This window comes from Thalassophryne amazonica, chromosome 14 (assembly GCF_902500255.1).
Source record: "Thalassophryne amazonica chromosome 14, fThaAma1.1, whole genome shotgun sequence".
Classification (NCBI taxonomy): domain Eukaryota; kingdom Metazoa; phylum Chordata; class Actinopteri; order Batrachoidiformes; family Batrachoididae; genus Thalassophryne; species Thalassophryne amazonica.
Window position 1 is genome coordinate 10,084,436 of NC_047116.1, and position 144,179 is coordinate 10,228,614.

At 41.6% G+C, this 144,179-nt stretch overlaps 3 protein-coding genes across 6 annotated transcripts in view; 2 read left to right on the top strand and 1 right to left on the bottom strand.

Moving 5' to 3' along the window:
* Nucleotides 1-3,916: 3,916 nt before the first annotated feature.
* On the bottom strand, nucleotides 3,917-104,537 carry kdm6a (lysine (K)-specific demethylase 6A). Of its 4 annotated transcripts, none has more exons than XM_034186703.1 (30): nucleotides 104,105-104,537; nucleotides 103,865-103,928; nucleotides 98,191-98,299; nucleotides 96,209-96,258; nucleotides 76,247-76,305; nucleotides 56,983-57,103; nucleotides 37,601-37,655; nucleotides 37,261-37,295; nucleotides 35,993-36,086; nucleotides 30,271-30,397; nucleotides 28,347-28,445; nucleotides 25,980-26,199; nucleotides 25,500-25,640; nucleotides 23,692-23,784; nucleotides 22,434-22,511; nucleotides 21,918-22,025; nucleotides 20,641-21,039; nucleotides 18,858-19,732; nucleotides 17,801-17,930; nucleotides 17,609-17,714; nucleotides 13,726-13,931; nucleotides 13,267-13,319; nucleotides 12,569-12,643; nucleotides 11,907-12,055; nucleotides 11,530-11,644; nucleotides 11,255-11,442; nucleotides 9,383-9,524; nucleotides 9,173-9,299; nucleotides 5,430-5,600; nucleotides 3,917-4,814 (listed from the first exon to the last, which is right to left on the bottom strand). In XM_034186703.1, exons 1-30 carry the CDS (start codon nucleotides 104,245-104,247, stop codon nucleotides 4,785-4,787), a joined length of 4,362 nt encoding a protein of 1,453 aa, XP_034042594.1. In that variant the 5' UTR covers nucleotides 104,248-104,537; the 3' UTR covers nucleotides 3,917-4,784. The 4 variants fall into 4 exon arrangements, with proteins under 4 accessions (XP_034042594.1, XP_034042595.1, XP_034042596.1 ...); XM_034186704.1 differs by having other exon boundaries at nucleotides 3,917-4,932; XM_034186705.1 differs by lacking the exon at nucleotides 25,500-25,640.
* Nucleotides 104,538-111,676: 7,139 nt separating this feature from the next.
* fundc1 (FUN14 domain containing 1) lies at nucleotides 111,677-117,749 on the top strand. The gene is made up of 5 exons (XM_034186709.1): nucleotides 111,677-111,793; nucleotides 112,181-112,334; nucleotides 114,604-114,679; nucleotides 115,058-115,186; nucleotides 116,962-117,749. Exons 1-5 carry the CDS (start codon nucleotides 111,775-111,777, stop codon nucleotides 117,037-117,039), a joined length of 456 nt encoding a protein of 151 aa, XP_034042600.1. The 5' UTR covers nucleotides 111,677-111,774; the 3' UTR covers nucleotides 117,040-117,749.
* A 5,252-nt stretch (nucleotides 117,750-123,001) lies between these two features.
* The window catches only part of efhc2 (EF-hand domain (C-terminal) containing 2), a 23,409-nt gene continuing 2,231 nt past the window's right edge, over nucleotides 123,002-144,179 (top strand). Inside the window, exons 1-12 of the mRNA XM_034186707.1 lie at nucleotides 123,002-123,110; nucleotides 123,621-123,806; nucleotides 131,162-131,312; nucleotides 131,696-131,919; nucleotides 134,528-134,779; nucleotides 136,367-136,474; nucleotides 136,544-136,682; nucleotides 137,880-138,045; nucleotides 138,126-138,262; nucleotides 141,037-141,233; nucleotides 141,376-141,509; nucleotides 141,626-141,820. Of these exons, the coding sequence (XP_034042598.1) occupies nucleotides 123,069-123,110; nucleotides 123,621-123,806; nucleotides 131,162-131,312; nucleotides 131,696-131,919; nucleotides 134,528-134,779; nucleotides 136,367-136,474; nucleotides 136,544-136,682; nucleotides 137,880-138,045; nucleotides 138,126-138,262; nucleotides 141,037-141,233; nucleotides 141,376-141,509; nucleotides 141,626-141,820 (1,931 nt within the window). The 5' untranslated portion in view covers nucleotides 123,002-123,068. The remainder of the gene's footprint in view (nucleotides 123,111-123,620; nucleotides 123,807-131,161; nucleotides 131,313-131,695; nucleotides 131,920-134,527; nucleotides 134,780-136,366; nucleotides 136,475-136,543; nucleotides 136,683-137,879; nucleotides 138,046-138,125; nucleotides 138,263-141,036; nucleotides 141,234-141,375; nucleotides 141,510-141,625; nucleotides 141,821-144,179) is intronic.

The window sequence follows — 144,179 nt, forward strand, 5'->3', positions numbered from 1 at the left end:
TCTGAGTCTATAGGTTTATTAGAAGAAAGTCTCCCCTTGTCATCCACAACCACACCTGCTCCTAATTTTCCATCAACTGTTAAAACCATGCAGCCGACAGCAGGCATGCATGCAGATTATGTAAGCAAAGTTATTTCAACTGATCTGGTGCATCAACAATTACCATATTTTAATCAGTTTAACTTGATTATTTGCCCTTTAAAGATGATAGCATTTATTGTTAAAGTGGAGGGATTTGATTAGTTTATTCTCTCCATAAAAATCATAGAGGGATATGCTTTCCAAACTTAATACCCATTACTATATTGGATGATGTTGAAATTGAGGATGGCCCAGTGGTTGTTCCAGCAATAGCATAGATTTCGTGTCTGCTACCTTCAACGCGCGTGGAACGTCTCAAACCTAAACCTACTTCTAGGCATCTTATATATGCTACTCTGGAACCACCCCCAAACCCAAACAGTTCAACTGTCAACCCCACTGAGGTCCTTAGACTGGGTCTCATTAACATAAGATCACTGTCCTCAAAATCATTGTTGATCAATGATCTATTGATCATCACTTAGATATGATTGGGCTATGTGAAACCTGGCTTAAACCTACAGCTGTCCTTCCCTTAAATGAGGCCTGCCCACCAGCATATACATTTAGTCACATCCCTCGTGATGCGAAGCAAGGCAGGGATGTTGCTCTTATTTATAAATCTAGGTTTAGCTTATTAGCTTTTGGGGGTTACAAATATAACTCATTTGAGCATTTGATTCTCCGCTCTGCTCAAGATATTATACATTGCCGAGGTCAGAAGAATAAAAATCAGTTGTATTACTTTGTCACTGTATATAGGCCTCCTGGCCCATATTCTGAATTCTTAGATGAATTTGGTGCGTTCATCTCTAACTTGTCAACTAGTGTAGATAACATTCTGATCACTGGTGACTTTAACATTCATATAAATAAGCCTTCTGATCCCCTCTGCAAATCATTTATGGAAATTATGGATGCATTAGGATTTCGGCAATGCATTCGGGATTCGACGCACATTAGTGGAAATACCTTGGATCTGGTTCTCACACATGGTATTGCTGTCACGAATATTGACATCATGCCTCTTACATCAGTGGCGTCTGATCACTCACTTAAGTTTACAGTTTCGCTGCCGTGTTTAGTGGAACAGCAACCTTATATATCATTATGGCGATGCATCAAATCCTCAACTAAGACTGAACTCGAAGCTAGACTGCGTGATGTCTTAGCTTCACATTTGACAAATACCCAGTCAGTAGACAGACTTGTGGATAGTTTAAACTCAGTGCTCAAAACTACACTCGACATGATTGCACCACCTGTGTTAAAACCGTGCTCCCCCAAATCACAGTCACCTTGGTTCAATGATTATCTGCGTGACCTCAAGCATAAAGCAAGAGGTCTATAACGGAAATGGCGTCGTTCAAAATTAGAAGTATTCACCTTGCGTGGCGTGATGGTATCTTAGACTATAAGCATGCATTATTGGCTACAAAGCGGACTACTACTCTGATTTGATCAACAAAACAAGCATAACTCAAGGTTCTTGTTCGACATGGTGGCAACACTTATGCATGGACAACCACCTGTAGTTCGCTCTCCTTTTACAGCACAAGATTTCCTGGATTACTTTGGGAAGAAAATAGAAGACATCAGGTTAAACATATCCCAGCATGCCTTAACCCACCCACTACACCCTGCTATTGAGGTGGGCACCACTACTGAGGTATTACCTAGATTTACAGAATTTTATAGTATCTCACTAGGCATGCTGACAAAACTCGTAATGTCAACAAAAAGCACAATCTGTTTATTTGATCCTATACCAACACAACTGTTTAAGGACCTGTGGCCCACTCTTAGGCCGACTGTGCTGGAAATTATTAATCTTTAACTCTGGATCTGTTCCTAAATGTTTCAAATCTGCAGTGATTAAACCATTACTTAAGAAACCTAATCTTGACCCTAGTGTATTGAAAAACTATTGGCCGATATCAAATCTATCATTTTTCTCTAAAATTCTGGAAAAAGTGGTGTCACAGCAGCTCGTAGACTGTCTTACTGAGAATAATCTCTTTGAGCCACTGCAGTCTGCTTTTAGAAAATATCATTCCACAGAGACGGCTCTCACTAAAGTGGTGAATGATCTTCTGCTTACAATGGATTCGGACACCACCATGGTTCTGTTGCTGTTAGATCTCAATGCTGCATTTGATACAGTGGATCATCATAGTCTACTTGATAGGCTGGAAAATCATTTTGGGATTACTGGGAGTGCCCTTGCATGGCTGACGTCATACTTGAGCAGTCGTTCTGTGTTTTGTACAGTGACGCTACCTCTAACTTTAGTGACATGAAATTTGGGGTTCCACAGGGGTCTGTCATAGGCCCCCTGCTTTTCTCCCTTTATATAGCACCACCTGGGCACATATTGCGGCGTTCTGGGATTACCTTTCACTGCTATGCAGATGATACTCAGTTATACATGCCGATAACTGCTGGTAATCTCATTTACATAAAATCATTAGAAGATTGCCTTGCAGCAGTGAGAAGTTGGATGTCTAGAAACTTCCTACTTTTAAACTCTGATTTGAAATGGTTCTTGGTCCAGTGAGACATTGACATCAATTTGACCAGTTAACGCTCAGCCTCGGCTCATGTGTCATACATCACACTGACAAAGTGAGGAACCTTGGGGTAATTTTTGATCCTTCATTATCCTTTGGCCTCCACATTAGAAATATTACTAGGACTGCATTCTTCCACCTGCGAAATATAGCGAAGACTCATCCCATCCTGTCTAGACCCTGATCCATGCATTTATCTCTTCTAGATTGGACTATTGCAATGTTGTATTTTCTGGTTTACCGCAGTCTAGCATTAGTGCTCTCCAATTGGTTCAAAATGCTGCAGCCAGACTTTTGACACGAAGCAGAAACTTACATTACACCCATTTTGGCATCCCTTCACTGGCTTCCTGTCCCAGTGAAATCAGATTTTAAGGTTCTGCTACTAACCTATAAAATTATTCATGGACTGGCACCTCCCTACCTAGCTGACCTAATTAAACCTTACGTACCAGCCCGGGATTTACGTTCTCAGGGTGCAGGACTACTTTGTGTCCCTAAGGTGAATAAGAAGTCTGCGGGTCACAGAGCTTTCTCTTATCGTGCCCCTGTTCTGTGGAATGATCTCCCTGCATCAATAAAAGTCAGATTCTGTGGAGACTTTCAAGTCCAGACTTAAGACGCACTTATTTTCCCTTTCATATGGCTAGCATACTGGTACAGTTTTGTTTTATGCTTTTTACTCTTTTAGTTCATTTATTAGTAACTGGAGTGGGCTGCGGCCTCAACTTTACCTAAATTCTGGGTCTTTTAGTGAAGTTTAGGGCTAGTGGCCGGTAATCACCTTAGTATTTCTGTTTTTCTTGTTGTTTAATGCTGGCAAATTATATAGTATTTTTTGTCTTTCTGATGCCTGATTCTGTTTTTTCTCTCTGTTTAAGGTGTAGCTCCATCCGGAGATGGTAGTTGTATTTGTGTTGGTGACCCTCCTGTCCTGTGCGCCAATAGCATTTCTTGTATATTCGTCCGTGAATTGTTCTGTAATTTATGTTTGTAGCATGACCCAAGCAGAGGGTCACCCCTTTGAGTCTGGTCTGTTTGAGGTTTCTTCCTCAGAGGGAGTTTTTCCTTACCACTGTTGCTCTGGGGGTTGGTAAGGTTAGACCTTACCTGTGTGAAGCGCTTTGAGGCAACTCTGTTGTGATTTGGCGCTATATAAATGAAAATAAATTGAAAATTCTATTGCTGCATTAACAGGGTATGATATGCCAAGAGTGAAAATAATTGGTTAAAAATGTTTCAAACAAGTATAACAGATCTGCAGATGTAAATAAAGACAGTTTGTTTATTGACGCATAAAACATCCTTCAAACAATAAAACCATTCTGAAGTAAGGTCTCTGTACAATGCTTACTAAGCAAAATTATTTATATAGAAAACGTACGAGGGGCCGAGCGTAAAATGACAAGGCTCCGTCAATTTGATGGCAGGTATTCTGGGAGGGGAAAAGTACAGCATTCCATCAATATTTTCAAGCAATAAATATGCATTTATAAATAGTGTAAATTTACATCAAAATAAACAAAAATTAAAAGTCCACTCATTTGTCCATGTGCAACGCATTTTCCTCTGTGACTTGGCCGCTGTTTCTCTATAAATGATTTCTTCCCCAAATCAAAGTAGCCAACATCTCATCATGATTCCAGTAAAACACAAATTTAACCAAAACGTACATTTCAGCAATTTTTTTTTTTAAAATTCAAGGAAATGTAAAGAATCTCGCTCATCTTTTCACATTACAAAACAAATTTCTTCTTTTCCTGACCAAGGAGGTGTCTAACATACAGAAGACCAGCTATGCTCGATACTCTTCAGAAGGAAAGAGCAAACAGAAGCATCAACTCACAAACAGAAAAATGGAGGAGGTGGGAGAAAAACAAACAAAACCTCAGTAGTCTTTGTGTTGCACTGCCACCAGGTGGAACATCATATATACAAAAAAAAACATTATGATGACATTTGTATGTGGGACTTTGTGTTTCCGAGAGAAGTCCAGCTGGTCCAGCAGTAGAACAGTCCGGTCTCGGGGAGAAGAGATGCTGCCGCCCCCTCCAATCCACCAGGGGGAGGCACACCACTCTGGGCAGGTTGCATAGACACACACAGCTTTCACACAGCTGCCTTATGGGATAGCTACAGAGCGCAGGACTGCCGACTTACTTCCTGAATATCAGAAAAGAAAAAGGTTCCCGGAGAGGTTCCAATGTAAGTCCACTGTGGTTCTAATTGTTCTCAGAATGACAGAATGTCACCATCAAGACAAGGAAGGCAGAGGACTCACCTGGGGAGAGACAAAGAGGAAAAAAAAAAAAAAAAAAAAAAAAAAAAAAAAACACTCATTTCCCTGCACAATTTTAAACAAGGAGAACAAGGATTTGATTTTGATTGTCCCACACCATTTAGTGAACATTGGTTTCCCGAGTGCAGGCCACTTTAAAAGTTCTGGCTGCGTAATTGTGTCACCAAGTTTAATCTTATTACAAAGTTTAGCTCAAATGGAATCCCTCCTGTGCTACAGTAGAAATAAGCCAAAATTTGCCCCAACAATATAAATTACAGTTATGATTTTCTCACGTTTGTTGACAGTTTATTCCCCCCTAGCTTGTCATGAACCACGTTTTGCCTTTAAATCTACTATCTCAATTTAAGTTAAGTTATGCTCAAGATTTCCTTTAATTGTTTCACAATAAAAGTCTATCAGGGAAGTAATCAAGCTGCTGAAAGCATCATTATGTGACAGAAACAGAAATGTCAACTGTTCAGGCGCCGGATACTTACAAGGGTGAACTGGTCGTACACCTGCATGAGGTCCTCTATCCTGTACTGCTCTAGCACCACAAAGCTGTCCAGGTTGGCACTCCCCCTACGGGCACAGTCCTGGCAGTGCACCACGTACGTTTTCTTGCTGTTGCTCTCGCTGGTGACAAACAGCAGGTCAAACACCTCCACCTGAGCACGAGAAGAGCAGCAGGTTAAAACAACAAAAAAAACTCAGTAAACCAGGACAGTCACAAAACATAAATAAATAAATAATGGGGAAGCAGTTTGTGCAGAGCGCCTGCTTCCTGATGTCGCCTTCCCTCGCTCTGAGGTGGAAATCCCCAAAATGCCCAGAGGTGCCACGGTTGCCAAACAAAGTGGAATTCACTGCCAAATTAAGCAAAAGCAGATACTATCCGTTTGCTCAGTTTTCCTCTTACCCAACAAAATGTACTAAACTCCATCTGGCAGCCAGTGTGGCAGAGAAAAAAAAAAGATGCCATTGTCCTGTGACTACTACTGATTTAAAAAAAAAACAAACAAAAAAAAAAACTGTGTGCATGGGTAAAATAATTAATTTTAATAGATACACAATTAGTTACCCATGGAAAACAAGGGTAGTTGTGCGTCACCTGGTACATTTATGGAACTCGGGAAAGACGAGTGTGCATTGTCACAGGTAGGGATTGTTATCGAGAACCGGTTCCTTTCGGGTATCGTTAAGAAATTATTCGATCCACCGACATCAATAACCTTTTTGCTTAATGATTCCCTTATTGGTACTTCAGAGTGACCGTTGTTTTTGGGGGTGTTTGTCAGGAAAATGATCATTTCTCTACATTGATTATAGACCCTGCAGCGGTTCTGTAATCAACTTTTCTGCAGCGCGGCTTTGCTTTGAACCAATCGAAGCAGTGATTCGCAGATCAAAGCAGTGGTTCGATCTGGTGCTTCATTGATTCATTGTTTTACTTCACGTTATCTTCATTTTCCCCGCTAAAACTCTAAACAGCATATGTCTGTGAGTAATATTTACCTTTTATATGTTAAACCGACCTGTTATGGTCTTCTGAAACAGTTGATAGATGTATTTTATAACTTAAAAATGGGACCGATGCTAAGGCGTCAGCATGTCTATGGCATTTTCAATGTTAAAGTTAGCATTAAGCTGTTCACATCACAGCAGGTTGTGTGCACATTTGTTTTCTGTATAATTGCTCAGCATTCGTTGTCGTAAGAGTCAAATTGCATTTTTGTTTCTTTTTTTATTCATATATTAATAATAGCAACAACAACAATAATAATAACCAATAATACTACAATACAATTTTAGTGAAAGAGACAAAAAGAACCTGATAAAACAAAACAGAAAAAAAGATAAAGCCAACTAACAATGAAAATAAATAAATACATATAGAAATAAATAAATGTTTCCTGTGAACACCTAGTGACTCTTACACCTCGACTTAATCCGTTTTATTGACAACTGGTTTCAGTGAAACCATATTTTCAATTTGTTAATTTCTTCAGTGTGCCGTTTAAATCAAATGACACCTCTTTCCAAATGTAATACAAACTGCGATCGATCAAAACGTTTTTTCCTCCCAAAACGAGACGTCCTGCGCTGACGTGCAGCAGCCGGCTGAGCTCAGCTCAGAGGCACGGAGTGACATTCATGCCAACTTCAGATTTTATTTATTTATGTCCAGAGATCAAGGATCCAGCAACCAATTTAAAATGTTGTTGACATAGAAAACCTGTAAAGCCTACTTTTAGTACACAGGAAATTCACAAGAGATATCGATAAGGGAATCGAGTCAATAAGCGGAATCGATAGACAAAATCTTAATACCCATCCCTAGTCACAGGCAATACACAGAAGCAAAGAGGAAAAACATTATGAAAACTCTTACTTTTTATGATGTGTTGGGGGCCACAAACCTCATTTATTTTAGGGTGGGCCTTTAACCAACTTTCACCATAAAAGGAATTAGGCTCATGCTTGGGGGGGTACCAATGTGCGAATACAGTCATAGCTATTGTGTTGTATGAAGGTGTTTATACTTGAACCTTTTCTACTGAAACATGTAGGTGGTATCCAGCTTGTATTAGGAGCTGTTTGGGAAATATTTGTTTTCTTTTCATTGTAATTATGAGCTGCTGTTGTTCAGATTTTGTTTAGAAATGAACATTTATGAAAAAGCACATATGCCTGGTTTTATTTGACTTCATGGAGGGGTGTAGGCATTGATAAGCGTTTCTTCTGCCCACGCCTTTAAGCACCATGTACATTTTTATATTTTTTTTCTTAGAATTTGTTTATGAGTTTTGCTGTTGTACACGAGTGAAATTTTGTTGCATGGGTGTCTAATAAATTAAAAATTCAATTCAATAATGGAAAAGCACAAGATAAGAAAGCTCAATACAAATGAGTGGATATTAAATAAACAGGCCACTCACACGGCCATTACCCCTCACGTAATTATGAAGCTTCTTCCAAGTTTTTCTTTGTTCTCACATCTGAAAGAATGGATTAATCTCTAGTCTCATTCTCATTCTCTTGTGTAGCATTCAAGTTTTCATTTTTATTTATTTATTTTAAATTTGGCTGTATACGTTCTGGACATTGGTGCATGATTATTGAGCCCAAAACATAGCAGGTGGTCAGAACTTCATAGGCACAAAGAGACGTGTCCAGTCCCACTGACTTATTTTTTATCTGCTTATTTTTTTTATCTGCCTCCATGCTTGACATAAACTGCAGAAAACTATTTCAATGCAGATGCAAGTGTTCTGAGAGCGCAATATCTCCTGCTGACAAATGCCAGATACCATTTGTTCGACACACATCAGCTATTTGCACTTCTAGCAAAACCTGTAAAATGAGCTAATTTTAGTGAAGGAATTCTTTCATAAATCAAGAGAAATATTTCTTGCTAACGAATCACAGGAAAGAATAATAAATACATCAAATGACAGCAGAATGTGTGTATAATCGACACATCGACTTCTACCAACTGTCAAGAAATGCGTCCTAAAAACATAAGGAGTTTATTTCAGAATGTAGACACCAACTCATGAAACTGGCAGTGTCTAGATTTGTAAATCAAGGGCCACAGGTCTGGTCAAATGAGCCCAACTCAAATGATATGATAATATAATTCGATAATATGCTTATTACCAACCCATAAAAAGGACAAAATTCCTCCTGAAACTGAGAGGAGTTGATTTCGGAATGCTTACACCCTTTTTGGGGGGAACGGACAGAAATCGCTACAACATAATTCCCTTCGAGCCTTTGGCCAGCGGGGGATAAAAAGCACAGGGACACTGGCATGGATGAGTGCCAGTGTAAAACTGACAGAAATGGTGCATTCAGGCGCAACCAAAAACTCAGGAACTCCAGGAATAATTACTTCACCACACCTACCCATATAAGGCCTGTCCCATCTGAATATATTACGCACTACAGGATTTAATAGCCAATCACACTGCACATATGACAAGATATTTTTGGAGACAGTGGAAGCTTCACAAGGATTGCAAACAGTGTACCCATGGAGTCCACAAAGATCACAGCATTGTCAACAAATTCAAGGCCAGTGAACCCTTCCTCATTGAGAAAGCGAGACATGGGGTCTGCTACCAAATTTTTGGGTTCTGTACAAATACATTTCTGATAAAAAAAAACAAAAAAAACACTGAGTGGTTTATGAGCTAGAAGAGAGCGGTGTCGGTGAACATGCTCCTCATTTCCTCACCTCACAGATGCTGCAGTAGTGAGCTGGCTCGTTCTGGGTCCTCCCGTGCCAAACCAGCTCCTTCCCAGCAGCCAACAGAAGCTCCCGCTGCGTCTGACACAGCTTCAGAGTCCGCAGCAAACAATACCTGAAACACACGTCAGCATCAGTGACGTGTCAAACATCAGAGTGGAGGAGCGGACTTCACAGTTTAAAAGTTTGCATCCTCACTTGATCATCTCAAAGAGCTTGTGGTCGGACACTTTGATGTTTCTGGCCATGTTCCAGGAGAGGTGGATCATGGGAACGATGGATTTGACACTCTGCAGTTTGTTCCACTCATAACGCTCCACCGCCAGCTTGTACTGATAAGCTGAAGACAGAAAGACAAAAAAAAACCACAGTTCAGGTCCACATGTGGATCCATGGAAACCACTTTCAGACCAAATGCAACATTTTACTATTTCTAAAGAGCAGAACGAGACAAGAGTCACTGTCTTCACAACACAACCAGCGAAATGCATCATAATTTGTTAAAATACACATCGGGAAAGGTGAAATGCATTGTGGGAAATGCAGTTTGTTTGGGTTGTTCCCCTCCCCGGCATTCATATCCTGAAGAAACGTTTTTATTTTGTTTAAGTTTGGCTTCAGACATTTCAGCGAGAGAAGTAACACTGAAAAAATGATTAATGATGCATTACATCAGTTAAGTATTTAGAGAACCGTTACATCTTTTACAACCCCCTCAAGCTGTAGCAGTCCAGATTACCTACCCACCACAACACTACACTGTAACCGGGTTTAGTCTGCCCTAACTCACAACTTAGCCTGGGGTAGGAACAGCCTCAGTCAATTTATACACTGGGACATATTTTAGTGATGACAGATTATACCCCTCGAGTCCAGACTATACCCACTCATGTTCTTTTTGTTTTCATGTTTTGTTGGCGTTTTTTCTCCCATCATAATAAAAAATAAACTTACAGTAATACAGAAGATCAACAACAATCACAACACAGTTCCTTTAGGCCACACACACAAAATTATACTATGGAATGTAATATCTTTGGTACATTGTCAATTGGTAATTTGTAACAAGGTAACATCATCATCAGTGTGTGAAATAAAATCAAAACTGAATACTTTTTGTTCATTAATTGTGTGTGTGGGGGGGCTGAAATCATGAAATAGCCTATTCAAAATAATATGACAGGTATGAAGTGGATTAGCCCAGATTATACCAGCGATATAAAACAAGACAGACCATTTTAAGCCCAGGTATCGTCCGTGCACAGGGTGTATCTTTAAGATCCTTAAACTGGTCTTAAATGCAGACACACAGACACACATTACATTCAGACTTCATAATTAAAAGGATTTTTTTAAATCTTTATTTTTTGGAGATGCAGAAGAAATGTTCCTTCAGTATCCGTGTGGGTGGGTTGACTGTGATCGACTGCTAAGCCAGCAAAAACACCCATGCCCAGAGCCATGTTGCCACACACACTTATTATAAAGGTACACTAGGTTTTGGAGTTGAGTATTTTAAAAACTGATGACCTCTTTGGACTTTCACACCCAACATTTTCTGCAATTAACCAATAATATGAAAGGAAAACCAGAAGACATCTGGTAAAAAGGAGTGATGACAATGAAAACTAGCTATTGAGAGGCAGGCGGCTTTAGGGAGGTGACAGAAACCACAGTGTCCTCAGCGTGCACCACATTTCAGACTGGGTTCACTTTAGTAATTCCATACAGGCATCAGTTAGCAGATGAAGATATCACTCTGGGTTAGTCGGCATTAATCGTCAGTCCTCTGACATTTTCTGGTTAGAGGGTGACTCGTGCATCAGCGTTTACAAAGAGTCTGCCCCCTAGCATTTTAATCAGGTACTAACACGCTGGCACAGGGTCATGAACGCAGAGAGATTAATGTACCCAGTGATGACATGAGACTTAAAAGCAAAACACCTGCTTTAAAAGTCATAAAAAACCCCAACAGTTTAGTACAGAAAGGCGCTTGTATGTGCCTCCACCCAGAGGCCGCTTCATCTCAACAGGTGGCGCCATCCATCAGACCATTTTCTCAGTCTTTACCTGTGAGGGGTCCGACGTTCCACGCAATGTTGTTGCACCAGCCAATGGCCTGGACCCAGTGGACTGTGCCCGTGTTCAGCCACACCAAGTCTCCAGGACGCTGAATAAAGCGGTAAACAGGCACATTGGTCTCGTAGAGGTCCTCCAGGTTGGGCCACCAAGAACCCATCAAGAAGTTGATGTTGTTCCTGCAACAGAACATTCGTGTTAACTTCTGCCATGCAAAATAATAAATAAAAACTTTAAATCACTGCGAAGCTTTGAGACAGACATACTTCTCACAGAAGTCGTTGATGACGCCCCAGTACGGCTCTGGAACAGCGAACCACTCGCAGTCCCCGGGACCAATGTTGACGTTGACTGAGCAGAAGTTGTTGTTCTCCTGGTGGCCTGAAAAAGGACAGAAGATGGGTAAATATGACTTGAAAAGCTGATAAAAAAGAACTCTACAACAATGCACAAAAAAATAAATAACATTAAAAAAAAGTCACAAATTAAAGAGTTTTCCTCTGCTAGAGGCATTTTTTTGACAGGTGTGACTGAAAATTTTTGTTCTTAGTAGCGCCAACCCCTATATTCCTGCCAATACTGCTCTTTAAGTTGATCCCATCTTAATGAAGTGAAACAAAGATCTCAACACGGTGGTGGTCACCTGGTGTCCTGCTCCCTGGCACCTTCATGTAGAGCTGGACGGTGTTCATGCCCAGGATGGTGTGTCCCACGTGGCTGAGGAGGTTTCCGGCAGACACCACCCTGGCAAAGGCCGGCAGCTTTGTCAGCTCCTGAAGCTGCTGCTTCCACCTGCGAAGGTCAAAAGGTTTAATCCCGGCTTTCACTCTCATGAATACGCATCTCATAAGGGTCACAGTCTATAACCAAGGCAAACCGGCGTGGGAAGATCACAGCTGGCCAGGAACGTGATCAAGCATGCAGTTTGAAGACGCAACACACCGGAATAACTGGAGTGTACCTGTAATATAACGTCGGCACATTGGAGCTGCTTCTGGAAAACCTCCCGGTGATGTCACAGGATGTGGGACAGCATGAGGGTTTCCACAGAATTGAGACTACCACAATACGTCAAAGTTTAAAACAAAAAAAGGAATTTTCAAACACCTTGAAAATCACGTCATGGTCAACCTGCTTGATCCTCTGATTTCCAAAACATGGATCAGGTTTCAAAGCAAAAACGTCTGGGATGCATATCCACAAAAATGAGAATGGGGCTTAGCCATTAGCAGGAAACAAAGGTTTTTGCACAAACACATCAACAAGAACATGTTTTAACCTTAAACAACTAAACAATTCACTTACTTCTTCTCATCGGAGAGGTCAATGTTGGTGCCAAACTTTATATGTTTGAAGGGCCCTTTTCTTCGTCGTATTCCACTGAGAAGATACAACAGCAGAAGGTTCATGGTACCACATGTGTTTTTTTTGTGTGTGTGTGTTTATTTCAACAATCCAAGCTGGAGGACAAATCAAGCTCTACATGTATAAATCTGTACAGATGTTTTTTGTTTGGATGATCTGATGTAGTTGTGTGGACATTAACTCTGCAATGTGTTGCTGGAAGCTAACAGTTAGCATGTTAAATGACAGTAAACGTGCATTGCGCCCCATATTTTGTTTTGTTTTATAGTTGTCAGGATTTCTTTGCTAACATCTGAACACCGAGGTGGAACTTAACTCCAGTAATCCAACACAGTGCAGATGCCAGAATCCTGTGTGTGCACAGTGAGGACATGTGAAGTTCTACACTCCCAAACTGTGTCACACTGGCTAAAACCAGGACCGCGTAGCTCCACGCGGAAGCATAAATGAACCTTTTTATTAATTACTGATTGCACTTTGAGGATATGCACTTGTCTCCTCGTACTGTTTCAACTGTTTGTTTTATTTAATGGTGCTGTAAATATAGTTTTGTTCCTCTGAACGTGATTCTTTACAGATATGACTGTCAGGGCAAATAAACGAAACTTGAACCTCGAGCAGACAGAAATGTAACTGACCTCTCTGAGGCGCCAGCATCTGCTTCCATCTCCTTCTTCTTCTCGCTCTCCTCCTGTTGCAAATTTCATGACAGTCAAAAACCAAATGCTGAAAAAGCCTCAAAAGTATTTTAAACCAGTTTTAGACAAATCTGACTTAAATCACGAAGCACTCAGAAAGTTACTGCACTATTTTACTGCATGGATTACAGCAGTCATTCCCAACGTGCTCTGCCAAAAGCTGATTAGCTCATTCTGGTGTGCTCAGCCAATCAAGAGCTTGCAGAGACCTGACTGAGCCTATCAGCTCGAGATACAAAATGTGCAGGTTGGGGGTCCTCAAGGATCAGGGTTAGGAACACTGGATTACAGACACCACAGACAGGTTTGTTAGCAGAGTACATGTAATAACTATGTGACGGGCAAATGTTCACCAGCTGATGGCCTCAAACGGCTCAGAACTGAACCAGACCCACTGACCCGCAGAGACTCCTGGAAGGACGAGGCCTGGTACTGGGCGTATTTCATGATGGTGGTGTGTGAGCGGCTGCTCTCACAGCGCCACATCTTCCTGCTGCCGCTTGGATCCCAGTTCTCGTCGGTGGGTTGGGCCAGCTGAGTCCGCACCTCAACCTGGTGGTCTGGATTTGCCTCCACCAGCGTCTTAGTGGAGAACAGTCCCAGGTCTGCAGACATGAAACACTGGAGATCACTTCCTGGACAACAGAGGTCATTTTTAAAGTTTGAATCTAAATCACAGATAATTTGTTGCTGGTGAAAGTCCAGAACTGTGATCTGAGTCAAAGTAAGCAGTGTCATTTTAGAGGTTACAACAGGACTTCAAGAAATTGATTTACTTTTACTCCTTCCAAAAAATTCAGACTGAAAACACAGACGGATGATGTGCAAAGCTGAAGTGAAACTAAAGGCAGCGTTTTACTTCCTGTGATCAAGAATGACGTTTGCTCAGAGATGGACGTCCGGCGTTACTGTTCTTGTTTCATGAAGAACGGATTTCAACGACAGAACATTTGGTGGTGCAGCAAAGCAAAGTCAGTCTGAATCTCACCCAGGGGCAAACATGTAAGTCCACACAATTACAAACAAATACAACAAAACAGATTTTTATTCTTCAAAGTGTCAAAGTCCAGACACACGGGCCTGCTAAAGCATGTCCACATAAAAGGAGGCCGGGCCAAAAAAAACTGCTAGCCAACAAAACCATCAAGCTGATCAAATTAAGAATCACAAAATTTCATACACTTTTTTTTTTTTAATGATACTTTGCGGCTCAGATGTCTGGTTTCAAACGGGAGTTATTGAGAAAGAGTTTTAATGGCACCAGTAGACTGCACAAATGGTGAGAGCATGTGATAAAAAGGAAGAAAAAGAAGTCTGAAGCCGGAATATATTCCACGGTGGAGGTCAATATCCAACTTTTGTAAAGTCTGACACCTTCAATTAATGTTAACTTTAATTGATGCTGACAGCAGAATAGTCAAAGCGAATTTTTAATGTCACACTGCCGTCAGCTGACCGCCAGTAAGACTTAGCGCACATAACATATGTGCGCCGAGTCTAATGAAATCGTTATCGTAAATGTTAACATTTACAGCTGTCAATGTAAGTAAGTAGTTCACTATAGACGTTAATGTTAGCGGCTAACTAGCCAATTAGCTTTCAGAGACGACTGTCCCTCTTTGTCAGAATCAGCCACAACGTGTTCCTTCTCGGATGCTCCTGCTTCGACGTTGTACTGCCGTGCAATGCAGAATCTGCAAGGCAGAATTTGCATTGCATGTTTTTCTCTTTAATTTAGTTAAAATGCTCCCAAACATTTGAGCTCCATTGCCGATTAGCCATGATATTGTTTGAGCATAACTTTTCAGGTGACATTACGGCTGACCAGATTACCACTACTGTGCTTGTACGTCAAGGACAGAAATGCAGCGGAAGGTACAGCGGCAGCTTTGAGAGAAAAGCAAAGCTTAAAAAAAAATAATAAATGATGACAATTATTAAATTAGTCACTGACTAGTTTGATAGCTGACTAATCGTGACAGCACTACACGTACTAGCGACGATTTTGTGACTTGCGATGAAATATTTGAACACCTGGAAAATTTGACCCCAATTTCAAAACTGGTAGCGTTGATGGACATAACGACTACGTATAACAAGGTTGTCCAAGATTGGCAAAGATGGATCAAGAAGTTACTATGATAATTGAAGACATGCCCCAATTTGCTATTCAAAATTAAACAGCAAGGAATGACATTCTGTGGAATAGCCCCATAAAGTACTTGCCGTGTGCCTTGTGCAAGTATCCATTTTCCATAGAATTAGGAATCCAGAGTTAGGAAAATACAAACATCAGATCAAGACTCTGTATCCACCGGGAAAAGGTAACATAGAGGCCCAATCTCAATTCTCTTTTGTACCCCTTCCCCTTACCCCTACGCCTAACCCTTTGAAACAAGGGGTAAGGCAAAGGGTATGCCTCTAGTCCTATGAACTGAGACACCCCTCCGCCTTAGGGGGGGGGGGGGGGGGGAAAACTGCCCATCTCAAACTGCTGTCTTCAAGTGTTTTATGGTAGCGTTCGTGTGTATATGCATTATAACGCCTCAGCGCACAAGCGAAGTTACGATATTCTTCAGAACAACAATATACGTAACATGCATCCAGCAACAAACACGTTGCTGTCATAGGCAACTGCCTGTAAAGCTTTTTGGGAAGTTATAACTTCTAAACAGTGTGATTTGTAATGAAGGCCGCTTTCATTTGTGCGGTTCTTTCGGCGCCATGAGACAGCGGTAAGCTCCTCCTACCCCTCTAAACGGAGTGTGCATCCAGATTCACTCCGTTTGAAGGGGTTTGTAGTCCCACGGAGGGTAGCCCTCTGCCTACCCCTCTGCCTCACTCCAAAAAGAGAATTGAGAAACCTCTCCGTCTCTCGTGCCCGTGCAAAACAAGGGGAAGGGGTAAGGGGAAGGGCTGAGGGGTAGAATTGAGAGTCAGCGTAAGTCCTATAAAGACGAAATGATGCGCCACTGTTCCTGCTTTTACTACAATCATGTTGGCCAAATTTGTCGTGATTTGGAGAGTGAAAATAACCTCAATTCTTCATGTAGAAGAACAGTTAACACGTGAAAAAACAACTCAGGTGTGAAATTTCATAGATCCAGCAGTGCGAAGTCCCGAGGTGTTCATGAGGTAATTCCAAATATCACCATATTCCACACAAGGACACTTAAAAACAAAGTGTTTCTACAGATTGTCCTGCATGAAAAACAGATCACACAAAGTCACACCATTAACAGTTAGCGTTTCTCTGTACCTATTCCAATCTTCCGCTGAGAAATGTTCGACATGCGAGTAATTTGATGAAATATTCAACTGCATTTTTGCTAGTTTCACTTTGTGCGCGTCACATGGAAGTGGGATTTTCTGCTCTCCGGTACACATGCAGACTCACCCGGACATAAACAACAACAAGCACCGAGTCTATAGGTCCTGAAGCCCTTTGGTGCCAGATTTCATAGTGTCAAGCAGAATATACTCTATGGCTCCCCCTGAACAGGATGCCAGTACGTCCCGAGGTGAGGCTGGTGCCAATTTACAGCTGGGTGGACTGAGACAATGAAGATTAGAGTCTTGTCCAAAGACACAGACAAGTTTCATAAGCGGGATTCAAACCCAGGCATTGGTATAGGCACACTTTTTAATCCACCTTTTTTTGACCTGCTCTATTTGATCGTGATCTATTCGCACACACACAATAAGCAAAAACTTGATCAGGACGTCAGAAATGAAATGATTACTGTTTGATCATTAGCTGAGGTGACTGCTTGGAGCAAAAAAACCTGCTGATGGTTGGTCCTTCAAGGCGCATTAAGGCGGATCCCTTGAAAAGGATTATGAACAAAAAAGAAAAAGTCTATGGTCTACTCTTATTATAAACACGAAAACCGATCCAAAGCATGCAGAGGTATTTCAGACACAGAAACAGGGGTTGGGTGGGATCCTCTGTGACATTTATGAGGCTGCATCATCGCGATTGAAGGTAAATGTCAGTGTCATGGTGTGAGCCCAGCGAGTGGGCAGCCCGTGAGGTCTTACAGTATTTCTGGCTGAAAGCTAATTATGTAAATAAGTCACAAGCATTACTGCATAAAAAAAACCTTTTACGAGAGACACGTCCGGTCGAGCATACACACGACTTCTGTCACACACAGCAAAAAAAAAAAAAAAAGATAAAGGTGGAAACTGAACAAACAAGAACCTAAAAATAAAAATAAAAAACCCAGAGTCTGCAGCTCATGTCACTGCTGTAAAAACCATATTTGGCACAGCGGCTTACCCAGTTTGAGCGCGCCGGCCAGGCCTCTGATGACGGTTGCAGGGTTGGCAGGATTTGTGCAGAACTGATGGAGGGGCGGGAAGAAGGCGTCCCTCTTGTTTTCAAGCTGTAAAATCAAAGACAGAAATGTGAAAGAATCAACACTGGCCTTTCTTTTAGCAGTTCGTCTAACATTAAATCATGGTGACTTACATAGATACTGGGTGTTGGAGGATTGAGTTTGTCCTTTGTGAGTGGAGGGGAGGGCGGGGGAGGTGGCCTTGGCGGGGGACACTTGTCCAGGAGCATACTGCTCGAGGACAGACCATTCCTGCCCAGATTCCTGCAGCCAGAGAAGGAAAAATCACAGCGTCAGCTCAGGGAAGGAGGAGCTTCCAACGACAAAATGCAACATTTCTTTATCCAATGGCAAACCAGCGCCTGCAGAAATGACTGCCTCATATCGCCACTGACAGACTCTTTTTAGGACGTATCGACCCAATCACAATCTTCTGGATACCACAGCCGTTTTTCAGATTATTGCCGCAGCTGCTCTGCAACCAGACGTCTGGGAACAAACTCACAAACCCTTGTCTAGAAACTCAACTGTTGATTCAGCGAAACTGTTAGCATTTAAAAATCCAACGCTGTGTCCACGTTGTGACACATGGGTAACAGATTAAGTATGGGATTGCCTGTTGGAGTCAAATATGGTGGAGACCTCGTGTGCCCCTTGGCTGCTAAGGCAGCCGTGAAAGCCCAAAAGGAGGTGAAGGAAGGCTGCAGACCCCAACTGTGTGGGATTTCCGAGCCATCGGGCCAGGCTAAGTGTCTGTCAAGGAGCACATGTTTGTCAGCATGCAACAACATTCCCACGCTCAACAAACCCACACGCAGGCCTCTCTACATCGACCCTGGACGTAGAATCCCACCTGGAAATCAACAAAGAGACCATCTTCCTCGCCTGTGAGGCACTGCCACAACAACAAAAACAACAGCGTAACACTTATGAGAGACTATGGCCTCGACACACGAGTCTCTTCTTTCCTTTGGCTGCTCTCATTTGAGGTTGCCATCTCGCCTTCTGTCACACCAACCACCTGCAATTTTATTTTTTTATTTATTTCTGCCAATTATCTTTTCAATTAATGTATTGATTATTTTATGATTAGTTGATCAATCCCTGGGTCAACTGTCCAGAAAATCACAACCGTGTGTGTGTGTGTGGGTGGGCTTGACAGAGGGAAGCAGAGGACTGCGTGCTGCTTACCTGCACACTCTGAGCACTTCACTGGAGCTGGGGTAGATGGACACTGATGACCAGGGTGCCAGGCCAACAGGAGTTGTGTTTTTATGAGTTGACCCAGAAGGCTCCACTTTCAGTGGGCTCTGCGAGTCCTCAGGCCCCTTTCCGTTGACGGTCGGCCCCTGGTTGGTCGCAGTGGATGGGCTGTTAAGGCAGGACATGCTGTTGGTGACGTGGGGGTCTGCAGACCGAGGGGAAGGGGTGGCCGCAGACATGGCCGAAAGTGGCGAGGATGCCACAGAGTGCTCCGATAGTGGCTTGGCAGCACCGTGGAGACCCGGGTGGACGTTATTGAGTTTGTCTGAGGAAGCCCCTCCGTGGTTACTGAAGTTACTGTCATCATCGTTACTGGTAGTATTGGCTTTTCCCTTTAGCAAGGCTGAGAGCTGAGGATTGTCTGAAGTGAGCACGCCGGGAGCAGGAGAGCCAGGCTGCGACAGGCTGCTGAAGCCGTCTGTCACCTGTGTCTGGACGTGATTAGTCAATCCGTGCACAGGAACGGTGGTGCTGGTACTTCCTGCTGAATGCCTGGCTGTGGCCTCTGGACCTGATGGCAACGTGGCAGCTGCAGCGCTGCTGCCTCCTGAAAGGGTGGTGTCTTTGGTGTGGACCCCTGAGGTAGTAGCTGCGTGGGGGGGTGAGGACAAGTGGTTCGGCGTCGTCTGAGGAGAGGTGGGTGACAAAGAGGAGGCTGAGGAGGAGGCAGTGCAGGGCCCGGAGGAATGTCCAACCTGATTTACAGCGCCCGATGAAGAGAAAGAGGTCTGAGGGGACGAGGAGGAGAAAGGGGGTTCTCCATTGGGACCTGCCAAATGTGAACCTGGACCTTTTTGAAGCCCCTGGAGAAAGATGACAAAATACAATTACTGCCATACATACATAAACCTAATGAAGATGTGATATCCCATAATCCAGCAGGATTTAATAACATTCACTAGGAGGCATGGTGGGCACACAGAGGGCACATGTGACATCAATACATCATCGGGAAGCAGAAGAATGAAGGAAGAAAATATTAAAATAGAACAGTACTGTCCCAGGTTCAAGAAGACTTCAGCAGAAAGCCCACAACTGTTCAACTCCCTGATATGAAAAACACATCTGACCTTTGTCAAAAAAAAAAAAAAAAATCATTAACAAAATACAGATTTCTGGCTGTAACTCCACTTTAAGCTATAGAGTTTGGAAACAACAGGAAGTCCAGGAACATTTTTAACATGTCTGAGTTTCTAAGGTCAGGATTGTTTTTTTGTAAATGTGCTATATTTCCCGAGTTGATTTTAAGAACCCCAAAATGAATGCAAACAAAACTCTTGGGAGGCTTTTTTTTTTCCCTCTTTCGCTCTTCTTCTTTATTACAGGGCTGTGTGGTGGTCAAGCGGGTAAATGTGCTTGTTTCTATAGCGGAAGGTTCCTGGTTCAAGACCATCCCTGCCCATTCTCCATGTAATGAGGCAGTGCATCAGGAAGGGCATCAGGCATAAAAACAAATCAACATGCAGATGCTGTGGTGACCCTGAGCAGAAGGTAGAAGCCGAAAGAACTTACTTCGGTAAAAAAAAAAAAAAAGTACATCGTATGATCTTTCTGCCACAGAAAAAGAACAACTTAAAGAAACTATGAAGCCCAACATCACCATAACATTCATCTTCATGATGTGAGTACTCCATGTAAACCTCTACATCTACACTATTAAGCGGCTGCAGAGCAGTGGCGGGTGAAAATACTGAAGGCGGCAGCAGGCTACCTGAGTGGTGGTGTTGCGCTGTTGGTTCCTCCACGCCTCATCTGGATGACTGGGACTACTGGTAGTGCTGCTGGTGCTGGGGTGACTGGCGGCTGTGCAGTTGTGAGGTAGAGAATTCCGCTGCGGGTAAGGCACGTTTCCGTTGTTCGCGCTGCCACCTCCCACTCCCGTGGCGTGATTATTGCCCAGAGGAGCCGTGTCCAGATTTCCCACCAGCCCCGCTGGACTTGCAGAACAGGATCCATTGGCTGTGGGCTGGGTGACGCACGGGGGTCGGATGACTGTGTGACAGAGGGGAGAGGTGTGGGAGAGACCTGCGTGGTGGCGAGAGGTCTCAGCCGAAGGGCCGTTGGGAAGGCAAGACCGCGGTTGTCCACCCGCTGCTGCCTGCTGCCTCACCTGACGCGACAGAGAGAACCATCAACACCGATTCAAAAACGGTTGAAAAAAATTGTCTTAAAGGTATCCTAAATGCTTTTTTTGCCACTGGATGTCACAATAGCCATTTACAGAGTCAAAACAAAATTCCCTTCCTCAGCCACTCCTCCCCAATGATGGTCTAGTGGTTAAGGTGTTGGGCTTGAGAGCAGAAGATCCGCGGTTCAAATCCCAGCCTGACTGGAAAATCACTAAGGGGCCTTGGGCAAGGTCTTTAATCCCCTATTGCTCCCGGTTGTAGTGGGCGCCTGGTATGACAGCGCCCTGACATCAGGGTGAATGTGAGGCATTATTGTAAAGCGCTTTGAGCGTCTGATGCAGATGGAAAAGCGCTATACAAATGCAGTTCATTTACCATTTAAAGGAAAGCTATTTTTATTGGACTCGTTCCACTGGCGAATAGGATTTAGCATGCAAGCCAAAACTGAGTATGTCCCAAAAAAACCTTGCTCCCTCTAAATCTAACAGGGCTAGTCTACGGGGTGAAGTGCTACAATGAATGCCCACAATCCAAAAAAGTGCAAAAACAGGATAAAACAGTTTAATCTCTTCAGGGTGCAGGATCCAGCGCAGGCAAGTGATGATGGCTTCAGGCTGCACTATACTGGCACAGGTCACGACTGTGTTTCCCCCCACAGCCCCAGTTCCCCGGTGAATCCAGATTTTAAATCGGGTGCAGATGATGGCCGTAATTGATACATATACAAAGTTTGTTCAACATTGACAAAAATGGATCAAGGAGTTAATGTGATGTTTCACAATGTGCCCCGATTTGCTGCGTGGGATTAAACAGGAAGTAACCGCGCTCTGTGGAATAGTCCCGTAGTGGGTCTATGTACCTGCTGCTGATGTTGTTGCATTTGAGAGAACTGGTTCTCCAGCTGCTCCAGCATTTGGACCTGGGGGGGCTTGAGGTTAGCCCGGTTGGCCCGTAAGTGATCCAGCACCTACAAATAAGGAAACATGTTAACCTGCATGAAAAGCTGTGATTTCTGTCCAACCACAATGTGACACGCCCAGCATCAGTGGGCGTGTCTCAGAGAGCAGCCAGGAGTTGCATACGTCACAGAAATCTAAAAACAAGCCGTTTCAAGTCAAACTTTTGCTTGTAGCAGGAGACTGTCTGGATGAACAGACAGGACCCTGGGACTCAAGATTTAACACAAAGAGCGATATTTAACCTGCAGGGTAAAAGTTATACACCCAAAAGGACAACATCTCAAATCATTATTACTATAACAGGCAAGAATAAAAAAACTGGACGTGATAACAAATCCGGCCACAAAAGATTGACAAGAACGCAAGTAAAGAAGAAAAGGCCAAAACACGACAGAACCACCTAACCAACTTCCTACCTGAAGTTTTTGTGGTGAAAGGTACCAGCTGGGGTTCTGCTGCTGCAAAGGGCTGTTTAGCCACGGGTCTGCAGGACCCTGTTAGCAAGAAGACGAAAAAAGAAGGAAAAAAAAAAAAAAAAAGGAAATGTGTAAAACTTGTCATGTGTCTGATCCCGAGTTGATTTTAGAAACCCTCAAAATGAATCTAAACTCGGAGCTGTGCCAAACAATGTGGCCCGGTTTAAAATGAATCCATGGAACATCATCCTGAACACAGGGCAAATCATTTCATTTACAGTGAGGAAGAAGAGACACTCGAGGACAACTAAACTGAAGCCCACAACAGATTTAGGGTTAATTAAAAAATTAATAAAAATAAATGAATCAATGAAGAGGAGAAAAAACAAATAACACTGGTCTTCAGTCGAAATATTTCTGAAATAAATGTAGTCAAACTTTACTAATTTTGGGCCACTGAGAATGAAAATGTTTGAAATGGTTGACTCGCTCTGGTTTTAAGATATGTTACTACTGTGCTACTAAGGGTTGCCTTTTGATGATTTTTAAAGTGTTACAAAAAAAAAAAACAGGTGAAATATTATTATATGAACAGTCAGAGAAACATGAAAAGACCCATGTGTACGATTTATCATGAAAACTATCAACACAATTATGTAGACTTAAAATGTATAAACTTAAATATCTTAGAAACAGTAGCTAGCCAGTCATTTTTACTGTCATATTTGAATTCAGCATGCTAAACTCCATCATAAGTAGCACATTATATTTCTGAAGCAGACGTCTTAAAATTTGTAGACCAGTGTAATCTGACAGCAACAAACTGCAGTAACAAACAATGACCAGCAGGAGGCAAACGTGTAGCAGCGTCACCAGAGTGAATCTAATTTGACAAAAACAACCACAATAAACATGCAGAGCTGTCGCAATCGGCGAACACATCACCGTCTAAAATGGCTGCACAGTCGGGGGAGGGGAACTAAGTAGTCTGACCAATAAAAATGTCCATCTGGTCCACAGTTCTCTGCATCGATCACGGCAATCAAACATAGATATCTGCAGAACCACGAGGAATTCTAATGCTCCTGACCTAAGGTGACCTGAACACTCTGAACCACAGACACACGATAAGATCTGATAAAACTTAGGCTCAATCCAACTCAGATCTGTGGCCGGGCTTCAAGTCCTGGGACCCATGTTCACACATGAGGCCCTTCTGTTCCTGCAGAACATTAAGCGGTAAAGTTCTGATGGGTACCTTGGTGGGACTGGCAGTGCGTTTCCTCTTGACGGGACTGGCCAGTGGGTCTGTGTGACTGCTGGTGGACTGACCCGCCTCCCCTTTGCACGCCTTGAAAAGCAGCACAGAAACACCGTGTGAGGGCGCCGTGCACACGTGTCAATAACACGTTTATCCAAAGAAGAAAAAAATAAAAAACACAAATTAATGCTTTTGTGCACAGACACACTGAAAGAAAATAAAATACATATCAATGCACAAGTGGTGCAATAAAAAATACAAGAAAGGACTGATTAAGGTCTGAGGATTCATGCTGCGGTCAAGATGTGTGATAATACGAAGTAAAGCAGCAGAACACAAAAATGAAAAGCACAGAACAGGCTGGTGAACATGCACGTCCTCAAGAGCTGATCCAAACTTTTTAATAACATCAGAGAATGTCAGACATTTATTCTGCTGACATCGTTCATAAATCTGAGAGAGAGCGCGAGAGCGCAAGAGAGAGAGAGAGAGAGAGAGAGAGAGAGAAAGAAAACATGGAAACAGGTTTTACATGTCACATCTGAAAACGTGATGATGTGACAAAATGGAGCCTTTAGCCCATTAGTGAACATTTGGACACGCAGGCGTCAGGTTCATGTTTCTCGAGCATCCGAAACTAAAATACAGCGGTGTGTAGACGAGCATCGATCATCCACAAACTGCTCAAATTTTACCACATTATTAGGAAAAATCGATTTTTAAACCTGTAAAACTTTGTGATTCTTACTGTAAATTGTGTAATGCTTTTGACGGACAGCAGCTGGCGCACTCCACCTGAATTAGGACTGCGAATTTGTGCCCCATGTGCCACATTTGGCCCGGCCTCCTTTTACGGGAACATGCTTTATCAGGGTGTCTAGACTTAAAGCTTTGAAGAACAAAAGTGGGTGCACATGCACCCTGAGATCAGTTCGTAATGACTGTGAGGATTTGGATAATAAATACACCCATTAAATTTTGCTTATACCCAAACACATTCTTTGCACCCATGAAGTTGGTGGGAAGGTTAGTGATGATGAAACTGAGTGAGCCTAGTCTTCATGTATTTTTTAATATGAAAAATACTTGGGTTTTTCCTGTGAAGGTTTTTTTTTTTTTTTATAAACAATAATCAAGCTTTTGCCTTTTGGTACTTTTGCCTTTCATTTTTCTGCGCAATGCACCTTGCAAATCTGAGGGGAGGATTTTTTCTTTTTGTGACTACCACTGGGGCTGAAAAGAAACTTCTAGGGGGCTGTGGACACCATAACCACACACAAACCCAAAAACTGTTAATCATGGAAATATGTTACTAAGGCAGGCAGAATTCTGCAGAGAATTATGAAGAAGCCACACGCCCATGGATGTGGCGACGAGTCAAGTTCCACAAAATAGTATGAGTGTTTCAACTACACCCTTAGAAAATGTCCCATCATTTTAAATCAGTGCTTCGACACAAGTTAATAAAACTTAAAATACGACTCTCAGCACTCAGCAGAAGCTGTAAGATTTCTTGCATCAAGCAACAAAGATGCTGTCGGGCGACATGTTTAATTAACGTTGACGCCATACTACGTGTGATGTGACTACCGCGCAGATGCACACTGTGATGACCCACTGACGTATTGTGCAACCGTAGCTCCAAGTTGAAAACTGTTCATTTTAAAAGTGTTAGTTAACAAAACACTAACTACGCAAGATGATGTTAAGTACAATGACCACGGACACCTGTATCAGACCTCGGTCTCAGCTGTGCTTTTGGTTTCCACCTGGCAGGAGTCTTTCTGTATCGTACTGTGTCTCACCTGCTGTGCTTGTGCAGTGTTCAAGGCCCCCTGCCTGGACGTGAGCTCAGCAGGAATGGGTAGGCTCCATGCCTCCTCAATACTAGGAAGCATTTTAGTCTTATTCTGCAGACTACCTGGCTGTAGGTTACACAACTGAGCCTAGGAGAAATTGCGTAAGACATACTTCAGTGCCGAATTCGGCTTCAACAAGAAAAGGCGCTGCAAAAAAGCAAAAAAAATGACGGCACAATCATTCCATAATGTTTAATGCCATGATGGCATGCTTTACGATTACACGCGAGGAAATGCGCTCAAAACAAACAGTATGAATAAGTATTCATATCTGCAACCAGAAGTCAAAGATGACAAAAGCAAAATCTGCGTTAGAAGAGATGCCAAGTGCATTGACAATGCTTGGCGATAATAAATGCACACCAAATACTCCACAACATCTACCAAACACAGGGGCTCATGGGTAGCCGTTCCCGCCCGTCCTACCTGTAGGAGTTTAATGCGCTGTGTTAGTGCAGCAGTGTTGAGGCACGCCTTGCTGCGCGTGGCGTTGATGTAGCACTTGACAGCATCGTGTGGCTGCCCGCAGGATTCATAAAGTGTGCCCAGATCCATCCAGGCGGCGGCATGGCTGTGGTCCAGCTGAACGGCGCAGATATAGGCCTGCAGAGCATCCATAGGCTGGTTCTGCTGCTGGTAGAGAACCCTGGAATCAGATCAAAGGGGGTGAAATGGACTTAAAACCAGCACTAACTTCCAGGATTTAGCTCCTGATTTTCACCGAGCCATTCCGAAACTCTGGAATTCCTTGGAAGACATGTCCGATGTCCATATGTCAAGGTATGGTACAAATTAGGTACGTTATGGATTGTTTGCTTACTGGAGAGGCCACACCCACTAATTACACCAAAATAAAGTTTAGCAGCCCTAAATACTACACCGTCAAAAAGTCCAAGTATGTGTTACTAACTGCTTTCTGCTATCATGAAATAATTTCTTATGGCTGCTTTTTGTTATTTCTCTCTCGAGATCGCCACCTTGGATTCAGTATCAATCCGTGTGTTGATTAACATATTTCCGGGATATAAACTGCACCTTTTTTCTGTGTTATCAGCCCTGTAATTTTGGAATTCCTCTTGTTGTAGTGTACTTTTCATTAATGGCATTTATTTTTTATTATTGAGTTTATTTTGTTTAGCGATCTCATGCCTGAGAAAGTCCTAGTCATTAAAATTAGTTACTAATAATGAGTGTGATTTTTTTTTTTTTTTTGGAATACAAGTCAAAGGACATCCAAAACTAGTACAAACGCCGCAACTTGAAATCCTGAATATATGGTAATTTTTAGGTCTGGAACACACTGCACGGTCGCATTACATCAGACACACGTTACGAAACAGTTGCACGTGTGCTGTTTCATCACTGCTCATTCTGTCAACATCATTTGTGTTTGATAATTAATTTTAGTACATCTCCTGTAACAATAGCTCACACTGAGTTTGGGCTTTTGTGTGTGCACGTGAGCATGTGGGGGTTTTTGCCTGAAAGCACTTTGTATGGAACATTTTAATAGATAGAATTAAAAATATAAACAATACATGTAGACTTGCCATCAATTTTGTGTTTTTAGATTAGACCCAAATTCACACACAAGGAGAATCACTGACAGGTAGCCTCAACCATTTTTTGGAAAGCAAGCATAGAAATAAAAAAAAAATGTGAAAAAATAAATAACAAAAAAATAATAATAATAATAAAATTCTCATATGATTAAAAGTTTTTTCAATTTATTTTCATTTATATAGCGCCAAATCACAGCAAGGTGGCCTCAAGGTGCTTCACACAAGTAAGGTCTAACCTTACTAACCCCCAGAGCAAGGAAAATCTCACTATGAGGAAGAAACCTCAAGCAGACCAGACTCAAAGGGGTGACCCTCTGCTTGGGCCATGATACAGACATAAATTACAAAACAACTCACAAAATGAATATACAGGAAATGCTGCTGGTGCACAGGACAGGAGGGTTTCCAGAACAGATACCACACCCATATCTGGATGGAGCCACAGCTCAGAGAGAAAAGAGAGAAAAAAAAAACTGAATCAAGCATCAGAAAGACAACAAATACAGTGTAATTTGTCAGCATTAAGCAACAAGAAAAACAGAAGAAATACTAAGTGATCATCGGCCACTCATCCTAAGCTTCACTAAAAGACTCAAAATTTAGAAAAAGTTGAGGCCGCGGCCCGCTCTTGTTTCATAATAAAATGAATTAAAAGGGTATAAAGCATAGTAACATATTATGCCAGTATGCTAGCCATACGAAAGGGAAAATAAGTGCATCTGAAGTCTGGACTTGAAAGTCTCCACAGAATCTGACTGTTTTATTGATGCAGGGAGATCATTCCACAGAACAGGGGCATGATAAGAGAAAGCTCTATGATCCGGAGAATTTTTATTCACCCTAGGGACATTAAGTAGTCCTGCACCTTGAAAAAGCAAAGCCCGGGCCGGTACGTAAGGTTTAATTAGGTCAGCTAAGTAGGGAGCTGCCAGTCCGTGAACAATTTTATAAGCTAGTAGATGATGCAAGTGAGTCAATAACTGAGGTTTGATTATTAACAATGTGTCAACATTAATAAGGCCATAAAAAGTGAACTGGCTCTTTAATCATTAGGAAATAGATTTACAAGCCAGCTATCCTCTGAATAAATATTTGCTGCAAGCAATCAAAAATGAACTTAAAAAAAAAAATCTGATGACAATCATCTGATGACAATCAAAGGGATAAAATCAAACATTTGCTTCCCCACATTTAACTCGAGGTTATGCACTTCCACCTTCCAGTTTCTTACCCTATGGAGCACCAGGTGTCAGCGCTGGCCTCGGACTTATCAATGGACTGACGGTAAGAGATGAAGGCATCCTGCACCTTCCCAATACTGGAGTAGCACCTGGAGGAAGAGAGACGGTGTAAGAGTCATCAACAGTGGCACCAAAGAAAACAGGATCGGGAAAATTTAAGAGTTCGGCAGCACAGTTGCCAGATTGAAAGCTACGCCCATTATTACGTCTAAGTAGTGCAGGAAAAGTGGCTCACTAGTACACGCTCTATCAGGTTCTAAATCTTGTTTAAAGAACCATTTTAAGAACTCTTCCCCCTGCTGTTCTATAAGGTTCCACAGAGATAAGCCTCTTTTTTCTTTTTTGTGCATATCTGAAAATCGGAGTATGGGATGGTGAAGGCTGGGTGATCTCTGTGAACTGGGGGATGCAATTCAAAAACAAACAAACAAAAAAAAAGTGCTCTCTGCACCTGACAGATGAAAAAATGTGCTCCTCAGCATTTCCCAAATAATTGAATAAATAAATAAAATGTACTCCACTGGACAACAATAAATAAGGCCAAAAAAAAACAAAACAAAAACAAAAAAACAACACTCTTCCCTGCATGTCCGGTGTCGCAGTCCGAACAGTCGCCCCTAAAAATTGGTTCACCCTGCCTTCACTGTGCATGCGTCATTTCGGAGCTCAGCAGCATCATTTCTGAGCATCACCAGCATTTTGCTAATTATCACCTCGTGTCTGCTTAAAATCGATGTCAGGATGATTCAAGAGGTTTCACTTTGTCATCTGATGGTTGACAATCACCTTATTAACTCCGTTGATCACTTTGGGTGCAGAGACTCTCTCAGATGTGCTGCTGTGGTCCCAAATGACGCATGCGCAGTGAAGGCAGGGCGGAGTGATTTTTAGGGGGCGACTGTTCGGTCTACGACACCGGTTATGTGGCTGCAGCCACATCCTCAGGTGACAACCCCCCTCCCCCCACACACACAAACAAAAACAAAAAAAGTTACACCAAACTGACACTTATCAAACTCAAACCTCATTTAGTAACAGCAACCCTGCGCACATCAGTCTCCACAAGGTGCAGACAAATAGGGCAAAAAAAAAAAACACTCCTTCAGACCAGAGATGTTTAAAGTTGTGGACACCTGTTTTTTGTTGTTGTTTTTTTTTTTTTTTTTTTTTTAATAAGGTTGGTAATATATGGAATGAGATATTATTCTGTAATATCCATGAACCACCAGTTCCTGTTGCTGCCTCCACATGAAACTGGTCCAAGATGGAGGCAGGAATGGAAGTAAAGAGCACAGAGAGAGACAGTGCGATTCCAAGCACACTTTGGTCAAAGTCAGGGACTTCCAACATGTGCCAGTTTTCAAACAATCTCATGATCTCTGCAAGGGATTTAAGGTGGTGGAGACCTGGAGGTTAGAGCGGCAGGGATGTGACCAGAGGGTCATCAGTAGAATTCCCCTTCAGGCAGGCATTTCACTAATGTTAATGACATTATTTTACTTTAACGAGCACAAAAACCACAGGAACCTGTGTCCAGAGAGAAGAACAGAGACCATGTGCTACACGGACAGAATTTTATGGCTCCAGGATGTTGGCTAGACAACACCTACTGGGTCAGATAGGGGAGGTCATATATCTGCCAATCCAACACCTGTGACTCTCGCCTGATTATTCCCCTTTCAGGCAAAACCAACAGCAGGAGGAGTTAAGAACACACCAACGCCTACTGAACGCATTCCCTGTCAAACCAATTCAAACTCTAGTATCTGATATTTTTTTAATCGTGGCACAATGGCAGACGGCTCCCAAACAAAACAACCAGTCTGTTCAGCGCTCACATAACCTGCCAAGCTCCAACAGGTCAGACCACAAGCCTTTTTAGCACACAAAGACTCACGCCCTTGTTTGCCTTACCTGCCGAGAAAGTACCAGGATTGGCCAGAGTTTGGGTCTGCTTCTAGAGACTTCTGCAGACACTGGATGGCATAGCTGTCCTTGGTGCTTCTATCTCCCAGCTGCTCCACTGTGTGATGCATCCAGCCTGAAAGACAAGACGACACCAGAAGGAGTGAGCCTACCAGGATCCGGCTGCAACATCTAAAGAGAAAACAGCACACTTTGGTCGAAGTCAGGGACTGCCAACATGTGCCAGTTTTCAAACAACCTCATGATCTCAGCAAGGGATTTAAGGTGGTGGAGACCTGGAGGTTAGAGCGGCAGGGATGTGACCAGAGGGTCATCAGTAGAATTCCCCTTCAGGCAGGCATCTCACTAATGTCTGGTTCACACAGAAAGATAATTCTGCTGATTTTTGGCCCGATCTACCCCTTCAGACAATCTTAAGGAAGCCCACAGTATCGTGATGGCTCTAAAGTTAATCTTATCAGGCACGCAGCCTACTGAATGTGACGTGTAGCCAATCAGAAAGCGAGGTGACTGAAGCACGGAGGGGAATCCAAAATTGTTTACTCCAAAGTCGAGTTTGATCTCGAGGTATTGTGAGATTTCCCGTCTGACCTGAGAATGTTCATGAGTGAAATCTGTTCGTGTGTGCTGTGTTGTCTTTACTGTGTGGCTGCACACCACACACTGTACGACCAAAACGGTTACATCTATGATTTTTTAATCACCGTGTGTGGGGGGTCTTAGGTATTGAAAACCTACAGACAATTTTTAAAATCTTGCCGTGTGAACCAGGCACAAGGCACCATTGAGTGAGGTCCTAATCTCCAAACTGCTTCTTGTGTGCAGTCAAGCAGCTTGCATGGCAGTACGCCGACATCAGTATGTGAACAGGTGAATGTAAGGCCTCATTATGAAGCCTTTAGATTGTGTGCATCAGATGGAAAAGTACTGCCCCTTTTTCATTCAAATGAATCTGAGAGGATCAGTTTTCAGTGCAACCGATCCCCTTTGGAGACCACTGGTACACGTGTGGCTGGTATGATTCATAGATCTTTAAAAGTTCAGATCTGTGAGCAACCTTCAAAACAATACCCCCCTCTCCCCACCACTCCATCAGCATGTATACACAGGCCCGGATTCAGACCGGTTTGGACCAATGCAGTTGCATCGGTCAGATTTTTTTTAATGCACCGTTCGTCATCGGTAAAAAAAAAAAAAAACTCGAATAATCCCAAATAGTGCTGAACATGTCCCCGCGGTGAACACAGCTTTTGATTTGATCCCACAATGCACCACGCAGGTGTACGCATTCAAACTGGATCAAACAAACAGAGTCAGTCCAGTCGAGTAGATGATCATGGCATCCAGGAAAAAAGTAGTGCAAGGAAAATTGGGCGCTTATTTCAGCAAGAAACGGTGAGTGGTTTATAAATAGTTTTCAGACAATAGTGTGTTTGAAAGGCATTCTATGATGACTGAAATTACATTTTCGGTGGTTTTCCGACCATACATGTCAACCTATATGGATTGTCCATAAATTATACAGATTTTTCCAAGTTTCAGAGTCATACGGACGCACAAATAAAGTCGGATATTCATGATTTGGTCTGCAGCGGGTCTGCAATCAATCGTATCTGCAGTGCGACTCCACTTTGAACCGTGAACCATTGAAGCAATGCTTTGAACCACTAGCTCGTTGGTTCTTTGATTTGCTGCTCTTCAGAAACGGCAAGTCCGCTTCTTAACCCCTCTCAAAGCCATTAAAATATCATGAGTCACGTGTGTGTGTATTAAAGTCACTAACTGGGATGCTTGTTGCAGTCAAGAAACTAGAATCTTCCTCCGTTCCGTTGGCACAGCTTCAAACGCTGCGCGGCTCTCTGCCGAGACAGAGTCTGGTCGGAATTAATAACTTCAAAATGCATTGCCACGGAAGAAAATGGATGGATGAATTGCCGCTTTAAATAAAATGACACCTCTTACAAAATGTAATACAGACAAGAAACTACAATCGACTAAAATGTTTTTTTTTTTCCTCCCAAAATGAGACGTGCTGTATTTCTTTATAAATTACATCCTGACATGCTGTAAGAGCTAAGCTCAGATATATGGAAAGACATTCATGCCAATAATATCTGAAAGGAAATGCTTTTGACAAAAACTACAGATTTTGTTTATTCCTATTTATGTCCAGAGATCAAGGATCCACCAAGTAGAGTTCATTATGTCCAAAGTTTAAGATCCAGTGACCAATTTCATATGTATTTACTTTAAGACTCAATAAAATGTTGTTCAATTTAATCGGCTTATAAAGCGTCAAATCACAACAAAATCTGTTTCAAAGTGCCTCACATAACAGTTCAACATAAAAATTAAAATAAATAAATAAAAATTAAAAAATTCAAATACATAATTAAAAACAGAAGTAAAAGAATAAAACAGATAAAAAAAATAAAAAGTATTCATAAGAAAGAGAATAAAAATAGGCTTTAAGTCTTGACGTAAAAATGTGCATGGACTCTGACTGTCTCACAGTCGCACGATAACAAAAAGCCAAATAAAAGAATGAAGATTATTGAATAACAAGACGCATACGATTTTTATTTTATCATTGGGCAAAAATGCATCTGTCAGATTTTCACTCTGGATCCAACCGTGTATACATATATTATATATTATATGTATTTTTATTCTCTTTCATATGAATAGCTTATTTTTTCTTATCTTTTATTCTTTTACTTGTGTTTTTACTTATGCATTTGAATTTTTTATTTACTCACTTATTTTAAATTTTCTTTTTGAACTGTTCTGTGTGGGGCACCCTGGGGCAACTGTTGCTGTGACTTGGTGCATTATAAGATGATTAAATTAATTCAATTATATCCTATAAGAAAAAGGTACATGTGGAGGACCACTGGTGCCGGTTTTTATCTCTGGATTTCATAATGTGCAGTAAATGAGAGTCTATGAATCTTGGATGGGACACCGTGACCAGGAATTGAACCCAGGTCTACATATTGGTAGCCCAACTCCTTCCCCACTGAGGCACCTGCTCTACATATCTGTGGTAGTGGGTCTTTTGTGATTACACACCTAAATTAACAAAGTGGTCAACTCTTGTAATAAAGAGCCCAACAGATATGTTTATACAAGCAACGGACAAATACAATTAATTAAAAAAAATAATAATAATAAAAACCTTCCCTTGTAGCCGTTAGGTTATATTTTCCTTCATGCACATCTTAATGTGGGGTGAGTGAAATCCACCAACCAGTGGAGTGGACAAACTGGTCAACATCTGGACGGGTAATTGACAAATATGGTGCATTATAAGATTAAAAATAAACAAAAGTAATCTTCTACCCTTGAAAACAATTATTTCCCTTCATTAACATCTGGACACTGTGTGCTGTCAATGTGTGAAGTTTCCTTAAAATCCATAAAGGACATTAGTGGGATTTGCACTTTGGAAGTCGGTATCACACGGCATGATGCATTATTTAAACACAAACGTCCAATTATCTCCTCATGAGGATTTTGGACAGGAACTATTTTTGTTCAAGCACATCCTCAGGTGGTGTGCTACCACTGTGTGAAATTTGGTTGAAATACCTGAAATAGTTTTGGAATTCTCTTTACAAGATTCATGGACAGACCAAACTCTTTGTATTGGGGAGAGATAATAAATTTTGGAGATCCGTCTGTCAATGTTAGAGTTACTTAGGACTGTTAAACAATGTGAGCTTGTCCCACCCAACTATCACTCCTGTCTTTTCAAAAACAAAGGCACAAAGCCTGGAAAAAGTACAACTCTTCAGGCTTTCATACTGTCCAAAAAAACATATTTAGAAAGTCTAATATGACCCTAAATGTCACTGTATATAAATGTGGATTAATAATGGAAAAGGTGGCACAGAAATAAAACAGTGGTAACATCATGGATCCATAAAACAGGGTTCTCAGCAGGATTTTTTTTCTCAACATAATGGGATAAAAAAAAAAAAAAATCACCTTAAGAAGCCGGGGGTTCAGGGACTGCTTAGGTTTCAACCCCGCTGAAGCTTTTGCTTTATGGGCTTATAAAGGGCCTTCTTTGGTGTTTTTTTTTTTTTTTTTTTACTTCAAAATCGTAATCAGAAATTAATCTTGAAGTTTAAAAAAAAAAAAGGATTTTCTATAGTAAACTGCTGTGTATAAATTAGCTCCAGTGTAGTGACACATTTCTATACTCTTCCAAATTAGCTCCAGTGCAGTGACACATTTCTATACTCTTCCATGTTTTGGTCTGAGGCCTCGTTTCTTTTGGCTTTAAAGTGAGGCTGTAACAAAGATAAAAAAAAAACAAAACAACTATGGCTTTACTTAAAATTTGGCCCTCAAAATGCAGGCAACAGTGTTTCAGAGGGATATAAATGTAAAACGGTACTTTGGCCCCAGCCTTCCCTACAATACTCGCACCTGGAGCGCTGCAGCGCAGCTGTGCTCAGACTGTAACACCGGGATAAGTTCTCCCCGATGGAATGGAGGACGTCTCATTTTGGGGAAAAACAGATTTGGTGAGTTGTAGTTAGTCTGTTTTACAATGTTTGAAAAGAGGTGTCATTTGATTTAAAATGGTGATTCGCTTTGAAGTTATTGATTACAGAATCATCCGTCTCTCCACCTTTACTCGGCAGAGCTGCAACAAATCCCACAACACACGGAGCGGATGATATTATCATTATGATTATTATTTTCATGAGAGACACTAAGTTTAGTTTAGGAACCAGAGAAGCGGGAGATATTAATGTTCCAGTCCAAGGCGGATATCCGCGTCGTTGGCTGCCCAACAACAACAACAAAAAAAAGCATGTTAATGACAAACAAATAAAAACATAAGAGTCCCGTTTAGAGACTTTAATCAGTGGAAAAGGCAGAAATGGCTTTGATACAGGCTGATTAAATTGTGGATACGCTGTTTCTAATCTGAACCAGCGGCTCCACAACCAACATAGAGAAATGATTATTTTCCCATTACACACCCTCAAAAACAACATAACGGCCCAAGTGCAGTGTAATTATTTTATTATAGCAACGTAACGGACTGGTGAGAACCCTGTAAAACATATCCATCCATTCATTCATTCATTCATGTACTGCCGCTTATCCAGGTCTAGGTTGCAGCAGCAGCTGACCAAGCAGCCCATTCCATACTTCCCAGTCCTTTGCCAAGTCCTCTGACACTTCCTGGGAGATCCCGAGGCATTCCCAAGCCAGCTCGAGAAATAGAACCCCTCCAGTATGTCCAGAGTTTCCCCAGGGCTTCCTCCCAGTAGGACATGCCTGGAAGACCGAACTTGGGAGACAACCAGGGGGGCCCCATCCATGGATATCAATGAATTCAATTGGTTTTTACTGAAATGCTTTGTTTTTGCATCATTCCTCTCATCTACTGTGTCCAGTTCAGCTGAGAAACTCCAAGACAACAAAAACTTTCATGAGTTTTCTTCAAGCACACATGTAGCCACAGAACCTCTGCCCTGCCCTCAGCTGAAAAGGGTAAAATAAAAAAAATTAAAAAAAACACAAAGAAAAAAGAAAAAGAAAGAAAAAAGTGTGATCCTACCTGAAGCAGATGTATGTTCAGTATTTCTCTGCTGTACTTTAAGTTTATGCAGATAAGACACAGAGACATCTGACTAAGCTCTTAACTGGTGATGCGTTTTGGCCGATACGTGGAAGTGGCACTCACCAAGTTGTTGCAGTGTTGTTGCCTTCACCTGTGCAGGAAGATTTTCCGTCTGTAGGAGACTCTCGTATGCTTCTTTCGCTGCTCTGTGTTTCTTCTGTGGGCAGAACAGGGAGGCTAATGAGGCCGGACGGACACAGAGGTTGTTTAAGACAGTTGCTGGGTTTTATGGCTCTCTCTCTCTCCAGACAGACACAAAGAGTCTAAAGACCTCACTTGATATTATAGAGAGCTCTGAAAACAAAAGTACAGGTCAGGAAAATATTTATATGGAAGCTATTTAAGAGCTGCAATTAAAAAAAAAACAGAAGTGCACTTGGAGCACAATATTTTGAATAAGTAGCTATTCAATTTTTTTTTGTAGAATAAACATTTTGTTTATATAAGTTGCAAAGGTACTTCCCCATACAATATACATTAAGTACATTGCATATAACATAATATATTATATACAACACTTTTGGTCAATATCTGCAAAAGATGGATCACGGAGTTACTATAATGTTTCAAAATGCACCCCGATTTGCTATCCGGGATGAAACGGAAAGGAGCGGTGCTCTGTGGAAAAGGGCTAGATATCAGGTTAGCATACTTTGGAAGATTTGTAAGTTCACATTCTCAAATGTCACATTTTCTTCAACTAATAATTCAGGTAAAATAAAATAAAAATAAAACAAACCCAAGCAAAAAAAAAAAAAAAAAAAAAAAATTTTAATCTACAATGCCATGAAACAGATTAAATGGGGGAAAATCCAGGGATATGAATTAAGATGCCATTTTTATTGTTGTCATTATTATTATTAACTAGTCTGGGAGGTCCTGTGACGTCTGTACCAAAATGACATTTTTTTTCCTTCATGATAATAATTAAAATGACATTCATATTGGACTTTTACAGGAACCAAAGGACAAAACAAAAGACTAAATGCAAATACGAAATACACAACAACACAGCACAAAAATCCCAAATTAATGATCTGATAACTTATACTCTGGAAAATATAGTAAGCAGTAAGATTTATCATTTTTCTTACAAAGAAATTTATACAGTTTAAGAAAATTTCCAAATCAAACGTCCACAATGGACAAATATTAAATTTTTTATTTTTAGTTTTCCATTGCATTTAAATGTGTGGTTCAGAGGATGATGTGTGCTTTACTGCTGAGGTCATACTGCAAATTCTACACACTCATCAACTGCAAGGAGATAAACACCAGTTTGATTTATGACACAAAACATCCCTAATATCAAAAGACTAAGTGGAACTTACCTGGATCTCATATAAATGGGCAATGTGGAACTGAACTGTTGGAAGAAAAAAAAAAAACACAAAGAAACAATTAGCCAAGGGAATGTGCACATAAAAACCAGTGTCTACATGCAAAGTGTCCGCATGGATTTCCCGTTCTGCCTCCGTGTGCAGTCTCCTAGGCAACACCGGCCTTGGAAACGACAGCGGTGAGGAAGAGTCCCGGCCTTTAAATAAGAGCGATGTACCGCCAGCAAGCTGGAACATCAAATCTAATATTTTACTCCAACATGTGGAACTGGTTTCTATATAGCCTGTAAGGGTTTTTTTTGTTTTGTTTTGTAAAGCAAATGCAACTTACTTTCAGCTTTGGACAAAGTGCAGGGATTGGAATCAATCAAAGCCAGCTGAAAATGCTGCGGAGAAACGGGGAGTCACAGTTATAAACTGAAACAACAACAGTTCGATCTACAGAAACATAATTAAGATCGATTCATAGGCCAATAACTGTTTGGATCCAGCTTCTCCCCCGTGAGCATCGTATATCACTGTACAATAAATAAGCAGGTTTTTGGCCGTCGCTCACACAAAAACCTGAAGACGTCAACCTTGGGCCCTGAGGGACACATTTATTGGCTGCTACAGGTAGATATGCTTATAATTAAACACTAATATTTTGTTCTTGTCATTCTGCTGGCAATAACTCATGCAACTGATCCCCAGACACCATAGCACAAAGGGACTCAAAGTTTTATAAATCCACGGACAGGGTCCATGTGTCACTTCCCCAGCCAAGGACATTTACAGATGCATGAACTGGGATGATGCAGATGAAATGCCTTATCCAAGGATGCAGGACAGGTTGTGTGAAACAGACAGACAGAGAATCAAACTCAGGTCTATATATGGGTAGTCCAACTCCTATACCATAGAACTTCCCATCTTTCACCATAGAGTCTGCAGAGTTGTACGTTTCAATATTAATTCTTGACCAAATGACAGCTATAGTGTTGTGTGTTTGGGGGGGTTTGGCTGGACAAGGTTGGGTTGTTTTGTGTTTATTTTCCTTCCCAGGTGATTTGGGGCTGTTCTCTGAGGAAAATGTGCTGCAGAAGAGTCTCTCTCCTCTGTTACGATGATTGGCTGCACCTGTTGCATTCTCGTGCGGCTCTCTATCAGGACAATCCACGACACCTGTGATGTTCACGTGCAGATCTGAGGACTTCCAGCTGGTACCAATGTAGTGATGAAGAACTACATTTAAACCAGCAGTGAGTTGGATAAGATTGCCGGAGAATACGACCTTGTGACGACCGTGTGGGGACGCTGAGGGCCGTTTCAGAGTCTGACATCGCGCCTGTGAAGGAGGACGAGGGTGAGAGGCAAACGTTGTCAGCACACGACAGAGGTGAATATTCTGAAAGGTTTATCCATGAATGTAAATTGGCGTTTATACGCAGCTATAAGTAATTATTGGTGGAAATTGTACGGCGTGCTCCTCACGGCAGTGGCGTGCGGATTAATGATCCTCCACTAGCTGTGAGCAGCAGCCTCTTTGAACTAAGTTTTGAAACCAGACCTAAACGTGTAGCTGATAAGTTTGCCTCTAAGCAATATTTTGTAGTAATAAGTGTTGAATAATCTCATCTCTGTTCCTCCTTCGCAGAGTACAGTCTGGGAAAGTCACCTTGGGGGGGGGGGGGGGGGGGGGGGGGTGTTGGCGGAACTCCTGAGTCCTGAACGTTCGGACTCCGACTGTTGAGACGCTGAGAGAGTGCGCCGCCTTTTCACCTCACCAGAACTATAATTATTTAGTATTTCATGTATAGCACAAAGGGAGAAAAATAAATGTGTTTTCTTTTTGGAACTGCTTCTGATTATTTCATGCTGGGTTCAGTCAGATACTGGACCGCTCCTCAATCCGCGTCTTATCCATAACATATAGGTCATCTTCATGACTTATTGACTCTGTTACTTTTGCCAAACTGGACAGTGCAAATTTGTAGTTTAAAGTGGTCAAATTCTTTAGCTTCTCTGCATCATTAACAACGCTCCTCAATCCGCGTCTTATCCATAACATATAGGTCATCTTCATGACTTATTGACTCTGTTACTTTTGCCAAACTGGACAGTGCAAATTTGTAGTTTAAAGTGGTCAAATTCTTTAGCTTCTCTGCATCATTAACAACAACCTCAGCTCCTATGAATGATGTCACCCTACCTGTTGTATTTACATCTCAGGACAACGTAACTTTATGCTCAGATTTTGTCAGGACAGTATGCCAGTACTCCACTGCAGTACTGTCTTAGAAGATGGAATCTGGTGTGACTATTTCATAATAATGAACATTATGCAACAACAAACAGGAAGTAATGATGGTGAGGAGTCTTCTAGCCAAATGCTTCACCAAAAGCTTCATGACTTAAAGCAACATCTCACAGCTCATTCAAAACTACTGACATCTACTGGTAAAATAATGTATAGCAGAGTTACAGTTACAGAGCAGATCTGATTGAGGGGAGTAGCTCAGAATTTTGTTACTTAAAAATGTTAAAGCAATGTTAAAGAAAGTGTGTGTGTGTGTGTGTGTGTCTGCTGAAAAAAAAGTTGATGTTTCTTCCTTGGCCCATACCCCACCTTTCCACTAGGGCACACCAATCTGATCCCAATACCTGAATTTGGATATCTGCCGATACCGATACTATTCCGATACCAGACCTCTGTTTGCATTAATAATTATTATTACTATTGGTTTTATATGAGGATATTTTGTATCCCCAGTTATAAAGCTTCATGATGAAGTGGTATAGAGGAGGGTTTTCTTAAAAAGAAGACCTGAAAGTTCAGCTGCAATTTCCCAGAAGGAACATATGAGATACAAGTTTACATTTGATGTTTTGGTGAAAGAATTAAGTACTTTTATTTACTGTTGGGTCAGTGGGTGAAGTTTTATCTCTTGAACACCAGATGGCCCACACTCCCCGAGTACTGTTTTGTACTGTACTGAGTACTGTACTGTTTTCAGGATGAAGCCCATTTCCACATTTCCAAAATGCAACAAGAAATCACCAAAAAACACAAATAAAAGTACTTAATTTACTCATATTTGGAGTCAGTCTGGGGAAATCGTTGCACCCTTCCGACTGGCTCCTTTTGACTTTCTGGTCCCGGCTAAAAGAAAAAAAAAAATATCCTTGTGCTCTTTAATGTGGCGCTTTTTCAAATGTTTTCAAAAATTTGCTGTATTGTGGGTCGCGACGGAGCTTTCGCCTCTCTGTACAACAGCTTTGCAAACATTGCATGTTGCTGTCTTGCTTTGTGGTGTTTAGTGTAAAATACAGCGGACATGTTTATTTTTACTTCTATTTTGTCATTTTGTTTTTAAATGGACCACAATAAAAATAAGTTTTCACTTTCTTGTGTTATCCATGTATTTTAAAAGTATTTACAATTATATAATGTACTTACTTTGAACTGACTAAATAAAAATCACTCACAGTACTCACGCTTTAAATATAAATATGACTTACTGCCCCTACTGGAATGGAGTGAGTCCAAAAAGTAGTTAGCAACATCCATTGTTCAGTGTTGTTAGCTATCTGAAGCTTCTCCAAAAATATTTGTCCTATCAGCGATCCATTTTCGCAGCGTTCATCCTTGAACCAAAATACCAAACAGCAAATGTCAGCTGTCCCAGTTTCTCTGTGATTGAAGTTGCACACACGCACAGCTGCTGTAAGCAGGTGCTTTCAATTTGACAAACAAAGACGGTGGCGGAAGACATTAAATGCACTACACATTTCACTCATGGTACCAACATGAGACTTAAGTCACCCATGGTAACAGCAACATAACACTTAACTAAGCTGACTAAACCAATTGAACTACAAAAACAATAAATCAACAACACTAACAACACTGTTAAACTAACACAAATCACAATAACATGTAAAACATCAAAACCTTGAACTCCCATGGTGCACTGCAGAACAATATCCATTGCTTACTGGTTAGTTAAAATTGCTAATTTCTCAAAAATATTTGTCCTATCAACTTTCCATTTTCGCAGCGTGCATCCTTGACCCAAAATACATAAGCATACCAAACGGCAAATGTCAGCTCTCCCCGGTTTTTGTGTGATCAAAGCTATAAACACGCAAGTATGCATACACACACATGCACACAGAAGCCATTTGGCTATTATAATATATATAAGTACAGTGCTCGATGTGGTTTGTTGATGGAGATATGCACTCTACGAGTGCTATTCTAGTTTCGAATAGGATGAGTAAAAATATCGTCCCACTTGCCTTATGAACAAGAGGACCATAATGTTTGGTGTCACAGGCTTAAATCCCGGCATCGAGGTGGTTGGACATAATGCAGACCCATCAACAGTGCCATTAAAACAGCGCTGCTGAGCAAACCAGATCTCTGCAGAGGCTAAGCTGCTGAGGCGTGGCAAGCTGCTATCTAATATCCACATCAAGGGTCAGTGGATAGATTAGCTGGAGAGAACGTCACACGGCTGCAGAGCCGTCTGAGCGGTGCCCAGTAATGTACCAGCCAGGGCCCTGATAGCGCTGCATAAGGCGTTTACAGAAGATAAATGCCACTTATCAGTTACTGTGACCTCAAGGCTGCATTAAAAATAAATAAATTGTGCATGCACTATGATTAAAGGAAACTTGAAATGCTGCAACCAGCAGAAAAATTGTGGAGGGAAACTCAAGCAGCCATAACCAGCTTCAAGGTGACAGGTTGCAATGCAACGGCGCTACGACACAATGCAGCGACACACAGCATCGTGCATGTAACGGTTCCATCAGAATCTCTTATGTGGGTCAGTAAAAGCTCTCTTTCAGACATGTGAAGCAGCATGAGAATGAAGAACAGACTGTGCTGCCGGGGGTCACCGTGCCCCCGGCCGTTATTTTTAGTGGATTAAAAAGAAAAACAAAACAAAAACAAATAAACAAACCTGCTGCAACCCTGACACCTTAAATCAGCAGCTGCCATCAAGGCTAAAACTCGCTGCCACACGCACGATGGAGGAGGACTCCCGAGACCTGCAGCAGCCTCTGCACAGACAATAAGGAGAAAAGTAGAGCTTGATCCTTCTTTGCGTTGGGCCACTGGAGCGTCCGGCTCACGCACACACACACACACAAAAAAAACCCCCCAAAAAAACAATAGACAATCCGCTTCAAATAGAACTCGTGTCTAAAACACCCTCAATATCAAAGGGGTCATTCCAACACAAACACAAGCATTACCTAGACTGTTGGCACCTCACACCCCTCCTGGAAGCCCTTGCATCCTCCTGTAGGTCCTGTCCTCCGTCTCCTCCAGCCTTCACTCCGTTTCACATTTGCTTTACCACCAGACAGATAATGCAGCAGGATCGTCAGCCTGGCATTCCACCTCCCTCTCCATGTCTCACCTCCCTCGTCGCCTCTCTCATTCTGAGCTTCCTCACCCTCCCTCACTTCCCCTCTTCTATCCCGGTGTCGCTGATTACTATTCAGGAGACGGCTGCAGTAGAGAGTGCAGAGGGATGACACACAATACCTCAAAGCAGAAACAGGCAGGCGTACCCCCCCAATCCTGTCTCAGCGCAGAGCTCTTCACGAAAGCTGCAAGCCGCTGGAGAGAACTCATCACCTGACAACTACACACCGCTTGCACACGCGCTGCAATCTAATTCGCTGTCCCTCCCTGCCTAAATTAGAACAGTCGGGCACTCGGCTGAACACTTGCGCACACAGCAGATAATGTGGAAGAGTTAAACCCAGATTTGGGTAACGTATCAAACAGTAAGCTCCTTGTGCACAAACAGTACAGTTAGCACGTGGACCAACATTCCTACTTCCTACTTGTAAAAAAAATGACTTCTACTCTTTACATCATCACCACTCCATCAACGTCCCTCTCACTGCTTTGACCAAGTTTCATTCCCCGTCTCTCCAGAGTATACCTCTACCTCTCCAGGATCACCTCAACCTGATTCCTACCCTGACAACAGACAACAATGTCATCTGCATACATCATAGTCCATGGAAACCTCTGCCTGATCTTGTCCTTTATCTTGTTCATCACCACTTCAAGCAAAGGGCTCAGAGCTGATTCTTTGCATCCCACCTCCAACTTTGAAACAATCCGGCATCTTACCATCATGCACTGTCCTCATACACATCCTGCACCACCCACTCATACTTCTTTACCGGCTTACTCATACAATACCACAACTTCTCTTTCTGCACCCTGTCACAAGTTTTGTCTAAATCCACAACAACACAATGCAACACTTTCCGGCCTTATCTACACTCTATTAGCATACTCAAAAATTTTTTGAATTCTTTATAATTAATAGAATTCCAACAATATTCTCCAGAAATATTAATCTCTTTGTGGAAACCAATGAAGAAACAGGGTTCTTCCCATACAATGGAATAATGACGCTGTGCCATTATAGTTCATAACAGCATCGCTATACTATGACATCATCTCGCGATGTTCTTTTGATTTGACAATTTAGTCATGACAGTGGCCGTAGTCAGAGATGGTGCTAAGTTTACTGACATTCATCTACCTTCATCAAAGCCATTTAAAGGTATTCATCGCGACTCACCTTTCTACTGGCTAAAGTTGTTAACCGGGACTCTTGTCTGTTGTTACGGGCAAGAAAGAATCGTCCGTTTCACACCAGACAGGTTTTATTTCTTTCTCATTACATGTCATTTTATGGAGCAGCGCAGTGCGCACAACAGCTCTCAGGCGTGGACTTGACCATTAATTTCTCCAACTTTGCTGGTTCGTAAACTGAAGTGGCAGTCCCTCATGCAAAGGGCAGAAAATATATATAATATAATATAATATCCTCATGTGTTGTTGTGGAACTTGACTAATTAAACATCCTTCCTCCAAATGCTGCCGCGGTTACCGTCCGTCTGTTACAGACTGCACCCCTTCTCCAAGCCGGCTGCTTTTCCGGCCCAGTTGTTAATGTCTAGGTGTTCATTTGCTTCGGGCCATCTGCTGTGGCATGTTTGAAGCTCAGGTGCCACAGAAAATCACTAACAATTACAAACTCTTACTATGAGAAAACAACAATAATGTGATTGTTACGACACGCCGTGTGCTAACTCTTCATCAACTAAATTATCCTGGTAGTGGTAGTTCATTTTTACAAGTGAAAACTCTCCATTTCTGTTGAAATTTGCTACATCCCCGATGACGTGAAAGCATGAGTGAAACGCGCACCTTCACCAATGCGGAAAGAGCGCCACTGTTGCCACAACAATCATGCAACAATGACATCACGTCCTGGACAACCTCCTTGATTGATTGATTTTATTTAATAAGTTCAATGTAAGTGTCTAATCTAATTACAAATACATGGATGACACAAGAAAGTCCCATGCAGCATTTTTTTTTTAATTAAATCTATGATTTTAATGTACATGTACCTGTCTCAGTTTCAATAAATGTTGTTGTGAGCTTAACTATCTGGTTGTCCAATGATCTGGAAACATGTATGTAAAAGGTAAAAAAATATCATGGTCTAATTAAGTTAATTCCAAAGCTATTTGGTATATTTAGAGTGTACTGCGCAATAAATAACATTCTATCATAAGAAGAACTTGGTGTTGGAGAGTTTCTTATGTCTCTAAATATACTCTTAAGTATATTTAGAGAAGACTGCAGGTTGAAGATGCAGGAAATGACCTCCATTTGAACTTGAAACAGTCAAGATGACAGAGCTTCCTCCAGAGGAGGACTTAGCTCTCCAGCGGCGCACGTTGGGCACCACTCCTCGGGTGATAAGTGCCAACAGCACTGCTATGCTAAAAATTTCTGGGGAGAACCTTGACACAGGGACAAAATTTTTCATTTTTTGCTCTGAATAGAAAAAGCAATGAAAGGACACATAGATCAAAGACAAAAGAAGGCATCTGCATCCTGTATAAAAGCTCATCCCAAACGCCCTTCCTCACCAAAGACATCACCTGAAGCACTGTATATTTTCTGGCATTTACCCGTTAGCTCTTATTGCATCTTTCAGTGCCAGCTTTAATAAATCTCTGCTCCTCTAAACTCACTCAGTGCTCATTATTCCCCACAGCTCTCTGCACATAACTGGGACAATCATCTGTGCAGCTGGCAAAGAGCCTGGACTCAGAGGGTGGGGTGCCTCTAAAACAGAGTGAAGACGTGCAGCCTGCTGAGCTCAATACTGTACCAACACACAGGCACAGCATCGCCTGGAGCCTCCATATTTTAGCATATAAAAATAAAGCCGGCAGATCAAACATCAGGCGCGCATGTGAAACGTAATTTGCAGCAATTATATGGTATTAACAGTAAATGTTATGTGATAGAACTTCTTTTTGTTCTATAATATAAATACAACAACATGCTAAAATACCCTCTGCCATATAAGCATGTAATTAATGAAAGAGTGTGTAGAAAGAATGTGACCTTTTGACACTTTAGAATAGGTCAAGGTTAGCCATCTTTGAACTTGTCCAAGGTCTGTGTCCAAAGAACGCTCCCTGTAAATTTGAAAACTCTGGCAGTAATAGGACCAGAGTGATGCTGAGCACAGACAGACAGATGGACGCAAAAATGGAATAATCTATTATTTATCCTCAGACCTAAATCCTTCAGTGTCTAACTACACAAGCATCACTTTTCTTTAATTGTTTCCTTTGATGTTTAGTCACAATGTTGCTCCGTAATTGGTAAAGACTACATTGTGCTTTAATTTTCAGATTGAAATTAAAATGTAGCTTTTGGACAAATTCATGTATGTCACCAAGGATGGAGGATGAAAAACAATCAATAACTGCTTAAATACATAATGATAAGTCATGAAAAGGGACAATTAATGTCTTGAATTCATTTCTACATTTCCATCAACTAATTTTGGGCTATTAATGTAGTCATATAATACAAATATTTACTTTTATTGATTGATGTATAGTTTTGTAATTTTCTATACTCCATGAAGAAATGTCATGAGATTTCAAATTTGCAGCCAAAAAACAAAAACAAAAAAGGCTACATGAACAAAAAATGTAGCTGGTTTTAAAAATGAAATGAAACAAAATAAAATAAATTCAGGTTTGTAAAAAAACAATATTCTGTGCACATTTCTTTCAATAAAAGTACCTGTTCGATGCCACGTCCCCACCCTTCAGGGCAGGAGACGTCATAATGTCTCAACAGCCCATCAATCTCCCACAAGGCACTGGGCACTTCAGTGGGCGTGTATCAGAAACAGAAGTTCAGGCGAGACTACAGAAACAAAACTCACCTATCGGGGGCATTAGTCTTGCTGAACGCCAGCGCCACATCAAAACAACAACCATCTCAAATTGCAATAAGTAAAGTCAAGACCAAACACATCCAATGAACAAGCACAATGACAAGAACACCACAGAAAAAAAAAAACAACAACTCAGTTTTAATAGAAGAAACCATCAGCAGACCAGACTCAATGGGGTTGTCATCTACTCTGGCCATTCTAGCAACACAGACACAAAACAAGACTGACAAACTTAGATTCATAACAGTGACTGGAAGCTGAAGCAACTGAAATTCATTCAAGACAATGGAATAAAGAACAAATAAATACAGAATAGGAATAAATGGCTACTTATTCGTGACATAAGTGATCACTTGCCGGTCTTCAGTCCTTACAATTCCTTAGTTGATAAAATTGATCATACTGAAATGACAAATTTCAAAAGGAAAATAACAGAGAAAACTATGGCAAATTTAATGCACCAAATTTACCAAAATTGGCATGACATTTAAAGTAGAACTGCATTGAAATAAATGTGGTCAGATTTCAGAAAGAAATAGCTCATATGTATTTATAAGACCCTTGTGAATGCAGTAAAGTAAATCTGTAAGCCCAAATTTGTAATTCAGCGGAGAAATCTTCATTTAAAAATGACAAATTTGCAGCTAAAATTTAGCCCTCTCTGAAAACAGTTTGTACAGCTGTATCATTTCCATGACGTCAGGGACAAGACGACGTGCTCCCGCCTTGAGTCCGATCCCGCACTGAAATTGATTTTATCTGTTAGTAATGTTACTTATACACGTCATGGTTTCAACATCCAAAAGTAAGCTGCAATGAATGTGAGATACAGATCTGTGTGCTCAGATCAGCAACGACATCGACAGCGGGCGCCGTTCTTCCTCTCCCGCTCTCTGCCTCCGCTACGCTCGCTGTTTTAATGCGAAGCAGCCGCCTGTTGCTGCAAGGACAGACTTCTTGCGGCAAAATCCACAGCACCGCACGTCTCGGCAATCGGAGCCCCAGAGCTCCATGGACGCTGAGAGAGGTTTATATATTTTTAATGACTGGGATTCTTTGCAGGTCTCGCCTCCATATCCCGCGATGGTACCGGAGGCGAAAGACAGTAGATTTTCATTGCGACACCACTCAATCAAACGGGTGTATGAAAAAGTCCCCAAAATAATTTTCAAGCACAAACAAAAGAACTGTGTACTCACCAAACGTGCCGCAAGACAATATGAAGTTTTAAAAAAACTAGATCCTTCCGTATAAGACAAGAAAAAGGTGCAGATGCAAACTGACGTAAATGTACAAATTGCAATTGGCACAATACATGCTGGGAGGGTCTTGTCCGTGACGTCTCGGCAGCGTCCATGATGAGAGGGACAGTTTGCGGAGGGCTAAATGTTAGCTGTAAATTTGTCATTTTCAAATGAAGATTTCTCCGTTGAATGACAGATCTGGGCCTGCAGATTTACTTTACTACATTCAGAAGGATCTCATGTGTAAATGTAAGTCATTTTTTGTTCAAAAAATCTGACTGCATTTTTTTCAATGCAGGTCTCCTTTAAACTGAGGACAATGATCAATCATATGAATCAATCACTACCATAATTTGGTCTGGTCTTGTTAGGAGAGACGGCATCCATCCCACTTTGGATGGAGCAGCTCTCATTTCTAGAAATCTGGCCAATTTTCTTAAATCCTCCAAACCGTGACTATCCAGGGTTGGGACCAGGAAGCAGAGTTGTAGTCTTACACACCTCTCTGCAGCTTCTCTCCCCCTGCCATCCCCTCATTACCACATCCCCGTAGAGACGGTTCCTGCTCCCAGACCACCAATAACCAGTAAAAATCTAAGCATAAAAATTCAAAAAGAAAAAATAATATAGCACCTTCAACTGCACCACAGACTAAAACAGTTAAATGTGGTTTATTAAACATTAGGTCTCTCTCTCTCTTCTAAGTCCCTGTTAGTAAATGATATAATAATTGATCAACATATTGATTTATTCTGCCTTATAGAAACCTGGTTACAGCAGGATGAATATGTTAGTTTAAATGAGTCAACACCCCCGAGTCACACTAACTGCCAGAACGCTCGTAGCATGGGCCGAAGGGGAGGATTAGCAGCAATCTTCCACTCCAGCTTATTAATTAATCAAAAACCCAGACAGAGCTTTAATTCATTTGAAAACTTGACTCTTAGTCTTGTCCATCCAAATTGGAAGTCCCAAAAACCAGTTTTATTTGTTGTTATCTATCGTCCACCTGGTCGTTATTGTGAGTTTCTCTGTGAATTTTCAGACCTTTTGTCTGACTTAGTGCTTAGCTGAGATGAGATAATTATAGTGGGCGATTTTAACATCCACACAGATGCTGAGAATGACAGCCTCAACACTGCATTTAATCTATTATTAGACTCAATTGGCTTTGCTCAAAATGTAAATGAGTCCACCCACCACTTTAATCATATCTTAGATCTTGTTCTGACTTATGGTATGGAAATTGAAGACTTAACAGTATTCCCTGAAAACTCCCTTCTGTCTGATCATTTCTTAATAACATTTACATTTACTCTGATGGACTACCCAGCAGTGGGGAATAAGTTTCATTACACTAGAAGTCTTTCAGAAAGCGCTGTAACTAGGTTTAAGGATATGATTCCTTCTTTATGTTTTCTAATGCCATATACCAACACAGTGCAGAGTAGCTACCTAAACTCTGTGAGTGAGATAGAGTATCTCGTCAATAGTTTTACATCCTCATTGAAGACAACTTTGGATGCTGTAGCTCCTCTGAAAAAGAGAGCCTTAAATCAGAAGTGCCTGACTCCATGGTATAACTCACAAACTTGCAGCTTAAAGCAGATAACCCGTAAGTTGGAGAGGAAATGGCGTCTCACTAATTTAGAAGATCTTCACATAGCCTGGAAAAAAGTCTGTTGCTCTATAAAAAAGCCATTCGTAAAGGTAGGACATCTTACTACTCATCACTAATTGAAGAAAATAAGAACAACGCCAGGTTTCTTTTCAGCACTGTAGACAGGCTGACAAAGAGTCAGAGCTCTATTGAGCCGAGTATTCCTTTAACTAGTAATGACTTCATGACTTTCTTTGCTAATAAAATTTTTATTAGAGAAAAAATTACTCATAACCATCCCAAAGACATATCATTATCTTTGGCTGCTTTCAGTGATGCCGGTATTTGGTTAGACTCTTTCTCTCCGATTGTTCTGTCTGAGTTATTTTCATTAGTTACTTCCTTCAAACCATCAACATGTTTATTAGACCCCATTCCTACCAGGCTGCTCAAGGAAGCCCTACCATTAAGTAATGCTTTGATCTTAAATATGATCAATCTATCTTTATTAGTTGGCTATGTACCACAGGCTTTTAAGGTGGCAGTAATTAAACCATTACTTAAAAAGCCATCACTTGACCCAGCTATCTTAGCTAATTATAGGCCAATCTCCAACTTTCCTTTTCTCTCAAAAATTCTTGAAAGGGCAGTTGTAAAACAGCTAACTGATCATCTGCAGAGGAATGGTCTATTTGAAGAGTTTCAGTCAGGTTTTAGAATTCATCATAGTACAGAAAACAGCATTAGTGAAGGTTACAAATGATCTTATGGCCTCAGACAGTGGACTCATCTCTGTGCTTGTTCTGTTAGACCTCAGTGCTGCTTTTGATACTGTTGACCATAAAATTTTATTACAGAGATTAGATCATGCCATAGGTATTAAAGGCACTGCACTGCGGTGGTTTGAATCATATTTATCTAATAGAGTACAATTTGTTCATGTAAATGGGGAATCTTCTTCACAGACTAAAGTTAATTATGGAGTTCCACAAGGTTCTGTGCTAGGACCAATTTTATTCACTTTATACATATTTCCCTTAGGCAGTATTATTAGACAGCATTGCTTAAATTTTCATTGTTACGCAGATGATACCCAGCTTTATCTATCCATGAAGCCAGAGGACACACACCAATTAGCTAAACTGCAGGATTGTCTTACAGACATAAAGACATGGATGACCTCTAATTTCCTGCTTTTAAACTTAGATAAAACTGAAGTTATTGTACTTGGCCCCACAAATCTTAGAAACATGGTGTTTAACCAGATCCTTACTCTGGATGGCATTACCCTGACCTCTAGTAATACTGTAGAAATCTTGGAGTCATTTTTGATTTTTGATCAGGATATGTCATTCAATGCACATATTAAACAAATATGTAGGACTGCTTTTTTGCATTTGCGCAATATCTCTAAAATTAGAAAGGTCTTGTCTCAGAGTGATGCTGAAAAACTAATTCATGCATTTATTTCCTCTAGGCTGGACTATTGTAATTCATTATTATCAGGTTGTCCTAAAAGTTCCCTGAAAAGCCTTCAGTTAATTCAAAATGCTGCAGCTAGAGTACTGACAGGGACTAGAAGGAGAGAGCATATCTCACCCATATTGGCCTCTCTTCATTGGCTTCCTGTTAATTCTAGAATAGAATTTAAAATTCTTATAAGGTTTTGAATAATCAGGTCCCATCTTATCTTAGGGACCTCATAGTACCATATCACCCCAATAGAGCGCTTCGCTCTCAGACTGCAGGCTTACTTGTAGTTCCTAGGGTTTGTAAGAGTAGAATGGGAGGTAGAGCCATCAGCTTTCAGGCTCCTCTCCTGTGGAACCAGCTCCCAATTCAGATCAGGGAGACAGACACCCTCTCTACTTTTAAGATTAGGCTTAAAACTTTCCTTTTTGCTAAAGCTTATAGTTAGGGCTGGATCAGCTGACTCTGAACCATCCCTTAGTTATGCTGCTATAGACGTAGACTGCTGGGGGGTTCCCATGATGCACTGTTTCTTTCTCTTTTTGCTCTGTATGCACCACTCTGCATTTAATCATTAGTGATTGATCTCTGCTCCCCTCCACAGCATGTCCTTTTCCTGGTTCTCTCCCTCAGCCCCAACCAGTCCCAGCAGAAGACTGCCCCTCCCTGAGCCTGGTTCTGCTGGAGGTTTCTTCCTGTTAAAAGGGAGTTTTTCCTTCCCACTGTCACCAAGTGCTTGCTCACAGGGGGTTGTTTTGACCGTTGGAGTTTTTCCGTAATTATTGTATGGCCTTGCCTTACAATATAAAGCGCCTTGGGGCAACTGTTTGTTGTGATTTGGCGCTATATAAATAAAATTGATTTGATTTGATTTGATAATTTCCAATTTAAATGATAAATCCTGTCCACTGATGTTAAAAGTTGGCAATATGCAAAACACTCATAAACCCTGGATCACAAAGGGACTGCTGAATTCATGTAAAAAGAAAAATTTTTTGCACATGCAATTATTAAAACTCTTTTTTAAAAAAAATTGAAGCTGAGACTAAATATAAGGCGATCTTGCAAAAGGCAGTACCACAGTGATTCATTGGGGGGGAAAAAAAAAACAAAAAAACTAACATTAAAAGGTACCTGGAAGGGCTTAAATGAAATCATCAAAAATAAAAAACAAAGTTGTCAAAGATTATTCAACATATTTTTATACGAATATTGATACAATTGTTAAGGAAAAGAAAGCTGTAGTAGGCCATTTTAATGATTATTTTGATAGTATGGGGAAAAATTTAGCAAACTCAGTTGTGTTCTTGGGAAAACAGTACAACAAGTAATAACCTTTTGGACTCTATCAGAGAAACTGATGAACTGCAATAATTTTGATAGGTTTTTGATAAAAAAAAATATTATTGTGTATTATATTTGTAATTTGTCATGAACGACAGAGATTTCCTTACAAAATGAAAATCGCTAACGTGATACCACTGTTCAAATCTGGTGATACACGTTTTTTTAAACTACAGACCAATTACAATGTTACCTCAATTTTCAAAAACTCTGGAAAAGGTATTTGTTAAGAGGTTAAATGATTTTATATCCAAACATCATATACTAAATGAGCAGCAATATGTATTTAGGAAAAAAAAAAAAATCATACTACTTCATTGGCGGTAACTGATTTTGTGGAACATATTATGAATGCACTTGAAAACAAGCAATAGACGGTAGGGGTTTTTTTTTATTTACAGAAAGCATTTGATACCATAGATCACACCTTATTATTGAATAAATTATGGAAGTATGGTATCAGAGGTTTAGCTCATGACTGGATAGCAAGTTATCTGCACAACAGGTACCAATGTGTTCATATTGGTGGGATAAATTCTGAATTTTTGAAGTGCACTTGTGGGGTGACCCAGGGCTCAGTTCTTGGGCCTTTGTTGTTTTTTTTTATATATTAATGACATATCTTTGGTTTCTAAGGTTGAATCTCAATTCTACCCCTCTGCCCTTCCCTTTACCCCTTCCCCTCCGTTTGCACGGGCACGAGAGACAGAGGGGTGTCTCAATTCTCTTTTTGGAACGAGGCGGAGGGGTAGGCAGAGGGCTACAAACCCCTCCAAACGGAGTGAATCTGGATGCACACTCCGTTTGGAGGGGTAGGAGGAGCTTACCGCTGTCTCCAAAGAAACAAACATGGCGCCCAGAGCTGCACAAATGAAAGCGGCTTTCATTACAAATTATGCTGTTTAGAAAGTTATAACTTGCCAAAAAAAAAAAAAAACTTTACAGGCAGTTGCCTATGACAGCAACGTCTATGCTGCTGGATGCATGTTGCGTATGTTGTCGTTCTGAAGAATATCGGCTTTGCTTGTGTGCTGAGGCGTTATAATGCATATACACACGAACGCAATGATAAGACACTTTTATATCTCACAATGGGTTTGTGCATGGTGCACTGCTGTTTGCATGTTTCTGTTTTGAAATTTTAGTTGAGTGATTAATTTCTATTTTGTATTAGTTATCATGAGTATATGTATATTTTTACATACATATGTACACATTTTTACTTTTTTGGTTGGGGGGGGTTATAAGCTTTTGCTTCTGCCTACACCATTTTGGGCACCAGGGCGCATTGTTGGATTGTGTTCTTTGTGAGTTTATTTTGTTATTTTCGGTCTGTGTGTGCTGAATAAATCCATTCATTCATTCACATGGACTCTCATCCACTTCATGCTACAGAATCCATGGATCAGCGCCGGTACCAATGGGCCTCCAGGCCTCTATAGGATTTCTTCTATGTTAGTGAAAGACTAAATCTGAAATTCTGACATTATTTTAAACCAAGTTTTATCCAATCAGAAATGGATTTCCGGGACACAGGTCAACTACTAAACCGAGCAGGGTGGGTTAGCCTATACGTGCACTGAATACAGAACAAAGATCATGCACTGAACACTACACCACCTGAAACGCTGGCGCTTTAAGTCCAGTAAACCAGAAATAATGACATTTGTTCACTTGAGCTTTCAAATACAGAAATAAAGACAGTCACAAATCTTCAAAGCAGTGCAGACACAGAGCATTACAGAGAGTCAGCAGCAAGACAGAGACTAGGATCAGATAGCAGCCCGTCCATAAAGCGGACAAGGACTGTCAAACAACATTAGACACACACGCTCCAGCCAGAATGCCTGTCTGGACAGTACGGCTAACAGACCAGACTTAGCTCAGAGAGGCAGGACAGATAATCCAGCAGCCTGTTAATCTGAGAACCAGGAAGGTTCAGACCGTTTATGCCGGCGAGAGGCTTCTTTGACAACACCTCAGGCAAACTTATGGAACTTCAACTGAAAATTATTCAATTACAGAACAGTGAAACTAAAAATACCAACTTGTCAAATTAAATTTGGACCACGACTGTGTTTGTATATCATGTTTAAAGGGGATAGAGAATCAAAATCATCTTTTTCATGTTTTTGGTGTTAGTTCAGAGTCTCCCCGCTGTGGGGAAAACACACGAAGTGCCAGCAAGTTTCAGAACCTCTGTTTCAAGTATTTCTCCTTTTTTGAATGCCCCTAGAAAACAGGCCAATCCGTTTTTGAGAGAAAACTTACGTCACTTTTTCACCAATAGCCCCCACACACACACCCACACCCTTTCACACACGCCCCTTTGAAATTAATTATTCATAACGTTGTGCCCACCCATTCGTAACACTCGAAGAGAAGCAATGGCGAGCTACAGGTGTGCTTTCCCAGGCTGTTTTAGCGGACTACGATCTTCCCACGGAAAGCAATGTACGCGATCACTGGCTTTTATTCATTTTTAACCGCATCCCCAGTACATACAACCGCCGACTATTTCTTTGCTCTGCGCATTTCACGGAGGACTGTTTCACAAACCTTGCACGATTTCGAGCTGGCTTCAGTCGGCATTTAATACTCAGTAGAGGGTCAGTTCTGACTCTGCGACAAAATCAACCCAGGCAATCAGTACAGCCTGTGAGTATCACATTTTCTTTTGTTTTAAATTTGTGTTGCGCCATATTCCTGTTGTAATAATTGCACGTTAGAATGGCACGTTAGCTCTGGTTTGTTCCTCTAAAGGGAATGAGCTAACCCCTTAGCAGCTAGGGATGTGTATCGAGAACCGGTTCCTTTTGGGTATCGTTAAGAAATGACTCGATCCACCGACATCAATAAGCTTTGTGCTTAACAATTATGTTATCGGTCCTTCAGAGTGGCTGTTGTTTTGGGGGGTGTTTGTCAGGAAAATGATAATTTCTGTATTGATTACAGAGCCTGCAGCGGGTCTGTAAACAACTTTTCTGCAGCGCGGCTTTGCTTTGAACCTTGAACCAATCGAAGCAGTGCTTCGCAGACTGAAGCAATGCTTCGATTATTCTTTCTTTCTTTTGCTTAATTTTCTTCTGCTAAAACCCTAAAGAGCATACGTCTGTGAGTATTATTTACCTTTTCTATGTTAAGCCGACCTGTTATGTTCTTCTGAAACAGTTGATAGATGTATTTTATAACTTAAAAACGGGAGCGATGCTAACGCATTAGCATGTCTATGGCATTTTCAATGTTAAAAGTTAGCATTGCAGCTGTCATGTTCGGGTGCATTTATTTTCAAATTGTAATATTTCTTAAATTTATTTTTGTTTATATATTAATAATCTAATGATTATTATATACAATTTTAGAGAAAGAGGCAAAAAACCCTGAATAGAAACACAACAGAAAATATAAAAGCAATGAAAATAAATAAATAATGCTTTCTTTTCAGTGAGAGTAAGGGCAGCCAATCAAACAATGGCAACCGATCAGCGCCACCTACTTGCATTTCATAATGAGGTTGCCAAATAAGCTCAGAAACAACGCCATTAAAGGCAAACGAGGCATTCTAAACCCAGCATAGTAACATAGCTGTTTCAGAGAGCCTTTTAGGAAGGTTCTGAGCCATTACAGACCCAACCAATTTTTTTGGGCTACATATCACATCACAGAACAAGGATTAATGCCCCATTCAACCTCTCTCTACCACCTTTAATGGAATAATAAAACCAAACTATGTCGAAAATAAATAGCTTAATAAACACTGGACCAGAGGTGGACAAAGTCACTGTCAAGTCATTCTCAAGTCATGAATCGGCAAGTCTTAAGTCAAGTCTCAAGTCACCTTGCACACAATTGGTGGTCATTATGACTTGAGACTTGCCGATTCATGACTTGACGGTGACTGTCCCACCTCTGCACTGGACCACATTGCAGAGTACTGTATCTCAATAGATCATGTATTTCTATAGAGAATATGATGGCAGAAGTGAAATTAAGTTTTGAATAAAGCAATACAATGACCCCCAACAACAGTACACAAGCCCGACAAGAAGACCACAATCTAAAACAAAACCAATTTACCAATTAAAAATTCTGGAATTCAAAAAACTGGAATCATTTTTACAGTAACTAGTGATTCGGTTCATTAGCAGTCTGTTTTTAGCATTGTGATTTGGTTTGATTCTGAAAAATAATAATAATAGTAAGACGAAGAAGAATATTCATTGAAACAACAGCAATACTGACCTATCCTACATCACTGAAGCCCAACCATGAACTTGTGCAAGGTCTGAGCAAGGTATAATGTAGAGAAAGGTCACAGTTCATGAAGTCCTTGTGGCATTACCATGAATGGTAGACTGCAGGGATTCGACCCCTGGTAGCCACAAAGGGAAACAAACTGAGCCCAACACTGAACTTACCCACAGTCTTAATGAGCTAACTTTGTGTACCCAGCTTCACGTAGACACAAAGTCTCTGTCAAGGTAAACTTGTAGGCATCAGCCACGCTGACAGACAGACGGTAGGTCAAGCAATTCCTCGGCCGACCAGTACTTTCGCTTCTGCCACGCAAGTGAGAATGGTGCATCCATCCTCATGTATAATAAATAACCCCTTCTACTTATACCAGGCTGCTGGTTTAATTCCAGTTTGTAAAAGATCAATTGTGGCACCATGAACTTTCGTTCCGTCACCCTGACACTCCAACACAATCTCAGATTTCTTCATTAGTTTGCAGTTTTCTGGTTGTTTTTACCTTTAGGCTTGACTCATAGTCTGTGTTGACTTTGAACATAAGTCCCAGTCTCAGATGAATCTCCGTCACTCTCGAGAAACTGGGTTCAATGTACAGCACCTCCTGAAATGCTTTGATTGCCCTGCAAAAAACAAAAACAAAACATAAAGTACATTAATTATAGGAAACGGAAGAAATATGTAGACTCGAGGCAACAGTGTAGTCATCTTTAAACACCGTTTTTATGCAACTCCTTTGCTGTCCTTGAGCCAAAAGGTAAGAGGCTCACATAGCGGTACTCCTGACTGTTTGTCAACATGTGTGCAAGACAATGAACCCCAAACTGCTACTGCATATGGTCCCCAGTCTGCAGAAACCTCCCAGTTGGGTTGGTGGCAGTTTTAGTACAGTGTGGTAAAAAAGTATTTTGTCAGCCCCTGATTGTGCAAGTTCTCCTCTTAGAAAGATGAAAGAGGTCTGTAATTTTCATCATAGGTACACTTCAACTATGAGAGACAAAATGAGGAAAAAAAAAAAAATCCAGGAAATCACATTGTAGGATTTTTAAAGAATTTCTTTGTAAATTATGGTGGAAAATAAGTGTTTGGTCAATAACAAAAGTTCAACTCAGTACTTTGTAAAATAATCTTTGTTAGCAATGACAGAGGTCAAAAGTTTCCTGTAAGTCTTCATCTGGTTTGCACACACTGTAGCTGGTATTTTGGCCCATTCCTCCATGCAGATCTCCTCTAGAGCAGTGATGTTTTGGGGCTGTCGCTGGGCAACATGGACTTTAAACTCCCTCAACAAATTTTCTATGGGGTTGAGGTCTGGAGACTGGCTTGGCCACTCCAGGACCTTGAAATGTTTTTTACGGAGCCACTCCTTTGTTGCCCGAGCAGTGTGTTTGGGATCATTGTCATGCTGGAAGACCCAGTCACGTTGCATCTTCAATGCTCTCACTGATGGAAGGAGGTTTTGGCTAAAAATCTCATGATACATGGCCACATTCATTCTTCCCTTAACACAGATCAGTCGTCCTGTCCCCTTTGCAGAAAAACAGCCCCAAAGCATGATGTTTCCACACCCATGCTTCACAGTAGCTATGGTGTTCATGGGATACAACTCAGCATTCTTCTTCCTCCAAACACGAAGAGTTGAGTTTTTACCAAAATGTTCTATTTTGTTTTCACCTGACCACATATTCTCCTAATGTTCTTCTGAATCTCCTAATGATCTCCTGATCATTTTTGATCAGGATATGTCCTTCAATGCGCATATTAAGCAAATATGTAGGACTGCTTTTTTGCATTTGCGCAATATCTCTAAAATTAGAAAGGTCTTGTCTCAGAGTGATGCTGAAAAGCTAATTCATGCATTTATTTCTTTTAGGCTGGACTATTGTAATTCATTATTATCAGGTTGTCCTAAAAGTTCCCTGAAAAGCCTTCAGTTAATTCAAAATGCTGCAGCTAGAGTACTGACAGGGACTAGAAGGAGAGAGCATATTTAACCCATATTGGCTTCTCTTCATTGGCTCCCTGTTAACTCCAGAATAGAATTTAAAATTCTTCTTCTTACTTATAAGGTTTTGAATAATCAGGTCCCATCTTATCTTAGGGACCTCATAGTACCATATCACCCCAATAGAGCGCTTCGCTCTCAGACTGCAGGCTTACTTGTAGTTCCTAGTGTTTGTACGAGTAGAATGGGAGGCAGAGCCTTCAGCTGTCAGGCTCCTCTCCTGTGGAACCAGCTCCCAATTCGGATTAGGGAGACAGACACCCTATCTACTTTTAAGATTAGGCTTAAAACTTTCCTTTTTGAAAAAGCTTATAGTTAGAGTTGGATCAGGTGACCCTGAACCATCCCTTAGTTATGCTGCTATAGACTTAGACTGCTGGGGTTTCCCATGATGCACTGAGTGTTTCTTTTTATTCACCTCTTTTTGCTCTGTACCACCACTCTGCATTTAATCATTGGTGATTGATCTCTGCTCTCTTCCACAGCATGTCTTTTTCCTGATTCTCTCCCCTCAGCCCCAACCAGTCCCAGCAGAAGACTGCCCCTCCCTGAGCCTGGTTCTGCTGGAGGTTTCTTCCTGTTAAAAGGGAGTTTTCCTTCCCACTGTTGCCAAGTGCTTGCTCATAGGGGGTCGTTTTGACCGTTGGGGTTTTTCTGTAATTATTGTATGGCTTCTGCCTTACAATAAAAAGCGCCTTGGGGCAACTGTTTGTTGTGATTTGGCGCTATATAAATAAAATTGATTTGATTTGAATCATCCATATGCTCTCTGGCAAACTTCAGACGGGCCTGGACATGTACTGGCTTAAGCAGGGGGACACGCCTGGCACTGCAGGATTTGAGCCCCTCTCTGCATAGTGTGTAGACTTTGTTACTTTGGTCCTAGCTCTCTGCAGGTCATTCATCAGGTCCCTCCGTGTAGTTCTGGGATTTTTGTTCACCGTTCTCATGATCATTTTGACCCCACAGGATGAGATCTTGTGTGGAACCCCAGATCGAGGGTGATTATCAATGGTCTTGTATGTCTTCCATTTTCTTACAATTGCTCCCACAGTTGATTTATTCACACCAACCTGCTTGACTATGTAGATTCACTCTTCCCAGCCTGGTGCACATCTACAGTTTTCTTTCTGGTGTCCTTCGACAGCTCTTTGGTCTTGGCCATGGCTGAGTTTGGAGTCTGACTGTTTGAGGCTGTGGATATGTGTCTTTTATATAGATTACCATGAGGGTAGAAACCAGTGCACTACGATGTCCTTCTTATGGGCATACGCCAACACGAAACAGCAAGCATACAATCCTTAATGAAAGGCATCAGAGGGCCCATACATACCCTGCATGCTCTACACACCATGATATAAATGTACAAAAAGGCATACGTGTGTGTAACGGTGCTTTTGATTACGTAGAACAATATATGCTTTAGATCATTCGTCTGGGCTTCTTGTTTGCTGAGATACACAAAACAAAGTTGTTTTCCCACCGTTTTCCTTTACCTTTCACCAAACCACTCCAAAAGATAATCAATTCCAGACCTCAATCCAAATAATATTCCTAACCAAGTTTGAAGGAAATATGTCCAGCTGTTTTTAAGTTATGTCCACAGACACGGGTGCCAGTGAAAACAATACTCTGCCCAATGCACAGGGTTAAAAATAAATACATCATGTCAGTATCAGTTTACATCCAGAGATCAGATTTGTAACTTTGTGAATGTGGATCATTGTAGTTAGTAAGGTAATCTAGGAGAAAACCACTGAGAACATACATCAAATTCACCAATTATCAAGTCTATCCCATACAAAAAAAAAATAAATAAATAAATAAATAACAAGCACCCCCCACGTCATCATCGCACTGCACAGCCGCTGACTTCACAAGCTACCATCCATCCATCATGACAAAACCATCACACAGATCACCTTAAAGAAGGGCTAGCTGAAATAAAATATTTTTTTCCTGATAAAACATAATAAAATGCATTTCCTACCTTTTTATGAGTTTTCTTATGTTTGATCATGAATAAATCGATAAAATAAAAAAATTATAAAGAATTCATCTGACTGGTCAGAAATGTATAACGCATGCGTGTGGGGACCAAGCCCCCGCGTTAATGTATCCATATTGAATTCTATGTGCAAGAGAGTAAGAATGTCGATCAGACGGACTGATAAAAAGATTCACAAAATTCAGGTGCGATCAGCGCTACTGTTACAGTCTTTGTGTTTTGGTAGACTTGGCCGGCTGTTTATACGCTCTTCTAAAAATAGAGTCCGACTCACTCACTTATACACGTGGCCACTAGCGTGATGGCAAACCACAGTTCTTCATTTGTCCCACTGAGAAGGAGTTCCAAACCAAAAAAAAAAAAAAAACCCCCCCAAAAAAACTCGTCGAAAGACACTGCAGTCCCAACGTTATTCGACTTCATTAAGTGTGTAAATGGGGGGTGACCCACAGCCAACGTGAGCCCTGGAAACAGGATCCCGGTCAAGAAGACCAAAGCCAGCTATTGCTGTGAGCACAGAGGCAACAGAGAGCCGAGACGTCTTTGCAGGAGGTGAGTTTCAACAGTTGAGTATGTAGTTATCAGTCTACCTGAGTGAGGACATGATATTAAAAAGTCCCTTCAGCTGCTCCCTTGTTTGCACTCGGGGTCGCCACAGCAAATCCAAGGTAGATCTGCATGTTGAATTGGCACAGGTTTTACGCCGGATGCCCTTCCTGACGCAACTCCACATTACATGGAGAAATGTGGCAGGGGTGGGATTTGAACCCGGAACCTTCTGCACTGAAACCAAGCGCATTAAAAACTTGGCCACAAATTCAAACATAAAGTCTAATCTTACCTGTTCGTTTCAGTTGGATTCATCATCACAGCCTGACAAAAACCTATCCACATAAAGTGTCCTGATTTTGGACGACAACGTCTGAAAATAATTCCTTGTCTGGGCTGAAGAAACATAGCGTTTTAAAAGAAATCCCTCTGTGTTTTCAGTCTGAACCAGAGAATGCTTTTATTTTAAAAGTTGAAAAACTCACAGCGCGTCATTCATTACTCTGTTTAACATCAGTGTGAGAAGAGAAAGAGTTGCAAAGCTTATGTCTTCCTGCTGTATTGTAAACACATTACCCTTAGGCTATACACTTAAGTCACACTTCCGGTTTGAATGCAGCACCTATAGAGGCAATTTATTTTTAGCAAATTTATGTAGTGTGATAATTATTCATAGAAAATGCAAATTTTGTAAATAACTGTAAAAATTCGTTTAACACTTAGAGTGACACTATTATACAAAAAAATTACAAGAGGTCCTTTTAAAAAGGGCCACCAAAAAATAATACCTTTTTCATGGCACTTTGCCTTCAGAAACACAGCTGTCTGGTGTGAAACAGAAGTTACTGAGAAGAGGTTTCAAAGACACTTTATATCAGGCAAACAGTGAAGGAGCATTTAATGAAAGACATCGTCAGCACAAAGTATTTCCCAGGAGGAAAGAGGTGAGAAGCAAAAAGAGACTTTTTTTTAAATCTAAACAGGAGTCAAAAGCTGTCAAACAGATGTGTTCTACTGAAAGCTATGACTGCTACCTTCAGCTGATGATGGATAGCAAAACATTTATCTGCAGTTTTTAACACTTCACCGCAGCCACCTCAAAAAGAAACCGAATAGCGCCATGACAAATCACTTCCACGAAAAACCAGATAGTCCACAGACAGTGCACATGAGGGAATGTCAAAGCCAAAGAGCTGTCGATGCACTAAAATGATTACTGGCTTTCAAGTTAATGGATATTTGTTATTTTTCCATCAGCATTGTGTTGGTGTTATATCTGACCTTATTGTAGGCTGTGGCTATGATTCCATAGGGATGAACGCTGTTAGTTCATGATACAAAACTATAATGCTCCAACTCTACAATACATTCAATCCAATACTCATCTGGACTAGTGATGAATAAAAGGACGTCTGTAGAGTATTCATTACGTTTTCCATTTTGAGGAGTTGCAGAAAAGATCATTTGTGTGGAACATTTTGTTGTATTAGCTGACAGAAAGGTCCATGATGATAGCCGGATGATTTAGTAAGGGACAGATGACAGACTTAGACTTTGCATCATAGTGATTCATAGACATCAGGGAGGAAGTCTGGCTTGCCTGTCAGTTGGTGATATAAGACACCTGGCAGTTATGACATTTAGATAAACTACAGCAAGCCATGGTGTCATTGATCACCAGAGATAGACAATGGGAACGTTTTTGCTTCAGCCAGTCTTGTGAAACCACAGTTTGTCAGTTTTGTTTTCTTGTTCTTTGTCCATGTCATTTTTAGACTCCCTACTGAAACATCTGAAAAACTGTTCAAGCAGTGCGAATAGGACAACTTAAAATTAACTGGTAATGGACCAACGCTATACCCAAAACCGGCAGATGAATACCACGTGATAACAAGAGCACCAACAAGTGCCGAATCAATCTGAAGACCTCTTGTTCATCAGACATGTCCCAATTAGACACGACATACAAGGGGTCGAATTAGTACATGCATGTGCTAGTTTGTGCACGTATTATTCGAGCGGTGCACGTAATTTATACTACACTAGCGTAAGTAAATTTATCCAAGTTTTATCAACTATAAGCACCAGTAGAATGAACTAATAAAGAAATAAATAAGGAAAAAAACAATTTCCAGTGTGTTGTCTTTGTCTTCCCTGCGTTTTATGACTCTCACACACGGAGCGAGTTGCTGTGCTCTATTTGTTGTGGAAAGCAAACAAATGTCGCCAGCAGCGCCCTCCGTGGGTTCACAACATCCTCATGAGACGTTCCCAATTCGGGGAGTTTCATTATTTGCTGCAGGAGCTGCAGCAAATAACTGGAGCTGCAGGAGCTCCAGTTTGAGGACCTCCTGTCCAGTACGCGCGCACATGTATACAAAGAAAAGAACAAAAACTGGCTGCCGCTGCGGTTCCTCGTGCTCTCTCCCCTCCAACTCTTGTCATTATTGCGTGATAAACCAGTCACCATTTGTTTTATTATACATCTGTGTAGTTAATAAAATTATCTTCACGGATGATTAGTTCGCGCGCACGTGAAAAAAAAAATTGGCTGCCACTGCGGTTCCTCACTCTCTCTCCCCTCAAACTCTGTCATAATTGTGTTATAAACCAGTCACCATTTGTTTTATTATACATCTGTGTAGTTAATAACTAATCTTCACGGACGATTCGTTCGTACGCGCACACGAAAAAAAAAAAACCATCTGCCGCTGCTCTCCCCTCAAACTCTCCCCAGAGAGGAAGAGTCTGACACATCAGAGTTTTAAGGTTGATATAAGACTGACTTCTGGTTGTGCAAGTAACTTTTTTGGTGCAAGTAATTTTTTTCTTACTAGCACCAGTGCAAGTAGGTTAAAAAATGTATTTTGACCCCTGTATACTGATGGACCATCGATATACGTCACATATAATATTTCACCCACAGGCAAACTTTCAAGTATTTGTCAAAGATTCTCAGCCATCCAAGTATGAGAAACCTAGAGGTTAACTATGCATCACCTACTGGATTTCTTGTTGGCTTTCCAAGACATTTGACCACTCTCCAAAGTAACTTTTTTAATGATGTAACATGACTGCTGAGTTCAAAGCCACAAGGTTCAAAACTGGTGTGGTGCCGATATTTCATCCCCATAGAGATGTGCCAATGTACAAAACTTAGACTGAACATCTTGAAGATCAACAAGAAGTCCAGGTGATGTAGAGTAAATACCCACTGTAGATACTTTGAAGCAATCCACAGGCATAGCAATTCCCTGCAAATCCCTGTGTATCAAGAGTTGGTGCAAGGCAAGGCACATTTCTACTCATTGACATACTTGCGTTTTGGTCAGTACTCTACAGCAACATCACCTACTGTAGTCAGTTGAGATGATGACACAGTTGATGATTGTTACAGTTATGCTGATCGGTCAAAAATCCTACGATACTGACCAACAGAAATGTGTCTTATCCAGCACCAGAAAGTGCTACACGGGTGTCTGGTATTAGTTGCTCAAATTCTCACCATCACATATAGTCACTTATGAGCCACCATATCATTGCTTTATTTTGTTCAGATTTACAGTGCAGTGTTCATAAAGCAAGCATAAAATGCACATCCAATGAGTGTTAACCCCACTGGACAACCAAGTAATAATACTTAAAAAAAAAAAAAAAAAACCTTGCAACACAAGTGGATTTGACTTCTCCTGACGTGGCACAAAACAACCACAAAGAATATCAACCTGCTATCCGACGCTGCTTCAGGTTTCACAAGGTGTCGATACTCCCAAGTTCCACAAGGTCAATATGACGTTGTTAAATTAAGCATCCGATTGCAACACGCTAACGATTAATACTTGTCAGACAGTTCAACTCTGTCAAGAAAAAAACTGATTTTGACAACACAATGATTACTGGGTCAAATTTACCTATATGTAATCGAGAATTTCAGCAGGACTCCAACCATACACAAATGCCGATATATGTGGATGCACAGGGAATTCTCATTCTGCCTTCACTCAGCTGTTGACTCAATGATGCAAGCATTTCGTGAAAAACAGACCTTTGTAACTCCTAAACCAACTCAATGTCAGGTCAAGTCTAGTCTGGGAGCATCCTCCATTATGTTGAGTCGTGCAGCTTCACGGAACCACTCATGATCCCAACTGGAAACCACCCAGCAGATCAACAATCCATCTCAATTTCACAGGGGATACACAAGTGTCTACTTGGCCTCGTCCACTCATCAGAGTCCTGAGCAATGAGGCACCTGTTTGCTGATCACACTCATTATCCAACCCGTAAGCTGGAGAGGAAATGGCGTCTCACTAATTTAGAAGATCTTCATTTAGCCTGGAAAAAGAGTCTGTTGCTCTATAAAAAAGCCCTCCGTAAAGCTAGGACATCTTACTATTCATCACTAATTGAAGAAAATAAGAACAACCTCAGGTTTCTTTTCAGCACTGTAGCTAGGCTGACAAAGAGTCAGAGCTCTGTTGAGCCCAGTATTCCTTTAACTTTAACTAGTAATGACTTCATTACTTTCTTTGCAAATAAAATTTTAACTATTAGAGAAAAAATGATTCATAACCATCCCAAAGACATATCTTTATGTTCGGCTGCCTTCAGTAATGCTGGTATTTGGCTAGACTCTTTCTCTCCGATTGTTCTGTCTGAGTTATTTTCATTAGTTACTTCCTCCAAACCATGTCTATTAGACCCCATTCCTACCAGGCTGCTCAAGGAAGCCCTACCATTAGTTAATGCTTCGATCTTGAATATGATCAATCTATCTTTATCAGTTGGCTATGTACCACAGGCTTTTAAGGTGGCAGTAATTAAACCATTACTTAAAAAGCCATCACTTGACCCAGCTATCTTAGCTAATTATAGGCCAATCTCCAACCTTCCTTTTCTCTCAAAAATTCTTGAAAGGGTAGTTGTAAAACAGCTAACTGATCATCTGCAGAGGAATGGTCTATTTGAAGAGTTTCACTCAGGTTTCAGAATTCATCATAGTACAGAAACAGCATTAGTGAAGGTTACAAATGATCTTCTTATGGCCTCAGACAGTGGACTCATCTATGTGCTCATCCTGTTAGACCTCAGTGCAGCTTTTGATACTGTTGACCATAAAATTTTATTACAGAGATTAGAGCATGCCATAGGTATTAAAGGCACTGCGCTGTGGTGGTTTGAATCATATTTATCTAATAGATTACAATTTGTTCATGTAAATGGGGAGTCTTCTTCACAGACTAAGGTTAATTATGGAGTTCCACAAGGTTCTGTGCTAGGACCAATTTTATTCACTTTATACATGCTTCCCTTAGGCACTGTTATTAGAAAGCATTGCTTAAATTTTCATTGTTACGCAGATGATACCCAGCTTTATCTATCCATGAAGCCAGAGGACACACACCAATCAGTTAAACTGCAGGAATGGCTTTCAGACATAAAGACATGGATGACCTCTAATTTCCTGCTTTTAAATTCAGATAAAACTGAAGTTAATGTACTTGGCCCCACAAATCTTAGAAACATGGTGTCTAACCAGATCCTTACTCTGGATGGCATTACCCTGACCTCTAGTAATACTGTGAGAAATCGGAGTCATTTTTGATCAGGATATGTCCTTCAATGCGCATATTAAGCAAATATGTAGGACTGCTTTTTTGCATTTGCGCAATATCTCTAAAATTAGAAAGGTCTTGTCTCAGAGTGATGCTGAAAAGCTAATTCATGCATTTATTTCTTTTAGGCTGGACTATTGTAATTCATTATTATCAGGTTGTCCTAAAAGTTCCCTGAAAAGCCTTCAGTTAATTCAAAATGCTGCAGCTAGAGTACTGACAGGGACTAGAAGGAGAGAGCATATTTAACCCATATTGGCTTCTCTTCATTGGCTCCCTGTTAACTCCAGAATAGAATTTAAAATTCTTCTTCTTACTTATAAGGTTTTGAATAATCAGGTCCCATCTTATCTTAGGGACCTCTTAGTACCATATCACCCCAATAGAGCGCTTCGCTCTCAGACTGCAGGCTTACTTGTAGTTCCTAGGGTTTGTACGAGTAGAATGGGAGGCAGAGCCTTCAGCTGTCAGGCTCCTCTCCTGTGGAACCAGCTCCCAATTCGGATCAGGGAGACAGACACCCTCTCTACTTTTAAGATTAGGCTTAAAACTTTCCTTTTTGAAAAAGCTTATAGTTAGGGCTGGATCAGGTGACCCTGAACCATCCCTTAGTTATGCTGCTATAGACTTAGACTGCTGGGGGGTTTCCCATGATGCACCCAGTGTTTCTTATTATTCACCACTTATTGCTCTGTATGCACCACTCTGCTTTTAATCATTAGTGATTGATCTCTGCTCTCTTCCACAGCATGTCTTTTTCCTGATTCTCTCCCCTCAGCCCCAACCAGTCCCAGCAGAAGACTGCCCCTCCCTGAGCCTGGTTCTGCTGGAGGTCGCTTCCTGTTAAAAGGGAGTTTTTGCTTGCTCATAGGGGTCGTTTTGACCGTTGGGGTTTTTCTGTAATTATTGTATGGCTTCTGCCTTACAATATAAAGCACCTTGGGGCAACTGTTTGTTGTGATTTGGCGCTATATAAATAAAATTGATTTGATTTGATTTTAAAGGTGCACTGAATTGTTTTGTGAACTGTTTTGTAATTTGTATCTGTAGCATGACCCAAGCAGAGGGTCACCCCTTTGAGTCTGGTGTGCTTGAGGTTTCTTCCTCAGAGGGAGTTTTTTCCTTACCACTGTTGCTCTGGGGGTTGGTAAGGTTAGACCTTACTTGTGTGAAGCGCCTTGAAGCAACTTTGTTGTGATTTGGCGCTATATAAATGAAAATAAATAGAAAATTGATTTGACACTTGCACAAACTTGATCCCTGCATTGCTGTGCAATTCGTCGTGACAATGCAATCCGCTTTGTCCCGCATGACACCACCCTATATAAAATAATCACTTCATAGCCGATGATGCTTTTGCTCTCAGAGCGTGGCTCATGTGCGTCGTGCGGTGGAAAATGCATTTGGAATCTTGTCTCAAAGGTAATTATATTGTAATGGATTGGTAAAACAGTTGCATTTTCATTCCTTCTTATGAATTAGATAATGTATCTGTAAAATTATGTTTATTACAGATGTAACATCGCGTCATTAGGTATGCACCGATACCACTTTTTTCCAGTTCTGACACAGAAGCTGTTGCGCAAAATGCGATGTCACAAAAAGGACCTTTTTTCAGCAACGACAAGGAATTATTTTCAGATGTTGTTTTCCAAACTCAGGAGGCTTTGTGTGGATTATTTTTCTTCAAGATCATATGATGAATCCCACTGAAACTATTAGGTAACACTTTATTATTTACTCTGTGTGTGAATTTATGCCGCATGATGAACTGCAGCTTTCAGCCAATTAATGGACAGCATTGATGGACATATTTCGACCTATGAGTAAATTACATGAAAGCCTGTAAAAATCCATAAACTAACCGCATCATTGTTTAAGCTGCAGTGTTTAAAACATGTGAAAAAAGTAGCGGTGTATAGTCCAGAAATTATGGTGTGTGTGTGTAAAAATCCCCCATTGAAAGGTTGACATCACATTTCTGTGAAGGGGTATCGGGTATTGTAGTATCAGTGAAGTTTTATGATTACGAGTAAATGAATACAGGATCGGGTATCGGTGCATCCCTACTCATCATAATCGTTCAGATGCCCTACGCGTAATGAAATGCACCAACACAGTGTTTTCAAATAAGTTGCACAACATTCACGATTAGCTCACAAAATTAATGCGTGTCAGAAGTTAAACATTTCAAAATTTTCTTTGAGCTCTGGCATGCAGCCGTGCACAGTTCACGTGCAGTTTACGGCGAGTTTACTCACTGGCACGCCAGATCGCGTGTGGGAATCAAATTCATGCAAGTGTCAAGGCACCTTAATGCTCCATATGGCCGTTGAATCTGAAATGACCTTCCCTCAGAATGCAACTTGTAACGGCTCATTTGGATCCTGCACCAGTACACAAGAAACATTAATGTTCATATTAACAAATAAAAACCGCTGAGGGTAAAAGAAAACACCACCAGCACAATAACATTAAACTTCTGCTCCCATCTAAAAAAAAAAAAAAAATGTCAAATTAAGAAAAACCATGAAAGACAAAACATATTACAAATTAGCCCACTCACTGTGTAGCTACGACAACAATGCCAATCGCATGTCAGCACGAAGCCTCTCCTGTACACTGAGCTCACTGCGTGCCACACACACACACACACACACACACACACACACACACGAGCGGAGCAGGCTGAACTCATTGGCCTCATTCCTCCTCCGCCTCCTGTTTATCTGGTCCCTCCTGCTCTCCCGCCCCTCCCACTGTGTTCACTCTGTTGCTGGCAGAATCCAAAGTCAACGCCTGAAGTGTTGCCTTTCGAATGGGGAACGGACAGACTGCGACGGAGACCGAGCATCAGTCTGTAACCACGAGACAAACTGAGGACTGTTGGTCACATCATAAAAAAGCCTCAGAGGGCAGCACATGTTAAATATAACATAAAGCTAAAATACGCTCGGCCGTATGAGCATCGTGTTCTTTATCATTTGCAGTTTATTTCATTATTAAGACCATATTGTCTTACGTACAATTTGTACATGTTCAATAATCCTCTATCAATCCATCAAAACAATATTTACGTTTTAACGATATCTGCATGAGGCCTTGCATATGTGTGTGTGTACATGAGCTTTTGATAAGAGCAGACGTTGTGCAAATCGAGGAATATTTGTAGATCACCCTCTGTGCATTTGCAGGGTATTGATTAGACACATTTAACTCCGTAGGAAGTTAGCTTTCAGCTAGCAGAAGTTAGCGTCCACACTAACGCGATTTTGCTTTCAAAGGTGATATCAGGCAGGGCTGTGAAATGAAAATTGTGAAATCCGAGGAAAATTTGCAGGGGGTCTGGGGGGGGTACAGCTCCCCAGGAGCCGGGGTATGGGGCCCCATGGGGCCCCAGAATTAAATCTTTATCTAATGATACTTTCTCAGCATCTCCTGGAAGAACAAATCTCAAAATTAGTGGATATTTAAATGATCCTATATTCAACCTTTCATTTGACCTGTCAATGATGATGTTGAAATAACAGAATATGACTTGGAAGTAGGACCTGGAATGATTTTCCTTTTAATTGTAAACCAAATTATGCATCAACTCAGAACAATTAAACTGCATGAAATTTATGAAGACTGAAAAGACCGTTACAGCATTTCAAAAACCACAGCTAAAGATTGTAGAATATTTGGAAAATCATGGTAAAATATCAATAACATACCTTATAGTAAAAAGTCACATATTCTTGTGTAAATTCATGCAGCCTAAATCCATTCAAAGCTAAAATCCTGTTTGAACAGCAGAATGTTTTTTTTCCAAGGAGAGAAAAATTCTTACCGTGTTTCCTGAGAGGGCACAGTTCACTTTTAGGGGAGGTGATGGTCTAGTGGTTAAGGTGTTGGGCTTGAGTCCAGAAGATCATGGGTTCAAATCCCCGCCTGACTGGAAAATCACTCAGGGCCCTTGGGCAAGGTCTTTAATCCCCTATTGCTCCCGGTGTGTAGTGAGCGCCTTGTATGGCAGCACCCTGACATCGGGGTGAATGTGAGCCATAATTGTAAAGCGCTTTGAGCGTCTGATGCAGATGAAAAAGCGCTATATAAATGCAGTCCATTTACCATTTTTACCATTTACTTTTCCCGTTTCTTTTATCTTTCAGGTGTGTTGATGAAGCCAGCGACGATTCCATGGATTCTTGTCCTTATAAGACTTTTTCAAACAGTCTTTCTTGCCATCTTCTCTCTGTGCAACGTCGCTCCGTGACACAGACGTGCTGCACAAATCTTTTAAAAACTTGGAAGCTCTAAAAGTTTGGGATGTCCATATGCTAAGTTTAGCTTAAGCGTCGCAGGAGCCACACAGCGTCGCCGCAGCAACCAACCAGTCCTGCTTTACGACAACTGTCGTTAACAGCTACGCTTTGAGTGGCATTTTTCCTCCGCGAAACTCCGCGGATGCGGATCCGAGAAAAGTGATTTGTATCTGTAACACACAGATCAGTGTCCGCGGACTTATAAAACTTACGCGATGTCGTAAAAAAAGAGAACGGTTTGCGATAAGCATTTTAAAAACTCAGTGTTGTTCACGATTAAAGAGTACAACACTAACACCCCACCCCCCTCCCCATGATGAAATCCACAAAATCCCGCGGATCCGCAGAGTTTTCACAGCCCTGATCAGGTTACAAAAACAGCACTTTCAGTTTTAGAAGTGTTTATTTCTCGTTAGAATTTACATAATATATGGCAAAGATGTTATATTACATACAAACTAAACTGAGTTTTGCAGCTAGCTAAACCAGCCTGTGATGTCATCACGCTAACGTCTGCGAAATGTCTTCTAAATAACTTCAGCGGTGTTATTAGGCTCCAAAAACAGCATTTTCAGTTTTCTAAGTGTTTATTTCTCGCTAGCTGTTACATAATATATGAGAAACATGTATATAAACACATAAAGCGATTTTAGACAGACCTGCCACTGACGTCACAGCACAGCTCTACTCTGATTGGCTGCCACCCCCACCACTCAAAAAAAAAAAATAAAGAAAAAAAATATTTTAACAGAATGTGACTTTTTAACCTCTTAAAATAGGTCAAGGTTAGTCAACTTTGAACTTGTCCAAGGTCTGTGTCCCAAGAATGTTCCCTGTGAATTTGAAGACTCTGGCCATAATAGAACTGGACTTATGCTGAACACAAACAGACGCACAGATGGACGAAAAGCCTTTGCAATATCCGATGGCCATATTTAATGTGTATCGAGATAACAGCCCCCAGTAGGTGGCCCTCTATAGCCACAATGCTGTATGCCTTCATAAAATTAACAATACTTTTGCTTGGTGGCCATTGGGGCCCGGGCTTAAAAAGTCTATCCCTGGCTTATGAAAGTGGTACAAATCCTGTTCTTCAACCTTACTGATCCAGACTGAGCCATCCTGGACCCTCCAATCACAAGACCACAGTTTCTTTACATTCCTGGTTTCTGTTCTAGGTGCAAGCCAACATCCTTAAAACAATTTATGAAAACTGGCTCATTAGGTTTTGGATAATCCTGCTCACAATCCAACAATAAATAATATTTCAAAGTACAAGTGCAACAACACATCCTTCACAATCATTTCATTGATTGCATTTACAGAACGCGGCTCTGCAAAGTGTTTTATGGTAAACCCTCACAATTCTCACACTCGATGCCAGAAACTTCACCGAAACAAAACAAGATGGTCAAAATGACCAACTTTTCATCAACTTGTCATCCCACTAGCTGTGATCTATGGTAGTATTTTGACTAAATAATCCAAACTCTGGTTTTTAAACGATATGTACCAAATACTAAAATGTGCGCAATGATTAAGTCATTGTAGTCCAAGCTAATGCCGTGAGGAAGGATATCCAGACCACAGACTCCACCGACAGTCACCAGTTCAGCCTCATGAATTAATGGTCACCATCTGACAGCTCTGCATTCCTCCAGCCCTCAAGTTCAGGGTGACAATCTGTCAGGGAGGCCCACGTTGTGTGGGCCGCCAGAAGAGGAGGTACTGCTGGCCCACCACCAGAGGGCGCCCTGCCTGAAGTGCGGGCTTCAGGCACGAGAGGGTGCTGCCGCCACGGACACAGCCGGGAGTGACAGCTGTCACTCATTCTTCATCACCTCACTCCATAAAACCCAGGCGTCATCTCCACCTCATCGCCGAGATATCGTACTTCATTGAATGTAATATCCTCAGCCGTTTTTGTGATTGCAATATTTGTATATTGTGAGTGTTTGCAGGAGTACCAGTACCTCCGTCGGTGAAAGCTGTGAGAGCGCTGAAGGCACTCTTTTCCCCTGAGGAATCTACAGTACTCTGCAATTTTTGAGTGAGAGGTGGAGGTGGCATTCCCACCGTTGTTGTTACTGGGTGTACACACACCCACACTTGACTGTCTTTGTTCTCGCCAGCAGTACCAGATCCGACAGTCGGAGACGGTGATCACCTGGGAATTCGGGACTTGGCGGCTCCAGTATTCACCAGGTTCGGTGGTGGCAGAAATCGTGTGGTTCCGGCCCTTCTCAGGACAGATGTCTTCTATCCTCGAGCCTGCCCACACGTCACCTTTGTAATTTGACTGTAATCATTTGCGCCCCCTATTGTGGGTCCGTGTCACTACACTTTCACAACACACATGACATCATCCCCGCCCCCACACATTCAGCAGGACCTGAAGGCATAAGACGCCGATGCTGCAAGACATCAAAACCGTGCACGACGACTAACAGGAGGCCACCACGGAACCAAGAAACAACAAGAAGAAACCGGTCAAGCAAATATAGCAAACAACAGACAAGGTAAACGTCTGCTGACAGGAAGGACGAACACACGGTGTCATACAAAGAGGAAAAAATGTGCAACATAAAGATTGATCGCAATATTACGAAACCTGCTGCAATTATTAATAATGACATTAAAAACAAAAATACATATGAAATTACATGCCAACATCGGGCTGTGACGTTGTATTACTGATGCGTTGGCTCTGCAGTCAACAAGAAATCAAATTAGTCATTTCAGAATAAATATGGTGACTTTGACACAAAAAGATCTTCAGACAATGTTTCACCCTTTCCCCTAAAATTATGTTGTTGGCCCAGTGGTCAGACCGGGAATGCTGCTGACCACAGATAGAGAGAGATAGAGAGAGAGAAAATAAATAAATAAGCATCATTTACTAAAAGCTTGCCCAAACCGGGAAAAAAAAAAAAACCTTGTGCATTCATTGACAGCACTGCAGTTGTGCTTGTCTGATTATTCTTGTTTAATAAGCAGGACTGTGCAAGACTGTTTTCAGGAAATCTCTTGTTAACCTGCTAACATCAGAACACAGATTCAGAAACATAACCAACCATCAGACACTTTACAGATTTCACTGATTACCTGCAGCAACACAAACAGAAAATGAAACACCCGTCCACAGGCACCACCTGGAGATTTTAAAACGTTCTCTCATACTGATTGTGAGAAAGAGGATGAAAGAAGGAAAACAAAAGAGGCATACAGCTCAAAGATGTTGAAAAATGCCAGGAGTTTGGATTGCATTTTTTTTTCTCCTCTTTCATCTACATACAGACCTGAGGACTATTTTTTACACACAAAGTAGGATAGTCAAAGACAGTGTTATGCTTGAAATAAACAGCAGAAAACTCCTTTTACACACATACCCATGAATACCAGGTCTGTTAGAAAACTATCCGACTTTATTTTTTTTTAAAACTATATGGATTTGAATCATGTGCGCTTGCATCAGCCAAGCTTGAACATTCGTGCGCATGCGTGAGTTTTTTCACGGCTGTCGGTTGCGTCATTCGCCTGTGGGCAGGCTTTGAGTGAGCACTGGTCCACCTCCCTTGTTGGATTTTCATTGTCAGGGAAATGGCTGAGCGATTGGAGCAGCGCTGAGTCAAATTTTCCAGAAACTGTGAGAGACAGCCAGGTGGAAACCATTCAGATGATTCAGACGGCTTTCGGTGAAGATACTCTGGGCGTCACACAGATTAAGGATCATTACAACCGGATTAAAGACGGCCCACAGCAGCGCAGGGCGCGCCCCATTCCGAGCGGCCATCGACAGGCTGAAACGACCAGATCATTTCCAAAGTGAAGGCTGTGTTGATCCGGGACTATTCGGAAGATTCAGACGGCTTTCGGTGGCTTTTCAGTCGAGTGAGTATCCAAGAAATTGTGTAACAGCTGGGCATGTCACAACTTATCCTGTGAGACTTCCAACACGGACGTGCTTTTTGTTGCCCACCATGAGCGGCTCCATCCCGACGCGCGAATTCCTCCGCACGTCTTTCATTACAAAATCTCCTGTAACAGTGGAATGTGCCGCAAAAGTGCTGATGTACACCTCTTCCACAATTTCTCTGGTAGTCAGACGACGTCCCGGATCAACACAGCCTTCACTTTGGAAATGATCTGGTCGTTTCAGCCTGTCGATGGCCGCTCGGAGCGAGGTGCGCCTTGCGCCTCGTACATGAAATGAATATATCCTGAGGTAATTTCTATTAATTAATTTCTATTAATTTTACTGTGGAAACAAAAGCTTTCATATGAAAAATGAAAGAAAAAACACATTTTGGCACCGCAGCACCCTCTGTTGTGAACTTGTATCCTAGTCATGGTGAACTTTTTGTAAGCTTCCGACACTCACTCACCTAATTACGACATGTAGAGACAAATCAGATAAGACAAATATGTTAGGGGTTTATCGAGGAAAAAACTGCGCGCCTGAGTGCATCACTCTAGGGGGGGTTCACCCATTTAACATACTTGGTGGCATTACTTAATTTGTTTGTATATCTGTAAATTAGACATTGGTAACTATGACAAAAATGGTGTTCAGATTTAGAGCCCGAACAATGTATCGGCCGATGTTAGCCTTTCACCAACACATCATTATCATCGCTATGTTTGCTGACATTAAAACCTTTTTCTTAATAAATAAATGATGCAGAAAAACACTTTGGCTGTTGGAAATGGCGCCATTACCTAGTATGTTCAAGAGAGGGCACTTTGACGGCATTGTTTCCAATGCTGTCAAGCATGAGTGGGACCCCCATCACCCCTTGGTCACATTACAAGACACAGAGGCAAAGTGACCAGCTGCCATTCATTTTCAGAGTGGGAGCTTTACAGTGACAGACATGTGGTCACTCCTACAGCAGGCAGATGGGACCAAAATAGACGAGAAGTCCATTTTATGCAACTGCAGAGTGATGCGACATGGTAACTGCCAATCCCTGTAAAAGACTCAATTACATTTCTTTGTTGTAAAGGTTTGATAATGAAATGTTAGGAATAAACGCAAGTTTTTATGTCATCTATCTATCTATATATATTATATATATATATATATATATATATATATATATATTTTTTTTTTTTATATATATACACTTGCCAATACTGGTATTGTATCAGCCCCCAAAAAATTCATATTGGTCGGGCTCCAGTCAGACTCATGGCCTTTGCAGTTGTATTGTAACACAGTTGTATGAATTGTAACACTGACCCCCCCCCCCAAAAAAAACATGCAATATAAACAGACTTACCACTGAAATGCATTGTAATGGAAGTAAACCATGCCAAGGCCATACAAAAAGGCAGCATTCTGGAAAAGATAAATTATTGGAAATCAGTTAAACACTGAAGTATTATTAAAAGTAGTCTTTCTATTCACATCCTGTACACAACAAAAGATCAACATAGGATTCAATTCTTTACATTAGGCCTTTTGGTGATGGAACACAGAGGTGTAAATATACTTTCAACCATCAGTGTATTTGCTCAAACATCACCTGACTGTTGCAGAAACCCAGAGAGCTCACACAGGAAGCAGAATCAATGAGGACAGCACTAAGCTGGAACATGATAACAAAGTAGAGCGTTCCCAGTCCTCTCAAGGGTCGACTCTTAAACTGATTTTACCAGTGAAGCCTGAATTAATGACCACTGTAAGTGTAGGAGATGCCAGCAGAACAGCTTCTAGACAAAAGCAATCACGAGAAGACATCAAGTCCGCCAAAGGGCACACAGGAGACGTGTCCTTCATTATTCTCGACAGTGTGCTCTAAACCCATCTGCAAACCTGTAATGTTCTACATCCATTTTTTAAAGGGGTACTCTGATATTTTTCAACCTGGGATGTTTTCTTAAGATGTTTTTGATTAATCTTTTCACATGGAACAAAAACTATTTTAATCAGTGTATTATTTATTTAGAACACAGACACTGTCACAAGCTAACCAGCTACTAACGTAATAGGTAAAGCAAACCTAAAACCACTCACTCCTTCAGTTTTGGAGAAACCGCTCTGCATCGAATCAGTACAAAAAGACTGATGAGGAGCTCCTTGTCCTTGTTGAGCCCGTCATCAATAATCCAACTGTAACCGAGTGGCAAGCAGCACCAAACAAACTGAAAGGCTAGCTGTATTTTATATATATATATATATATATATATATATATATATATATATATATATATATATATATATATATATATATATATATACACACACACACACACATACACACACACACACACACAGTGAGACAACATCAGCAAGTTAACCTCCAGAGGGATCCAGTCCATGCTATCAGACACTTCTAACATTTTCACCTGTTCAGTCAGGGTTCTAGCTAGGATAAAATTTTACCGTAGTGGTAATGTCGAGGGAGCGAAGCAACCAGGGGAGGGGATGGTGTGTAAGGGGGGAAGCCTTTGAAAATTCAAGCTAAAAATTGGCCATTCTAGGGGTACCCAAAGGGGAAAAGCCAGGTTCGACAGCCCAAGTCCCTTCATCATGTCCAGAAGGCTCGGGAAGTTTGTCGAGTGGGCAATCTCATTCGGGGTTTGCCTGTACATGGCCCTCAGTGAGGCAGTCGGAGTCCTTGAACATTTTTAAGTCAAGACTTAAAACCTATTTTTATTCTCTTTCTTATGAGTGGTTTTTATTTTGTTATGTTTTATTCTTTTACTTCTGTTTTTAATTAGGTATTTGAATTTTTTTTTTTATTTTTTTTATTTATTTTAATTTTTTTTATGTTGAACTGTTCTGTGTGAGGCACCTTGAGACGGCTTTTGTTGTAATTTGGCACTTTGAAACTGAACAACATTTTATTGAGTCTGAAAGTAAATAAATATGAAATTGGTTACTGGATCCTTAAACTCTGGACATAATAAACTCTACATGGTGGATCCTTGATCTCTGGACATAAACAGAACTAAAATCTGTTAGTTTTTGTCAAAAGCACTTCCTTTCAGACATTATTATTGGCATGAATGTCTTTCCATACCTATGAGCTGAGCTCTTGCAGCTGTGCTGCAGGTCAGGTTTATATAGAATGCAGGACTAGGGCTGTAATGATTAGGAATTTCTGGAGACGATTAATTGTCAGGCAAATAATTGCGATTGACGATTATATTGTCTTTTTTTTTCCCCTTCTTTATATTCTACTATTGCGGTATGATTACACAACTCTGGAAGAATGTTTGGCTTCTCTGAGTGGAGATTTAGTGCAACATTTTTATTTTTATCTTCATTTTACATATAGTCCCAACTTTTTCTGATTTGTGGTTGTTTCTGTTGCATTTCTGAAATTACAGAACTGCTATAAAGAAAAGTGTGAACACTTTATTGTGTTTTAAAACTTTGTGGAGCAAACGCAAACACCAAACTCTTATAAAGAAGGAAAAAATACCTGGACATGTGCAGGAAAACTGATATAAACTTAACAGAACGATGCAGGCTGATCTGACTCCCCATATATATATTTTTTTTTTCTTTTTTTTTTGTATAAATAAATCAGAATACAATAAGAGGCAACTCACTTTGAAATAATTAAAAACATATAGCTACAGCTTAATAACTTTGAAGAATAACAGAAATCAGCAGCTTGTATTTTTATTCCAACTCCAGTTCATTTTAGTGTGATGAAGTCATCCATTTTTTCCTCATCAGTCACGTTTTGTGCTTGAACACTACATTAAGCTCAAGATTGAACAAATACATACCTTTGGAAAATAACAGCTGTTAAAGTTCAGCTTTTTGTGATCTGTGCCTCTGAACATCACTGCACAGCTTTTCTATAATTTTGCTCAGTTCATTTATATATTCTCATTTTTTAAGGATTTTTTAAGGATATTTGACCATTTATTTCATCTCGTGATCTCATAAATTCGGTATACGACGCGCACATGGTGTGAACAGGACGGTGCCATCAGAACCGCACCGGTAGAGAAAGTACAGAGTAAAGACAGCTCCACGGTTTTGTTTTGTTTTTTTATATATATGTTCACTCGGGTTAAAATCTTCTCTCTCTGCTCCACGCTCGCTGTCTCACGTGATGGTTCACAGCAGAAGGTAGTGTCACGTGCCTCCGTTCAGGAATCTCGCTCCCTCAGTCTGCAGCGAGTTGACTCCGCGCGCACACGCGCACACACAGCTCCTTTGGTAAACTGTGCATTTTAAAAGGTTTTGAACAAGACGGCCGCTGTTTTAATCGGCCATCTTATTCAAAATTTGAACGTCCAAATGACGGCAGGACAGCTCGCTGCCTAAAACTATGAATTGAGAGAAAAATCAGAGTTAAATAAAATAAACAACTCGTCGACTACTAAATTAGTTGTTAACGATTTCAATCATCGACGTAGTCGTGACTAGTCGAGCCAGCCCTACAAAACCGAAATGCATCCACAGCGGTGCGGTGGTACGTGGCTTTGGAAACAGAACCTCCTCATGCTTCATGTTATTATCCGAGCCTCGCTAACCATCCGACCAAGACGAGAGGAAACAGAGTTTTTGAGGCAGCGTGCGGCTGCTGCTGCACAATGACGTCAGATTCCGAGTCGTTTTATGCAGCTTTGTTGATAAAATAAATAATTCACGGTAATCGCGAATTATTCGCGAATATGAAAAATAATCACGATTGGCGAATATTGTAATAATTGTGACTGCCCTATGCAGGACGTCTCATTTTGGGAGGAAAAAACATTTTAGTCTATTGTAATTTATTGTCTGTACTGCAACGTCTGTCAACGTGTGTCATTTTATTTAAAGCAGCAATTCGTTTTGAAGTTAATTCCGAGTGCACTCTGTCTCAGCAGAGAGCTGCGCAGCGTTTGAAGCACGGAACGGAGGATGATTCTCGTTTCTCGACTGCAACAAGTCCCAGTTAGTGACTTTAATCCACACAAAAGTGACTCATGATGGTTTAATGGCTTTCAGAGGGGTTAAGAAGCGGACTTACCGCTTCTGAAGAGCAGCGAATCAAAGAGCCCCAAGCTTCAAACTGGAGTCACGCTGCAGAAACGGTTGATTACAGACACTGTATTGAAAAATCTAACAGTCCAAAATAAGCGCAACGGTCCAAAATTATAGTGTAACAGGCTGTAACGCAAGTTTGCGCTAGCTAGAACCCTGTGTTCAGTGGCAACAATGAGCAGTTTACTCTGTTTTAAATTTTCCCCGTACAATTACATTATGCATCCCTAGCTAGCCTATGATGGTGTTTGCCTTCGACAGCCATACTGCACCTATTAAAATTCTTTTTGCACACTCAACATGCAGGCAAAAGATCCAAATAAAAATAAAGTTTAAACATAGCCAAACATTCTGGTATTTCTTTGCAAATTTCAAAAGGACTCTGCACTACACTGCCACCAAAGATTCCAGTGATGAAGTGCAGTCATATTAGCCCATCTGCCACTGCCAGGTGCCATGTGGGTGTCCCCTTTGACCTTTTCCAGTTGTTGGGGTCCTGAGCACTGAGGCATCTGTGCACTGGATCATGAGCAGATAAATGTGCCACATGGACAACATATCAAAGCTGAAGTTTCTTCAACATGCAAGTAGGACAACTAATCTTTGTCTACCTACAAAACCCTTCATTTGACACAAAGTTATTCCAGTATTACTCAAGGATCCAATAAAGCATCCTAACAGTACAAAATACAACCAGTTGTTAAGTCACTGGACAGAGTCTAAGTCGAGCAACCATACAGTAACACTGGAGGCACCAGGGCCCTAAAGACTTGCACCTTCATTCTCTTGTAAAAGTTATCAGCATCATCAAATGCCTGAGTCCAGGGACCTCATGAATCCACAAGGTCTTCCCAGGTGTCTCTTGTGCTCAAAAGCAAAGGTTGGAGACAGATACATGTCTGATGACTGAGTCCCCTGAAAGCCTGGATCTTACTCTTGATCCAGGACGATCACAAATCCAGAGACACTGGGTTTGAATGTGTTGGGTTGGCTAACGCCAGCTTGACACTTTCACAAATTTAATCCCCACACTGCCACACAATTCATTGTGCAAACACGACCTGCTTTGTCCCCCTGGATGCAGAATAATATAAAATAAGTATTTCATAGCAGATGACGCATTTGTTGTTGGAATTTGGCTGACGAAACTAGGGATGTCCCGATCAGGTTTTTTGGCCCCGATCCGATTACGAGTGATCTGATTTTGAGTATCTGCCGATATCGAGTCCTGATCCGATACTTTAAAAAACTGAATGAACAATGAACAAATGCTAAATATATAATAATTTAATTTTAATCACCTTATTTTATTATTCATCACTTAAACAGTGCACTTCTCCTTGAGGTAGCTTGAACAATCAAGTAATAATCTACCAGACTTAAAAAATGTACAAATTTCCATGTTATTTTATTTGTCTAAAAATAAATGTCCAAGGTTCCATATGTTAAACAAGAAATTATCTAATCTGAAATAACAGGTGGTTTTAATTTATAGATGAAATGTTTCTAAAGAACCATTTACTGATTTAGCTATTTTAATTACAAGTGTTCTAATTTTTTTAAACAGTAATCAGAAATTTTGAGGTAACAAACTACAACAAAAAACATTTCCAAGGATTTTTCTTCAGACACGTGGTTTCTGCACTGATCTGTGGTTCAAATCCCCGCCTGACTGAAAAATCACTAAGGGCCCTTGGGCAAGGTATTTAATCCCCTATTGCTCCCGGTGTGTAGTGAGCAACTTGTATGGCAGCACCCTGACATCGGGGTGAATGTGAGGCATAATTGTAAAGTGCTTTGAGCGTTTGATGCAGATGGAAAAGCGCTTTATAAATGCAGTCCATTTACCATTTGTACAGATCAGTGGTTTCTGCCACTAGTTTTCCGTGTTTTGGCCGACGCGTCGTTCCTATTGGACAGTGCGAAGCTACGTCACAGCTCAGAGCGTCGAAAGTTCAAAAATCAACTTGAAAAGTAAAAGGAAAAAAAAAAAAAAAAAAAACAAAAAAAAAACTTACATTCGGCCCTGACAGTCCTCGGTGTACCCGTCTGATGCTTTATCACTGTTCAACAAGTTCAGAGCAGCGCAGTGAACGTGAATGAAGACGGAAGCTCTTTAAAGTGTCCCTGCCACGCTATAACGTTTTTACGTATTCTTGAAGAAAAAGCTTTTTCCACGTCTGTTTTTTTTAACCATAAAATTACACTGAACAAGAATTTAGATGTTTCGTTACCCATCTGAGAATTTTAATTTTCCACCTCTGAGTTGACCTTCTTTTTCGCTGCGACAGATGTGACGTCATTCGAGTAGTTGTCTCGCAACGCCGCTCTGTTTACCAACACGACAGACACAGACAGCAAAGGCATAGTGCGCGATTATAGTGAAGATTTAAGTGACATATCGATTGTTTTTGAAGAAGATGAGGAAGTTTCTGATGAAAGGAAGCCACGGTAAAAATAATGAGCGGCTCCAAACCGTGTTATGTTCCAGCCGAACGTGACAGAGGATGAAGCGCAGCTGTCAGCTGACAGCAGCAGCGCTGAGGAGGACGATATAAGCTGCTGAATGGTTTGTTCACTCACCACTTTCTTATAAGGGTGATTCTTAGACTATGGGCACTTATGTCCTTTGATCATATTGTATGAAAAACAGAAAAAAGGGGAAATTTCACACTTTTATAGTTATCTTTACAATGAAAGTGTGTTAAGAAATTTGTTCTAGTAGTCTATGATGACTTTTTCCCCTTTTTTCAGCATCATTATATGCAAATATTGCCGTTTTGTGCTTGCCCCACACCCAGACTTTTGATCTTCAATGATAAAAATGAATAGTAAAGAAACATTTTTTCTAATGTTTTAAAATATCTCTGAATAAAATATCAGTAAAATAATCAAAATATAATTGGGGTATTCAATGTCATACAACTGTTGTGATTTTTTTTTAAACAAAATGTAGTTGTCCCACACTATTGCCGGAATTTCCACCACAACACTGTAATGTCCCTTTAAACAGTTTGTATGAAAGATTGTTTGGGTAGTTTCTATGGAGATAAACAGTGACATCAGAGCACATGTATATAGCGTCAAATCACAACAAACAGTTGCCCCAAGGCGTTTTATATTGTAAGGCAATGGTGTGGTGGAAATTACATTTAAGGCCAATAGTGCTCATAGTTAAAGAATCACCCATAAACGATCATTTATTCCTGGCACGGTGTGTTTGTGTATGAAAAAACTTTTTGAGCAGCACAGTGTGCTTAAACTCAGGAGTTTGTTCTAAAATCATTGAAAATAAAGTTTCTGTACATTCTGTATATATTTAATCATTTATAAGTCAGTTTCATGTGATTGCTAATTCTTCACATTTTATTCAAAGCAAATGATTGCAAATCTTTATCTGAAAAGCTGTAGACCCACATGGGATGGAAAAAAAGATTTCTAAATAAAAGAAAATTTTACTTCTATATCTGTTGTCAAATTTTATCAGGCATAATATTGTAGAAAAATGTTTATGCTAAATGGAGACTTTCCTGTCTAAAATACACATACAGAACATCTGTAATCATAAATTGTATCACATCTAATGTACTTTGAATGAACATAAGTCTGAACAAAAACAGGCTGTTCAGTTTACATGCATATATATATATATATTTGGAAAACACAAATGTCAATGTTCTGTTTTTTTCAGGTGCTCATGTGAACAGTCAGCCGATGCCACTTGTGATCGAGTCTCCTCATATCAGGGTCAGCTTTGCAGGTAAGTTGTCTATGTTATCTCAATAACACCCTAACTTTCAAACAGCATTTTTTAATGTATATAAGCAATGTTTTTATTAATGTTGTTTTAACTTCTATTTTAGGGGTTTGGTGGCAACCCTTCATTTTAATGAAAATGCAGGGAGACAACAAAAGCAGACAAAGCAAGAGAGACCACGGTTCAGAATACACTTCCCTTAGTGGAAAAGAGGAGGATTCACAGTGAGAAAGTTAGCCACAGATCCAACATGTGATATGTGGAAAATGAAAAAAAAAAAACAAAAAACAAAACAGACTGTTATTTGTATATTTTTATATAGCATGATAAAATGAATAAAAATACAATTTCACATAAGTTTCACACTGTTTCATTCAAATGAGAAGTGTTTTACAATTTGTTAAAAAACATTTTATTCAGTCTATATGAACGACAGTAAAAGAGGTTCTTCAGATCTGTAAAACACCAAACCGACCAGAAATCTCCACTAATGATCCTCCTCCACTGAGCAGCCAACGTGAACGGACGAAGCTGAGGCCGATGCTGCCAAGCGGACCAGGTACCACCAATGAGCCTGACCAGTGTAGCCAGTGTCATCAGATGATGGTGATGGAAAAGTCCTTATTTTGAATACAACACAAGCTGGTAGTGGCAACCTTCTGTGCCTTCCCAAGTGTCCCCAGCACAACCGCACAAATTGACGATATATGATATGATGGTACTTTCTGCAACAAAAAATAGCATGGATTGATGTTCAAAACAACAGTTCATAATTTTTGTATTTGAATATTTTTACTTTTTTCTATAAACCATGTAAATGAAACTTTCTATTCCATGTGCTGACTCGTACTGTGGAGCATCATGTAGGCATAGTCTACCACTCTGAGGACATCTGCATCCAAACACACAATCGAGAAACTAGCCAGCTGTGTGACACATTGAGGATTTTCACCACCACGTTGCATCTCCGTCAGGACTGCAGAAATTTCCCTGAAACAGCGAGACTCGATCACGAGTGGCATCGGCTGACTGTGTTCACATGAGCACCTGAAAAAAAACAGAACACTGACATTTTTGTGTTTTCCAAATATATATATGCATGTAAACTGAACAGCCTGTTTTTGTTCAGACTTATGTTCATTCAAAGTACATTAGATGTGATACAATTTATGATTACAGATGTTCTGTATGTGTATTTTAGACAGGAAAGTCTCCATTTAGCATAAACATTTTTCTACAATATTATGCCTGATAAAATTTGACAACAGATATAGAAGTAAAATTTTCTTTTATTTAGAAATCTTTTTTTCCATCCCATGTGGGTCTACAGCTTTTCAGATAAAGATTTGTAAACATTTGCTTTGAATAAAATGTGAAGAATTAGCAATCACAAGAAACTGACTTATAAATGATTAAATATATACAGAATGTACAGAAACTTTATTTTCAATGATTTTAGAACAAACTCCTTACTTTAAGCACACTGTGCTGCTCAAAATTTTTTTTCATACACAAACACACAGGAATAAATGATGGTTTATAAGAAAGTGAACAAACCATTCAGCAGCTTATATCGTCCTCCTCAGCGCTGCTGCTGTCAGCTGCGCTTCATCCTCTTTCTGTCACGTTCGGCTGGAACATACACATTTGGAGCCGCTCATTATTTTTACCGTTGCTTCCTTTCATCAGAAACTTCCTCATCTTCTTCAAAAACAATCGATATGTCACTTAAATCTTCGCTATAATCGCGCACTATGCCTTCGCTGTCTGTGTCTGCCGTGTTGGTAAACAGAGCGGTGCTGCGACACAGCTACTCGAATGACGTCACAGCCGTCGCAGTGAAAAAGCAGGTCAACTCAGAGGTGGAAAATTAAAATTCTCAGATGGGTAACAAAACGTCTAAATACTTGTTCAGTGTAATTTTATGGTAAAAAAAAAAAAACAAAGACAATGTGGAAAAAGCTTTTTTTATTCTTCAAGAATATGTAAAAACATCATAGCCTGGCAGGAACACTTTAAGACGCGCTCCTAAATGTGATGAGTGCGCACGTCGCTCGTGCGCACACCATCTCTCGCTCCGTTTTGCAGACAAACAATCACACGACAATTTATTTTTTCTTTTTGTTAATCAGATGATCGTTGTCCTGAGGACTTGGTCAGCACTGGGTCCTGCTGCGCACGGAGGGATGACAGAGCAAGAGTTTCGGTGGGAAAGTGTCCATCATCCTCTTGTCGTTCCATCGAGGTGTCAGGCTGAGCGCGTAAACACACCAACAGCAGTTCTGCGAAAGAAACTTTGCACGCGCAACTCCCCCCACCTCTGTCCGGTTTTTTCTTTTGCTCAATTAAAGAAAAAAAAAAAAAAAGATTGGGTTGAACTTTGACCGGGTCAGCCTGATGACAAGCGGCAACGCGCGCTCCCGTCAGAAGCGTCGCGTCAAAAGCCGCTTCCGACGCATGAAAGGCCCATTAATCTGCACTAATGAGCCTGAAACAGCGCTGATCAAAATAATGAGGATAAAATCTGTATCGGATTCCTGATTGGGATGCAACGTCCAATTTCGATCAAGTCTGAAACCACGCAATAGGGCCCGATTTCCGATCACGTGATCGGATCGGGACATCCCTAGACAAAACCATCTCTCATTGTTCCCGGAATCACAGAGAATTTACAGCTTTTCTCATGTGCTTCATGAGGTGTAGAATGCATTTAGAATCATCTCAAAGGTAATTATTTATAATATTTATAATGTAATGGCTTGGTAAAACAGTTGCATTTTCATTCTTTCTTATGAGTTAGATAATTCCATCCATCCATTTTCTTCCGCTTTATCCGGAGTCGGGTCGCGGGGGCAGCAGCTCAAGCAAAGCCGCCCAGACCTCCCGATCCACACACACATCCCCCAGCTCCTCCGGGGAAACCCCAAGGCGTCCCAAGCCAGCCGAGAGATGTAATCCTTCCAGCATGTCCTGGGTCTTCCCCGGGGCCTCCTCCCAATGGGACGTGCCCGGAACACCTCTCCAGCGAGGCGTCCAGGGGGCATCCGGAAAAGATGCCCAAGCCACCTCAACTGACTCCTTTCAACGTGGAGGAGCAGCGGCTCGACTCCGAGCTCCTCCCGAGTGACCGAGCTCCTCACCCTATCTCTAAGGGAGCGCCCAGCCACCCTGCGGAGGAAACTCATCTCGGCCGCTTGTACCCGCAATCTCGTTCTTTCGGTCATGAGCCAAATCTCATGACCATAGGTGAGGATCGGAATGTAGATTGATCGGTAAATCGAGACCTTTGCCCCCCTACTCAGCTCTCTCTTCACCACGACGGCCCGACACAGCGACCGCATCACTGCAGACGCTGCACCGATCCGTCTATCGATCTCACGCTCCATCCGTCCCTCACTCGTGAACAAGAACCCGAGATACTTAAACTCCTCCACTTGAGGCAAGGACACTCCACCGACCTGAAGAGGGCAAAGCACCTTTTTCCGGTCGAGAACCATGGCCTCGGATTTGGAGGTGCTGATTTTCATCCCGGACGCCTCACACTCGGCTGCAAACCGCCCCAGTGCACGCTGAAGGTCCTGATTTGACGAAGCCAACAGAACCACATCGTCCGCAAACAGCAGAGACGAGATTCTGTGTTTCCCAAACCAGACCCCCTCTACACCCTGGCTGCGCCTAGAAATTCTGTCCATAAAAATAATGAACAGAACCGGTGACAAAGGGCAGCACTGGCGGAGGCCAACATGCACTGGAAAAAGGTTTGACTTATTACCGGCAATGCGAACCAAGCTCCTGCTGCGGTCGTACAGGGATCGGACAGCCCTTAACAAAGGACCCCGGACCCCGTACTCCCGGAGCACTCCCCACAGGGCGTCCCGAGGGACACGGTCGAACGCCTTCTCCAGATCCACAAAACACATGTGGACTAGTTGGGCGAACTCCCATGAACCCTCGAGCACCCGATGGAATGTGTAGAGCTGGTCCAGTGTGCTGCGACCAGGACGAAAACCACACTGCTCCTCCTGAATCCGAGGTTCGACCATCGGTTGAATTCTCCTCTCCAGTACTCTGGAATAAACCTTACCGGGGAGGCTGAGTAGTGTGATCCCCCTATAGTTGGAACACACCCTCCGGTCCCCCTTCTTAAACAGAGGGACCACCACCCCGGTCTGCCAATCCAGAGGCACTGTCCCCGATCGCGTGTCAGCCAAGACAGTCCCACAACATCCAGATACTTAAGGTACTCAGGACGGACTTCATCCACCTCAGGAGCCTTGCCACCGAGGAGCTTTCCAACCACCTCGGTGACTTCTGCCTGGGTAATGGATGAGTCCGCCTCTGAGTCCCCAGTCTCTGCTTCCTCTTCGGAAGACGTGACGATGGGACTGAGGAGATCCTCGAAGTACTCCTTCCACCGCCCAACAACATCCCCAGTCAGGGTCAACAGCTCCCCACCCGCACCGTAAACAGTGCCGGAGGAGAGCTGCTTCCGCCTCCTGAGGCGTCGGACGGTTTGCCAGAATCTCTTTGAGGCCGACCGATAGTCCTCCTCCATAGCCTCCCGGAACTCCTCCCAGACCTGAGTTTTTGCCTCTGCGACCGCACGGGCTGCGGCGCGCTTGGCCTGCCGGTACCTGTCAGCTGCCTCTGGGGTCCCACCTACCAACAAAGATAAGTAGGACTCCTTCTTCAGCTTCAAAGTTAGATAATGTATCTGTAAAATTATGTTTATTGTGGATGTAACATCTTGTCATAATCATTCACATGCGCTGCGGCAATGAGACGCATTGACACTGTTTACTAATAGATTGCACAATATTCACGTCTACAACCCCTGGCAAAAATTATGAAATCACCGGCCTCGGAGGATGTTCATTCAGTTGTTTAATTTTGTAGAAAAAAAAGCAGATCACAGACATGACACAAAACTGAAGTCATTTCAAATGGCAACTTTCTGGCTTTAAGAAACACTATAAGAAATCAGGAAAAAAAAATTGTGGCAGTCAGTAACGGTTACTTTTTTAGACCAAGCAGAGGGAAAAAAATATGGACTCACTCAATTCTGAGGAAAAAATTATGGAATCATGAAAAACAAAAGAATGCTCCAACACATCACTAGTATTTTGTTGCACCACCTCTGGCTTTTATAACAGCTTGCAGTCTCTGAGGCATGGACTTAATGAGTGACATACAGTACTCTTCATCAATCTGGCTCCAACTTTCTCTGATTGCTGTTGCCAGAGCAGCTTTGCAGGTTGGAGCCTTGTCATGGACCATTTTCTTCAACTTCCACCAAAGATTTTCAATTGGATTAAGATCCGGACTATTTGCAGGCCATGACATTGACCCTATGTGTCTTTTTGCAAGGAATGTTTTCACAGTTTTTGCTCTATGGCAAGATGCATTATCATCTTGAAAAATGATTTCATCATCCCCAAACATCCTTTCAATTGATGGGATAAGAAACGTGTCCAAAATATCAACGTAAACGTGTGCATTTATTGATGATGTAATGACAGCCATCTCCCCAGTGCCTTTACCTGACATGCAGCCCTATATCATCAATGACTGTGGAAATTTACATGTTCTCTTCAGGGAGTCATCTTTATAAATCTCATTGGAACGGCACCAAACAAAAGTTCCAGCATCATCACCTTACCCAATGCAGATTCGAGATTCATCTCTGAATATGACTTTCATCCAGTCATCCACAGTCCACGATTGCCTTTCCTTAGCCCATTGTAACCTTGTTTTTTTCTGTTTAGGTGTTAATGATGGCTTTCGTTTAGCTTTTCTGTATGTAAATCCCATTTCCTTTAGGTGGTTTCTTACAGTTCCGTCACAGACGTTGACTCCAGTTTCCTCCCATTCGTTCCTCATTTGTTTTGTTGTGCATTTTCGATTTTTGAGACATATTGCTTTAAGTTTTCTGTCTTGATGCTTTGATGTCTACCTTGGTCTACCAGTATGTTTGCCTTTAACAACCTTCCCATGTTGTTTGCATTTGGTCCAGAGTTTAGACACAGCTGACTGTGAACAACCAACATCTTTTGCAACATTGCGTGATGATTTACCCTCTTTTAAGAGTTTGATAATCCTCTCCTTTGTTTCAATTGACATCTCTCGTGTTGGAGCCATGATTCATGTCAGTCCACTTGGTGCAACAGCTCTCCAAGGTGTGATCACTCCTTTTTAGATGCAGACTAACGAGCAGATCTGATTTGATGCAGGTGTTAGTTTTGGGGATGAAAATTTACAGGGTGATTCCATAATTTATTCCTCAGAATTGAGTGATTCCATATTTTTTTCCCTCTGCTTGGTCTAAAAAAGTAACCGTTACTGACTGCCACAATTTTTTTTTCCTGATTTCTTATAGTGTTTCTTAAAGCCAGAAAGTTGCCATTTGAAATGACTTTAGTTTTGTGTCATGTCTGTGATCTGCTTTTTTTCTACAAAATTAAACAACTGAATGAACATCCTCTGAGGCCGGTGATTCCATAATTTTTGCCAGGGGTTGTAGTTCTCAAAATGAATCAGTGCCAGAGATTTTGAACAATTCAAAGTGTTCTTTGCGCACTTGCAGAACACATACATCTCACACACAGTTTACAACAGGTTTACTCTCTGGCATCCCAAATTGCGTGCCAATACAGGGGTCAAATTCGTGCAAGTGTCAAAGTACCTTACCTTGTCTGTGTGAATTAAAACTCAAGCTTAACATAAACATGCATTCAAATGCAAAATCTAAACCAAATGGACTGGACTACATTTTTGTAAAGCACTTTTCCATCTGCATCAGAAGCTCAAAGCGCATTACAATTATGCCTCACATTCAACCATTCACACAGACACACTCGTACACCGATGTGAGGGTGCTGCAATGCAAGGCACTCACTACACACCAGAAGCAACTAGGGGATTTAAGGACCTTGCCCAAGAGCCCTTAGCAATTTTCCGGTCTGGCTGGGTTTTGAACTGAGGATCCTCTAGTCTGCAGCCCAACGCTTAACCACTAGACCATCAACCTCCCCCCAACATTAAGCCCTAAACCAAAACAATCTAGGCAAAGCTCCAGACATCTGACTTCAACCTGAAAAAGTGGCTATTTTTCGATATTAAGTAGAGACCAGATGGTTCTGTGATGCAACAGTTGACCTGCCAACCTAAAGGCCAGGGCTTAAATTCCAGGTATGTACACTTGAGGCAACACGACAATGTCCTTGGACAAGACATTTCCAATCCACCCAGATGTAACTGAGTTCTGGCCATGGCTAGGGAGTAACCTGTGGACTTGCACTCCACCCAGGAGGAGCGACAGACTCTTATCCTCTTCATTCTACAATAACCAGAGACAAACATGGATCCGTGGCCATGAATAACAAGAACCGACTTACTCCTGCTTTTCATATCAAGTGAGAGTGCAAATTGTAAGAGACTTTGCATATCAGCTACGTCGCCAAAACCAACAGCAGCTGCAAGCTTTTACAACCTCATCGGGACTCATACAACTAACTTTTATACAAGTGTCAACTCAAATAATTACACGTCCCACCATGAGTAAAAGATTTTACAGAAAACTCAGAAAAAAAAAATATGTCACCTCATTGTGCACAAATATATTATCAGCAGCAACATTAATTTATTATGCTGATGCATGTTTCTGAATCCAGAAACATCTCCTCCCCAGTTAAAGACTTGTGAGAGTCCTGCTGATGCAACCACATCAGTCTTAACCGACCCTAGTCAATAAAAGCCTAGACTACTTCACTGATACTCTGAGGAAGCCTAACCTGCACAACTATCCTGCAGGGGTAAAGAACTGGCATCAAGTAATTTAAAACATCTGATCCCAGTCACACCATCAGAACTTCTAATGAACATTCAGAAGCACTGCAATCCCCAACCAATCCACCCTGTTTAAGCACACTAACAACCAGAGGTGGGACGAAGTCACCATCAAGTCACTGTTAAATCATGAATCAGCAAGTCCCAAGTCAAGTCTCAAGTCATAATGACCGCCAATTCTTTGCAAGCTGACTTGACACTTGACTTGGGACTGACTTGACAGTGACTTCATCCCACCTCTGCTAAGAGCAAATTCAAGACAGACTGATGGATGCCAGTTCACAGCTGAATGGATGAGTTATCCCCAGGCCATGAATAACAACTTGTAGCACAAATAATTCTGAACAGCTGATGGACCCTCCAAGCCCTCTGCAGTTAAGCCTGGTGGAAATGATCAGTACTATTACAGTACTCGTGTAAAAATCGAGTAACAGCAATGTTCCAAGATGGACCTCCAAATGCACTTACGATTTACTCCAACGGTCCAAGTGCACTGCACAGAAACTTAATGAGCATCCAGACTAGCGAACTGACGTCACCCGGATTAGAAGGAATTGACAACATTTTTACTTGTCCAATAGAAACAAGTCCTACAACAATGGGGAAATTAATAAGCACCAATGGTCACACTTTCATATATGTTTATCTTTAGTTAAAGTAATCAAATTAAGTTAATATGCTAATATTAACTAATTAAATTATATGTGGGTATCAGTTAATGACAAAAAAAAATAAACATGGTCTGCAGTCAATGGACTCCATCAATCTATGAAGTCAATAAAGAAGACAAATTTGCTAATTGCTACATCTCTACAGATGCTGGGCTATGTGGTCTACACCTCAAAATATTACTTTAAGTGTGCTATACCTGATTTGACCAGTAGATGTCCATCTATGAAGAGACAATAAATGAGGCTTCACATAATGAAGCTTTTAGTGAACCAAATAGGTGGGTGGCCCATTAAAGTGCTGAGGCTTCAACTTGCCATCGCTAATATAAGTTTTTCCATCGCGTAATGCTGTTAACATGAAACAGTCGGACCAGATTCCATGTTCTGAGAGAGGCTACAAATACACACTACATCAGCACTTTTGTAAGTATGCAAGTGGATGTGCACCTGCATTTGTCTAATGAAGAAAGTAAAAAACAAATTGGCATTGTCGCGGGATGTAAACATAAGACGTATCATGGTGTTATCCAGTTAGATGAGCTCTTTGATAATCATGCAGAGAAAAATCAAGAATTTTACTTTGACCTTTATAGGGTTTCTACAGCTTAAGGAAAGAGAGATAAGACTGTTTATTATTATTATTTCACTTGGAATAAATTCAAAAGACATCTCACTTTTTTTTAATGCCCCAGTTAGTAAAACAACATAAAAGTACTCATGATTCCAAGTGTCTCTGCACACATGTGCTAATAATTAGTGATCTCTGATGTATTTTATTCCTGTCACTGTGTGTTAGCAGGTGCATTTCCAAAAAAAGTTTCACACTGCAATTCTCTGCATTTTTCAGTGTGTGACGTCTTTATTAGCAAAACAGAAACATCCCAATGACTGACAAACAGAGGGAAACAAACCTGCTCCGTCCGAAAATGAAGCTTCTGAGCTGCTTTTCGAAAGTGATGGCTCAGATTTACAGAGAGGAGACGACACGCTTCACCCCGAAACTCAACGTTTTCAGAGTGTCAGATTTTGGAGCCTAAAGTATGGTTACACACCGTTTGTGTTGATGCTGGTTACTGAAGCTGTGGACATGGACGCAGGACATCTGACACTGTTTTTAACAGAATGCTTTGACAGAGATGGGTTTCTTACATTGGAAAAAGTCAGAATACATTTCCAAGAGTTCATGGACATTATTTTACATTCCATGATCGAGAGTGGCAGAGCTGCTGCTGGGATAATCTCACACATGCGCGTGTGTGCGTCTTTGATCATGTGAAGTTCACATTTGGAAATGAATCCACAACACGACCGTGAATTTGGCATGTTCAGCATTTTACCCCTTTTGTGTTTTCTGGCTAGATTTCTATTTATTTATTTAACTCTGAGAGAGTGTATATTTGGAGCTCTGTGTGTGTGTGCGCGCGCAGCTGATGAGACACTTGTATTCCCCTGGCAGCAGATGATTTTTTTTTTTTTGATTTTATTGATAACACTCAATTAGTCATGCACAAACCTGATCCTGCAACAGAGATTTATTGACAGGCTGCATTTCTGACTAATTGCTGCAGGTGCACAAAACCTCACAGCTGCTGTTTTTACCGTGACTCCATCAAAATTAACAGTTATCACTTAAAAATGAGTCATCATAACACAACATCACCCTTATGTCAACTTTGGAATTAATCGGTGCCTCAGTTCTTAATGTTATCAGCTACATTCCACTGACGCGCACGCTGGGACGCTTATAGTTGTGAAGTCACTTGTCGGAAACACCCGAGTACTCATGAGTACTTTGTTTTCAGACGTCTCCGTAGCTGTTTGTTGCAAATGCCATATACTTTGACACCAGTCATGGAAGTGCACAAAGTAATCCCGGTAGCTCATCGGATGGCCACTAACACCCTAAATCTAAATTGTTATGATTCTGGTGTGACATGTCTTAAGAACATTACAATAAAAAAATAAATAAATAAAATAAAATTTCAATTTATTTCATTTTATATAGCGTCAAATCACAACAAGTTGTGTCAAGGCGCTTCACACAAGTAAGGTCTAACTTTACCAACCCCCAGAGCAAGCACACAGTCAACAGTGGTAAAGAAAAACTCCCTCTGAGGAAGAAAGCTCAAGCAGACCAGACTCAAAGGGGTGACCCCTCTGCTTGGGCTATGCTACCAACACAAATTACAAAAACAATTCCTAATAAAATGAATTAAAAGAGCAAAAAGAATAATACCATACTATACCAGTATGCTAGCCATACAAAAGGGAAGATAAGTGAGTCTTAAGTCTGGACTTGAAAGTCTCTACAGAATCTGACTGTTTTATTGACGCAGGGAGATCATTCCACAGAACAGGGCCACGATAAGAGAAAGCTGTATGACCTGAAGACGTCTTATTCACCCTAGGAACACAAAGTAGTCCTGCACCCTGAGAATGCAGAGCTGGAGCCGGTACATAGGGTTTAATTAGGTCAACTAAGCAGGGAAATGCCAGTCTGTGTATAATTTTATAGGCTAATAGCAGATCATTCAAATCTGATCTCACTGGGACAGGAAGCCAGTGAAGAGACATCAAAATGGGTGTAATGTGGTCAAACTTTCTGCTTCCTATCAAAAGTCTGGCTGCAGCATTTTTAAGCAACTGGAGATCCCTAATGCTGGACTGTGGTAAACCTGAAAATAAAGGGAGAGGGAGGAAAAATTTGCCCAAATATTTCTGGCAACGTAGAACACTGTTAGGTACTGGAATTAGACCACCACCTGTTTGCAATTCCACAAAAGGCCATTAGGATATGGTGAATTCAAATTAATGGGCAACGTGAGATTTCATCTGCTTGTGATATTTCAATGTCTCAATAACGTGATAGCCTTGTACAGAACTATGAACAGGTGATGGTCCAATTTGGAGACCGGTCCAAGATAAATAACACTTCCACCACAGGTTTAAGACACACTACAAAAATCACTTTTATTTAATTTTAATTTCACCATGCTCTGTGTCAGCCTGATCCGGTCAGATCTCAATTTTCAATTTCAATTTATTTGCTTTTATATAGCACCAAATCACAACAGAGTTGCCTCAAGACGCTTCACACAAGTTAGGTCTAACCTTATTAACCCAAAGAGCACCAGTGGTAAGGAAAAACTCCCTCTGAGGAAGAAACCTCAAGCAGACCAGACTCAAAGGGTGACCCTCTGCTTGGCCCATGCTACGGACATAAATTACAGAACAAATATATAGAAAAAAAATGACATTTATTTTTATATTTGTAATTGCAGTTGTCAGAAGACAAACATGAATGTAAGTATGTTGGCATTTTTAAGACTTTACTGATGGGATTGGTTAATGATGGGAAAAACGGTGCACATTCCAGGCATCCCCCTGCGCTTAGAGACCAAGAAGAAAGACAGGATTTTTTTTTTTCCCTCTAGCTACAACATCACAGTTTCCCTGCTGCCGATACCCAGGTCATATTTACTTCGCTGGGAGCTGCTGGGGACTTGAAAATAAAGAAAACCTGGGAGGGAGAAACATTGCAAGCTAACATTTCACTGGGAGTTAAAGGATTAATTGGCCATGGAAAATTGGACAAGCCTTAAAATTAAACCCTGAGGTCCAATCACACATTCAAAACAAAGTAGTCAACAGCCAATGAATTCTTGCCCAAATGTTTTTTGTGACAACAGTTCTGGATCAATACTCCTTTCGCCACAGATTCAAAAGTAAAAATTTAATTAGTGCAATGGAACAAACAAATCTAAAGAAATAATTTATGTATTTGAGCTTTCTGGGTGTCTGTATGCAATTTTCAGTGATTTTACTGATTTTTATGTCACTGACCATGTGACACAGTACTGATCAAGGAATGTATAAGTAATCGTATAATTCCCTTATAAGTAATAAGGGAAATGTGCAGAACATCAACGTATAATAAAGCTAATAAGCTCATGTTCGGGGTCTTATGCAAACTGACCTTCCAGTAGTCCAACTGTAAACTGAAGTACCTCTGGTATGCAGATAATGCTGAAAAATGATACAAAAAGGGAGCATAAGATGAGATGATGAACATTTTGCAACAGCATTAAAGGAGCCAGATATTCATATCCGCTGTGTCGTAGGACTTCCCATCGGGGCAGTATCGCACAAAATCCAGACAGACAGCGTTAAAGATTAAAAAGAAATAAATAAAATAAAAACATCATCTGCAAAATATTTCACCTAAATACAACTCCTGGCAAAATGGGAATCATCGGCCTTGGAGGATGTTCATTCAGTTGTTTAATTTTGTAGAAAAAAAGCAGATCACAGACATGACACAAAACTAAAGTCATTTCAAATGGCAACTTTCTGGCTTTAAGAAACACTATAAGAAATCAGGAAAAAAAAATTGTGGCAGTCAGTAACGGTTACTTTTTTAGACCAAGCAGAGGGAAAAAAAATATGGAATCACTCAATTCTGAGGAAAAAATTATGGAATCATGAAAAATAAAAGAACGCTCCAACACATCACTAGTATTTTGTTGCACCATCTCTGGCTTTTATAACAGCTTGCAGTCTCTGAGGCATGGACTTAATGACTGACAAACAGTACACTTCATCAATCTGGCTCCAACTTTCTCTGACTGCTGTTGCCAGATCAGCTTTGCAGGTTGGAGCCTTGTCATGGACCATTTTCTTCAACTTTCACCAAAGATTTTCAATTGGATTAAGATCCGGACTATTTGCAGGCCATGACATTGACCCTATGTGTCTTTTTGCAAGGAATGTTTTCACAGTTTTTGCTCTATGGCAAGATGCATTATCATCTTGAAAAATGATTTCATCATCCCCAAACATCCTTTCAATTGATGGGATAAGAAACGTGTCCAAAATATCAACGTAAACGTGTGCATTTATTGATGATGTAATGACAGCCATCTCCCCAGTGCCTTTACCTGACATGCAGCCCTATATCATCAATGACTGTGGAAATTTACATGTTCTCTTCAGGCAGTCATCTTTATAAATCTCATTGGAACGGCACCAAACAAACGTTCCAGCATCATCACCTTGCCCAATGCAGATTCGAGATTCATCACTGAATATGACTTTCATCCAGTCATCCACAGTCCACGATTGCTTTTCCTTAGCCCATTGTAACCTTGTTTTTTTCTGTTTAGGTGTTAATGATGGCTTTCATTTAGCTTTTCTGTATGTAAATCCCATTTCCTTTAGGTGGTTTCTTAAAGTTCAGTCACAGACGTTGACTCCAGTTTCCTCCCATTCGTTCCTCATTTGTTTTGTTGCGCATTTTCGATTTTTGAGACATATTGCTTTAAGTTTTCTGTCTTGATGCTTTGATGTCTTCCTTGCTCTACCAGTATGTTTGCCTTTAACAACCTTCCCATGTTGTTTGCATTTGGTCCAGAGTTTAGACACAGCTGACTGAACAACATCTTTTGCAACATTGCGTGATTTACCCTCTTTTAAGAGTTTGATAATCCTCTCCTTTGTTTCAATTGACATCTCTCATGTTGGAGCCATGATTCATGTCAGTCCACTTGGTGCAACAGCTCTCCAAGGTGTGATCACTCCTTTTCAGATGCAGACTAACGAGCAGATCTGATTTGATGCAGGTGTTAGTTTTGGGGATGAAAATTTACAGGGTGATTCCATAATTTATTCCTCAGAATTGAGTGAGTCCATATTTTTTTCCCTCTGCTTGGTCTAAAAAAGTAACCATTACTGACTGCCACAATTTTTTTTTCTTGATTTCTTATAGTGTTTCTTAAAACCAGAAAGTTGCCATTTGAAATGACTTTAGTTTTGTGTCATGTTTGTGATCTCCTTTTTTTTCTACAAAATTAAACAACTGAATGAACATCCTCCGAGGCCGGTGATTCCATAATTATTGCCAGGGGTTGTACAATCACAATAAAATAAGTGAGAGAGAAAAGCGCAGACAGTGAGACTGACCTTTTGGGTAGTCCTCCAACAGGAGGTTAAAGTGGCCCAGCTGACAGAAAATGTTTGGGTCCACTTTCCCGTCTGCCTTCAGGATGAGTGCGTCATAACAGCTGATGGCCTAAACAGAAGAGTAAAGAGTTCATCAGCGGGCGGAAACTCTGCAGCTGCAACGAAGAACGCACATTTATTAAAGAAAAAGCATCCACTGGGGTGACAAATGTGGGTCTGGAGATTAAAACGCTTTAACTGAGAGCGATGAGCTGGTGTCCGGTATCCCAACAAACATCTGTTTTCCACCGTCTCCGGAGGTGTTCAACACATACAGACCCGGTCATCACCTGCATACATTTCAATAACGGCCACACAAATGACTTGTTTGTTTACACTGCAGCCTTGGAAAAAGAGAGATGTGTGTCTACGAGTCTAAGAGCGACAGCGACGATGACACGGCAGCCATTTGTGGTTTAAAGGTGATGAGCGACAACGTCACAGTGACTGAGTGCAATTTGTGTTTGGGCTGGAGCCTCGCTGATATGGACAGGACACCAACTCACCCACGTGACACCGAACTGGTCAAAAATATGCCTGACTAGTGCTGCAACAAACTCTTAATTATGAATTAAATCAATCAACCAGTTCTTCTTATGCTTCATTACTTGTAAAGCACTTTGAGTGTCTGATGCACATGGAAAAGTGCTATATAAATGCAGTCCATTTATTTGCTTCCATCATCTGCAGCCCCAAATCAGACACCGTATGAAAAATGCAAACTGGAAAGAAGAAGAAAAAAAAATGAACATATTTTTCTTACATTTACTTTGAGTTGTATTTCAATGCCGAAAACAAAACCCAAAGATATTTCATGTTTCTTGTAGTCAGCTTCATTTTCTTAGCATAAATGGTATGTTCCCTAACGGCCTAAAAGGCGCCATGTACACCATGTAGAACTGACACAAATTATGTGTAACTTCTTTTAAAAAAAAGTAACAATAATAATAGCCATGATTTTGTCCTGTGTGCACACAGCAGCCTCTCTCTCCATGTGTATGCCTCTATGACTGGGCACCAGCATAGACATTTAATGACCACCGCTGCCCGTCACTTCAGCCGCAACATCCTTGTTTCATGTCGGCACACGGCTTTACATAATCTGAAGCAAAGATTGTACTGCAAAGCACTTGGAATCTTCAAAGCTTTGAACTGAAGTTTTATGGACTAACTAAGCTATGACACCTAGTTACTGACTGATAACGTTAGATATCAAAGTGACGTTCGGTAATCCATTGTGTTAAACATCTGTGCTGATAACCGGACAACACCTGTTGATGCAGCTGGACAACTTCATTAAATGGTGAGTTTTAAAGCAATTCCATAGGTCAACGACATTAGCCTAACAGAGTAATACTGACACTAAAGGGCAGCCTGGATAACTTTAAAAAAAACAAAAAAAAAACAATGTTCCTCAATGAAAGATTGGAAAGGATTTGCATGTTTCTCCATCCACAGTACATAATATTAAATGATTCAAATAGTCTGGAGGAAATTCAGTGAGCAAGGGAAAAGCCTAAGATGAACACCTGTGAACATAAATCCTCCAGACAGCAATGAATCAAGAACAGCCATTCATCAATAGTTGATATAACCACATGGGAAACCTTTGACAAGCAGTTTTATATATTGTTAAAACCACTGATTATTAGCCTCAGCCGACAGACAAGGTTCATAGTGTGTGTGTGTGTGTGTTGAACTGAAACCCAGTTACATGCTTATTATTAAACGTACAAGTCCTACTAAATTAATGTGCACACAAAGACAATCAAAATGACACTCAAAATGCACCAGAAGCCAACAAATGACATCATTTCCCCCTCCTCTAAGTTTATTGGAGGATGCCACCAAACCCCAATCTCCCCATCTACATTTGCCCCAACTTTGCCGAGCATGCAGCAATCCACTCATTTCTAACTGCCACCTATTATGTAACTTGTAGAGCACCTTAGTTAATATACATCCATTGCTGCCTGCAAAATATACCTTAAAAAGTTGGAAAGCTAAAGTATTTACCACTTTGTTACCACTCCTAATCACAACACTTAAAAAGGCATTTTGGTATTGAGAATCAGTGATGGGCACAGTTTGGCTAATCTGATAGCAGATATTATCAAAGCTAATGTTTTTGCTATCAGATTAGCTTTTCAGATAAGTTTTAAACCATCACCAGACCAATTATCTTCTGATAATTTTTTTTGCTGGTAAAATTTAATGGTCAAAAACATTTGTAAACCCTAAAATCAAAGATTTTAGTCCGTCTGTTGTGTGTTGGCCGTTCGACGCAGGAAGCATTGTGGGTAGCGTAGTTCAGGTTCACTTTGGATGTTATTGTCGATTTGTCCACTCGACACAAAAACAAAGACTAAATTTAACATTTTATTTTATTTTTTTGTGGCTGTAATTTAAAAGCCAAGACTGTGTGGGAGAGGAGCTCTCACGATTAGACACCGTTTTGAATAAAAAAAAAAACAAAAAAAAGAGAAACGCTTTATGTGGATTATTTATTCAGATGAATCCCACTGAAACTAACAGGTACGAATTTATATTTATTACGTTTATTTTATTCTGCCAATCAATGCATTAATGGATGTATTTCGGTTGTTTAAGCTGTAGGGTTCAAATTGTGTGAAAAAACAGAAGCTTTTAGTTCGTAAATGACGGTATATCTAATACCGAGATAAACTGATTTCTAATACTGTGTTTTACTGCTTTTGAAAGATGATGACAGTGTTTGGGGTTTATTTTTTTTATTTATTCATTTTTCATGTGTTCTTTGTGTTTGTGATCCTTGAATTTACCCTGCAGCCCCTGCGGCGCTTAAAATGAAAATGGTTTATCAGAAGCCGACAGTGTAATCTAATGTGGCCAGATCTGAATCAATACTAATAGTTATCGGTTATCTGTAATAAAGAATTTTTTTTAGCAGTTTATTGGTTTATTGTCATAAAAGATAACTTTTCAGTTATCTGATTAATGGTTATCAAAGCTAACTTTTTGGTTAGCTGTGCCCACCACTATTGAGAATACCAAACAATGAAGACTTTCAGTTGATATTTTGTCCCATTCTTCTGACAAACGCATCTTAAGGCATGCAACAGTATGGGGGCTGCTATTGTTGCATTTTTTCCTTTCAAAATTCTCAATACATACTGTATTGTGGATGAGTCAGGACTGCAGGCAGGCCAGACTAGTCCAGTACCCATATCCTCTTCCTCCGCAACCATGCCTTTGTAATGTGTGCAGAATGTGGTTTTCCATACTTACTTAAATACGCAGGGACATCATTGGACAAGATGTTGCACTGAAGACAGCATATGTTGCTCTAAAATCTCAATGTACTTCTCTGCATTAATGTTGCCATTACAGGAGTGTAAATTAAGTTGCCAAGGGCACTGACAACCAGATGCCATGACAGCCTCTAAGTGGTGTTTTGACTGTAACTCTTTGTTGTAGTGCTAGACAAAGGTCTCTCATGTGGTTATATCAGCTATTGATGAATGAACATTCTTGATGCACTGTTGTCTGAGGGATCAAAGATCACAGGTGTTCACCTTAGGCTTGCACCCTTGCCCTTTATGCACTTAAATTCCTCCAGATTCCTTGAAACCTTTGATGATGATATGCAATGTAGAGGAAAAAATATGCAAATCCCTTGTAATATTTCATTAAGGAACAGATTTCAATAATTTTCTCATGCATTTGTTGATAATGTGGTGATCTTCCCATCTTTGCTCCTCAGCCAGCCTTTTGTGGATACCGCGTTTTTAAACCAAATCATGATTACAGTCACCTGTTGACATCACCTGTTCGGAATAACATTTTTATTTAATCTCATTACGAGGCCTAAATTGCCCCTGTCCCAACTTTTTTTTGGTATGTGCTGCAGACCTGAAAAGTAGAAAAGGATGTACAGTACATTAACAAGTAAAATGAAGTTAACTCCACAAAACATGAAATATCTTGGGTTAATATTGACTGCAATGAAATAGAAGTCAAAGTAAATGTAATAATCACTGTACGTTTTGTTTGTTGCATTTTCCATGTTGTTGCCAAATTATATGTGGCGTGGAAGAGAAAGCACTGAACAAAAAATAAATTATAAGAAAGGAATGAACACATCACAAGGAGAGTGCAGCAAGACAGAGCAGATAGGACAATTTGGAGACAAAGTGAGAAAAGCAAGCGCAAGATGGTTTCAGCACGTACAGTGTAGCGACATAAGAAATAACAGGAGGATGATGAGGATGGAGGCGGCACATAGGAGGTGGCCTATGGACGTGGTGGGAAACATGCAGGTGGTTTGTGTAACAGAAGATGCAGAGGACAAGTGACATGGAGACCCCTAATAGAAGTCCAAAGAAGATGTTTGAAGGCCCTGACCTTCAACAGTCCCATTCCAATCATTTGAAGACATTCTCCCAGGGAATATTTACAAAGTCTCCCAAAAATCTGCTCAACCATTCAGTTACTTTGTACACAGATGCGTGAGCGATTGCAATACCCTGCATGTAAAAATGCACATGCCTATCTCTGAAAAACGTGTCATGCAATTTGGTGTCAATCCACCAGTTGTTGATTCTGAGCAAAAGCTTGCACTAAAAAAAAAAAAAAAAAAAAAAAAAAGTTGCCCTAATGTATTGTGCATATAAAACGTATGGATACAATGCAATTAACTGAAATAAGCACGGGCAAAGTCGCCAAGTACCCACAGTGTAAAACCTGCACAAGGACAAAGTGGCAATAACAATGTGTGGGCCTGACCTGAAAGTACTCTGAAAGTACTCTGGAACTGAAGAGTGGAACAGGCCAAAAACAAAACACATGCTGAGGACACCCAACGTGCACAAGTACTGTTAACGAGCACCAACAACTCTTACACCAAAACCTGGACTTCTACTTCATTTACGTTTGTTATAAACGATGTATTTTTGCCTCGGGGTGTTAGCCTAGCCATTGCTGCTAGGTCGAAAGAATTAAAAAAATGTTTCCCCCCTCCACGCCATCTTGGGTTAAACCAAACAGCCATTATTAATATAATTTTATTGTTTTTTTTTTTAGATTTTATTTTGCGAGTTTATAATAAGGAACTGTTTCTTCGAGATGGTGTTTATGTGTGAGCGAGGAACGGACAGCTAGCTAGCCGCTATGAGCTAGCAGCGGGAGCTGACGCACAAGCTCATTAACTCGTCGTTCTCGTCGCTGGCAGGACGGAACACAAACATCTCCCACCGTTCTCACTTCCTACAGACGCAAATACGAATTTGCAATATTTCAACACACAAAGCGTCAGCTTCCAAAGCGGGTCAACTCATCGGTGGCCGTTACGAAGTGACGGCGGTTGTTTGTTTTTTTAACGGTCGTAACGGCTGATAACGGTCGGTAAAACACTTCGACAAACGCAGCCGTCACTACGGCTCGTCCTGTCCGTTGTGCACCGTTGATTGACTTTATGTGGTGACGGTTTGATTATGTAACAGTGAAGGCGTTTAAAAAAAAAAAAACAGCGGGGCAGCCGTTAAAAGTTTCACTTTGGCGTTTAACGGCTGAGAGGCGTTTTGTGCAGCACTTATTTCAGTCGGGATGTGCACTAACAGTGAGAGGCGTCTGTGGCTCCTGCTCTGTGGTGTCATACCTTTAACAGCAAGGCCTTCGTTCTGGCGCCATCTTCATGAAGCCTCTGAAATCCAAACAGAGAACTGCAAGTAGAGGACACATATACACGCGCGCGCGCGCGCACACACACACACACACACAGGCGGTTCCGCGTTACTCAGGCAGGCCGTTTGTGTTGGTTACTTCAAAGTGCACGAATAAAAGCGGCGATCTGGAGGGCAGAAGCAGCGGAGACGGTTGGCCGAACGTGTGGTCTGACCTGTCAATCCGGGCCAGGCGCGCTCTCTCCGGCGCTGTTAGCTTTGGAAAGTCCTCCTCGATTTCATTCGCTTTTCCCGACGCCATTTTCTTCTCCTCATCACCAGCAGCGGCGGCCAGCAGCGACACTCCGCACGACTTCATGGGGGAGCACCAGCGACTCGCTACCGAACGCCAAAACAAAAACCCAAAGGACGGCGCCGCGTCCGGGACCGAAGCGGGGCGGGTTTTCTCGTCAAATCCTCAAGGAAATGATCCCTTTAAGTTAGCTTCCACACTCCTCATTGTACAAAAAAACACGGCGTGCACTCCGGTGCCAGGTGTGTGCATGAGACTGATGTAATGTTGCGTTTTACGACTGTAGTGGTGTTTGATAATATCGCAAAAACTTCCCCAAGCATCAGCTCAAAGTTGTTGTAATTGTGTCACACAGGCGAGCGCACGCCGCCGCCGTCGGCACGCCCTCCGCTCGCCTCGGCCAATCGGCGGCCGGCGTGCCCTGTCACGTGGCTGTGCCCCGGTGGATGTGTTGTTGCCCAACGCGAGCATGGACGCGCGCGCACGCAACGGGCTCCTCAGGTTTCCCCGCCTCTCCGTGTCCGGTGATTGGTCACTGCTGCTGAAGTGTGGTTACGTAACTGTGTTTTCAAACCACCCATTGGTCGAATGAGTTGTCAGTTTTGTTTCAGAGGGCGGGCCGTCAGGGACGCCAGCTCAAGGTTTTGTTATTTTTTTGGCAAATATACGAAACAGAAATTACCGAGTTTTGGTTATTACCGTTGTGGTAATAAAAAAAAAAAGAAAAAAAGAAAACAACCAAAAAGCGAAACAAATCGGAAGTTTTACTAATAACTTAATTAATTGAGCCCTGTACTATTTTCACATCATTTAAATTTTTTAAATTGCAAAAGTGTTAATAAGCACTTTAATTTAGCAACAAAGTTCAAAGCTTGACAGTCTATCTATCTATCATAGATGGATATCTGTGGTGTTTTGATGTTTAATTGTTGTATTTTTTTATGTATTTGTCCTGAAAGTGGTCTATATTGTTATTATTCCTTATCAAAACAAATTGTTTTTGTTACATTATAACAATCAAAATACATGTAAACAGTACAATGTATCCATTTTTTGACATGTTTTTTCTTCATATAGCATTAAAAGTTCAAAATTGAAATGTGAAGATTAATGTAGTTTAAAATACTAGTAGTAGTAGTAATGGTACAGTGACTTTTGTCTATTTTGTTGAGGAAAGTTGGATATTGAAAGTATCAGAAGTGATACTGAATGGCAGAAGTATGTTTTTTGTTTTTTTGTTTATTTGTTTTTTAGATCAATGCAAAGCAGTTTCAAGTGTTCATCTCTCAGAGGAACCTGAAATGGAGAGCGAACACCAAGGAACTGGTGCAGAAGGCCCAACAGAGACTCTTCTTCCTGCAGACCCTCAGGAAATCCGGGCTCCCACATAAATGTCTCACCAACTTCTACCAGTGCACCATAGAAAGTGTCCTGAGCTGTAGATGCACGGTGTGGTTCTCTAGCTGCAACTCAGGAGAAGAAAGATCTTCAGCAGGTCACCAAGACTGCACAAAGATCATTGGTGCCCTGCTTCCACCACTGGAGCATCCACAGTAAAATCTCCAGCGTAAAACTAACAAAGACAGTGTTAATTTAACACTGGTGATTTTACTGTGTATCTATTCTGTCCAGTTGAGAAACGGAGACAAAAAGATCAGGTCAAAATGTCTCTACATTTGGAGTTGGTTCCTGGGCGCCGGACTGTGACTGCCCACTGCTCCTAGTGGTTGAATTGTGTCCAACTATAATTAGGATGGTTGAATGCAGAGAACAGATTTCGTTGTATGTATATGTGCAATGACAACAAAGCCTCTATTCTGTTCTAAATGTTATTTTTATTTCTTGACCTCTTTATTCCTTTTAGTCAATTACTGCTACTTAAAATTGCAATATTTGCAAGAATTACATATGCTGCTGTGACAAGGACTGCTGTCAAAGAGAATTCTGTTGTGTAGAAATGTGCAATGACAAAGAATCTGTCAGACTCAGTCACGGCAACCAAGTAGGCTGACTCAGGTCAACTAGACTTGTTTCATTCCTTGAAGACATTTCACCCTTCTGGATGAAGACAATAAACATCTTCATCCAGAAGAGGGAAACATCTTCAAGGAACGAAACAAGTCCAGCTGAGCTGAATCAGGCTTCTTGGATGAGTGTTGGGTAGTGTTGTGGAAACCACCAGCTTAGGTCAGCGTGTGTTGGCGAGGAACTGTTTATTGAACTTGACTTTGAAAACGATGCTGTGACCTTTGCAGAATCAATGAAAACACTGATTGCAGCACCTGAGAAGATCTGTGAGGTCCCACAGTGTCTCGGTTTGCCATGTTCCTGGAACAAAAACTAAGATCCAGCCTGAACTCAGCCATTAGAAGTGTATGAGGTGAGAGTGTAGAACAGGGGTGGCCAAGTTCGGTCCTCGAGAGCCACATTCCTGACACTCTTAGTTGTCTCCCTGCTCCAACACACCTGAATCCAATGAAAGACTCATTAAAAGTCTGCTAACAAGTCTTTCATTGGATTCAGGTCTTTCATTGGATTCAGGTGTGTTGGAGCAGGGAGACAACTAAGAGTGTCAGGAATGTGGCTCTCGAGGACCGAACTTGGCCACCCCTGGTGTAGAAATTCTCGAGACACTTATGTTTCACATTCATATCTCTGGGTCCTTTGAGATCAAAAGGCATCTGGGAAAGGTTTAAGGTGTTATGACCTCCCTGGCAATGCTGATGCTTTAACAGGGGAATGAAGGTCCAAGTCTTTGTGGCCGTGGTGCTTCTTGTCTTACTATGTTGTTATGACTCCAAAATCCAAAGTACTGACCTACATTGATGACTGGATGTCTGTGGCCACTTCAGAAGATCCTTGGGTACCGCTGGAATGATTTTGTGTCGAACAAAAGGTTACTTAGGGAGACTGATGAGGAGGGAACATCGCCTCCCACATTTTGTCCATGTGATGTGTTTCTTTGGACATAATCCAGCACACAGGTGCCTCAGTGTTGAGGACCCCAGCAACTGATAAAGAGCAAGTGGATCCCCATATATCACATGGCTGGAGAAGATAGATGGTTACTTTCAAGAAGGTCTGTACTGGGCCTTTGTGATTAAAGAAGGAGCTGAACCAGAAGGCTGAAGCTTTCAATTTACCTGTTGATTTACATTTCTATCCTCACTTATGGCGATGAACTTTGGGTAATGACTGAAAGAACAAGGTTGCAGACAGTATACAAGCAGCAAAATTGAGGTTCCTCCATTGAGTATTTGGGCTTACGCTCTGGGACAGTGGGAGAAGCTGGACTATCCGGGAGGGACTCAGTAGAACCGTTGCTTCTTCACATCGAAAGGGGCCAGCTGAGATGGTTCGGACATCTGGTGAGGATGCACCCTGATTGTCTCCCTCTGGGTGTCACGACCCTGACCCAGATAAACAACAGAAAATGAATTAATGAATGAATGAGCTTTCACCTTGTCAAATATGGCGGCTGTGTTGTTATGCAAATCACACGGCCACTGACCCAGAATTGTGGTCCTCATACATCAGAGCAAAGTGACACATTGCCAAAATATCATGATATATATATATATATACACACACACACACACACAGTGAGGCAAATAAGCATTTGTTTTCCCACCTACAAAGAATGTAGAGGTCTGTAATTTTTTTCGTAGGTACACTTCAACTGTGAGAGACAGAATCTTAAAAAAAAACAGAAAATCCCATTGAATGATTTTAAAATAATTTGCATTTCATTGCATAAAATAAGTATTTGATCACCTACCAACCAGCAAGAATTCTGGCTCATACAGACCTATTAGTTTTTCTTTAAGAAGCTCTCCTATTCTGCACTCTTTACCTGTATTAATTGCACGTGTTTGAACTCGTTACATGTATAAAAGTCAACTGTCCACACACTTAATCACACTCCAACCTGTCCACCATAGCCAAGACCAAAGAGCTGTCTAAGGACATCAGGGACAAAACTGTAGTGCACAAGGCTGGGATGGACTACAGGACAAAAGGCAAGCAGCTTGGTGAGAAGACAGCAACTGTTGGCACAATTATTAGAAAATGCAAAAAACACAAGATGACTGTCAAATCTCCCTCGGTCTGGAGCTCCATGCAGGATCTCACCTCGTGGGGTAAGGATGATTCCTTAAGAAAGCTGGGACCACAGTCGCAAAGACAACATTAGTAATACACAATGCTGTCATGGTGTAAAATCCTGCAAGGCAGCAAGGTCCCCCTATGTAAGCCAGCACATGTCCAGGAGACCAAAATAGAGCTTTTTGGGATCAACTCCACTCCGCCATGGATGAGAACATCCCCAAGAACACCGTCCCAACCGTGAAGCATGGGGGTGAAACATCATTTTTGGGGGTGCTTTTCTGCAAAGGGGACAAGATGACTGCACCACATTGAAGGGAGGATGGATTGTTGGGAAAGTGTAGGAACACGGACCCACAACAGGGGGCGCAAATGAACGGACAATGGAGAAAGTCAAATCACAAAGTTTTACTGTTGTGAACTCACACAACAAACACAACAGATTACAAATACAGCAGTAACCGAATTCCAAAGGTGTCGTGTGGGCAGGCTCGACGATAGGAGACGTCTGTCCGAGTCGAACCGGAACCACCCGATTTCCTCTGCCACCGAACCCCGGGGATACTGGAGCCGCCAAGTCCCGAACCCCAGGTGGCCACTGCCTCCGCTCGTCGGATCCGGTACTGCTGGCAAGGAACAGAAACAGTCAGGTGTGGGTGCGGCTGCACCCAGCAACACACAGGGTGGAAACACCACCTCCACCTCTTCTCAAAAACAACACTGAAGGATTGGAAGGTGAGTACTTATCTAGTCACGTCCAACACTGTCTTCAGCTGACCTTAAGCACAAGCAAAAAGTATTAACTCTTAGAATAGAGTAACTGGCTGAGTTCGTTACCTCCTTGGTAGAGCGATATCTCGGCAATGAGGTAGAGATGCCGTCCTGCTGATATACCTCCCTGTTGATTGATATCAGCTGTCTCGTCTCAGGTGATGGGTGACAGCTGTCACCCTGGCTGCTCCTGTGAGGCGGCAGCGCCCTCTGGTGCCTGGAGCCCGCACTCCAGACAGGGCGCCCTCTGGTGGTGGTGGGCCAGCAGTACCTCCTCTTCAGCGGCCCACACAACATGGATGGGGTCATGTATTGCAAGATTCTGGCAAACAGCCTCCTTACCTCAGTAAGAGCATTGAATATGGGTCATGGCTGGGTCTTTCAGCATGACAATGACCCCAAACACACAGCCAGGGCAACTAAGGAGGGGCTCCGTAAGAAGCATTTCAAGGTCCTGGAGTGGCCTGGCCAGTCTCCAGACCTGAACTCAATAGAAAATCTTTGGAGGAATCTGAAACTCGAAACCTGAAAGATCTGGAGAAGATCTGTATGGAGGAGTGGAACAAAATCCCTGCTGCAGTGTGCAAACTTGGTCAAGAAGTACAGGAAACGTCTGACCTCTGTAATTGCAAACAAATGTTTCTGTACCAAATATACCAAAAGATTTTCTATTGTATCAAATATTTATTTCATGCAATAAAATGCAAATTAATAATTTAAAAATCATGTGATTTTCTGATTTATTTATTTTTTTTTTTTTGTAGATTCAGTCTCTCACAGTTGAGTACCTACAATAAAAATTACAGACCTCTCTGTTCTTTGTAGGTGGGAAAACTTGCAAAATCAACAAGTGTATCAAATACTTATTTGCCTCGCTATATGTATATACAACCCCAATTCTACTGAAGTTGGGACGTTGTGTGAAATGTAAATAAAAACAGAATACAATGATTTGCAAATCCTCTTCAACATATATTCAATTGAATACACCACAAAGACAAGATATTTAATCTTCAAACTGATAAACTTTGATGTTTTAAACTAATATTAATATATTACTAATAATATAATAATATATGGTAATATAATAATAATATTACTAACAAATATTTGCTCATTTTGAAATGGATGCCTGCAACACGTTTCAAAAAAGCTGGGACAGTGGTATGTTTAACACTGTGTTACATCACCTTTCCTTTTAACAACACTCAATAAGCATTTGGGAACTGAGGACACTAATTGTGAGTGTCATGATTGGGTATAAAAGGAGCATCCTCAAAAGGCTCAGCCGTTCACAAGCAAAGATGGGGTGAGGATCACCACTTTGAAAAAATAGTCCCAACAGTTTAAGAACAATGTTTCTCAATGTTCAATTGCAAGGAATTTAGGGATTCCATCATCTACAGTCCATACTATAATCAGAAGATTCAGAGTATCTGGAGAATATTCTACACGTAAGCAGCAAGGCCAAAAACCAACATTGAATGCCCGTGACCTTCAATCCCTAAGGTGGCACTGCATTAAAAACCGACATCATTTTGTAACGGATCTTACTGCGTGGGCTCAGGAACACTTCAGAAAACCATTGTCAGTTAACACCGTTCACCACTACATCTACAAGTGCAAGTTAAAGCTCTTCCATGCAAAGCGAAAGCCATACATCAACAACATCCAGAAACACCGCCGCCATCTCTGGGCCGGAGCTCATTTGAAATGGACAGTGGAAAAGTGTGCTGTGGTCTGATGAGTCCACATTTCAAATTGTTTTTGGGGACAAAAGAGGAAGAAAACCATCCAGATTGTTACCAGTGCAAAGTTCAAAAGCCAGCATCTGTGATGGTATGGGGGTGTGTTAGTGCCCATGGCATGGACATCTTACACATCTGTGATGGCACCATCAATGCTGAAAGGTACATCCAGGTTTTGGAGCAACACATGCTGCCATCCAAGCAACGTCTTTTTCAGGGACGTCCCTGCTTATTTCAGCAAGTCAATGCCAAGCCACATTCTGCACATGTTACAACAGTGTGGCTTCATAGTAAAAGAGTGCGGGTACTAGACTGGCCTGTCTGCAGTCCAGACCTGTCGCCCATTGAAAATGTGTGGTGCATTATGAAGCGCAAAATACAATAACGGAGACCCTGGACTGTTGAACAACTGAAGTCATACATCAAGCAAGAATGAGAAAGAATTCCACCTACAAAGCTTCAACAATTAGTGTCCTCAGTTCCCAAACGCGTATTGAGTGTTGTTAGAAGGAAATGTGATGTACAGTGTTAAACATACCACTGTCCCAGAAATTAAATTTTTTAGTGGAAAGTAATAATGAAAACTTTGTTAGAGAGAACAAACTGTTACTAGGACCACATCTAAGTTTAATGCTTTATTGTATTATCTCGGCAGTTTTATATGCTGTATTGCTTTACATATGTGTATTTTATTTCCAAATAATTTAAAATCTAAAACTTTATTAGAATTTACACACTCCAGGAGTTAAAACAAACAAAAAAAAGGGGGGGGGGGAACCCAAAATAAATTCAACATAAAAATACAATAATAAAAAGTATATTGGAAAAACTAATTTCGGGGCTTTAGTATATAAATTTTATTTTTAATAAACGTGTGTTGTTATTGTTTTTTTGTTTTTTTTTTAATGTAAATAAGGAGGACAGAGTCAGTCGTTGGCAGTTGAGGTCAGAACTGCCGATCTTCTTCAAAATGGCGAACAGACGAAAGGGTAAGTCGGCCTACAAACGAATTATTTCTCCATTTTGGAAGCAAACGTCACGGTTAAATTTTTTCCTGTTAATTTAAGTGTCGTGGGGAAAACTTCCTGCACTTTGAATCACTGTGTGTTGAGTCTAAAGGATTAACTTTTGGACTTTCTCTCCAAGTAGCTTTTGTGCTAGTCGTTTCTAAAACTGTTAACACCGGGGGATTAATTACTAACAAGGCGTCAAACGGCAAGTGAAAGAATGACAGGTGTTGCCGGTGTGTCGGGTTTAATGTTTTTAATGTTTTAACCGGTTAGCTGTTATCAAACAATCTTACTCTCAACAGTCGCGGTTTTATGCCCGTTATTATCATTGTTTTTTTTTTTTTTTTTCCTTCCATTGATTTAAAGATATAGAGGAGGAGGTGTATGACACGGTCATGGACCTGACAGACTACGCCAAACGTCAGCCGTGGTGGAAGCGGTTGTTCGGTAACAACTCCGGTCCGATAGCACAGAAATACTCTGTGGCCACTCAGCTCACCATAGGCGGAGTCAGCGGGTGGTAAGTGGGCACCTCATCCTCCACACTAGCGCCACATCAGTTAAGCCCCGGTCACACAGCACTAACGATGGACACCAAAGCCAAAACAAAACAAGAAATCTGGATTTACGTTGACTTTTGGAGACATTGTTTAACCGTCATCCAGCTTAGTTTCTGTAGCTGGAGCTTTATCAGAATTTTCAAACTGTTGAAAAATGTGAACGGATCCTGACAACAACCTCAATTCATAAATATTAACACAAAAAGTACTTGCGAGATAAAATGGGCAGAACACAGATAGCAGGACCAGACTTGGGACTCCATCGTTTCTTTTTGTTGGTATTCCTATCGGTGTTTACAGCGGCCCTGTTGATTGCAGAGAGCCATTTCTCACACCTGCATTTCTCAGATGGTATAATATAGAACTGCCGTTCTGGATAACCCGGAATACAACAACTTTTGGGCATTTTCGTGCTGCTTTCAATGTTACCAAAGTTGTGCAATTCCCCCAAACTAAGATGGCAGCTCACTTCCGGCTCATAAGTTCCCGGATGTCCAGCTGTGAGAATGGCAAGCTAAAAGTGGACGCTCTGTTTTTGGCCGAACTGTCCAGTTTCTGGGTATTCTCTGTTAGTACACGCCCACGGCCGACATGCTTGTTGAATTCGTGCGCAAAACATAGTTCCCAGACCTGTGATAACAGTACATTTTCATGGGTAACAAAAACATCAGGAGTATATTTGGCACAAGAACTTATGTATCTCGTGTGTTTTTACGCCTAAATGATCATAAGTCTATACTCACACTCATCCAGCAGCATTTTCAAATTCAGCGCTGGAGCAGGTAGTCCGGCGAACTATCCCACAATTCCAAAATAGCAGAGATGTCGCTCAGAGAGCGGCACGCTGAGCAGGGTGCTCATCTTCTGCTGGCTACGGGTTGGAGTGGAGACACGCCACTTTCAGCGAAGTGTCAAATTCGAAGGCGAGAATTCTTACTTCCATGACTGGCCCCCAATAAAAACAAGCTCGAGCTGCATTGATTGTCGGTTGAAATCAGATGGTTTTGTTTTGTCTCTAACTTGCTTCTAACAGCCAGCTGACAGCTCTCACTGCCCGGAACAGTGAGATTTATACACCAAGCTGGCCTGAAATGAACCATTGTACATTAAATTTACTTTATTGATGAGTCTGACCCCTTTGAAAAGTTACCAAATTATATGTATTTGTACTGAGCTCGGCAATGTTTTCATCAGCCAAAAATGGCCACCAGAGGGCGCTCAATGTAAAGTCCATGCCAACCCATAACCCATTCCACAATTTTGAATCTGGCACTTTCTTTCTTTCTGACACTGAGTGAGACCAAAACTCTTTCTTTCTTTCTTTCTCATCCCCATCCCCCATTCAAGAAACTGCCTTACAGACACGGATCGCATTCACTGGATTAAAAAAAAAAATTAGATTACAAGAAAAGATCTCGTACTTGCGAGATCCTGCTCTCACAATCATGAAATCAGGAAAGGTACCACATTGACCACTGCTTTGCTCAGAACCACATACTGCACATCCACAAAGAAAATGTCTGTATGCAGTTCCATTTCTTCTGATTCCTGAGTCATAATTGAAAATAGTCTGATTTGTAACCAACAAAGAGGCACTGTGATCGGACACAGAGTGTGGATTTTCCCGATTTTCATTCATCCAGGAACACTTCAGGGGAAAATCCACACTTTGTGTCTGATCACAGTGCCTCGTCGTTGGTTACAAATCAGACGAATTTCGATTATGACTCAGGAATTCTCACGCTAGTCTTCACTGAAGGATTGGAAATAGCGGAATTGCATAAAGATGTTTTCTTTGTGGATGTGCAGTATGTGGTTCTGAGCAAAGCAGTGGTCAGTGTGGCACCTTTCCTGATCTCATAATTACGAGATAAGGTGTTTCTTTTTTCTTTTTATCCCATGAATGCAATTTGCTTGCATTCATGGGATTTGCTTGTCATTGTCTTCATTTTTCCACCATGTGGGGATTCCTGTTTGGCAAATACCCAAAAGAGTGTGAATCATTCTGATGTTACACCATTGTTAATAAAGTTAAATGTAACTACAGTACAAAATCTTTGTCAACAATTTATCTGTGTCGGGAAGCTGGCTGCCATCACAGACACTTTCCAGCCTGTTTTGCTTTGTTGTCTTATTTAATATTTAAAAAAAAAAACCTTTGCACTGCCTGTATATGACAAGTGTTATTCATGTTCTTTGTCTTGGATTAACAGTCTCTTTATTTTTTAGGTGTACAGGATATCTCTTCCAGAAGGTTGGAAAAGTTGCTGCAGCAGTCGTAGGAGGTGGTCTTCTTCTTTTACAGGTATTAAAGGATTGCAAGACATGAGTATACATAAGAGGTACACACATTAGTGTGTTTTATGAATTTCACTTTAAATCTCACCCCTGTGACTCTTAATTGGAGTAAGCGGGTATAGAAAACAGATGGATGGATGGATTGAAGTCTTAATTCTGATGTTCCAAAGCCAAGGTGTCTCTTAGTTGTGAAACTTGTAATATGAAGGGTGTCTTTACAAGATCTTCCATAGATCCTCCACACATTATGACTTTATATTCATGACATTGAATTGTTATGACATAATTCATGTTATGGCATTTTTCTGTTTTTCTTAAGAAAATTATGAATTTCCCAAACATTGGCCATAATACACTGTTTTAATTTGGACATCTGCTTCCCCAGATAGCCAACAATCAAGGTTATATCCAGATAGACTGGAAGCGAGTAGAAAAAGATGTCAGCAAAGCTAAGAAGCAGTTGAAGAAGGGCAGCGAAAAAGCAGGCCCAGAGCTCAACACATTTGTCGAGAAGGTGAGACGTCAAAGATGTTTACATGTATGTTCCTGTGTTTTGCTTGTTTATAACTACCAATACAGGATCTTTTTTTTTGAACCGATACTACTTTCAGTATTTGATTCTAAAAGCCTATGCGAAGCAGAACAAAATAAATATTTCAAGATTTGTAATGTTTATTTGCTGTAAAATCCACAACTTGATCTGCGATAAATGAAGTTGCTAATGTTTTTAGCTTGATAATTGCTTTTTCTGACTATGTTTGAACACTGTCAGAGTTCCTTTAGTATTTCTGCAATTTTAAGTTTGTTTGATTTTGCGCAAATGACAGCATCTCATCAAACATCATTCACTATACATTTAAAGTCATCGTAGGCAGCATCGCTGTTCAGCGAACATCCCATCCATGAAATCCTACAGTAATTCATATAAAATGTCAACTTTTGTAATTAGCTTGGTGGTATCGTGTGCTACTGGTGGTGGCAATAAGGCGGACTGAACATGACAACAGTGCTTCAACACAAATGGACGTTCAGCACTGGGAGCATGTGCTGATGCCTTGCTTTGCAGCATCCTCGGCACTGCGGAGTCACCTTGGCTCCTGGATGGCAACCATCCAGGCAGATAAAAGGTCCATTCTCACCTCTCAACAGTAAGCGTCTCTCTGCCAGGTGAAATGTGGGCACCCCTTTGGCCTTTTCCAGTTGCTGCGGTCCGCAACACGGAGCCACCTGCGTACTGCATCCTGACCAGAGAAGTCCACCACATGAACAAAATGTCAGCTGATGCTCCATCACAATGCAAATGGCATGCCCAGTCAGCATCTCCATAAGTAAAAGTTCATTTAACACAAAGTCTTTCCAACAATATCCTCCGAATACACGTCTCACCAGCACACAGCAAGCACCAGGACCTTAGAGACTTGGACCTTCGTTCTCCTGCAAATGTAGGTAGATGGGAGTTTGATACAAAATCAAAAGACTGTGATGGATATTGAATTAGTTTGAAGCCACAGTCATGTACGGCAGATATGGCAACGACTCAGCTGTGAGAACAACATCTTCATGAAACAAGCAAGTTAGCAAAGGACTCACTGTTTGTTGTGTGAGCTTCGTGTAGTGAGATCCACTTTTACAGACCCAAAACAACAATACTGTTACCCAGCAGATGGCATGACCATAGCCTTTTTCAGAGTGGGAAGCCAGCTTGGAGATGAGTAGTCGGTTTGAATAGTTGGGTCTAGAGTGTGTTACCTTGTGAATGTGGACCTCATCATTATATTAAAAGATCTCGTGCCACAAATAAAAACAAATCTATTAACTATAAGAAATATGTGCTGATGGACCTGTAGTTCCCTGGCAAATTGGTGCAAGAGGGGTATAGTTGGTAGAGTCGTGGGGCAGTTATTCAACCATTTGCTGGCATTTGAATCCAACAACAACAAAAAGAAGGCCATGTTCAGCTCCCTGTGATGTTGTACAAGAGTGTTTTCGGACCAACTTTTGTCCAAAGCATTTTTGGCCTGCGACAGTTTTGTGTCAAGTAAATTGCAGAAGGAAGGCCTGTTTTTGTACAGTTGAGTCCAACTGAACCCAAATTGATTTACCGGAGCACTTTACGAATATCGTCTCTTGAGCAAATAGAGGGCTTACAGAGAATTATATTGAAATTTCTGTTGTTAAAATATCAATGTGACCATTTAAGAGTTATTTTCATGTGGGGTCTGCTTTAAACATCTTGTATACTGATACATTTTTTGTTGTGTTTTTTTTTTTTTTTTTTTTTTTTTTTAGTCAAAGGAGTTTGTGAAGAAAAATTTTGTCGTCACAAGTGGGTTCGTCGGCGGTTTCCTGCTCGGCCTGGCGTCTTAGGATCCACCAGACTGGAAGAGTCTGCAGTACACTCCTCTATCAATAAAACCCACTGGGCAAAAAAAAAAAAAAAAGAAGTCACTGCTTTGGTGAATTTCAAAGTGTTAGCTTGTAGCTATGTGTTTATATATATATATATATATATATATATATATATAAAAAGCTGCTGAATATTATATTGCTGCTGTTGGTGGAAGTTGTGTTCCTCATTTCAACCAGAGCAACACTTTCAAATAGTTCTTGTTTATGGCCAAATAATAAGACATGCAAAATGAAAACATATTGATGATGAGAATTATAACTTGTAAAAAAAAAAAAAAAAGACTTGAAAGATTTTGTTGGGCATAATTTGGCAAAGACAACTGTACATGTATTTACCTTCATAACTTCATAATTGTTCAGCAGCATTGCCAAATCTTACATTTTCAGCCCTGAGGGATTGTTGATTTGAATGCGGTGAACTGAGTTGTGCACTGTTTTGGGATCTGTTCTGGACTTTTATAGGATTATGGTGTTTTTTTTTCGGCGTAACATTGCATGGGTTTTCACACACAGGTGGGTATACAGATATATGTATAAAACATTGAAAGAGTTGAAACTTGAATTTTATTCTGAAGTGCTGGTAGTTATGTCTTTTTAAGAGATGGTCTATGTTTGTGGATCTCCTTTTAAAATAGATTTTGTTGAGCAATAAATTGATGCTTTAGGTACAAAAGGCTGTTGTGTTTAATGGGCAAGTTTGCCGGATACATTTTAAAGATACTTATTTACTTTGGCAGTAGGATTACTTGAAAATTTACAAAAAATATTTAGACAGAGTATGCGGCCAAAAAAATTGGTATTGGACTGCTATGTAGAGACGGTACCTTCAACATCTTAACATCAATTAGTCTGACATTCAGTAAAATGTTGGCCACATTTGTTTTGTCACTAATAATATAGTGTATTGCTACACAACTGTCTATGCATGTGAGCAAAATTGTTGGAAGAGTTCCAGTTGGTGTAGATGGCTATCCTAAAATTGCCAAAGCTTGTGGGGTTATTCCACAGAACGCTGTTCCTTCCCATTTAATCTTGTATAGCAAATTGGGGTGCGTTTTGAAGCATCATAGTATCTTTTTGATACATCTTTGTCAATCTTGAACAAACTCGGTATACGTAGTGGTTACGGCCATCATCAGCACCATATTTCAAATAGTCTTTTTTTTTTTTTAACTTTTAAAGCTTTCTTCCACATTCTTAAAATTGTTGTTAGTACATGGTGACTTTGGGATATTCATAGTTTTAACAGCTTCAGTCATGTTTGAACTTTGGGGTATTTGTAGTGATTACAGCTTGAAACTTGTTTGATTGTGGCCTATTGGGGTAAAAATTTGAAGCCAAAGCAGCGTTTGTTGCTGTTTTTGATCAAAGTTTTTTTTTTTTTTTTTTCTCGTTTTCAGGTGCGTTGCCAGGTCTGTTAGGAGGCAAGCCAGATTAAGCCATTATGTCCCATTTTTGCACTTTTTTTGGATAGGGGGCTGTCAGAAAGGGAAATTGTAGCTGTTGGTTGCATTTTTGTTTGAATACTGGAAGAAAGAACAAATAATATGGAATGAAGAGTACAGGGCCAAACCACAACTCTTCCAAGAAAACTGGGGCATTGGACCATTGCAATATGGGTAAAGACGGTGCCTTTTCAACTGATTTACAGTTGTTGCAGTACAAGGGTCTGACAGTAGGGTGTGCTGTAAACCAACAGTGCTGTAGTTTAAAATTTTTGAAACGTGTTCTCTGCCAATGACTAAGGTTTTGAAATTCACACTTTCTTGCGAGAGGAAAAAGCAGAGAGCAGCGCTTTAAGAAATTTTCTACAAACAAGCAACAGTGACTTTGGTGGTCACCAGACTTCAGCTTTGGAAATGAAAGAAATTGACAAACTCAAGCTACATTCAACTTTAAAACCCAACATAAGCTGACACAGAGAGAAGGAAGGAGCTGTGGCTACATTCATACAAAATCTTTTCTGCAGAGTTGTGCAGTCAAAGCCAGCGGTTTGGGGTTGAAAATTGGGTTTTTTTATTTTTTAATGAACACGAAGGATCATTTAATTAGAGCCTGGCCTACATACGAGTAGGATGATATGAACTTCTTAGGAACATATTGGGTTCTCCATTATTTTTGCTGATATGAAAGTTTTATTTTACCAAACAAAAGATGTGTATATCTGCACACCAATCACATGCTTTTGCACAGTCCCATACCACTATGTTATATGTATTGATTTTTACAGTGAACATAGTTTCACCTGTTTGACTATTTGACTCTTTTACTTCTTACAGAAGTGTTTTTTGTTGTTTATGCACCAAAAGCAGCAGATCAAATTCCTTGTATGTGAGAACTTGGCAATAAATTTGATTCTGAAGAAAAAACTGCAGACAAACACAGACTGTTGGAAATGTCATGTAGTTTGTCCAGCAGAAGGAGCTGTGACAGTATTGTTTTCATTGCTATCAAGTATTTCTAAACCCCATCACCCCTTGGTCGCATTGGTTACAAGAGACTGGGGACCAGCTGCTGTTCATTTTCAGAGTGTCCATTTTCAGAGTGTCTTACAGTGACAAGAGACAAAGGGTCGCTATGCCATAAGCTCACAATGGCTTTATTTTTAATATACAAAATTGCACACACCCTGGACACACCTGACTTTAACAGCTCTGGCTGCACATCCAGTCATATATTTGATGTATACATTTGCATAATGTGTAGCTACAGACATTAGCTCTTATATGCATATATATATATACTCTGACAAAAAAAAAGCTATGACAGTAAATATTCTGCAGAAGTCACTATTCGTACTTGTGCACACGAATGGTTTCTTCCATTGTGTTGCTTGGAAACAGCAAAACAAACGGTCTCCTTGGTAAGTAGTTTGAACAGGAGCTGGATGGAAACTAAGCAGTAAAGTTGATGTGATAGAATTTAATTTGTACCTTTTGTGCAGCTTTTTTTTTTATAACTCGACCTGCAGAATCGATGTTTGAAGGGAACATTTAGAACAAAGCCCTGAAGTCCCTCACATCCAACGGATACTTTTATCGATTTTAAATAAAAAAACATCCCGAACTGCCTTCAGAAAATTAGACAACGGCTCTTTCAGGTTTGTGTGATGGCGGCTTTTTTATTTATTGATTGATTGATTGTAATTATTCATCAAGAAGGCTGTTTTCATGATTATCTGACAGGGCCATACGAAATGGAGCGAAATGGGTACTGATAATCACGAAATGGGGGTAAAATGTAACGAAATGGAGCAGACTGAACTTGACTGACTCCAAATGATTACTTTTATTTAATTCTTTAGCTTTTGTTTTGTGAGACGTGCTCAGTACATGTAGTAGGGGCAGGTGCGCCATCTGGCGGCCAAGAGATAAAACTTCAGTCAATGGGTCAGGCTGCTCCGTTTCGCTACGTTTAACCCCCGTTTTGTGATTATCAGTCCCATTTCGCTTAAAAATAATTAAATAAAAGTAATTAAATGGATCATATTTAATCATATGCGGAGTCAGTCTGGGTCATTCTGCTCCATTTCGTTACGTTTTGCCCCCGTTTCGTTATCAGTCCCCATTTAGCTCCATTTCGCTTAAAAATAATGAAATAAAAGTAATTAAGTGAACCATATTTAATCATACTGGAGTCCTACAAAGAATGGAGAGGTATGTATTTTTTAATCACAGGTACACTTCAACTGTGAGAAAGAAAAAAAAAAAAATCCAGAAAATCACGTTTGTATAATTTTCAAATAATTAATGAGCATTTTATTGCATGAAATAAGTATTTGATCACCTACCAACCAGCAAGAATTCTGGCTCTCACAGACCTGTTAGTTTTTCCTTAAGAAGTCCTCCTATTCTGCATTATTTAACTGTATTAATTGCACCTGTTTGAACTTGTTACGTATAAAAGGCACCTGTCCACTCAATCACACTCCAACCTATCCATCGTGGCCAAGACCAAAGAGCTGTCTAAGGACACTATCAGGCTGGATGGTCAGGACACAAAATGCACGGCTCGAACAAACAGCTCTGGTTTTTAGAAGGCTTTACTGAAGTGGATTGAGGTCGGTACATGAGTAGGCAGTCAACAAAAAGCAGCAGTATGAAGATCATCAGGCAAAAGGCATGATCGATGCTACAGGCTGGAGGTCAGGAACACACAAGGAGGCAAGCAGGACTATGGAACACAGGTACAGAGCTGGAATGAAGGCACAAGGCACGACAAACTGGCGAGGAACGAACACACCCAGTGAGTTTATATAACCCCAGGTGACAATCAGCAAATCAGAAACAGGTGTGCATGGAAAGCACCAGAACAAGGTAGCCCGACAACTGGCCCAGCTATGAATTGGGCCGATACTGGCCTCCATCTTGGAGTGAGATTTCCTACTCCGAAACGACCAATAGGAGAGCAGCGCTCATGTAACACCAAAGTGAGGCTGTCGTCAGCGTCTTGGCTGCCAACCAATCACAGGCTAGGAGAGAGAAGCCAGTATCTGGCCCAATTCAGGGGCAGTTGTCGGGCTACAGAACAAGGGCATGGCCAGAGAGAGGGAAACACCCATCACCAAGAACCAGGAGAAAGACAAGAGAAGCAGAGACAGACAGACTCAATAAAACCCCAGCAAGAGAATAAAGAAATGACAACCAGTGAGATACGAAAAATAGCACAGATCAAAAGAAAGAAATAAAAACAGATAACCAAACAAAACTCAAACCCTGACAGACACCATGGGACAAAATTATAGACCTGCACAGGGCTGGGATGGGCTACAGGACAACAGGCAAGCAGCTTGGTGAGAAGACAACAACTGTTGGCATAATTACTAGAAAATGGAAGGAACACAAGATGACTGTCAATCTTCCTTGGTGTGGGGCTGCATGCAAGATTTCGCCTTGTGGGGTAAGGATGATTCTGAGAAAGCCCAGAACTACATGAGAGGACCTGGTCAATGACCTGACGAGAGCTGGAACCACAGTTGCAAAGACTACATTAGTAACACATTATGCCGTCATGGTTTAAAATCCTGCAGGGCAGCAAGGTCCCCCTGCTCGTGCCAGCACATGTCCAGGCCCTTATGAAGTTCACCAGTGACCATCTGGATGATCCATAGGAGGCATGGGAGAAGGTCATGTGGTCAGATGAGACCAAAATTGAGATTTTTAGTATCAACTCCACTCATCATGTTTGGGGGATGAGAACATCCCCAAGAACACCGTACCCAACCGTGAAGCATGGGGGCAGAAACATCATTTTTGGGGGTGCTTTTCTGCAAAGGGGACAGGACGACTGGACCATATTGAAAGGAGGATGGATTAGGGTCATGTATCATGAGATTCTGGCAAACAGCCTCCTTCCCTCAGTAAGTCGTGGCTGGGTCTTCCAGCATGACAATGACCCCAAACACACAGCCAGTGCAACTAAAGAGTGGCTCCATAAGAAGCATTTCGATGTCCTGGATTGGCCTGGCCAGTCTCCAAACCTGAACTCAATAAAAAATCTCTGGAGGGAGCTGAAACTCGAAACCTGAAAGATCTGGAGATGATCTATATGGAGGAGTGGACCAAAACCCTGCTGCAGTGTGAGAAAACTTGATCAAGAACTACAGGAAACGTCTGACCTCTGTAATTGCAAACAAATTCTGTACCAAATATTAAGATCTGTGTTTCTATTGTATCAAATGCTTATTTCATGCAATAAAATGCAAATTAATCATTTTAAAATCATACAATGTGATTTTCTGTTTTTTTTTTTTTTTTTTTTTTTTTTAGATTCTGTCTCTCACAGTTGAAGTGTACCTACGATAAAAAAAAATACAGACCTCTCCATTCTTTGTAGGTGGGAAAACTTCCCAAATTGACAGTGGATAAAATATTTATTGCCTAACTGTATGTTAGCATGCTAACAACAAATAATTTAATTCCTGTTTATTTTCAGTTCCTCTGAAAATTTTACACCAACCAAGCTGAGAATACTACTTTAAAGCTACCATGTCTTTACCATTTCTACCTGGTTATTCACCAAATAAACAGGTAAGAACTCTAAATCTGACATGATTCACACAGGCTAAACTAGCTTAGCATAGCTGTTACATTAGCACTGCTCATAACTTACATTTTTTTTTAAATTTCAGTAATATGCAATAGAATGTACCACCTGTGCATACAATTTGCATTTTATTGATCTCTGTCATTCTCTGAAGAGTAATGTTTATAATGATATTTGTTCTTAATATCTGAAATGTCCACATTTTGTATAATTTACAGAAAAATTCCACATTTTAGAGATTGAAACCACAAATTATTTTTGATATTTTACCAATTAAATACCATAATGCATCATTGATTATCAGAATAATTTTACTAAATTTTCTCAGCTATTTAACAACTTGAAACCAGAAATCAATCGGGGTTTTGCTGTTTTTCGGAATTTCTTGTCAGTGTTAATAGTCTGTCAGTGTTCTTCTCAGGTCTCTGAAATTCACAACAAACAGTTTTTGTAGGAAGTCAAGCAGTTGTCCTGCTTTCTGTCTCCTGCCACAGCTGGGAAAGGAGAAGTTCCACAGGTCCCAAATTTTTAACTACTTCAGCGGCGTCCCTGTGCTGTGGCTCGACAAACCAGGCATCGGTGGAGAGTTACTAAACGGTCAGAAAAAGAAGCCCAAGTGTTTCGTCTTCCCTAAAGGACACGGAAGTGTCCTACCATCATGGGTGGCTTTTGATAAGCAGGTGACCCTCCGTGTCAGTTGTCAAACTACTCAAACCTGAAACGTAACCTATAGCTCACATGTTCCGAGTTACATTTGAATATCGTGCAGTCTGTGTACTGATTATGTTACTGATTTATTTTTTTCAATATAATAATTTGTCTTATTACCAGAATTACTCACTGAACTACTTTTCATGAAAGTTGGTGTACGTTTGCTGAGCTTGGTTTGTGTAACCAACAGAGCTTGTTCTTGTGTCATTTGTACAGCATATAAACTTTTGGATATTTGCTCATTTTATTTGGCTTCTGGCAGAAATCAAACAGAAATCCTACTAAATTTTGGAGTCTGGACTCCAACTCCCCCTACCAAAAAGAAGTTTATCCAGGTTTACTAGCAGTATACATCTTATACACTAGAAATAAGTAACTTTGCTTTCAGTTTACTTGCATACTTTTCTAATATATATTTAATAGATTACATTTAAAGTGTACTTTGTTTATACTGAAAATTATACCAAAAACAAATCTCTGTACTTGGCGTATACTGACAAATATACAGAGTAATCCAGGTTTACTTGGTGTATACTAACAAATATACAGAATCATCTCCATGTACTTGGGTTATACTGACAAATATACAGAATGATCAAAGTATACCTGGCATATACTGATAAATATACAGAATAATCCCAGTTTACTTGTAGGTATAAGAAGCAAGTGTTTTTGAGGTAAAGCTGCAGACTTGGTGGAGGAGTGAGGGAAGTGAGCTTGTGACCAGATCACTGGATGATCATTGGATAATCGTTGGATCATATCCCGATTACACTGGAACATCATTAAACTCCAATGGGTATGGTGTACTTTCACAAACTAAAAAGTGGACCACAAGTATATAACCATAATATTATCAGTAAGATCACTTGCACTGTAAAAACAAAACAAAACAAAACTAGTTGTGTTCTCAATCTTTACTACTCTTGCAGTTAAAGTGTACTGACATATACTTTTATAAACTTAAAAAGTGAGCTGAAAGTACTGAAATAGTACACTTACTAGTACTGTACTATAAATTGAATTTAGGAAGTAAATGGAGTTTACCTAATTTTATTTAATAAAATAATCTTTAAGTATGCTTTTCTGATAAAGGTTTTATAAACAAAAGGAAACTGTACACATGGAGGATTTAATCAAAAAGAAATATGAAAAACAATGTAATATAACAACAAACAGCCTGTTGTGTGGGCCGCCAGAAGAGGAGGTACTGCTGGCCCACCACCAGAGGGCGCCCTGCCTGAAGTGCGGGCTTCAGGCACGAGAGGGCGCTGCCGCCACGGACACAGCCGGGGGTGACAGCTGTCACTCATTATCTCTTGACAGCTGTCACCCATCTACTCTACAGCATCTCACTCCATAAAGACCAGACGTCATCTCCACCTCGTTGCCGAGATATCGTACTTCTATGGAGGTAACTGTCTCTGCCTGTATTATTTGATTCTAAGAGCTATTGTTTTGCAGCTGTCAACCAGAGGACCGGCGTGGGTCGCGACTGTTTCGTCCTACGTCCGTCAGATAAGTGGTTAAACAGACGCTGCACGAGTGTGTGTTAGAGGTGGAGGTGGCATTCCCACCGTTGTTGTTACGGGGTGTACACACACCCACACCTGTCTTTGTTCTTCGCCAGCAGTACCAGATCCGACAGTCGGGGACGGTGATCACCTGGGAATTCGGGACTTGGTGGCTCCAGTATTCACCAGGTTCGGTGGCGGCGGAAATTGTGTGGTTCCGGCTCTTCTCAGGACAGACGTCTTCTATCCTCGAGCCTGCCCACACATCACCTTTGTGGATTGACTGTTATCAGATTCTGAGATTGTCTGTGTATTCGTTGTGCACCTTCACAACATTAAATTGTTACTTTTTGGCTCATCTATTGACCGTTCATTTGCGCCCCCTGTTGTGGGTCTGTGTCACTACACTTTCACAACAGGATATCTCGGCCAGCGTCATGGATCCCGAGGGGCATCATCCATCTGTTGGACAGCCAATGGAAGAGCAGGGTGCACAGGCATCTGCAGGAGGCGTGCTCGGTGAGTTGCAGCAAATCCTCACCGCCTTTACCGCTCGGCTGGATTTGATGTCCGAGCAAAACGTCATCCTTAATCGCAGGATGGAGGCTCTCACCGCACAGGTGGAAGCGCGCGATCAGAGCGCTGCTGCGGCTCCTCCTCCTGCCGACCCGGTGCCGGGTATTAACATTCCACTGGTCGTTCAACAAACCCCCCCACATCCCCTGAAGCATACATAAGTCCCCCTGAGCCGTACGGGGGTTGTGTGGAGACGTGCGCGGACTTTCTGATGCAGTGTTCGCTCGTCTTTGCACAACGACCCGTGATGTACGCGTCTGACGCCAGCAAGGTGGCTTATGTTATTAATTTGCTTCGGGGTAAGGCACGCGCCTGGGCTACGGCGCTCTGGGAACAGAACTCACGGTTGTTATCAGCATACACTGGGTTTGTGGGGGAGTTCAGAACAGTGTTTGATCACCCTAACAGAGGAGAGACCGCTTCAACAATGCTGCTGTCAATGCGACAGGGGCGCCGGTGCGCAGCCGAATATGCAGTCGACTTCCGCATCGCGGCTGCGAGGTCCGGCTGGAATAACGTTGCGCTCCGCGCCGCCTTCATAAACGGACTGTCATCGGTCCTGAAGGAGCATCTGGTAGCTAAGGAGGAACCGCGGGATTTAGATGGGCTTATCGATCTCGTTATACGGTTAGACAATCGGTTGGAGGAACGCCGTCAGGAGCGAGGCGAAGGACGTGGCCGGATACGAGCCGTCCCTCTCCCTTCCGGGTTCGAAAAGGGGCCGCCCTCCCCACGCTCCACAGCCGCAGCACTCCGTGGGGCAACAGCTCCCCCTGCTGATGTTGTTAGGGAGACGCACAGGGCCAAAATGAGGAGGCTGGTCCGCGGGGAGTGTTTTCTCTGCAGCTCAAAGGAGCACATACAGAAAAACTGCCCCAAACGGCCACAACAACAACCGCCGTTACAGACTGGGCTAAGGGGGGGTCAAAACATTCACGTGGGACACACACAGATTGCCACACGACTCCCAGTTACAATCCTGAGCGGGCATTTAACCCTTCAAGCCCCAGCACTGGTGGACACGGGGTCAGAAGGGAATTTGCTAGACAGCAGATGGGCAAGGGAGGTAGGGCTCCCTCTGGTGGCGCTTCCTTCGCCATTGCAGGTGCGGGCACTAGATGGCACCCTCCTCCCTTTAATCACACACAAGACACAACCAGTAACTCTGGTGGTGTCTGGAAACCATTGGGAGGAGATTGAGTTTTTTGTAACTCCTTCTACCTCCCGCGTGATTTTGGGTTTCCCATGGATGTTGAAGCACAATCCCCGGATTGATTGGCCATCTGGGGTGGTGGTTCAGTGGAGCAAAACCTGCCATCGGGTGTGTTTAGGATCCTCGGTTCCTCCCGGTTTACATGCTAAGGAGGAGGTCAAAGTCCCTCCCAATCTGACGGCAGTGCCGGTTGAGTACCACGATCTTGCTGACGTCTTCAGCAAGGATCTGGCACTCACCCTTCCCCCGCACCGTCCGTACGATTGTGCCATTGATTTGGTTCCAGGCGCTGAGTTCCTGTCCAGCAGGCTGTACAACCTCTCACGACCTGAGCGCGAATCAATGGAGACCTACATCCGAGACTCATTAGCTGCCGGGCTGATCCGGAACTCCACCTCCCCGACTGGGGCAGGTTTCTTTTTTGTGGGCAAGAAAGATGGCGGACTCCGTCCATGCATTGATTACAGGGGGCTGAATGAGATTACGGTTCGCAACCGATACCCGTTGCCATTGTTGGATTCCGTGTTCACCCCCCTGCATGGAGCCAAAATCTTTACTAAGCTGGATCTTAGAAATGCGTATCACCTGGTTTGGATCCGGAAGGGAGACGAATGGAAGACGGCATTTAACACCCCGTTAGGTCACTTTGAGTACCTGGTCATGCCGTTCGGCCTCACCAACGCCCCCGCGACGTTCCAAGCCTTGGTTAACGACGTCTTGCGGGACTTCCTGCACCAATTCGTCTTCGTAAATCTGGACGATATTCTCATCTTTTCTCCGGATCCTGAGACCCATGTCCAGCATGTACGTCAGGTCCTGCAGCGGTTGTTAGAGAACCGACTGTTTGTGAAGGGCGAGAAGTGCGAGTTTCACAGCACGTCTTTGTCCTTCCTGGGGTTTATCATCTCCTCTAACTCCGTCACCCCTGATCCGGCCAAGGTTGCGGCGGTGAGAGATTGGCCTCAACCAACAAGCCGTAGGAAGCTGCAACAGTTCCTCGGCTTCGCTAATTTCTATAGGAGGTTCATTAAGGGCTACAGTCAGGTAGTTAGCCCCCTGACAGCCCTGACCTCTCCAAAAGTCCCCTTCACCTGGTCGGATCTGTGCGAAGCAGCATTCAAGGAGTTGAAACGACGGTTCTCTACTGCACCAGTTTTGGTGCAGCCCGACCCTAGCCGCCAGTTCGTGGTTGAAGTGGACGCCTCTGACTCAGGGATAGGAGCCGTGCTATCCCAGAGCGGAGAGACTGATAAGTTTCTTCACCCGTGTGCCTACTTTTCACGCAGGTTGATCCCGGCTGAACGGAACTATGACGTCGGCAATCGAGAACTCCTTGCGGTGAAAGAGGCTCTTGAGGAGTGGAGACACCTGTTGGAGGGAGCGTCTGTGCCGTTCACGGTTTTCACTGACCATCGGAACCTGGAGTATATCAGGACCGCCAAGCGGCTGAACCCCAGGCAAGCCCGCTGGTCACTGTTCTTCGGGCGTTTTGACTTCCGGATCACCTATCGCCCCGGGACCAAGAACCAGAGGTCGGATGCCTTGTCCCGGGTACACGAAGAGGAGGTCAAAACTGCACTGTCGGATCCACCGGAGCCCATCCTGCCTGAGTCCACTATCATGGCCACCCTCACCTGGGACGTGGAGAAGATCATCCGGGAGGCCCTGGCACGGAGCCCGGACCCCGGAACTGGTCCGAAGAACCGTTTGTACGTCCCACCAGAGGCCAGAGCTGCAGTCTTGGACTTCTGTCACGGTTCCAAGCTCTCCTGTCATCCAGGGGTGCGAAGGACCGTGGCAGTTGTCCGGCAGCGCTTCTGGTGGGTGTCTATGGAGGCCGACGTCCGGGAGTACATCCAGGCCTGCACCACCTGTGCCAGGGGCAAGGCAGACCATAAAAGGTCCCAAGGACTTCTCCAGCCGCTACCTGTGCCTCATTGCCCCTGGTCCCACATCGGCCTGGATTTCGTCACGGGCCTCCCGCCATCCCAGGGCAACACCACCATCTTCACGATAGTGGACCGATTCTCCAAGGCGGCCCACTTCGTGGCCCTCCCGAAGCTCCCAACAGCCCAGGAGACAGCAGACCTCCTGGTCCACCACGTCGTCCGTCTGCATGGGATACCCACCGACATCATCTCTGATCGTGGTCCCCAGTTTTCCTCACACGTCTGGAGGAGCTTCTGCCGGGAACTGGGGGCTACTGTGAGCCTCTCGTCCGGGTATCACCCGCAGACCAACGGACAGGCAGAACGGGCCAATCAGGAATTGGAGCAAGCCCTGCGCTGTGTGACGTCCGCACACCCGACGGCCTGGAGTAAACATCTGGCCTGGATCGAGTATGCGCATAACAGCCAGGTGTCCTCTGCCACCGGCCTCTCCCCATTTGAGGTGTGTTTGGGGTATCAGCCCCCGTTGTTTCCCGTGGTGGAGGGAGAGGTCGGTGTGCCCTTGGTCCAGGCCCACCTGCGGAAGTGCCGTCGGGTGTGACGCTCCGCCCGTTCTGCCTTGTTGAAGGCCCGGACGAGGGCGAAGACCCATGCTGACCGCCGGCGATCCCCGGCCCCTGCTTACCAGCCCGGGCAGGAGGTGTGGCTATCCACGAAGGACATCCCCCTCCAGGTGGACTCCCCAAAACTCAAGGACAGATATATCGGACCATACAAGATCCTCAAAGTCCTCAGTCCTGCCGCAGTGAAGCTCCAACTCCCGGCTTCACTGCGGATCCACCCGGTCTTTCATGTTTCAAGGATCAAACCTCACCACACCTCACCCCTCTGTGCTCCCGGACCGGCGCCGCCTCCTGCTCGGATCATCGACGGGGAGCCGGCTTGGACGGTGCGCCGGCTCCTGGACGTCCGTCGGATGGGCCGGGGGTTCCAGTATTTGGTGGACTGGGAGGGGTATGGACCCGAAGAACGCTCCTGGGTGAAGAGGAGCTTCATCCTGGATCCGGCCCTCCTGGCCGACTTCTACCACCGTCACCCGAACAAGCCTGGTCGGGCGCCAGGAGGCGCCCGTTGAGGGGGGGGTCCTGTTGTGTGGGCCGCCAGAAGAGGAGGTACTGCTGGCCCACCACCAGAGGGCGCCCTGCCTGAAGTGCGGGCTTCAGGCACAAGAGGGCGCTGCCGCCACGGACACAGCCGGGGGTGACAGCTGTCACTCATTATCTCTTGACAGCTGTCACCCATCTACTCTACAGCATCTCACTCCATAAAGACCAGACGTCATCTCCACCTCGTTGCCGAGATATCGTACTTCTATGGCGGTAACTGTCTCTGCCTGTATTATTTGATTCTAAGAGCTATTGTTTTGCAGCTGTCAACCAGAGGACCGGCGTGGGTCGCGACTGTTTCGTTCTACGTCCATCAGATAAGTGGTTAAACAGACGCTGCACGAGTGTGTGTTAGAGGTGGAGGTGGCATTCCCACCGTTGTTGTTACGGGGTGTACACACACCCACACTTGACTGTCTTTGTTCTTCGCCAGCAGTACCAGATCCGACAGTCGGGGACGGTGATCACCTGGGAATTCGGGACTTGGCGGCTCCAGTATTCACCAGGTTCGGTGGCGGCGGAAATCGTGTGGTTCCGGCTCTTCTCAGGACAGACGTCTTCTATCCTCGAGCCTGCCCACACGTCACCTTTGTGGATTGACTGTTATCAGGTTCTGAGATTGTCTGTGTATTCGTTGTGCACCTTCACAACATTAAATTGTTACTTTTTGGCTCATCTATTGACCGTTCATTTGCGCCCCCTGTTGTGGGTCCGTGTCACTACACTTTCACAACACAGCCAATGTTTTTTAAATGTTGTATGAGTGCTACTACTACTACTACTACTACTACTAATAATAATAATAATAATAATAGGAAAAACAGTTATTATTTTATCACATATGTCATTTTTTAAGCATCTCTATCTTACTGATTGTCCAGTGATGAGGTAAATTCTGATCTTATGTAAATAACTCAAAGTCATAGTTTGATTGTTTTAATTTAAAATCTCCTTTTTTCCATGCAGGCTCTATGCTTTGATGCGTACTTTCAGGAGACAGTGACTCAGGCTCAGCAGGAGACTTACAGAATCAGGAAGTGTAAAATCTTCTTCTACCTGGAGGATGACACCATACAGGTGGTGGAAGCCAAGAACAAGAACAGCGGCATCCCTCAAGGTGAAACGAAAAGATGTTTTACCTCAGAGCCTACAGGGTCACTGGGAGTTGTTGTGAGAATTCATGCTTTTCAATTATTTCCATTGTTTTGCTACTGTAGTTCTATTTCTCAGTTTGACCTGTTGGGCATGGAGGACCCTCAGTGCAAAACACCACAGGAGCAACAAGCCAGATTTGTACTTAAATTAAAACCACAAGTATATTTTTTTAAAATACATGAATTAAGTAGAAAACATGTTGGAATTTCAGAAATCCTGTTGTTTGTTGACAAAATGGTGTTGGGTGTGTTCAATTTTATTAATGCATTTTGTTTAATATTATTGTTTTTCAAAGCATTCTCCACATTATTGGAAAACTGTACGTGTTGTTGTTCTGTGTGGCAGGAACGCTAATCCATCGTCGCCGTATCCCACTGCCGCCCCCAAATGACAACCAATTCTATAACGTTTATAATTTCAACATCAGCCAACAGATGGTGCTGTACTCACGAACTTTCACTTTGACCAACTGTGATGCTTTTACAAGAAACTTTCTGACAAAACTTGGGGTGCGTTTAAATGACCCCACAGCTGTACCCGATGACCCCTACAGCACCTTGAGGGCAGAGGTAGGCATCAACCACATCCAAGGTACATTTACAAACTGCAAAGAATTACATACAACACGTGAAATGTGCTGATGAAACTGAATCAGAAACTCAACCCAATCACTAAACCACCAAGAAACTGCAAGCTGTTTAGTCCATGAGCCAGGAGTCAATTTTGACCTAATCACTACCACTTAAGAAGACTAAATGACACTTACAATCCAGCCACAGTATAGCATGGCTTACACAAAATGTATGGTGGCCATCCCAGGGTGGTAGGTATAGCCAGGTAGGAATCAATGAAGAATTACACAGTGGTCAAAATTTTAAAATGCTGCAATCATATTGAAATGTATAGCACATTATTTGTCTGATCATAAAGATTCCAAAAAGGTATAGCTTGGACTATCTATACTCAACAAAAATATAAACGCAACACTTTTGGTTTTGCTCCCATTTTGTATGAGATGAACTCAAAGATCTAAAACTTTTTCCACATACACAATATCACCATTTCCCTCAAATATTGTTCACAAACCAGTCTAAATCTGTGATAGTGAGCACTTCTCCTTTGCTGAGATAATCCATCCCACCTCACAGGTGTGCCATACCAAGATGCTGATTAGACACCATGATTAGTGCACAGGTGTGCCTTAGACTGCCCACAATAAAAGGCCACTCTGAAAGGTGCAGTTTTGTTTTATTGGGGGGGGGGATACCAGTCAGTATCTGGTGTGACCACCATTTGCCTCATGCAGTGCAACACATCTCCTTCGCATCATCCGTTAAGAGAACACCTCTCCAACGTGCCAAACGCCAGCAAATGTGAGCATTTGCCCACTCAAGTCGGTTACGACGACGAACTGGAGTCAGGTCGAGACCCCGATGAGGACGACGAGCATGCAGATGAGCTTCCCTGAGACGGTTTCTGCCAGTTTGTGCAGAAATTCTTTGGTTATGCAAACCGATTGTTCCAGCAGCTGTCCGAGTGGCTGGTCTCAGACGATCTTGGATGTGAACATGCTGGATGTGGAGGTCCTGGGCTGGTGTGGTTACACGTGGTCTGCGGTTGTGAGGCTGGTTGGATGTACTGCCAAATTCTCTGAAACGACTTTGGAGACGGCTTATGGTAGAGACATGAACATTCAATACACGAGCAACAGCTCTGGTTGACATTCCTGCTGTCAGCATGCCAATTGCACGCTCCCTCAAATCTTGCGACATCTGTGGCATTGTGCTGTGTGATAAAACTGCACCTTTCAGAGTGGCCTTTTATTGTGGGCAGTCTAAGGCACACCTGTGCACTAATCATGGTGTCTAATCAACATCTTGGTATGGCACACCTGTGAGGTGGGATGGATTATCTCAACAAAGGAGAAGTGCTTACTATCACAGATTTAGACTGGTTTGTGAACAATATTTGAGAGAAATGGTGATATTGTGTATGTGGAAAAAGTTTTAGATCTTTGAGTTCATCTCATACAAAATGGGAGCAAAACCAAAAGTGTTGCGTTTATATTTTTGTTGAGTCTGAATGTTTGTGGGGTTAAAACAGAGAACATTTCAGTTTGTACAGGGGTCAAAAGTTAAAGTTGCTCCAATTTTGGTAAACAGTGATGAAAATTATTGGTTGAGCTATTGGATTAATAAATGGAATGGTTTTAACTGTGTTCAATGCTTAGTCTCCAAAGTAATGGTCAAACAAGGTCACTGTCCATTGGACTCTATGACATATGACACCCCATAACTTAAAAAGTAACCCTAACCGATGGTGCAAACTATTCCTTTTTAAAACCCTGTCAATTCAACCAATAATTTGCATCACTTTTTATCAAATTTGGAGCAACTTTGACTTTTGACCCCTGTATAAACTGAAACTGACCTTTATCACTATTTTTTGCTGTTTTTACCCCATAACTCCATACCATGCAGTTATACATAGTCCAACCTATACTTTTTGGAATCTTTATGATCAGACATATAATGTGGTATAATTTTCAATATGATTGGAGCATTTTTCATTTTGACCCCTGTGTAATTCTTCATTGACCCCTATCTGGCTACAGCTACCACCCTCGGATGGCCACCAAACGTTTTGTGTCAGTCATGGTACACTGAGGCTGGATTGTAACTGTTGCCTAGTCCTCTTAAGTGGTACCAAAACCTGCTTGGTCCATGGACTAATTTGAGATGGTAAGATGTTGAAACATAAATAAAATCTACTGTAAAAAAAATATCAGTCATAAGTTATCACGTGGCTATGTTCATAATAACCTGTATAGAAATAAATATCAATTTTGTTAACTTTGTGCTCATGATCAGACAATTCAGAAAGTGAGAGTTAGCGCAAGTTGGTCAACGCTCCTTGACCAAAGTGTTTTTACGCCATAAATAATTTAATAACCTTTGAAGAGTATCATGATGTTCATAAAACATCATTAAAAACATTGAGATGTTTATACAACGATGTGTGGGCAGGAGCATGTAGCTTCTTTGGGAAACATCGATTGTAATATTTAGTTTGAGTAAAAAAGACGTGACTCGTGCACAGCACTTTGGTGCTTTATAAGTAATTAGAATTGTTGTATAAGATGTATGTCGATTCTTCTCACAGTCCATTTTCTCTCAGATGGAGAAAAATATGAAGCCTCTCAGGCCGTACGAGAGACATGACACACTGAAACAGTTCCTGGACCACGATCACAGCGTCCTGCGCTTTTATTGCTTCTGGGATGACACGGACAGCGCGTCCGGTGACCTGCGAGAGCTGATACTCTACTACTTCCTGGCCGACGACACCATTGAGATCTGTGAAGTCTTCTCTCCGAACTCTGGGCGATATGCCGTTCCCAAATTCCTGCGGCGCTGCAAACTCCCAAAGGTGAGCTCTGCTCGGGAGGCATGGCTGAGATGTCTCTGTGCTTGAAACTCAAAAAAAAATTAAAAGAAAATAATGAGGATAACCTCTAAAATTTGATGAACCACATCAACACAAGAGTAAGTTTGTTTTTGTCTTATAATTAAATGTCTGCCACGTTCTGGACATGTCTGTGATTGTTGCAGGCATGATAGAAAGTAGGAGCAGGTGTGGATTTGAAGACAAACGTAGCTTGAAATGAACTTGGTTGTAGGTTTCTGTCATTCTCAAAGTCTCAAATGTCATGTTGCCACATATCAACACTTTACTGCAGTGATCCCCAAAATGTGGATCATGGACACTCCCTGGGCTGTGGAAGTCCTGCACTGCATGTGGGCCGTGAGCGGTCATCTGCTAATCTAAATGATAGAAATGGGCGGATCCTAATATCGATACCAATGCTGGTATTGATATTGAACGATCCTTGTGTAAAAAGATCAATACTCAAGCTTTTTTTCCTCTCCCGCACGCACTGACTGCTGCGCACACAGTCATCAAAGTCTACTCTGTCTGTAAGAGCTGCGCTGTGTCACACAACACAGAGCAGTGCACCCCCCCCCCCCCCCCCCCCCCGGTCTTTTGTTGTTGCGCCGTCACGTGGCTCAATGCCGCGAGCCAATTTTGTTGTGGTGTGTTAATTTTGTGGTATGTGTGGTTTGTCAGCCCTCTACCTCAGGAGATTTTGTTTTAAGTTGTGTTGAGTGATATTTTTTGAAACAAGAATGTTGATTGTGATAATAAAGTATTTTGTTGTCATGTACAATGTTTGGCGAAATTCTATCCTAGGTCTTTTGGATCCTTTGGATCTATGAAGCTTAAATATGAAAAAGTATCGGTATTGATATCGGCGATACTGGGCCTGTATTTACTTGGTATCGGATGGATACCAAAATTCCCGGTATCGCCCACCTCTACTAAACGACAGGTTGGTGTGCGTTGTGTCCCACAGCAGCTTGTACTCAAGGTTCTTGATATAAAAAAATATCTCCACCTGCTGGAGATACACATCTTTCATCCACATCTTGGTTTTGTTCTGACTTATCCCACATTTTGAATGGAACATTTTTGGTTCCTGGAAACCTGTTTTATATGGACATTATCATTATTATTATTATTATTATTATTATTATTATTATTATTATTATTATTATTATTATTATTCAGAAAATTCATTCTACTTTTATGTTTTCAAACCTTGAACATGTTTTGACTGATTATTTTAAAAATTCTATCAAAGCCAGTAGGTGAAATAATTTGTTCATGTTTGTAATCTTTGTGTATTTTTTGTGTTTTAACAGTACAAACTACAAGTTAAATAACTTGATGTATGGACTAAATCAGTGATCTTAAACCAGAATAAAACAACTTCTGTATCATGAATAAATTAGACGGCAGCTAATGTTTAGACGTAAGAGCAAGTGGAACAGTCTGGGAGTTTGCGATTGGTTGCTGGCATGCACGTGCACATGCTCGTTCATGTTCCTGCAGGCGGTACTCTAATAAGGTTCTATTAAACCATTTCTGCTTTTGTGTCTGTTCATTTTCTTGCAGCACTTGAGCACTGCAGCGAAGCAGCCCGGAGAGACCACGGAGCGCACGGTGCTCAACGTGCTCACCTCCAGGAGTCAGGGAAACTGCTACATTCTGGACAGCCTCAGAGTACGTGAAACATTTTCAGTTCATCAGCAGAAACTTTACAGTCTGATCACTAACAGCTGTTGCTTCCAGACAGGAGCCGTGCACGAGGAGTTTTACAGGGACTGTGACCTGAAGATAGGCGGCGAGGTCAACGTGTGCGGCAGGAGAGTGATCCTCTGTGACTGTGACCAATTCACCAAAAACTACTACCGCTCCAAATACGGAATAGGTATCTGACTGACAGGACTTCTCCATTCCAGGGGCTTTATATTTATCACGCCTGCATTACACAGATCTGACCACTAGGGGCAGTAAGAGGAACTAGAAAGGCTATGGCACTTTAAAGTTTGTCACCCCCTTGAGCTTTAATTGTCTGAATTTTTTTATATTATTTTTTAAATTATATGTATATATAAAAAACATAATTCAGGCTTCTTTATATTAAAATGTCTCAAATATTTGTCCTTTAAGCTCACAGTGAAAACTAATCTCTCCAACATGTATAATATGAACAAAGCAAAAAGGGGAAAACTAGGCAATAAGGTGAAAAACCCCAAAAGAAGACAGCAAGAAAAATAAGACTATAACCAAAACTAGCACGGAACTGACCATGACTAAAATCTGAATGTAAATACAATAAACGATTATAAAATGGCAACACAAACTATTGACTGAATAGAAAATAAATGATGAAAATAAAACAAAATCAGGAACTACAGAATACAGGTGAATGACCAATACAATACAATGAATGACCAAACAACAAATAAATGATAAACAAAGAGAAGAAACAAACACAACTAAATTAAGACTCAAATGACAAAAGTATAAGCATATGAAAAATAAAACAGTAGAATCCTCAGAGGAAGCCTGGACATGAGTGAGGGAAAAACCCAGACATGAACCCTGGGCCGGGCCAGAACCTGACATGGAAATGTTCATGTGTTTATCCTCTGACTTCTCTCAAAAAAGTGGCTGTAAAACTGATGATTTAATCCATATATTTGTAATAAATCTCCTCACTCGACTTTTTTTTTGTAATGTTTTACAGTCCTTAAATGCATCAATGGAAGTCTCCCCCCCCCCCCCCCCCATATATATATATATATATATATATATATATATATATATATATATATATATATATATATATATATATATATATATATATAAACTTTAACCGCTTTATCATAACATTGTAATATTCACTCAAGATCACAGTGGGATAAAACAAGATCTGTTTGGTGTTTGACAAAAAAAAACTCTGCTGGAGGTCCCAGTACTGGTCCCAGTATTTGTGGGGCACTGTCATGGAGGATGCTGTCAGACTCTCCCTGGTCCTCCCGGCTTGGGTCACTCCATGTTGCTGTGGTCCTGTATCATTCCTGACATATGTTCTTTCTCTCTCTCTTTCTCTCCCCCTCAGAGGACTTCACACCAGTACAGTATAAAATGGCCCCAGCCCCTGAACCTCCAAAGCCCGTCCCCCCTTACACCGGGTTCGGGTCTGAAGAGGATTCGTTATGTTCCTGCAAGAGCCTGCTGCCCAAACAGCCGAAGAAAGATTTCCGCAAACTTATGGAGAAAGACAGGTCCAATGAGTTGTGTATAGGCACGTGTGTGTGTGTGTGCGTGCACGACTGTGTACTTAAGTGTGCACGTGTCATTCCAGATGTGGTCTTCAGAGTAACGTGCTGCAATTCCGAGCCAAGATGGTGACCAGCGATCCAGCTGACAGAGTGTTCATCATCTCGTTTTTCCTCTGCGATGACTCCATCAGTGTGTTTGAACCCCCACAGAAGAACTCAGGTACACGCGTGTGGAGCAGAGCTGCACTGAAACTATTCCCACACACAAATCTGTATGACTCTCGGGGTAAACATTAGTTCATTTGCACTTTGTCTGTTTCAACAGACCATTAACACTTAAACCTCCTTTTTTCATGATGGAGACACTTATGGTTCATTCCATCATTCCAAGCTGATATTTGACAGTTTTTACATATTTCATCTAATTTTTCTTTCATTTATTTATTTTGCTTTGCTACCAATGAGATATCACACAATGGGGGAACTTGGCACTAAAGGTGAAGTGATTAGTCCATTAAAAGTACAGTCTCTTAAAAAAAAAAAAAACATTTATACCATTTGAAGGGGCGTTTAGTGGAGTGGAAGGTGGTTTTGATGACATCTAGTGGTAAATGTCCATATTGCAGCCCAGCCAGTAGCCTGTCAGAGGATGGCCGATGTTCAAATAGTCTGTACAGCGAAACCAATGAAGTCTGGAAACTTAACAAAATGGATGCGACAAACACTCAGACAAAAACAAAGAAACAAAGAAATGTTTTGTCTGCAGAAGTCCATCAGGACCAACAGGCATCATCAGGTGAAAATGTGTTTCCCACACAGGATTGCCAGGGCTCTGTAACAAAACCAGCCAAATAGCCAGTCAAAACCAGCCCCCCCACCCCCTCCCACCAAAAAACAACATAAAAACCAGAACTCAAAGAAAATGGAAAGAGTTGAAGGTATAATTTGCAATACAAAAATAGCCTATGTCTGCAGAAATCTGAGAACCTGGCACCACAGCTCCCCACACTATAATAAGGGAGTTAGAATTATGTTATTGACTTTGTGGATTGTTTGGACATGTTTTTTGGCCTATCACTTGCCAAGCATAATAAATTATGCAATAAGGGACTGCTCAATTTAACATGGTGCACATGTGACAAAATTATTCCAGAGGCAGCAGATGAGGAGGAAGTGTTTTGTAGCTGATAATGACTCACATTCATCGGTAAGATGAGAAGCCAGACTCCTTTTAAACTCAAATGTTCGTGAGTGAAAACTGTACTATTCAGTTAGTAATGATAATATTAGTCATAAGAGTCGTGTCAGTGATGTGACATCTGAGATCCATGCTCCGGTGCCATTACCCATCATGCTACATGCGTACCACCTCCTCTTCAAAATGTGCACTTGTGAGTTAGCCAGTAAAATCATTTATGAATAGCAATCAAGCCAATATGCCTGCTTCTCTGTGACCTTTGATGAATTAGCTCAAGTTAGCCACTCAAGAGATTTTGTTTGGTCCAATGACGCTTGGTCACGTAGTCATTTTGGCAACTGAGTGATGCTACCAGGCAAGCTACAATTACCCAGCTTGAGTGGAGGAAAATTCATTTACATTATTGTTTCTACAAGCTTTTCAGTAATGCTAGCTTACCTGTCCAGCAGGTTAAAAACTATCTTAGGGCCCATCTGACTCCCATTTGTCCTGATGGGCTTCTGCAGATAAATCTTTTCTTTGCTTCTTAATTTTACTTGGAGTTACAAACTTGTTGGTGTTACAGATGTCAATGGTTTCACTGTACAGGAAAATCCAACTGGAAGCACGCATATGTACATTGGTGGTGTGTCCATTCAGAGGGGTTACAGGCAATTGGATAGGCTGCAATACGATGTTGTACCACTAGATGTCATCAAAACGACCTTGAACGTCACTATCCAACGTCCATCATAAAAAGACTTTCTTTGGCACCACTATATTTTTGATCCACAGGATTTAAGTAAAAGAATCACAAGCTTATATTGCTAGTGAGATTAAAATTCAATATATGTGGAAACAATTCAGAATTTTGAGCCATGTGGGTTAAAATATAGCTGCAAGATGCCATAAGACGCTTTCTGTGGTGACATCATAGATGATGTAGGGGGTGGGTGGGCTTTCCAACCCTTCAATGAGAACCTGGCCAGCCTCAGCATCGTGGAGCCATAAAAACACGATAGTCTTTCCGGGGTGACTGAAAGTGACAAACTATGTAAAATTGAAGGAGAAAGAAAACCACAGACACAGCAAGTAAACATAGGTGACAAACCATCCCACTGGGAAGAACAATTAAAATTTGGACAAATTTCACACAAAAGCTTTGCTGGTTTTCTACTGTACAGGTAAGACAGTAATCACACAGGCCTGCTGTCTTAGTTATCATTATGAATGCTCGGTACAGCTACAACAGTTTTACTTGGTTTGCTAAAATAAGTCTGTGGGGAGACTATATTCTGACGTCATATGATGTGTGAACCATTGTTTTGATGTATTTTTGTGTTTTCTTGCTATGGTGGTATGTGGCATTTTTAAAACATTTTTTATGGTGAATCCAAAGGCAAATTTCTGCATTGTGAAGAATAATGTTTTTGTGTCATATTGTACGTTGTGGCACAAACATGCTATATTTAGCATGGAATCGGCTAAAAATAATTTTATTTTATTGGTGACAAAATTAGCTGTAATTTTGTGATTTACAATACAAATAAAGGCACTTTACAGTAACTAGATTTCACCACAAAGTATATTTAGTCAATTTTGTAGAAACTGGAGGAAGGCCATCCAGTATAAAACTTGTGCTAGATCCTCTTGTGGATCTGTACCAGAATCTGCTGTGGTGACCTCAAGCAACAAGGGTTTTTGCTTGAGTTTTCAAAATGTGTGTAAATATAAACATTGACCGTGTCGAAAGACTACCTGTGTGAGTGACATCAGTAGAATGCAGAGCTGTTTCTTCTGTCTCGTTCACTGGTCAGGAATCATTGGCGGGAGGTTCCTGGGTCGTGGGCGTGTGAGGAAGCCGGGACAGGAGCTGTTTAAAAGTCAGCCGTCTGAGTTCTTCACGGCCCAGGATCTGTACGTTGGAGCCGTCCTCAACCTCAACAACCAGCATTTCCAGCTCCTGGAGGCTGACGAGTTCACGCTGGCCTACATGGAGCAACACGCCGAGGAGGTGAGGACGATTTTTAGACCTGGAGTCTAAAAGCTTCACTGTCGTAATGTAGGAGTTACTTTGGCACTTAAATGAGTATGATATCGTCTGGTGTGGGTGATTTAAGGCTGTCTGTAACAGAGGTTTATATGTCTGTACAAAGTTCCCAAAAGCCAACGTGGGCACCATCCTGAGTAAACTTCGTTCCATCCCAGAGGAGAAAAAGAATGAGGTCAAGAGGTTTTTGACTCTCAGCGACCCCAACTGCTCCTGCTTCATCTCATATGAATCCTTCAGGTACTGTAACACCGCAAAAAACCCAGAAAGTAAGACTCAGGAGATTCAGTACGGACTCCTGGGAACTTCCAAACTAACACTCTCAAATTAATTAGTGGTCGGATTCTTACATGCAGGGGTCTGCTAACGAGTGCGGACTGCGGGCTGTCGGAGCACGAAGCTGTGGCGCTGGGTCGGTGTTTTTCTGAACCTGAGCAGCCTGAGGTGGACGTGGGTTTGATGCTGGCTGTGGCTCAGGACTTCCTCAGGAAGAGAGACTTTGATAAGTTCCCCGAAATGACCAGAGCCTTCAAACACCAAGACCAGCTCAGGTATAAACACACACGGGCATTATGACAGCAGGACGAGGGAAGCATGTGAACCGGGCCTGTGTGGCACGTAGCTGTGCTTGCTAAAGAACGCACAATGGGCTTATGTGTCAGTGTTGACACCATCAGTGAGCCTCAGATTTTCTTTAACACGCCTGTAATGCAGCTGGCGCAACAAGAACGGTCCTCCGGAGCGCTGGGTTCTGGAGGACGCTTTGTTTCACAGAAACATTTAGAGTCACACAGCTTCCTTTAAACCGTTTTCTGCCTCAGTCAGCAGGTGGATTATTTTTCAGTTTAAGTTTCTGTCCTTCAAAATCCTGGAATTAATGGATTAGCTTTTTCCCTCATGGATCAGTTTTCATAGCGAGACGACTTGCAGTGTTTGTGTTTATGTTGGGTTGTGCTTTGTGTTTCTTTGTGTGGTTTTTAATTTATCGAACATGGTCACCAGTGGGCGATTTAACGGCCCACATAGACGACTTTTGGGCCTCGTATCATGACCGTTTAAACTGCTGTAGTGTTTCTTTTTAAACACTTATGAAATACTTTCCTTTTGTTGTCACTATTAACTCACCTATAAATGACATATTATGGATACGAGATCAGAGTACCTCTTGGAACGGAGATGCTAATTGCTATGGCCGGTATGTAGGGCATTTTATACCTCATTTCCGGGGAAAATTAGGCGAGAATTCATACTTGTGCACACGTTCGACTGGCCGCTCGGTGAAAACACACTCAGCCGTAGGCCTTTCAGTTGAAGTCAGCTGGTTTTATATTGTCTGGCTTCTTTTATTGGCCAGCTGAAGGTCTAGAACTGACCAGAACGAGGAGATTAATTCACCAAATTGAAGTTGGAGTCATCAATAAAGTCAGTTTAATGGACAATGATTCATTTCAAGCCTTTGAAACATGACCATATTGTATTTATTTGTACTGAGTTCAGCAATATTTTCACTGAGTGAAAAACAACCACCAGGGGGCGCTGCCAGATGAACTATTTTGAGAATCGGATGGAATTTCAATTTATTTAATTTATATGGCACTAAATCGCAACAAAGTTGCCTCAAGGCGATTCACACAAGTAAAGGTTTAACCTTATGAACCCGTAGAGCAAGCACACAGGTGACAGTGGTAAGGAAAAACTCCCTCTGATGATTTGAGGAAGAAACCTCAAGCAGACCAGAGTCAAAGGGGTGACCCTCTGCTTGGGCCATGCTACCGATACACTTGACAATACGAATATACAGGAAATTTTGGGAGTCCATGCTGGTGCACTGGACAGGAGGCTTGCAGAAGAAAACACCCACACCCATCTCTGGATAGAGCCGCACCTCACACTGGGAGGAAAAAAAACTGAATCACGCATCAGAAAGACAACAAATACAGTATAATTTGTCAGCATTAAGCAACAAGAAAAACAGAAGAAATACTAAGGTGATGGCCGGCCACTCGCCCTAAGCTTCACTATAAGACCCAGACTTTAGATAAAGCTGAGGCCGCGGCACGCTCCGTTTACTAATAAAATGAATTTAAAAGGGTAAAAAGCATAGTAACATGCTATGCCAGTATGCTAGCCATATGAAAGGGAAAATAAGTGCGTCTTAAGTCTGGACTTGAAAGTCTCTACAGCATCTGATTGTTTTATTGACGCAGGGAGACGCGTTCCAAAGAACAGGGGCACGATAAGAGACAGCTCTATGACCCATGGACTTCTTATTCACCCTAGGGACACAAAGTAGTCCTGCACCCAGAGAATGCAGAACCCGGGCCGGTACGTAGGGTTTAATTAGGTCAGCTAAGTAGGGAGGTGCCAGTCTGTAAATAATTTTATAGGTTAGTAACAGAACCCTAAAATCTGATCTCACAGGGACAGGAAGCCAGTGAAGGGATGCCAGAATGGTTGTAATGTGGTCAAACTTTCTACTTCCTGTCAAAAGTCTGGCAGCAACATTTTGAACCAGTTAGAGAACCCTAATGCTCGACTTTGGTAAACCAGAAAATAGAACATTGCAGTAGTCCAATCTAGAAGAGACAAACGCATGAATGTGGTCATAAGGATGTGGTCACTGTGTTTACGATAGAATTTCATGGCAAACAACCATTGCCTGATGAAAATCTGACCTCTGACCCCAGTGATTTTAACATTTATCTGGATTATTGACTTTGGGCTGTCTATGCCAGGCCAGTCCCAGAATTTGCTTATGTGTGCCAGATTTGGTGTAAACCGGAGTGCAGTTCGAGAATTTGACCTTTGACCCTAATGATCTTGATTCTTTTTGTTGTCAAAATTAACCATTTAAGGGTCATTTTAGAGTTGACAAAAAGGGGTGCACATGGTAAAGGTGCCCTCTTATTC

What these genes read in the sequence shown, in the direction of transcription:
- kdm6a (XM_034186703.1), bottom strand. Translation starts at nt 104,247, where the DNA reads ATGAAGTCGTGCGGAGTGTCGCTGCTGGCCGCCGCTGCTGGTGATGAG. An exon ending in GATGCTGGCGCCTCAGAGAG is followed by an intron (nt 12,644 to 13,266) that starts GTCAGTTACATT and finishes GTATCTTCTCAG; the next exon opens with TGGAATACGACGAAGAAAAG. An exon ending in GCCAGGGAGCAGGACACCAG is followed by an intron (nt 11,645 to 11,906) that starts GTGACCACCACC and finishes GTCCTTTTTCAG; the next exon opens with GCCACCAGGAGAACAACAAC.
- fundc1 (XM_034186709.1), top strand. An exon ending in ATAGGCGGAGTCAGCGGGTG is followed by an intron (nt 112,335 to 114,603) that starts GTAAGTGGGCAC and finishes TTTATTTTTTAG; the next exon opens with GTGTACAGGATATCTCTTCC. An exon ending in GTGGTCTTCTTCTTTTACAG is followed by an intron (nt 114,680 to 115,057) that starts GTATTAAAGGAT and finishes CTGCTTCCCCAG; the next exon opens with ATAGCCAACAATCAAGGTTA.